This window comes from Mustela nivalis (genome assembly GCF_964662115.1).
Source record: "Mustela nivalis genome assembly, chromosome: 4".
Classification (NCBI taxonomy): Eukaryota; Metazoa; Chordata; class Mammalia; order Carnivora; family Mustelidae; genus Mustela; species Mustela nivalis.
This window is the reverse complement of record NC_139023.1, coordinates 111748126-111892304: the sequence shown is the minus strand read 5'-3', so window position 1 is coordinate 111892304 and position 144179 is coordinate 111748126. Positions and strand designations below refer to the sequence as shown.

The 144179-nt window shown below is 35.8% G+C and overlaps 1 protein-coding gene and 1 long non-coding RNA gene across 9 annotated transcripts; one reads left to right on the top strand and one right to left on the bottom strand.

Annotated features, from left to right (window-relative positions):
* Positions 1–45920: 45920 nt before the first annotated feature.
* On the bottom strand, positions 45921–66694 carry LOC309863345. Its single transcript, XR_014311001.1, has 3 exons — positions 66652–66694; positions 53370–53515; positions 45921–46090 (listed from the first exon to the last, which is right to left on the bottom strand). It is a non-coding gene; the product is annotated as an uncharacterized lncRNA (long non-coding RNA).
* Positions 66695–66726: 32 nt separating this feature from the next.
* On the top strand, positions 66727–143419 carry SMARCAD1 (SNF2 related chromatin remodeling ATPase with DExD box 1). Of its 8 annotated transcripts, none has more exons than XM_082728067.1 (24): positions 66727–66912; positions 67529–67767; positions 81844–82021; positions 89781–89952; positions 93189–93255; positions 98621–98724; positions 105019–105120; positions 106399–106480; positions 107932–108323; positions 116533–116732; positions 123469–123559; positions 126109–126208; positions 126895–126954; positions 127057–127132; positions 128660–128795; positions 129285–129422; positions 131917–132012; positions 132108–132225; positions 132444–132565; positions 134235–134423; positions 135049–135167; positions 136335–136517; positions 137506–137615; positions 141612–143419. In XM_082728067.1, exons 2-24 carry the CDS (start codon positions 67578–67580, stop codon positions 141671–141673), a joined length of 3087 nt encoding a protein of 1028 aa, XP_082584193.1. In that variant the 5' UTR covers positions 66727–66912; positions 67529–67577; the 3' UTR covers positions 141674–143419. The 8 variants fall into 8 exon arrangements, with proteins under 8 accessions (XP_082584193.1, XP_082584197.1, XP_082584195.1 ...); XM_082728071.1 differs by having other exon boundaries at positions 66792–66912; positions 98624–98724; XM_082728069.1 differs by having other exon boundaries at positions 66794–66912; positions 67559–67767.
* The last annotated feature ends 760 nt before the right edge of the window (positions 143420–144179 follow it).

The window sequence follows — 144179 nt, the reverse complement described above, 5'->3', positions numbered from 1 at the left end:
TAAGAGATACCTTACTCTTAAGATTATGCAATGGTTTATAAAGTGAGCAACAGGGGCGCCTGGGTGGCTCAGTGGTTTGGGCTGCTGCCTTTGGCTCGGGTCATGATCTCAGGGTCCTGGGATCGAGCCCCGCATCGGGCTCCCTGCTCCGCGGGAAGCCTGCTTCCCTCTCTCTCTCTCTCTGCCTGCCTCTCTGCCTACTTGTGATCTCCGTCTTTCAAATAAATAAATAAAATCTTTAAAAATAAATAAATAAATAAATAAAGTGAGCAACAGTATTTCTCAAAGAGAAAACTCTTCCTTCCTAATAAAGATGCTCCTTAGCATATAATATTCCCTCCATACCTTTCTAGAATACAAGGATGAATGAGAAGATAAAATGGAAAGAACTAGTGAATTTTTAATGTAATATTTATGTTTAACAAAACTTGCCCTTAATAAAATGTTTAATAACACTGAAAAATGAGACTAGAAGGGAAGAGAGGGGATCAAAGAAAAGGACAGGAAAGAAGTGAATGGAATTGCTCAGCAACATCAGGTAAAGGGAGAGACTCAGGTGTGTGCTTTTCGGCACTGTACCATAAAAAAATAACGCAAAATACAGCAACTCACCATAAATGCATTCCATACGCACTGCTGCAAATGGCTTCAGTATCAATTACAGGAGGGTTTTCCACCAGTATTAAGTAGGAAAGTTTTAAACCGTATCTAAAGCACCACATGAATATAAGGTGCTACTATTAGTATCACTGTTTTTAGCAGAAGTGGTAACAGCCAAAACGCATAGTCTTACAAAGTGCTAGACACAGTCTTAAGTGGTATATATACATTAGCTAATTTGATCCTCACAATAGCCCTACAAATTGGGCTCTATTTTATCCTTATTTTAGATAGGAGAAAAATGAGGCGCAAAGAGGTTAATTACTTGAAGCCACACAATTAGAAAATGGTAGAGAGGAAGGTTTTAGCCAGTAATCTAGATCCCAAATCTATGTGCTTAACTTCTGAATCTCTTGAAAATTACATTCATAATGTTAATAAAGGCAATAAGAATCCGGTAAGCAAGTATATTAAGAGCATATATTAAAACTAAATTATTGTGACCTCTATTTTGGGTGAATCCTACTTTAAAATTACAAGCACCACAATCATACATTATAGATATTGATATTATCCTTTAGATTTATTTTTACATTTGAGAAAACAAGCAGCAAAAATGCCCTCTTACAGAATTGGCTTGTTGCTATAGATTAATATTTAGAATGAAAACAAAAATGACAAGGCTCTGTACCAACTTGTAGCAAGAAAATAATGTATTTAATCCAAGATATTCATTTGTGTTTTTTAAGCATGTGTATGTGTGTGTGTTTTAAGTAATGAAACACTTATAACCTTTCAAAAGCATTGGATTAAAGGGAGATTTACCTTTTTCTTTAAAAACAGCTTGCATGCAAAGGTCTGGAAGTTCCCTGGTTCTGGATGATAAAAGGTGCAGGTTTATACAAATGTAGCATTCTTCAGGGATATTTGGAAGTAGATTAGTTATAGCAAATGTTAAATAATACTAATTTCAAGTTATTTCTTGAAGTTCTTAGAGGTCAAAATATCAAATTCATCATAATAGTTCTCTTGATACACTTTGACACCTCTTTGCAGAATTCACCATTATTTTTCTCACAATGAATATGTCTTCCTATTTTATGATTAATGGATTTAGTTCTATCTTCTGTAAGATTGTTAGTTTTAGTGATGCAATTCGATATGAGGAATTACAGGGCTCGAGTTACATGGATTTTTTATACCAGAAAAGATAAAAATTTATGTTTCATACATTTCCTTTTCTGCAATCAGTATTAATAGACCTCAGAAACATAAATACCAACATGCTGGAGCCAACACCAAATGTATCTTAACATAGTAGGTTATTTAAAGAATGAAGGACTTTGACAGAGGAAGTGAATAGAAGCAACAGTGAGGTGTCCAGAACTGCTTCAAGTGTTTTATTTTTTTAATTTTTTTTTTAAGGTAACCAAATTCTTTTTTTTTTTTTTAAGATTTTATTTATTTGTCAGAGAGAGAGAGGGAGAGCGAGCGAGCACAGGCAGAGACAGAGGGAGAGAAGCAGGCTCCCCGCTGAGCAAGGAGCCCGATGTGGGACTCTGTGGGACTCGATCCCAAGACGCTGGGATCATGACCTGAGCCGAAGGCAGCTGCTTAACCAACTGAGCCACCCAGGCGTCCCTGCTTCAAGTGTTTTAAATTGATTCTCAAATTGTGGCTACTGATCCAGCAGGATCAGCAGGGTACATAAAAATGCAAATTCTCTGGCCCATATCACAACTACTCAATCTGAAACCCTGGGGTTTTAAAAGGCTATCCAACTGTCCAATTTAATTCTTACAACGACCCTATGAAATTAATAATTTCTATATTTTAGAAATGTTAAACAATATCATAGTGGTATTAAGAGTGAGAAAGAGAGGGAAAGAAAGCAACAACTGCACGCTATCTACAAAGGATGCATTTTAGATTCAAAGACACATGTAGGTTTAAAGCAAAACAAGAATTAACTAAAGCCAAAAAATTAATTAAAGCAAAAATTTAATAATCATAAGAAGGCTGTAGTGGGTATACTAATATCAGACAGAACAGACTTTAAGATAAAAAATATCTCTAGAATACTACTCTTAAGATAAAGGGGTCAGGGCACAGTGAGATTAAGCATCAAACTCTTGGTTTCTATGCAAGAGAGAGTGTGAGACAGAGAGAAAGCGCAGAAGGGGTGGGGGAGGAGCAAAGGGAGAGGAAGCTCCACATGATGTTCAAACCCAGGACCCCAAGATCATGACCTGAGCTGAAGGCAGACACTTAACCTACTGAGCCACCCAGGCATCCCAATAAATATAATCTTTAAAACAAAATGAAAACACAACATATCACAATTAATGAGATGCTGCTAAATCCTTGTTCAGAGGGAAATGTATAGTTGCAAATGTGTATATTAGAAAGAAAAGAGAAAAACAAAATAGACCTAATATGTAAAAAAGTTGAATGAGTTATTAAAAATCTTTACACAAAGAAAAGCCTAGACCTTAAATCTAGGGCTTCCCTGTTAAGTTCTTTTATGATTGTTTGTTTGTTTGTTTGTTTGTTTAAGTAGGTTCTAAACCCAATGTGGGGCCTGAACTCACAACTTTGAGATGAAGAGTCATGTACTTTTTGAGCCAGTGAGGTGCCCCATGTTTTACCAAACATTTAAAAAATAATACCATCCCTTCACAAATTCTTTCAGGAAGTAGAAAAAGAAGTTAACACAGCTCATTCTATGAAATGAATATTATCTTCATATTAGACAAGAAGAAAAGCTGACCAAGAAAAAGAAAAAAATACAAATTAACAAAATCAGAAATAAAAGAGAAGATATCACTAATGATTTCTTAGAACTTAAAATTACCATAAAAGAGTACTGTGAACAATTCTATCCCTATAGATTGGACAACTAAAATGAAATGGACAGGGGCGCCTGGGTGGCTCAGTGGGTTAAGCCGCTGCCTTCGGCTCAGGTCATGATCTCAGAGTCCTGGGATCGAGTCCTGCATCGGGCTCTCTGCTAAGCGGGGAGCCTGCTTCCCCCTCTCTCTCTCTGCCTGCCTCTCCGACTACTTGTGATTTCTCTCTGTCAAATAAATAAATAAAATCTTTTTAATAAATAAATAAATAAAATGGACAAATTCCTAAACAAGACAAAAGTACTGTTACTAAAATTGACTCAAGGGATGCCTGGGTGGTTCAACTGGTTAAGCATCTGCTTCAGCTCAGGTCAGGATTCCAGGGTCCTGGGATCAAGTCCTGCATTGGGCTCCTTGCTCAGCAGGAAGCCTGCTTCTCCCTCTGCCTGTTTCTCCTTCTACCTGCCGCTCCCCCTGCTTGTGCCCTGTCTCTCTCTCTCTCTGACAAATAAATAAATAAATAAATAAATAAATAAATAAAATATTTTAAAAATAAAAAAATTAAATTGACTCAAGAAAAATTTTAAATCTGAATATACCTACAACAAATAAATTGAATTAGCTACCTGAAATCTCCACACAAAATTCAAGGAGAAGGAAATACTTTCTATCAGGGTACCTTGATACCAAAGCCAGATAAAGATTAAAAAAATAAAAAAATTACAAACCAATATCCCTCATGAATTTACACATATAAGTCCTCAACAATATATCAACAAACGAAATTCAGGAACATGTGAAAAGGATAATGTACCATGACCAAGCTGGATTTAAACTGGGAATGCAAGGTTGGTTTAACAACCAAATAGCTATTAATATGATATCTTAGTAGAATAAAGAAGAAAACACATATGATCCTCTTAATATATGCAGGAAAGGCACTTAACAAAATATATTCATGATAAAAACAAAATACAAACAAATTTTTTAAATCTCTCAAAAAGCTAGGAAAAAAGGGATCTTTTGGTTTTTTTTTTCCTTCTTAAAGATTTTGTTTATTTATTTATTAGAGAGAGAAAGCGAGAGAGGGCAAGAGAGCACAACAGGGAGAAGGGAGAGGGAGAAGCAGACTCCCTGCTGAGCAGGGAGTCCCACTCAGGGTTTGATCCCAGGATCCCAGGACCCTGGAATCATAACCTGAGCCAAAGACAGACATTTAAATAGACTGATCCACCTATGCACCCCATTAAGGAACTTTCATAACCCTAAATACAATTCAGGAGAACTTACAGTTAATAGCATACTTAATAATAAAAGAGTGAATGCTTTCCTTCTGAAGTGAAAGCAAGGATATCTTCTCCCAAAATTTCTATTCAACATTGTACTCGAGATCCTAACCAGGGTAATCAGGTGCTATCAATTGAATGTTTGTGTCTGAAAAAATTCGTATATTGCAACCTAATCCTCAATGTGCTAATATTTGGAGGCAAAGGTTTTTGAAGGTTGGTTTTTCTGGGATTACTGTTCTTTTAAAAGAGACCTCAAGAAGCTACCCCGCCCTTCCACCACCTGAAGACCCAGAGAGAAGATGACTGTATGTGAGCCAGGAAAGACGTTTCACTAGACACCTAATCTGCTGACACTCTTGATCTTGGACTTCCCAGGCTCCAGAACTATGAGAAATAATTCATTGTTTAAGTGACTCAGTTTATAGTATTTTTGTTATAGCCATCTGAATAGACTAAAACATCATGTAAGAAAAACAAAGAAAGAAACAAATAAACAGTAACTACATGAGAAAGGAAGAAATAAAAACTGTCTATTCACAGGAACTGTGATCTGATATGAAGAAAATTCCAAAGAACCCACAACAGAATGATAAAAACTAATTAATAATTTTAGCAATGTCATTGCAGAGACACAGTTCTCCCCAAATTGAGACATAGATTCAACAAAATCTCGATCAAAATTCCAGCAAGCTTTATTTAAAGTTACTGACAAGCTAATCCTCAAGTTTATATAGAAATGCAAAGGATCCAAGTAGCAAAAGAAGAAGAGCAAAGTTTACTCCATTTCAAAATTTTCTATAAAGCTACAGTAATCAAAGCAGTGTGGTTGGCATAAAGAGAGACACATAGGGCGCCTGGGTGGCTCAGTGGGTTAAGCCTCTGCCTTCGGCTCAGGTCATGATCTCAGGGTCCTGGGATCGAGGCCCGAGTCTGGCTCTCTGCTCGGCGGGGAGCCTGCTTCCTCTCCCTCTCTCTCTCTCTCTGCCTGCCTCTCTGCCTACTTGTGATCTCTCTGTCAAATAAATGAATAATTTAAAAAAAATCTTTAAAAAAAAGAGACACACATATATCAGTTGAATTGAGAATCCAAAAATAAACCATTAAATGTATAAATTTATAATCAATTTTACAAAGACAAGTCAATGGGAAAAGGATAATCTTCTCAAAAATGTAATATCCACCTGCAAGACAGCAAATTTAGACCATTAACTCATACATTTCACAAAAATTAACTCAAAATGGATCTTAGCCCTAAACATAAGACTCACTATATACATAAATAAAAATTCTTACAAGAAAATATTATGAGAAAATTGTAGGCAACGATTTCTTTGGTAAACACCATAAAAGAAAAAATTAATAAATTGAATATCAAATTTTAAAATGTTGCAGTTCAAAAGACGCCATTTAAGAAATTATAAGACGGGGGCCCTGGGTGGTTCAGTCAGTTAAGTATCTGACTCTTGATTTCAGCTCAGGTCATGATCTCAGGGTTATGAGATCAAGCCACATGTCAGGCTCTACCAGACTGGGCTTGGAGCCTGCTTTCTCTCCTTCTCCCTCTGTCCCTCCTTCCCCACTGTCTCAGGAAGGGAGGGAGGGAGGGAGGAAGCAACGAAGGGAGGAAGAAGGAAAGAAGGAGAAAAGAAAGAAAGAGGGATTACCTGGAGGTCAATGTTCAGGGACTGACATAAGCAATAGTCAATGTTTTCTCCTTTAAGATGAACTGGTCCAAGATTGAATTACTCACTCAGGAAGAACACCTTTGTTAAATGCTTCAGACTTTTAAAAAAGGCATATAGCATTAAGCCCCGAAGTTCTAGAATGTAGGAATCTTTTGATTTTCATCTTAGTTGGACATCTCTACGATATATAGAAGCACATTTAGTAAAATGGGTAGGCCAGGGCTTTGATAATCAGGCTACAATTTAGTTCTTTGGGGAATTAAAAACAAATGTCTTTGTCTTGCACATCTCTACCAAACTAGAACTTTGGCTCTAGAAACAATTCAAAACTCAAAATTCAACTATTCTTTTTTAAAGATTGTATTTATTTATTTGAGAGAGAGAGAGAGAGACAGCAAGAGGGGGAACACAATAAGGGGGATGGGAAAGGGAGAAGCAGGCTCCTCAGCAAGGAGATGGATTCGGGACTTCATCCCAGAGTCCTGGGTCCTTTGGCTCATCACCTGAGCCAAATGCAGACCCTTAATGACTGAGCCACCCAGGCACCCCAAAATTCAACTATTCTTTTCCTCAATCCTTCAACCATTTCTATTCATCTCAGAATGTTTGCAGATACTGTAAAAGATCAGAACATTGAAAACAGAATGGTCTTGCACTTAAGAGAAAGAAAAAAAAATTTTAATAGTAATTAGCTAGGCCTTTGATAATAGGCAAATATACCCTAAATCTCCTTGGAGAAAACTTGAGTACTTTCTACGTGCCATTGTGAGGTAAATTTTATACCATATATTGTCAATGACTTAAGAGCCATGCAAAGGAAGTATTTGGAAATTTGGCTAATGAAAAAGCTTAAATACTATTAAATACTATTAAAAAGCCTTAGCGATCTGAGCAGGTGAACTTACCTTATTCCAACTGCCAAAACAAAATTTGGATCCAACTGTCTTTTATAAACTAACAAGGTTTGCATTATTGTACCTGACACATGGCAAAATTTTAGAAGAATAGCAGTAATTTCTGTGTCCATCTGTATGTTAATGTGTTGTAAATATATGATTGTTCAGTAAGTTTAATATATATATTATATATTATATATATTGTTCAGTGTTATATATTAGAAAATATATATAAATAAATATATATAATATTTTCTACTTCCAGATGGTATTGTCAATATTAATTTGCAAAAAAAGCTCTATTGCATTGGCTTAAAGTAAGCTTTTATACGAATTAGGTATTTCTAAACTATCAGAAATATGTAAACTAGCTCAAATGTTTTTCAGGTTCATGTGATCTGAGATCATCTTTGCTAAATAAAAAGTTATTTTAATATTTCCAGTGTAAATGAAATAGTGATGTCTTCAGAGGTGGAGCATTAACTATAATGCAGACATGGAATTTTTATTCCACCTGGGTTTACTGGTCAAATAAATGTATCTTTGTTATACAAAATCTGCCAGCAAAAATAAATAGCTTGTGATGATGGCTGATTTTGTCTAACAGCTCATAAAATTTTTGTGAATATTCTACACATAATTGTTGGGAACAAATGATTTAGACAGATGTAAGATTTAGATAGACGTAAGTGAGATAAGAATTTTTACAGAAACTTTCCAGCAATAACTATGATTTATGGTATATCTACTTAAAAATAGTTTCCCAAATCTTTCTGGTAACTTGGCAACTTTTTGCTAATTAAAATTAAATCATGGAATTTTATCAAATATCTAGATCATTTTCACATAAGATAAAATATTAAACATTAATTACTGAACATGGGTTCTACTTTGACTTCTAATTACGAGGAACTAAAGATAAATTTGGGTCTATAGTAAACACATCCTGTGCCACATTGAAAGACTGTACTATAAAAACGGGTATGCTTCTAGAAAGTACGATATACTCAAAAATTTGCTAATGTAAAGAATACTAGTGTGACGATTCAGAATTGCTAGAAAATTCTTAGTTTTCACGAGAAATTAAAGTTCCTAAAGATTAAGAATTTGAATTAATATGTAATTAAAATACTAGAAGCAAAGGAAACAACTTTGTATGGAAAGAAAGTATGATATGTTTTGGAGAAAGAAAAAGTATGAGGTATTACTAACCTTAAAAATAAAAACTACTGGGGTGCCTGGGTGGCTCAGTGGGTTAAGCCTCTGCCTACAGCTCAGGTCATGATCTTAGGGTCCTGGGATGGAGCCCCGCATGATTGCTGAGGCTCTCTGCTCAGCAGGGTGCCTGCTTCCTGCTCTTTGCCTGCCTCTCTGCCTACTTGTGATTTCTGTCAAATAAACAAATATAATATTTTAAAAAATAAAAAATTTTAAAAATTAAAAAATAAAATATAAAAACTACTGTTAAGTGTGTAAACATGGTAATTCATAGGCCCGTACCCCTGGGGTACATTATACATATAATAATACATTATATGTTTATAAAAAATTAAAAAATAAAATAAAATACTCGTTATTTTACCAGTAGGGGAAAAAAAAATGGGTTTATTCGAGAATAAAAGAGAATTGCAATCTGGGACAAATAAGCTGCCATAAAACCATAGGCAAGTCCGGGGAACAAAGGAAAGGTATACATTTTTAAAGAGAAAGTGGGTAAATTGTAAAGGCTGTCGTAAACTAATAGTTCCTTAGAGTAAACAGAAAATTTGAAGAGTGGTGGCTTCTCATTGGCTGAGCTATTGCCCTAGGGGATAAGGAAAATGTCTCTTTCTCTGGCTGGAATAATAGAGTAATATTCACGTTCAAGGTCAAGTCTGTGTAAAGTCAACTTCATCTCTTCCTATTGAAGCTGCAATTGACTATGATATCATATTTTATGATAGGGCATGCGAGCTCCTCCTACCAAAACCCTAACTCTGTTTTAGTGAGATTTCCATTACTAACTTTTACAGAATGATGATGCATTTTGTTAAGGGTGGGGGGGGAGTAAATTTGTCCCAAAGTAAAACTAGTTATTTCAGAATGGGAAAAAGGAGAAGAAAGGACAAAATGGCATAGAAAATAGGGGAAGAGAACGAGGGGAAAAAAAGGGAATTTTACTTTGGGGTATTCAAGCTGGATAAAATTGAATTGTTATTATAAGGGTTCTAAAAATAAGCTTCACTATCAACAATGTACTTCTGTTAAACAGAAACTTTGTTTTCTTTCACCTGCTCAAAGGACAAAGTCTTAAAAAAAAAAAAAGGACAAAGTCTTCTGGGACTATCCATCTGTTCTTGGTAATAAAAGATTGTGTTTTTCTTTATCTTTTAACTAATTTATCTAGAAAGCAAAGATTCTGTCTTGCCAAAATAATTTTTTGTGTCTTAATCTGGTCTTTGATTATTTTAAAAAGACAGAGTCTCCTCAACGTAAAAAAATAAAATAAAATAAAATAAGCTTTGCTCACCATTATATAACCTTCTGTATTTGCCTTTAAAATTTTTGTCGAAAAAAAATTTTTTGTTAATTTGGTTAAATGGATAACTGAGTATTGTTTCATAATGATCTCTGATCCCTATTTATTCAGATGTCCAAAACTTTTCATATTTTGGACAAACTTCTCAAAGTCAAATTTTAAATGAACTCTTTTAGACCTGAAATAAACTTTGGAAATTTTTAGAGGGTCTTGAAACATCTTCTGCACATTGCTGTCCAGTTTCCCCAACACCATTTGTTGAAGAGTCTGTTGTGTTTTTATCCCCATCAGATATTCTTTCCTGCTTTGTCAAAAGATTAGTTGACTATATAGTTGTGGGTTCATTTTGGTTTTCTATTCTATTCCATTGATCTCTGTGTCTGTTTTTGTGCTAGTCGCATACTGTCCTAATGATTACAGCTTTGTGATAAAGCTTAAAGTCTGGAATCATGATGCCTCCCACTTTGCTTTTCTTTTTCAGGATTTCTTTGGCTATTTGGAATCCTTTGTGATTCCATATAAATTTCAGGATTGTTCGTTCTAGTTTTCTGGAAAATGCTGTTGTTATTTTGATAGGGATTGCATTAAATGCATTGATTGTTTGGGGTATTATAGACACAATTAACAATGTTTATTCCTCAGGTGCCTGGGTGGCTCAGTGGGTTAAGCCGCTGCCTTCGGCTCAGGTCATGATCTCAGGGTCCTGGGATCGAGTTCCGCATTGGGCTCTCTGTTCAGCAGGGAGCCTGCTTCCTCCTCTCTCTCTGCCTGCCTCTCTGCCTACTTGTGTTCTGTCAAATAAATAAAAATTTTAAAAAATCTTTAAAAAAAAAAAAAACAATGTTTATTCTTCCAATTCATGAGCATGGAATATTTTTCCATTTCTTTGTGTGCTCCTCAATTTCCTTCATAACTGTTCTATAATTTTCAGAGTATAGGTCTTTTACCTCTTTAGTTAGGCTTAGTCCTGGGTCTTATAGTCTTTGGTGTAATTGTAAATGGAATCAATTCCTTTATTTCTTTTTCTGCTTGTTCATTATTGGTGTATAGAAATGAAACATTTCTGTACATTGATTTCATATGCTGCAACTTCACTGAATTCATAGATTTCTTAGAGCAATTTTTTGGTGGAGTCTTTCAGCTTTTCTCCATAGAGTATTTTGTCTGCAAATAATGAAAGTTTGACTTCTTCCTTGCTGATCCGGATTTCTTTTATTTCTTTTTGTTGTCTGATTGCTGAGGCTAAGACTTCCAGTACTATGTTAAATAGTAATGGTGAGAATGGACATCCTTGTCTTGTTCCTTACCATAGATGAAAAGCTCTGATTTTCCCAAATGAGGATGGTACCAGAAGAACAAATTTTAAAAAGCCTATATATGGCCAATCAGTATTTTTGCTACACTTTTTGAAATGATTAGGCAGAGTTTAATGAGATTAGATTTACTTTGCAAAAAAATTAGTCTTACCATGGTTATGATGGATAGAAATGGGGGTGAATACAAAGAGAAATTACCTTTGCACCTTTGTAGATATTAGATTCTAGTCATGCTGTGTTTGAGGTTGTGTTATTTACCTGTATACTGGACCAGATCCTCAATTCCATTTTCCTTAAATATCAGGCTACAACTTTCCAAACTAACATCTTCAGTTTTCTCCCATCTTTTTTACCTGGAATCACTAAGAGCTAAAATTGCCCTATTCTCCAAAGCTCTGTAAACTGAGTGTGGACAACTTGATATAAACTTAGGAGAAATTGTCACAATAATTCACGTCTAGACAATCTTCATGCCTGCTGTGGTACAGGTCACTCAGAAAGTTTACCTGAGGGAATGCAAGTTGGTGCAGCCACTTTGGAAAACAGTGTGGAGATTCCTTAAGAAATTAAAAATAAGAGCTTCCCTATGACCCTGCAATTGTACTATTGGGTATTTACCCCAAAAATACAGATGTAGTGAAAACAAGGGACATCTGTACCCCAACGTTTATAGCAGCAATGGCCACAGTCCCAAGACCGTGGAAAGAACCAAGATGCCCTTCAATGGACAAATGGATAAAGAAGATATGGTTCATACATACTATGGAGTATTATGCCTCCATCAGAAAGGATGAATACCTAACTTTTGTATCAACATGGACGGGACTGGAAGAGATGATGCTGAGTGAAATAAGTCAAGCAGAGAGAGTCAATTATCATATGGTTTCACTAATTTGTAAAGCATAAGGAATAACACAGAGGACATGGGGAGATAGAGAGGAGAAGTGAGTTGGGGGAAATCGGAGGATACAAACCATGAGAGACTGCGGACTCAGAAACAAACTGAGGGGTTTGGAGGGAGGGGGGTGGGGGGTTGGGGGAGCCTGGTGGTGGATATTTTGGAGGGCATGTATGGTGTGGTGCATAAACAATGAATTCTGGAACACTGAAAAGAAATAAAAAATAAAATATTTTGAATTTTTTTTTTAAAAAGAAAGTTTACCTGAACACCTGATAATACGGTTAAAGAGCAAGAATTTCTGTCTCCCCAAAGATCCTTCTAGCTGAACTAAGAATCCAATTGTTGAAATAGATTAACAGAAGAAAGTAAAATTTAATAGGCATATGAATGGGAAATCCACATAGACATAGAAATTCCAAAGACAGACCAAACGAGGTATATATGTCATCCTGAACTAAGGAGAAGGGGACAGGATTCAGGGACTTCAGAGGAAAGGAATGCATTTCCTAGGGCGATAAGAGCAGATGTGTAGGGGTGCCTGGGTGGCACAGTCAGTTAAGAATCTGACTCTTGGTTTCAGCTCAGGTCGTGATCTCAGGATTGTGAGATCAAGCCCCACAGTGCTAAGTCTGCTTTAGACTCTCTTCCTCGCCCTCTGCCCCTCCCCCACCTCTCTCTTATTCTCACAAATCAATCAATCTTAGAAAGAAAAGCAAAGCAGATGTTTGGCAGTTAGATGTTTGCCCTACCATACAGATGGGTCACTCTGATAAAATTTATCATTGTTAATAACCCTCTTCCTTGAAAAGACCCCCAATTTCGATTCTTCTGTGTCGTTAAGGTACTGCTGGGTAACTTGGGAGACCCTAGGCCCTGAAGCCTTAACCCAGCCCATACCCAGAGATGCTGCTGAAGCTTCTTGGTCTCATCGTGAGAAAGAATTCCAGAAAAGACACAGTGTAGTGGATAAGCAACACGATTGGGAAAGTAGACTCTGGAGATGTGAGAATGGGTAAGCTAGAGAGAGAGACAGAGAGAGAGAGAATAAGAGCGCAAGCAAGCCACACACCCTGGAGTTTGGGTTTCTATCTTTTATTGACACGTACTAAGCAGGGAGTGTAATATTCATTACTTGGTGGGGCAGGCTGGGACGAGGGGTGGATGTCTCAGAAGCAGGGTTTCATGCCTTTCTTCCTTACTTGGTCAGGGATGTCCTGTCATGGCACTCACCATGCTGAGCCTGCCTGGTTTGATCTGGCTTCTTGTGGAGTACTGCCAGGACAGGGCTCTGATTTTCGTGAATGCAGGCATGACTTCCTCTTTGCTGGCCTCCAGGTTTCCTGTTAGAACCTAACTGCCTACTCTAACAAAGGGAGGAACAAAAGTTTCTCTTTAGCTTGTAGGGTCTCAAGTGCCTTCGGCTCAAAATAATCCACATGTCAAAGTGGCACATTCAGGAGAGCGGAGAGCTATCCTGAACTCCTTCAATATTATCAGAGAATTTCAAGCCTAAAAGAGCCCAATATCTAGAAATACTGGCTGTCTTCAGGATTCAGATTGGGTTTGTAATTTGCTCCAACGACTAATCTTTGTTTTTCTTTCATTTCCATAGAAATTCCTCTTAGTAAATACCCCATTTCTAGCATAGCATAGTCCTAACTTTGGGAGCCTATTCCCATCATCACTGCCTCCTGAAGTGAGACACACCTGTTTAACGGAGCTGACCTATTATCAGGATTGAGACTGGTCAAGTGGGATATAGAGCAATTTATCAATTTCGCTTCTGGATTGTGAAACTATACTTTCAAAGGTGGGACTGAAGGGAAGCAAAATATAGCATCTCAAAACATGCCCCTAAGCCATATTACAGTTTTTTAAAGATTTATTTATTTATTTATTTATTTATTTGATTGAGAGAGAGTGAAAAGGAAGGGACAGAGGGAGACAATATCCAAGTAGACTCCTACTGAGCTCGGAGCCTGAAGCAGGGCTCAATCCCACATACCATGTGATCAGAACAGTAGCCAAAACCAAGAGCTGGATGCTTAACGGACTGAACCACCCAGGAGCACAAGGTATATTATTCTAAGCTGGCTATTTTTAAAAAAACAGCAGACACAGCTAAAGCCCTGCAACCCGCTTATAAGTTACCCCATAAGAAACATTTACATTTATAAGGTGTATCTCCATTTGTAAGGGTTTTTCCCTTTCTGTCCCCGGGAGGAGAAGGATGAATCTAAATCTCCAGAAATTCTTATCAATACAGAAGGCAAAGACTTAAATCTGCATAACAACTTTACCCTTGTTTACTGTGCTTTTCCAGACAACCTCCCATTATTGGCCTTCCCCTCAGGCCTCACATCTTTTTGTTTTTAACTGGAGATGTTAGTGAGGGTGGTGCCTTGGGCCATTGGGGTAGTTTCTCTGTTTTCCTGGGTACCTCCCACATATACAGGAGGTATACATATTAAACTTTCTTTTGTTTTTCTCTTGTTAATTTGTCTCTTATTACAGAGGATGTCTCAGCCAAAAATCTAGAAGGATAAAAAGAAAATTATTTTTTCTCTCCCACAACTTCTAGGAATGCATCATTCCTCCTGGCCTACTCATGATCTCAATACCTCCAAATCACAATTATAGTTAGAGGAGAAAAGCAGAACGGGCAGTGTAATGGAAAGTATCTCTAGGGACTGATATTTTAGATGTGACTCCCAGAGCGTTCAACCTGGAGATCAGAATGTCAAGTCATCATCCTTTTCCAAAGAAAATGAGCTGACTTATAGAAAATTAGACGTAAAGGAAGATCTAGAACTAAAGCTTCTTGTTTTATTCTCCTCACCTTAGATATCCCCCTTCTTAGCCTCTAAACTTAGGGTGCAACTTGCCACAGCATCTGAACACCTTGACACACAGTTCTATCACATCTGGCTCCTTCTCCAAAGAAACAGGGAGGTGGGACTCACTTCCCCCCCCCCAGAGACCTGCTCACAGAGTAGTGACATAGTTCTCCTATTCAAATATCTCCTTTCTGAGGAATTAGGAAAGGAAAAAAGACCTTACAGATTTGGAAGTAGCTACAAAGTGAAATATTTTAGCAAAATATTGCTAAACAATAGAACGATTGGCTTATGAGGCTTTTTTTTTTTCACATTTCCTTGCCAAAATACCTTGAAAATTGTGATTAGTCGATGATTATTTACAGGTTATTATCCTTAATTTGGTAACAACTTTACTAACCAAAAGGCATAGAAAAAAGTTGGGAGTTCAAAATATAATACACTTTTAAAAGTGATTTGTTTTCCTTTAGTCAACAAAGTAACAGATCGTATCAGCAGCAGCCCACTCATCCTGATTTCTACTCTCCACATTCTCACTTCCCAGAGCCAGAACCTCACAGGCTGGGAGTGAGTCACCTTATCCAACACCTGCATACAACAGGAGCACCCCAATACTAATTCCACTAAGATTTTTATCTAGCTCATTTTTCTACACCTCTAATGATCCTGACTTAATAACTAAATATGGCAATATATCAGAAAAACAGTTCCTTTACAAAAAAAAAAAAAAAAGAGGGGAGTTTTCCTGTTTCACAAAGCAAAGCAAATTTCTAATCCAATATTCATGACACTCATTCCAGATGGCCTTTCCCTCCTTGAAAGCCTCCAAAGGCTCCATGCAGAAGACTCATTTCCGTGCCCCCTTCCTATAAGTCCTTTGCCTAGCTAAGTCCTAGTCATCCTTGTCTCCATTCTAAAGTTACTTTAAAGTCATTTAGTCATCTATATACATATATATATGTATACACACACACACACACACACACACACACACACACACACATATATATTTAAAAATGGAACCAAGTGCATGCTAGAGACAAGTTGCTATGCTGAGTTCTGTGGAATAACTGGCTGCAGAGTTGGGGGTACAGATTTTACCATTTAGAACCAATATATAACTATATAATCACTAAAAAAAGGAGTGAAATGTCAGATTACAAAGAATAAAACTAGAGAGATCTAATTTAAAATAGGACGCCTCTGAAGGCCTTTTAGTAAGCAAATTTAAACTGCAGCCTTAAGTATACACAGCAGCCATCATGGTTAAAAGTGGCCCAGGACAGAGAAGCTGCATGAGTGAGAAAAGAGCCTAAAAGCATGGGAGGACCTGAAAAAAGGCCAATGTGTTCCAAGCAGAGTGAGCCAAAGGGAGAAGGGCTTTAAGATGAAAGCAGAAAGACAGACCAGGCCTTGTGGGCCCTTTTGAGGGTATTAGTTTTTATCCTAAGGGCAGCGAGAAGCCACTGATTGGTTTCAAAGCAAGTAAAAAGCTAAATCTAATTTACTTTTCAAAAAGATTTTAGTATTGTGTGGATTTTGGATTGGGTTAATTAAATTAAGAGTGCTTAATCCCCAGATTATTAAAATAGGCATTTTCTTTGGGAGTAAAGCAGATGAAGAAGGAATTAGTTGTTCCAGTTTCTGGTTCCCTCCAATATCTCCCCCTGGGCAGAAAGAAGTAATCTCTAGATCATTTACCTTTGGACGGATAGTACTTGTGATAGCTGAACCTCAGACTTTCTGGTTGGGTTCTTTCCAGCCTGTCTCTGGACTCAAGTGAAAGAAAGACCCTGAGGGCAAAGCATCCCCAGCTGCGAACTGGAATTACTCCCTGAAGCAATAGGGACTGCCCTGGGAGTCGCCGAGCCCCACCCTCCCAAAGCCTCCAGCCCCATGATTGACCCCAAGACGATGACTGATTTCATCCTCACTGTCTACCTCTACTACCCACCCATCTTTTCTCCACTTTTTTCCACTTGGAAGAATTTTTAGCACTTTGGAGATAGTTTTTCAAATGCTAGTTCCCTGTCTTCTTAGTGTTGGCCTCATGGAAATAAATTCCTTTCTTATTTCACCACCACTCCTTTCTCTGCCTTTACATTTTCTTCGTGGGGAGTAGCTGAACCAGGTCTATTTGGAACCCCCCACCCCGGGGCCTGGGTGCTGGCACTCCAGCTAAGTGGCTATGATGCTAACAATGTTCTGTTGTTGTTGTTGTTGTTTTTTAATTTAAATTCAATCAACCAACTTTTAATACATCATTAGTTTCAGATGTAGCGCTCAACAATTTATCAGTCGCATATAACACCCAGTGCTCATCACATCATGTGCCCCCCTTAATGCCCATCACCCACTTACCCCAACCTCTCCACCCATCTCCCCTCCAGCAACCCTCAGTTTGTTTCCCCTAGTTAGGAGTCTCTCATGAGTTTTCTCCCTCTCTGATGACCTCCCATTCTGTTTTCCCTCCCTTCCCCTATGGTCCTCTGTGCTCTTTTTTATGTCCCACATATGATTATTTATTCATTTATTTATTTTTATCACAGATCATGGTTTGGCCGCTAATGGGCCCCACTTTTGACTGTATACTCAAGAGAGCTGAAGAGTGCCAATAAGCTAGCAGAAGCACAACACAACAGCATCACCAGGACAGCATCTTCCATTAGGCGTTTTGATTTCTGTTGTCAAAACCAAGGGTTAGTTCCTCAATGATGATCTCATCGCAGAATGAAAGATGATTTCTCATTCACTAAAGTGTTTCTACATCTCTGGGGGTGCCTGGCTGGCACAGTTGATAGAACATGTGACTCTCAATCTCAGGGTTCTGAGTTCAAGTCCCATATTGGGTGTGCAGCAAGTGACTACTGTTGATTAGTCCTTCAAAACCATACAATTTTTTTGGTAAGTGTTTCTCAGCATGGAGTTCCCTCAGAAGGTTGAAAATAGAGTTACCCTGTGACCCAGCAATTGCATTACTGGGTATTTACACCAAAGATACAAATGTAGTGATGCAAAGGGGCACATGCACCCCAATGTTTATGGAAGCAATGTCCACAACAGCCAAACTATGGAAAGAGCTCAGATGTCCAACAGATGAATGGATAAAGAAAATGTGGTGTATATATACAATGGAATATTATGCAGCCATCAAAAACGAAATCTTGCCATTTGCAACAATGTGGATGGAACCAGAGGGTATTGGGCTAAGCAAAATAAGTCAATCTGAGAAAGGCAATTATCATATGATCTCACTGATATGTGGAATGTAAAAAACAGGGCAGAGGATCATAGGGTAAGAGAGGGAACAAAATAAAACAAGACGAAACCAGAGTTCAAGTCCTGTGTGTGTTTTTTTTTAATTAATGTGGAAGTACTAATTAAAATTTAAAGTCTTCTGTACAACAAAGGAAACCATCAGCAAAGTGGAAAGGCAACCTACCAAATGGGAGAAAATATTTGTAAATCTATTATCTGATAAGAGGTTAATATCGAGGGGCACCTGGGTAGCTCAGTGGGTTAAAGCCTCTGCCTTCAGCTCAGGTCATGATCCCAGGGTCCTGGGATCGAGCCCCACATCGGGCTCTCTGCTCAGCAGGGAGCCTGCTTCCCTCTCTCTCTGCCTATCTGTGTGAAATAAATAAGTTAAATCTTTAAAAAAAATCTAAAAAAAAAAAGGTTAATATCCAAAATCTATAAAGAACTAATACAATATGATAGCAACAAAACAAACAATCCTATTAAAAAATAGGCAGAATATCTGAACAGACATTTTTCCAAGAAAGACATACAGATGGCTAACAGGTATGGGAAAAATTCACTAATATCCTAGAAATTCAAATCCAAATTGCAATGAGATATCACCTCACACTATTAAAATGGCTATTATCAAAAAGATAAGAAATAAATGTTGGCAAGAACGTGAGAAAAGAGAACCCTCATACAAATTGGTACAGCCAATTTACATTCTTCATAAAATAAAAAATAAATCTACCATATAACCCAGTAATTCTCTTATGGGTATTTAACCATAGGAAATGAAAATACTAACTCAAAAAGATATATGTGCCCATGCTCATTGTAGCATTATCCAAAACATTCAAGACATATACGCAATGTCAGTGTTCATATGTGGATGAAAGGATTAAAAAAAGGTGTATATATATGCACAATGGAAAACTATTCAGCCATTAGAAAAGCAAATCTCACATTCTACAGCAACATGAATGGACCCTGAGGGCATTATGATAAGTAAAATAAGTTACACAGAAAAAAGACAAATACCATAAGCTCTAACTTATAGGTGACTCTAAAAAACAAAAACAAAAAACCCAAATTGATAAATGCAGACAACAGATTGGTGGGTACTAGAGGCCTCTAGAGGCTGGGGGATGAGTGAAATGGATGAAAGTGGTCAAAGATACAAACTTCCAGTTATGACATAAGTAAATCCCAGAGATGTAATGTACACTATGGTGACTATAGTTATTAATACTCTATTGTATTTTTAAAGTTGTTAAGAGTGAACCTTAACAGTTCTCATCACAGGAAAAAAATTGTGTAACTATATGTGGTGAATGATAACTAGACTTAACTGTGATCATTTTGTAATATATACAAATACCAAATCATTATGTTGTACAGCTAAAACTAATGTCAATTATATCTCAATAAAAAATTAAATTAAAAATGTACATACCGGGGCATCTGGGTGGCTCAGTGGGTTAAAGCCTCTGCCTTCGGCTCAGGTCAGGATCCCAGGGTTCTGGGATCAAGCCCTGCATCGGGCTCTCTGCTCAGCGGGGAGCCTTCTTCCTCCTCTCTCTCTTCCTGCTTCTCTGCCTACTTGTGATCTCTGTCTGTCAAAAATAAATAAAATCTTAAAAAAAAAAATGTACATACCATGGGGTGCCTGAGTGGCTCAGTAGGTTAAGCTTTTGCCTTCAGCTCAGGTCATGATCTCAGGGTCCTGGGATCGAGCCCCACATCCGGCTCTCTGCTCAGCAGGAAGTCTTCTTACCACCCCCCACCCCGCCCTGCGTGCCTCTCAGCCTACTTGTGATCTCCTCCCTGTCAAATAAATAAATAAATTTTTTTTTAAATATGCATACCGGGGGCGCCTGGGTGGCTCAGTCTGTCAAAGCATTTGCCTTTGGCTCAGGTCATGATCCCCGGGCACTGCGATCAAGCCCCACACCGGCTTCCTGCTCAGTGGAGAGCCAGCTTCTCTCTGTCCCTGTGCTGGTCCCCCTGCTGATGCACTCTCTCTCTCTGTGTCAAATAAATAAATAAAATCTTTAAAAAAAAAATGTGCATACCCTTTATCATGTCAGTTTAAAATCTAAGCTACAGAAATAATAACATTATATTTATATATAATAGCATATATATATATATATATATATATATATATTCACTTTACCACTAAAATAGTAAAATAATGGAAACCTAAATGCTCATTAAATAGATCAATAGCAAGACAAAAGAATATTATAGTCCCTTTTTTCATGAGATTAGCTTATGTATACGAACCTACAAAATGGTCCAAGTTAGATCACTAAATTTTTTTTTAAGTTGCAAAACACTATTATTAGCAATATCCATGTGTCCGTTACACACTGAGGTATCTGACTGAGCGGGAAAAAAGTCAACAAGGCTAAAAATCAAATGTTGAATGGTTAATGGAGTACAGGTTTGCTTTCATCCCTTGCTATAAATACTTTGTATTTTTTTTTAAGATTTTTTATTTTCTTTATTTTTGTGAGAGACAGAGAGCATGTGTAAGATGTGGGGGGTGGCTAAGACAGAAGGAGAAGCAGACTCCCCACTGCACAGGGAGTCAGGAGCCACCAGATCCCAGATACCCAAGGAGAAGGCAGCTGCCTAACCAACTGAGGCACCCAGGCGCCCCTTGGTATTTTCTTAAGTTGTGGAATCATTGGTAATTTTTATTTCTTCTGAAATCACACTCTTAAATGGCAAAGTTGAGCAATAAATCCTAGCAGTCTGTCTCCCCAGAGAAGTCCTGTTTTTAACTACTTACCAAACAGTCATTAGCTAGAGTACTGTATAAAACATGAATTAATAATATTAGGATTTATTTTATTTAGTTCTTACCTATCACACCCAAAGTGTCTATACATTCCTTATTCCAAATATCTCTAATCATCCTCAAGTAGAGGGCCTTTGTTTCACAAAGTCTTTTTTTTTTTTTTTAAGATTTTATTTATTTTGTGACAGAGAGAAATCACAAGTAGATGGAGAGGCAGGCAGAGAGAGAGAGAGAGGGAAGCAGGCTCCCTGCTGAGCAGAGAGCCTGATGCGGGACTCGATCCCAGGACCCTGAGATCACGACCTGAGCTGAAGGCAGTGGCTTAACCCACTGAGCCACCCAGGCGCCCTGTTTCACAAAGTCTTGACCCAAACATTTTAGGTCTGGGTTATTCCATCATAGAGCCATTTACAGGAAATAAAGAACAAAGGCCTATACAGAGTTTTAGAATAAATCCTTGTTATTTGTAGTGCCCTTAAAATGACAATTTCGTTTGGCATGTAATTAAGCCAATTATCTTGAAAATGCTACTGAAATTTTCAGTAAGCAACCACCCTTCTGGCCCCTTTTGCCTGGCTTCCCTGACACTGTTAAAAGCTTCTGTTTTAAAGCACAACAGCTTCTTTGTTTAAGAGCCACAGGTTTTAAAAAAAAAAGAAGAAGAAGAAGAAAATACTCTCACGTTTAAAGGTGACAGGATCCCTTCATCATTAATCCCAGGATGACCCCACCCCACCCTCCAGAAGTTCTCAAACTGTAAAGGTTCTCAAGTATATGCCTGTTAAAACCAAGTCCTTTTAGTCCTGTTCTTGTCTCTCTCTTCTACCTTCTCTGCCATTTTTTTCTTCCTTAAGGCATTTTATTTAAGTGGAAACTAAGTTACATAAAGAAGGCAAGGAACATTTTCTTACCTATCCAACTAATGGAATCCTCTTGAAATGAGTTGAGATAGGATTAGTGAAAAGAAAAAAGCTTTTGCCAAAAAAAATCAAGAAAAAAAAAAGGTTAGTAGTGCCCAGAATTAATTAGATGGGCAGTTAGTTGCATTACTATTTTTTTTCCCTTCTCTCCAGCAGCTTTTAAGGAGACTACTTACCAGGCAGATTTTCTAGCCAAGATTCTTTTGTGGAAAACACTGCTTTACCTAGACAAAGTACATGAAAGCATTTAAAGCACATGTAAGATTAAGGAGGTTCCAATTATTTTTTCAAAGCATATTTTAAAATTACCTGAGTCTTTTTCGTTTCTTTTTACAATATATTAGTCCAGAAGCTTGTGCATCATGCCTGATACTAACCTGAATGTGAAAATATTTTTGTTCTTGGAGGATTACATAGAACTCTGCAATAGAACTGATGAATTATTTAAGATTCATATTGGTCTTACTTGTGATTTTAGGAACTAATTCGGCAGCAATATATAAGTCCCATGCATGTCTGCATGTAAATGAAAATGGTGGCTATTTTACAATTTTTCCCTTTAAAAAAAAAACCTAAGTTAGCACATGCAGTGATACCATGGTGTCCAGTAACACTTATCAGATTCTTTCATCTATTAAAATTTTTAAGAATTTTTCCCCCAGAGTTCAATGAATGAATAAACTTTTTCCAATCTTCATATTGAATAATTGAGAAAATGCAAGCCACGGCAGCCACTCCCTTTAAAGACCAAAATGAGATGACAATTTGAGTGCAAAAAAAGTACCCCTTTAACCCTAACTTGCTTCAGGAAACAACCAGTCACAGAAAACCCTCCAATCTTAACACTGAACAGCCAATCCTTCCTCTTGAAATGACCCCAAACTGCTTGGTTCCTTACAGCCAATGGACAACTGCCAAACGTACCTGATAAGCAATTAGTAAATTTCCCCTGCTTTTAAAACTCCCACCTTGCCAATCAGATTGTCTTTTCTCTTTTCACATGATAAACTCAGGCCTTTCTAACACTGCTGAAATTAAAGTGATAGCAGAGGCTTTCCCTTGCTGCAAGGTTATGAATAAAGAATCTTAGTTAATTTTGTCTCCTGCTCAGTTTTGTCTTCAAAATTATTGTGTATGGGGACGCCTGGGTGGCTCAGTTGGTTGAGCAGCTGCCTTCGGCTCGGGTCATGATCCCAGCGTCCTGGGATCGAGTCCCACATCGGGCTCCTTGCCATTCTGTCTGCCTGTGCTCGCTCTCTCCCCGCCCCTCTCTCTGATAAATAAATAAAATCTTTAAAAAAAAATTATTGTGTATGGATTTATGTTAAACTATCTCCTAAATACCACTGAATCTTTTTCTCCCCTTTCTGGTGTCCTACCTGAGAACATCAGAGGTTTGAGGAAGCTAAGAGTCTTAGTCCATTTGGGCTATTATAACAAAATACCAATACTGGATGGCTCACAAACAGCAGAAATTTATTCCTCACAGTTCTGGAGGATGCAAGTTCAAGAGCGGGGTGCCAACAGCACAAGGTGAGGGCTCTTTTCCAGACTGCATTGTTTTATCCTCACATGGTTGAAGGGCCAGGTTGCTACAAGATTTCTTTAATAAGACCACGAATCTCATTCATAAGCGCTCCCCCTCACGACCTAACCACCCCCACCTCACCTACTGATAACCATCACCTTTGGTGGTTAGGATTTCAACATTCGAATCTGGGGTAATACATTCAGACCACACCACTAAGTAAATGTATCCAATGTCATTTAGGTAGTAAGTAGCAGCGCTAGAATCTGAACCTGTGTTTACTACCAAAGTCTGTGCTTTCCACTAAATGCCCTACCCCACAGCCAAATTAAACTACTGATACTCTTTCAACATGTTGTGCTTGTGCAGATGTCCTTGCCTCTGTGTGTGCTCAGACTGCTCTCCTCTTTCTGTGGAGCTTTCTCTCTCCTTTACTCTCTCCAGATTATTCCCTTTTTCCCCACTTCTGTTTTGTCTGAAACTCACCTCTTTTATAGCCCTTATAATACTTTAATAGAATTATTACCTTACATTGGTATTTCACTAGCCTATAAACTCTTTGAGGACAAGGAATTCCAATCCATTTACTGGTAAAAATTTGTTGTTCTGGGGCACCTGGGTGGCCAGTCTGTTAAGTGGCTGCCTTGGGCTACAGTCATGATCCCAACGCGATCTAGCCCCACACTGGGCTCCCTGCTTAGCAGAGAGCCTGCTTCTCCCTCTCCCTTTGCCTGCTGCTCTGCCTACTTGCGCTCTGCTTAACCCTCTGTCAGATAAATAAATAAAATCTTTAAAAAATTTTTTTGTTATTCTGACATCTCAATGATAGAAATTTTCAGAGAAGGGAAAAAAACTTAATTTTTTTATAGTCCATTAGAATTCCTTGCTAGAGCTCCTTACTAGAAAAATAGTAATTAGTAAGTAGTAAGTAAAAATAGTAAGTTGGGGCACCTGAGTGGTTCAGTGGGTTGAGCCTCTGCCTTCAGCTCAGGTCATGATCTCGGGATCCTGGGATCGAGCCCCACAACGGGCTCTCTGCTCAGCGGGGAGGCTGCTCCCCCCCCCCCCCCCACTGCCTGCCTCTCTGCATGCTTGTGATCCCTCTTTCTGTCAAATAAATAAAATATTTTTTTAAATAGTAAGTAAAAATTATTAAGTAAGTAGTAAGGAATTAGTAATTACCTTACAGAGTCACTCTGTATATTAAATCAGCAGTTCTAAAACCTAATGGTATATTGGAGTCCCCTTAAGAGATTAAGATAATGTAAATATCCCAGATCTGATGCCGTATCTTCTGATTCATAATCTGTAAAAGGAGAGCTCTTGAATCTGCATGTATGTAGATCCTAAGGGGATCTACACTGAACAATTAAATTTGGCAATCATAGAATTTAATGTTAAAACTTCATGAAACTTCAGCACAATGGGTAGCCTATGAGAATGCTCAATGAAGGTTAGGATTTAAAAGATAACACCTTACAAATACCCCTTTAATTTATGAAGTATTCACCCAAGAATTATCCCATCTGCTATTTAGAACAATACAGGATCAACACTTAATCTCTATTGCCCCAAATTATTCAGTACATGGTGATCACTTTAATGCTATGTCCTTCAAATGAAATGAAATAGAGAAACGGAAACCTTTTAAAAATAAGGTCTTCTTTATCCTGAAACATGTTCCTCTGTTCTTTCAATGGCATGTTGTCTATGATGACTCTCAACTTTGGGTAATTGGATCTCTAATTTCTTTAAACAATATTTAGAAACACTGCATTAGGAGGTTTTTTAAAAAAGGGGGAGTGTGCTCGTTTAGCAACCATCATTGCTGTTACAAGAGATATTCTTAGGGAAGATAAAAGTGGACATTCTTCATTAAGAGAGTCTTCACCTATACCTTGGAAAAGGAAGAGTCCCAAACAGTTGAGCAAAGTTGCTGCTGGAAATCTGACACTAAATTGTGCAATCCCTGCTCACTTCCTGGTGCAACTGGAGAATAAATAAATGAAGGAAGGAAGGAAGGAGGGGAAGGTTGAGGAAAAGGAAAAGGAATGGCAAGAAGGGAAGAAAAAGAGAAAAAAATGCAAGATTGCTGTCTTCCAAAGGCTTTCAAAGTGTTACTTTTTTACACTTCCCTGTTTTGGAAATATTCACTCACCCAGTATTTTTCAGGTGCTCAAGTGCCAGGTCCTGTGTTAGATGCTAAAGATACAGCCCAGAGCACTACAAGCACAGTCTATACCCATGATGAATTTAAACAGAACTCCAGTTAGAATAGAATAGACTAACAAAGTACAGAAAACAAGCAGATATTAACTTTTCTAATTAATTTAAAAGATCTCTAAAGTATGTTTTAATTATGCACTTTACCAAACCTAACTATATCTTACTAGATATAGTGAATTTAAAAGATAGATGTGGAAAAAATAATGTTCTATGACAATAAATGCCTTCTAGCTGGATGTTTAAGATAAACATTTCCATATTTCAGTTCTGGAGACTAGTTCAGACTAGTTATTGTTATGGAACACAGGGACAAATATATCAAAACAGACTAATTTTCCTGTTAAAGGAAATGGGTGTTTTTAATGGTCACAATTACTATAGTTTAAGAAATGTTTTATAAGTTTGGACAAATCAAAGGACAAAAACTCTTCTAATCCACAGAAATTAAATCTGAAGTTATTTTTAGCCCATTAAATGCAATTTTGAAAATGCTTTGTACATGGATTATCACATTTCACAGAGGCAGAAATAGCTGAAATTCAGGAGTCATTCCTGACTGATTCCTTTTTTCTGCCTCAACCCCTTAACATCACCGCACCTTTCCCTATTCTTTAAACACTACTTAGCATATTGAAGTTGTACTGATTCATTTTGACATCCTGGTTTGTTTTTTTTCATGTTATCCTATACATTTCCTTTCACTCTGTTGAACCAACAGAAATGATTTTTCCATAAACTCTGCCCTGAGCCTTTGATCAGGAATGGATACATTAACATTTTTTGCTTACCTTCTTGAGGTCTCTCAAATAATCCTGTTTTTTCATTCAAATTCAAAGATCCAGTTTGGTTTCTGTGGAGCTGAAATGTTTACTGGCCACTCCTCGCTGGCTCTACAATCTCCAGGCTGCATCCCACCTTTCAAACCATTCCTTAATCTTGTTTGAGAAGACAATGGCAGTAATGTGACTATCAGCAAACAGTGGGTGGCTTCTAGATTCCAGTATTTCACGTCCCACCTCCGGGACACTTGCAGAGTAACACTAAGCTGTCCGTATTTCTGTGTTTTCTCCTGCTTGATGAGCTATTACCACTCTTCAGTTTCTTGGTTTGTTCTTGGAGGATGTCTAAAAGACCTTGGATAGGGTTTGTTACCTTGCAGAAATCAAGATATTAAGCAGTGCCAGTCCACAGAAATTCAGACTCAGCACCTGCATCTCTCTCTGATTCACATCTGTTGGCTACCAACTAGTTTAAAAACATACAAGGATTTTTTTTTTTCTATTCATGGCCACATGATCAGAAATCCAAATAAAAGCAAGCACCATAAATTATCTTACTGATAACAATGATGAGACAGACAAGAAAGTATGTGTGGTAACTCTCAGGGTGATCAAATACATATGGAGGTTCTAGCCATACTTGTTTTCCATCTATTAGTGGCCTTCACATGCTCCAATTCAAAGTGGAATTTAATTTGAATGTCTCAAAATCTGTTAATCAGCTTTAATTACAATCTCTAGTATAATATCTTGTAGCAGGCAATTACTGAATTGGTTAGAATATACTGTTACCCAGTTAAGACATTGGTTAGGACACACTGACATCCAGTTTATAAATGTTCTTTAGTAAGTTCTGTATTTCATTTCTTTTTTAAAAATCTTAAAGCAGATATGCAGCATTTTGGATGCTTGGTGTCTACTTTATTTTAGGAATTATAATACTATATTTTTACTTCCACCCCTCCTTCTTTGGGAAAAGATCCTATAACCAAGAAGTAAAGGTAAGTTGAATAAAGGTGAATTGCCACTTTTAAGCTAGCAGGATGCCTTTCTGGTTAAGTGGCGCTATAACTGTTTCACTCTTTAAAGTCAATCAGAGAAAGACAATTATTATATGATCTCTTTGATACGAGGAATTTAAGAGGTAGGGCGGGGAGTTGTAGGGGGGAGGGGAAAAAAATGAAACAGGATGGGATGGGGGGAGACAAACCATAAGAGACTCTTAATCTCATGAAACAAACTGAGGGTTGCTGGGGGGTGGGGGAGGTAGGGATAGAGTGGCTGGGTAATGGACATTGGGGAGAGTATGTGCTATGGTGAGTGCTGTGGAATGTGTAAGCCTGATGATTCACAGACCTGTACCCTCTGGAGCAAGTAATACATTATATGTTAATAAAAATAAATAAATAAATATAAAATCACATTTCAGCTCAACCACAGTTTTGATCTCAACCCCATACATGATCTCAACCCTGTGTGAAAGACAAATGTACCTGACAATTAAGGAGATGGTTTTATTCAAGCTACTATAATAGGGAGAGCATTCATTAATAAGGAACATCTCAAGGAAAAGGAAACGGAAATAGAGTTTAATAGAAGCAGATAAATAAGTGAGACAAAGGGGTGCCTGGGTGGCTCAGTTGGTTAAGCACCCAACTCTTTTTTTTTTTTTTTTAAGATTTTATTTATTTATTTGACAGAGAGAGACAGCAAGAGAGGGAACACAGCAGGGAGCCCAATGCGGGGCTTGATCTCCACCGGAGCCAAAGGCAGATGCCCAACGATTGAGCCACCGAGGCGCCCCAACCATCCAACTCTTGATCTCAGCTCTGGCCTTGATCTCAGGGTCATGAGTTCAAGCCCCATACTGGGCTCCGTGCTCTGTGTGGAATCTACTTAACAAAGAAACAAACAAGGAAGTCATTGAGGAGGAATGGAGTTGTGTCTTACCAAGAAGTATGTGACAGGAGGGTAATCTTTTAAGGTTAGCTATTTCTTCAAACACAGAAGAGTATAGAGAAAGAGTCCTGACTGGTGCTGATTTCCAGGAACAAGGGGATCAGATAAAGTTCAACACAAGACAATGATAACTGTTCAAGACAAATAAATATCATTCATCCTGAACAACTCAGAGCAGATCATAAACCTCTAGATAAGACAAGATCTAAGAAATAGTCTCTCAGGGATTCTTGTTGGCACTGTTTCCTGTAAAGTCGGTAAAACCATCTGTTGAGAGGGAATGGCAAATGTCGATCATTCTGGGGTCTTGGAGGCTTTAAGGACTTAGTCATACTAAAAGGGGGAAGCTTAAAAGGAAAAAGAGAAACAGTAGTATAAAAGTCTGTATTAAAATAAAGGAGTTGGAGCCTGAGGGCAATCAGTCCAATGGATTCCAAGAATCTTTTGGTTATGCAGCACTATTCACTGAGTTTCATGCTACCAAACTAGGACCTCAGGGCTCTTGGTGATATTGTTCACAGTCTTGGTTACATCTTACACAAAGGTATTCTTAACTGAAGCATCTCTCTGTACTTCCTTAGTGGTCCAGACAATGCCTTGTGCAGGGAGAAATCTGGACCATGCACGAGCTATTGCAGGAGTGAGTTCTTCAAGATTTATATCAAGCCATTGGGCTTCAGCTTGCAGAGCTTCTTTTTACCCTGTGGAAAGGGTCAGCTTCAAACTTAGAGTCCTGGGGATTGGGCAGTCAAGTTATAGTTCTCCATGACGCTGAGTCTAATCAGGTTAGAATCTGATAATCCAGAAGGATATGACATAAATGATGCAGTTTGCCTTAGAAATACAAAATTTCTCCCTATGGTCACTCACCTTTTAGTCAAAAATAGTCACAAAGAAAGAGGACTCACGACCCTGAGATCAAGAGTCACATGCTCTACCTACTGAGCCAGCCAGGAACCCCAAAAAAAGATTATTCTTGGTCACAAAATAAAACTGATATAGTTAGATTTAGCCTGATTATTTACATAAGTATTGCAATTATGGTAATTTATTATTTAGGCCTTTTAAAATTTGCTTTGCTGGAAATTTTCATTAAAAATCTCAGATTAGACTTTTAAAGGCCTTTTGAAGTTAGGAAGCCAAGCCAAGAAACTGTTTTCACCAGCAGTAGTTAAAATTTTGGGACAATTCTTCTTTTCACAAGATCCCCAAAACAGCTTGAGATTCCTGGGCTTGCTGAAAACAACCTTGCTTACTTACCCATAAGGTAGAGGACACTATACCAAGGGTAGTACCAAGGTAGTTTTCCTAAGTGGCTCTGTAAGCATTGCTCCATAAAGGCAATTTTAGTTCCTTACAAGTGTCTGAGCATATAGACCAAATGAACATCATTCTCAAATATGATATTTCAGGCAAAGTCTCAGCTGTGTAACTGATTCTTCTAGTTATGTCCTGGTAACAAGGAAGAAAGATTCTTTTTGAACCTATACAAATAATTATATTACTATTAAGATAAGAATATTCAATAATAGTTTCCCAATTCTAGAGGAGCTAGACAAGGACAAAAAGATCATTTACAAATATTTTGTTTTAAGAAGCAAAAAATTGTTGAGTTATAAATAGCTTATGAGAAATGAGAAAGCAGTTCTGTAGATATGCAAAAAATAGAACACCAGTATTCCCCCACCCCCAAAAGCCACAATCATCTCACATTAGTTCATTCAGTCCTATGTTATTATTCTTGTACTGCTCCGTCTTGGGTTAGTAGGCTCATGAACCCATCTGCTTTTTGACAGGAATTCTGGAAATCCCAACTCAGTTCACCGATATGCTCTCCAAGTTGTTTAAGTGATGTCCTCAGGAGCCTGTACCCAAAAATACCTGGCATCATCTTTTTTCCCAGAGCACTGAGACAGTCCCCAGTTGAAAACAAAGTATTCAAGGCTATCGTTGATTGTGAGTTCTCAGGGAAGCATTAGAGAAAAATAGAATCTCTGTAGATGACAGATTTAAAATGTCTATGGTAAAATTATTACTGATAATTTTCCAAAGGGAAAGATGTGATGCAAGTTCTCAACAAGAAGAGCACAACTGACAAGGAAACTTAGTTGCTTCCATTTGTTTACAAGATAATCCAGTTAACAATAAAAAATTTTAGACAAAATATCTATAACCACAATAACTAACAATTAACCTATTTTCAAAGAAGAATGGATATTATGTTTAATATATGACAATGACTAGCCATAATATTTACAGAGAAAAAAACTACAGATATAATATATGGTAATCATGAAACATGATATACCATGAATACACTAAGCATATAGTTAGAACAAAATAAGAATATATCAAGAATACCAAATAAAAGGATTCTATAAGTCTATATCATTTGTATGTTCATATAACTCCATAAGTAGGTGATAAGAATCCCCACTTGAAAACCACTTGCCTAGAAGGAGCTAGATTCAAATTAAAGAAGTAAAGTTCTGGCCAATATTTTTAAAAAATTACTGAAGTTATGACTGATAATACAGTGGTGTTATTGTCCATTATCAGGAAAAACAGCAGCCAAACACTGATAAATAGAAATGTCTTGGACGGCAAGGGCATTGACAACTCTCTACACACATCCCATACAGCATAAAGTTTCTAAAATATTTGTATTAATAACATTTTACAATAAAAATTTAATCTAAGGCAGATGAAGCATTTCTTCTGATTTAGCAACTTCTCTTCCCTAGCCTCAAGTTCAATTCAGCAGCTAGGAGCCAGGAATAAATAAAGGCTCTGGGGATTCAAAGACGAACAAGACACAGTTCCTATCTCCAGATATCCTTGTTTTACAGTTAGTTCAGTGGGGAAAATATGCAGGTGAGAGTTACGGAAGCATAGACTAGCTGCTTTGTGTCCAGCCTGGGAGGAGTAAGGAGAGTGACAAAAGGGAGGGAGATGAAGTTGGGTTACCTGTGGCTTTTTGAGAAATGATGCCTAGACTCAGTGGTCTGAAGAGTAAACAGGACAAAAAGAGAATCTGTTTAGACTTCTTTTCAAAGAGCTTAATGGAGTGGATAGAAAAGTGATGACAGGGGTGCCTGGGTGGCTCAGTTGGTTAAAGCCTCTGCCTTCAGCTCAGGTCATGATCCCAGGGTCCAGGGATCGAGCTCCGCATCGGGCTCTCTGCTCAGCAGGGAGCCTGCTTCCTCCTCTGTCTCTCTCTGCCTACTTGTGATCTCTGTCTGTCAAATAAATAAATAAAATCTTAAAAAAAAAAAAAAAAAGAAAAGTGATGACAAGAGAAAGAACAAGATTTTTAAAAAGATGGAAATCAAGAGCAGAGATCGAGAACACCAAAATGTAAGCGTATTCAAATTTAGGTACAATGATAGGAAAATTCTTCCTTAATCAGTAAAATTCTCTCAATAGTGAAGTCCTGTTCTGAGTATGATTCACTGTGATTCATACAGGAAGCAGAGCATTTGGAGATGGTTAAATATGTTTGAAATAGTTGCCAAAGAAAACAGGAGGGAAAAACCGTCCAAAGACTATACGAGGACTTTTCCATTGGCACTGCCTCCCCATACCTAATATTGAAGATAAAATATTTCTGGAGGTACCAAACACCACAGGATGGGACCTTCTTTAAAAGGTCAAACAGTGGGCACTTGGGTGGCTCAGGGGGTTAGAGCCTCTGCCTTCGGCTCAGGTCCTGATCCCAGGGTCCTGGGATTGAGCCCTGCATCAGCAAGAAGCCTGCTTCCTCCTCTCTCTGCCTGCCTCTCTGCCTACTTGTGATCATTGTCTGTCAAATAAATAAATTAAATATTTAATAAATAAATAAATAAAATGTCCAACAGCATTAGGTAAAGAAAGCAGATGGTGGCAGAGTATAGAAAGACATGAAATCTAGAGTGGACTCAAGGAACACGAAACTAGGTAGAAATCAAGGCAGTGAAGAACTCCGTGCGGTTAATAACAGGAGCCATGCGACAGACTGAAATAGCTTAAAGGATAGGACTACTCCAGCCCTTCATCTGAAACTAAACTATTATAAATAGGTTGTTGTATTAAACTACTTAATCTTCACATCAAGCTTGTGAGGTAAAGTGACATATTTTAGAAACCAAAGAATCCCACATCTTGTAGAGAAAATATTCTTCTTAGAAAATTTTATTACCCAAAATCTTTTGAACCAACCAAGGATTCAACCAACCCAGAGGCTATTTTGGTAATCAATTGCTTTTATTTTATTCCCACAGTAAACTCCTTTAACCCTAAGGATTAGGGTACTTTACTCTAACACTTTAACAAGTTTAATCAATCCAGCAACTGATGGCAAAATAAAGTGCAGTCTAAACAAACAATAAGTATTATTTTGATACTAGGGATGAGTGTTGATATACTACCATGTGGATAAATGTTAAAAAAAAAAAAAACACAAAAAACAGTTTGCTAAATGAAAAAAGCCAGACACAAAAAGCAATATATTGTATAGTTCCAGTTACATGAAATATTCAGAATAGGTTATTTACACAAAATAAATTAGTGGTAGCCTTCAGGTGGAGGAAAGAGGAAGGGCAATAAGGGCAATGAGAGGTTACAGGGTGTCTTTTAGGGGAGAAGAAAATATTGTAAAATTAGATTGTGATAATGGTTACACAACCTTGTGAATATACTAAAAAATACTGAATTGCACACTTTAAGTGTATAAATTATATGGCATGTGAATTTATATCAATAAAGCTTTTTTAAAATGTTATTCATTCAATGTTTAAGATCACTAAAATGTACTGACATTTCAAAAACATGATCGTTATTAACGACTTAATATATGCAATGAAATATTTCATAACCTATATCATCTATTAAAAATTATTATGCCATGAGGAAATAGTAAATTGATTATTTACCTTATTGATTTAGGAAGATTATTTATTTAAAAAATAGTATGATATTTTGATATAATACTGGCTGGTTCTTTTTTTCTTGAAAGCATGTTATCGTAGAGACTACCTTATAATTTTCATGGTACTCCTACTGCCATAATTTAAGTGATTTAAAACAAGTTGAACTAAATTTTACTCTATACTAATATTTTAATGCTTTTGCCTCTGCTTGGGCCATAATTATAACATTTTGCAGCTATTGATTATTTTAATTACAAAATACTGCTGAATGATTTCATCAAAGATTAACAAATATCTTCAACAAGGATTGCTACACATTAATTTCAAGATGTCTCCTAGCCATTTAGACAGATTATCTCCTCATCTCCCCAGGACTTTTACCGCCACATCCTGGGGCCAAAAATCAGGTTTCCAAATCAGCCTCACTTAATTCTTCTCAGCAGCCTTTGCTTTTTATGTATTCATTCATTCAATAAATTTTTACTGAGCACCTCTTATGTACCAGGGCAACTCTTATGTACCAGGTATGGGGAATAAGCAACAAATATGCTATCTCTAGAAGGTAAGAGTCTAGGAAAAATATATAATTGAATAAGTAATTGCAATAGTGTAGGCATTGTGGGAGCACAAAGCATTGAAACATCAACAGGTATAGGTGTTAAACCAAGACATTTCAAAGAAGATGATGACAATTTTGAGACTTGAAAAATGAACAGGAATTAGAAAAGCAACAATTAGGGGCACCTGGGTGGCTCAGTGGGTTAAAGCCTCTGCCTTCGGCTCAGGTCATGGTCCCAGAGTCCTGGGATGGAGCCCCACATAGGGCTCTCTGCTCAGCAGGGAGCCTGCTTCCTCCTCTCTCTCTGCCTGCCTCTCTGCCTACTTGTGATCTCTCTCTGTCAAATAAATAAATAAAATCTTAAAAAAAAAAAAAGAAAGAAAGAAAGAAAGAAAAGAAAAGCAACAATCAGAGTAGTTTAAAGGAAAAAATATATTTGAAATAATTGAGAAAAGAGTGACATCATCAAGCTTCCAAGGTAACTTTTCCACAGTTCGACTGGCTTAAGAATTGAGTGCAAGGAGGAAATGTGGTTGGAGAGAACTGAACAGGTTTTGAAATGCTTAATGATCACTAATGAGAATTTGGATCTTCTAAGGGCAGTGGAAGTCTTTGAAGAGTTTTAAGCTTTAAAACAACAAGATAAGACCTGTGTTTTTAGAAAGATTTGGTAGGTATTTTTTCCCCTTTAAGGTACTTCTCAAAATGAGGCAACCTCCAAAATCCTTATAATCATGATTCCTATAAATTTCAGCAATTAATTTTAAATATTTGACCTTTTCTTACACTTGAAAAAGAGCTATCCCAATGCAATAATCAGTCTCATCTGCTATTAAGCAATCAATATGCATGGGGACCTCTCTTGGCCAGGAGTTTCTAGAAGCACTGGGACAAGGACCATGAGTAACAACAACTGATTCTAGAACTCTCCACTTTGTGGAATGTTCCCCTTTAAAGAAATAATGGTGGGGCGCCTGGGTGGTTCAGTGGGTTAAAGCCTCTGCCTTTGGTTCAGGTCATGATCCCAGGGTCCTGGATAGAGCCCTGCATCCGGCTTTCTGCTCAGCAGGGAGCCTGCTTCCCTTTCTCAATCTCTGCCTGCCTCTCTGCCTACTTGTGATCTCTGTCTGTCAAATATATAAATGAAATCTTAAAAAACAAACAAAAAAATGGGGATTTTATTTTAAAATAAAGCCTTAAAGAAATAATGGTGCATTTGCACCATGGAATATTATGCAATCATTAAAAATAATGAATGAGAAGTATTGACATGGGAAGGATTCCAGAAATAATTCTGGTAAGAAATGCAAAATGCAAAATCCATTTTTGTAAAACTATGACATCCCATCATATATGTATGTGTATATTAAGATATGTATGTATATGTTTATATATGTTTGAATATGATGACATGAGTCTTCATCACAGTATCTGAACTGAGTAAGTTCACTTCCACAAACAAATGAGTTGCCATTTCCTTTTGTTATATTTTTATGTAAGTATACATTTGAATACACAAAACAAACAAAAAGAATCAAGTAAAAAGAACCTCACCAAGCAATTCCCACCAGGAATCTCAGATTAGTCCTGATTTTTTTTTTAAAGATTTTATTTATTTTACTTGACAGACAGAGATTACAAGTAGGCAGAGAGGCAGGCAGAGAGAGAGAGGAGGAAGCAGGCTCCCCGCTGAGCAGAGAGCCCGATGTGGGACTCGATCCCAGGACGCTGAGATCATGACCCTAGCCAAAGGCAGCAGCTTAACCCACTGAGCCACCCAGGCGCCCCATAGTCCTGATTTTTTTTTAAAGATTTATTTATTTATTTTACAGAGGGAGTGAGCACATAGGAGCTGGTGGAGGGGCAGAGGGAGAGAGAGAGAGAGAGAGAGCGAGCACACTCCCCACTGAGCACAGAGCCCCATGCTGGGCTTGATCTTAAGACCCTGAGATCAGACCTGAGTCAAAAATCAAGAGTCCAACACTCAACTAACTGAGCCACCCAGGCGCCACAGGTTAGTCCCAATTTTTTAACAAATATGTATATGTGTATTTATATATACGTGTATATCTCCCTTAAATTATCAAATGACTCTAGTGCCTTATTTATTGCATTCTTTACAATTCTGGTCACCTAATTACTAAAAGTAAGGTTCTAAGGTATTTCAGTTTGCCCATACAGTCCAGAATTTTGACTTTTGTCAAAATCAAATGAATGTTTGTGACACATTTCTCTCCTTCTACATTTGCTATATATTTTAATATATTTTAATTATTTATAAGAATTATTTTTTGTTATACTTATAAATCCTGTTTATTAGCGAAAATGCCAATCATTTTTAAGTATATATCCATATATATGTATATAGTGTTTTAGAAATGCCTTAATTGAATCACAAACTCACTTTTCCCCTTAATGTTTACTGCTTTATTTTTGTTTTTGTTGTCCTCACTACATCCCTCCTCCATTTTACAGCAGCAATCAAGGTTATAGAATAATAACTGCAAATAATAACTTACCATTACCAGAACTGTTTAGAGTGCTTTATGCATATTACCTTATTTGACCTTTACAACAATCCCAGTTGGTAGATCCTATTGTCTACAAGTAATAAATGAGGAAACTCGGGCACTGAAAGATAAAGTAATTTGGCCTAGGTCACATAGGTGGTAGTTGACAGGGACACTTTCAAACTCATAGTTCATGCTCCAGAGACCAAGCTCTAACCACTATTCTAACCGCCCCACCCTCAAATTAACATAGCCCAGTTTTGTCTCCATGCTCCTGTCATCACATGGAAACATATTTAAACATGTACATACATATACTTACATACATACACATATATGAACAAGAATGTATGGTTTTGCAAAAACAGGAGTATGGAGACAGTTTCCTATATTTTGTATTTCTTGCATACAGTCATGTTACTTTTATTACTGCAACATTCTTTTACAATGAGACCTTCATCCTGGCACTCTTTGTCCCCCTTAACTACTCTACTCTATTTTTTCCCATGAACATATCACCTTCTAAGACATAATTCATTGCATTTATTATTATTGACCTTGCCCACTATAATGTAAGCTCCATGAGGACAGAGAACATTGCTTTATTTATTGAAGTATCCCAACTGCCTACAATGGTGTCTGCCACATGAAAGGCACTAAATAAATATGGATTGAATAAACATACAAAAGTGAGAATCAATTATCTATCTAACTACTTACATATATCTAGTTTAAAAATAATTAAAAAGCAAGCAAATTCTTCTGGTCAAGAAATAAGGCATTACCAGCACTCTTAAAAATTCTTTATATGGCCACCCCAGTCACATTCTTCTCTGTCATCATTCTTCACCTTATTTCCTTCTTACCTTTTTTCCTTCCATGCACTCCTTTTTTTAGGTAAAAGTAATTTAATAATGTTTTCATCTTTTAGGTTAACTTTTGTTGATAGACAACACTACATTAGTTTCAGGTATACAAGATACAAGTTTATATGTTATGCGATCCCCATCACAAGTATAGCTACCATCTGTCACCATAGAACAAACACTATTATAATATCATTGACTAGGTTCCTTATGCTGAACCTTTTGTTCCCATGACTTATTTATTTCATAACTGGAAAACTTCATCTCCTACTCCCCTTCACCCATTTTGCCCATCCCTTCACCCACCTGTCCTCTGGTAGCCATCAGTTTGTTCTGTATTTATAAGTCTGTTCCTGCTTTTTGAGTTTGTTTATTGTGTTTTTTTAGATTCTACATGCAAGTGAAATCATATGGTATTTGTCTTTCTCTATTTTATTTTGCTTAGCATAAATTCCTCTACATCCACCCCTTGTTACAAATGGCAAGATCTCATTCCATTTAATAGCTGAGTAATATTCCATTGTATATATATGCCATGTCTTTATCCATTCACCAGTCAATGGACACTCGAATTGCTTCCATGTTTCGACCATTGTAAATAATGTTGCAGTAAACCTCAGGGTGCCCGTATCTTTCAAATTAGTGTTTTCTTTTTCTTGGGTAAATACTGAGTAGTGGAATTTATAGATCATATGGTATTTCTATTTTTAATTTTTGGAGGGACATTCATACTGTTTTCCATGGTGACTGCACCAATTTACATTCCCACCAACAGTGTGGTGGAAATCCTTTCCAACACTTATTTTTAATCTTTTTGATTTTAGCCATTCTGACTAATGTGAGGTGATAGATATCTCGTTATGGTTTTCGCTTACATTTCCCTGGTGATTAGTGATGTTGAGTATATTTTCATGTGTCTGTTGGCCAACTGTATGCCTTCTTTGGAAAAAATGTTTATTCAAATTCTCTGCTCATTTTTGATCAGATTATTGTTTCTTTGGTGTTTAGTTGCATAATTTCTTTATATATTTTGGATTCTAGTCCTTTATCAGATATGTCATTTGCAAGCATCTTCTCCCATTCAGTAGGTCGTCCTTTAGTTTTATTGATTGTTTCTTTTGCTGTACAGAAGCTTTTTATTTTGATGTAGTTCCAATAGTTTATTTTTGCTTCTGTTTGCCTTGCTTTATGAGACATACCCAGAAATACGTTGCTAAAACCAATACCAAAGCTAGGAGCTTTCTTCCAGGAGTTTTATGGTTTCAGTTCTCACATTTCGGTCTTTAATCCATTCTGAGTTTATTTTTGTCTGTGGCGTAACAAAGTGGTTCAGTTTTATTCTTTTGTATGTAGCTGTCCAGTTTTGCTAGCATCATTTATTGAAGAGACTGTCTTTTCCCCCATTGTATACCCTTGCCTCCAATATATTCTAATGCCTAAAAATTTTTAAATTAAAAAAAAAAACTGGTGTATCCTATAAAGGTTAGATATAACACAGCTGTGAACTCACTTGACCTAGGTGACTTTTTTAATGCTGGAGTTTAAAATCACCTTTCTAATCATCTTTATGATAATTGTACTATTTCCATGGTTCTCATACCTTAGCATGCTTGTATGTATTAATAAGCTCCATTCACAGAGTTTCTGATTTAGTGGGTCTGAGAATTTTACTTCCAACATGTTCCTGACAATGCTAATACTGCTACTTGAGGGACCACACCCTAAGAAATATTTGTCTCCATAAATAAACTTTATTTTCCCTAGGTTTTCAAATTTGTAGCCAAGAAGTTTCACATAATAGTCTCATAATTCCTTTTCTACCTCTTAATCAGTGGTAGTATCTCCTTGATCATGTCAAACCTTGTGTACCTTTGCTCTCTTTCATTTTCTCCTAGTCAGATTCTAGTTGAATGCTTTATGAAAGAAAAAATGTTGGATTTTTTTCCCTCCTACCAAATATGTTTTGTTACTATTTCTTTAATTTCAGCCTTTTGTTTGTTTAATTTTTTTGTTTATTTCTTCAGAAGATTATAAAATTCCTTTATTTCTAATCCTTAGGATTATTTTTAAAAGTTTTTTCAGGAGTCACCTAGGTGGCTCAGTTGGTTAAGGATCTGCCTTTGGCTTAGGTCATGATCCCCGAGTCCTGGGATCAAGTACCACATTGGGCTCCTTTCTCAGGTCTGCTTCTCCCTCTGTCTGCTGTTCCCCTGCTTGTGCTTTCTCACTCTCGCAAATTTTTAAAAATCCAAAAAAAAATTTTTTTTTTCAGAAAATGTAATGCTGAGCATGTCGGAGCTGTATTACAATCTTTCTATAAGGGAAAGCCAATTCAAAGATAGTCCCTGGGTAAAAACAGAAGTATTTGCCTAAAAACACAAAAAATCATTTGGTATAAGGTCACTAGAGTCAAATCTGATGTAGTCAAATTTGAGTCTATATCAGTATGTAGCTTTACTAGTAGTTAAATATATTGTGGTTGCCAATGATCCAGGATGGTCCCCAATGATCCCTGCCTCTTGGTTTGCATATTCATGTATAGTTCTCTCCCACATTGAACTAGGATTAGTTTGTGTGACCACTGGAATACAGCAGAATTGATGGTATGTCAGCAATAAGATAAGGTTATAAAAGGTACTTCCATCACTCTCTTTTTAAGTCACTTAATCTGGGAGATGCTAGCTGCCATGGCCAGGCCCACCTGTGAGGAACCAAAGCCTGCATATAACTACATGCGTGAATTTGGAAGTGGATTCTTCAGCCCTACTTGAGTATTGAGATCATTGTAGCCTCAGCTAAAAACTTGATTGCTATCTTGAGAGACCCTGAGCCAGAGTCACTGACCTAAGTCATTCCCAGATTCCTAATCCTCATAAATGGTGTGAAATAATAAATGTTTGTTGTTTTAACCTACTATGTTTTGGAGGATTATTTGTTATGTAGCAACAGATAACTAATACACATATTTTTAAAATTATTATAGTTTTTCTACCAAAGTTTCTGGGACTTAAGAAAGTATAATTTATACCAATCTACTTAGAAGAGAATGAAGAGTGGAAGATTATTAGAATATTAAAACATTTAGGAATATTGTATGTTTTACTATGTTGGAATCTAGATACTTATACAAGCAAAAGAATAATATGATTGCTATAGAAACAATATTCATTATATATATTCTTTTTTTGTGTCCTCAACAAATATGGTTATGCTGGTTTAAACATTTCAGAACTTCTTTTCTTTCTTATTTTTTCCAAATTAATATTCATGTAGAAACTCATCTGGGGCTGACAGTCTGGATTCTAGTTTACAATTTATAGCAATGCAGAACACTTACTTTTAATGATGCTGAACAATCTTTGGGGACAGGTCCTAACACATGTGCTGCAAATGTTTGTTTCCAAGACAATGATAACCATGTCAATTTCAAATAGGAATGTGTTAGAATGGGGCTGTGTGCCAGTATTTGTTGAAAACCTTAAAACAATCATGAATCAATGACCAAAAAAATAAGACTTAAAGAAAACTGGTCTGACAGAAAACTATTATCTTATATTATTACACATTTTTTCTTATACATGCTAGGATTTTGAGATTATGTTGTTTTATACAAATCAATATATTTTGAAAATTAATTTGGTAATCCCCACATTATTAAAGTTAGACAACATTGTAGATACCACAGGGAACACAAAAACAAAAAGTTCTTCAGCTACAAATAGAACTACAATAACTTTATGAAACCTAAAGAACAAGGAGTTTACAAGAGAGCTCATTAGCCTCAAAATCCTAAAAGGGAACACAAAATCCTTTCAAGCAGTAGGAGTCATTCAACCTAATATTTTTATTTACAGATGTGAGCCCAAGTAATAATAATGGTAGATAGTATTTTACTGAAGGCTCATATATGTCAAACATATGCACCCACCAAATCACCCATTCCTACTTCTGATTTTCTCAACCTTATTATACCCTTTTCTTCCCAAAAGCAATTATCACTTTCTAATATACCACATAATTTACATATATATTAGACTAGTGTTAGGTTAAGTGATTTACCTACTTTCATACATCTTGAGTTGGGATTAGAATTTGGATTTTCTCATCTTCACTTGAGTCAATCCAGTAAACAAATATTTGAGAGCCTATCATGCATAATAGAAGCCATCCAACAGGTCAAATTGCTCCTTACTTTTTAGGGAATATATATTTTTTTATACTTTAGGGAATATACTTTTTTTAGAAAATAAAAATGTTTTCAAAATGATTCGGAAAGTTTTTATTGCCTGAGAGCTTATTTAGAATATGAATGCATATTGTGAACTATTTTGTAACTTGAATACATCTTTTATTCTGACTCTCTTTCCTAAGTATAATGTAATGAAATGTCCTTACAGTATCAGTTCTTTTATCTTAAAATGTTGTCACGTTTATAGTTTACTTTGTGATTAGGAACTGGAATTCAGGCACAGTGAAGACCTGTTTGGTTTGTGACTCATGGTATATAGATTTTGGGTGGCTTGATGCCTCTGGCAGTTCAGACCTGTAATGACAAATCATTGCTAGAATAATGATTTTTTTCTCTTCATTTTGAAATCCTTCATCAAATGAATAAGTATACTTAAATAGTTTAACTTAGGTAGGCTAAAAAAGCAAAAACAGATTTGGGATTATGTCGTTAACACACCTTTCCCATAGTTTTCACTAAGAGCTCACATTTAACCAACTACATTTGATACTTATTTTTCCCCATAATTTAATCTTAAAATTCAACCCTAAATATCAAAGGTGTTTCTATACCAAAGTGTTAAAGTACATTTATATATTTCTTAATCACGTCTTATTTAATCCAGTTAAACTTGATGAGTCTTAGTCTGAGCTCAAGTCATCGATTCCTTCATTCCCAAAATATTTATAGAGCACCTATTTTAAAAAGCACTTCAATAGGGGCACCTGGGTGGCTCAGTCATTAAGTGCTTGCCTTTGGCTCAGGTCATGATCCCAGAGTCCTGGTATGGAACCCAGTGGGAAGCCGCCTTCTCCCTTTCTTGCTCTCCCAGCTTATGTTTCCTCTCTCACTGTCTCTCTCTCTGTCAAATAAATAAATAAATCTAAAAAAAAAAAAAGGCACTTCAGTAGGCTCTGTCATGCAGCTTAGATTCCATGAGGGGTGACAGAGAATTATAAAAGCAATTATAATAAAATATGATAATGACATCAGGAAGGGAAGACCTGTTGATCTAAGAACACTGACACACTGACAATAACTGAGGGAGAACATAGAAGATAGTCAACTAAATGAAGTGGGTTAAGACATCACCAGAATGCAAGGAACAGTTTTTCAGGGCAAGAGAACAGTTTGTGTAAAGGCTAGGAAGGGAGAGCGAAAACCGTGCACTGGAGGAACTGAAAGTTCAGTGTGACTGAAGTAGCGTTACAAAGGTCATGCTTCAAGATGAGACTGGAGAGGAACCCAGAGATCAAGGACCAGAACACCTAGAATCCTATGAACCAGGCTAAAGATTTTGTACCGAATCCTAGAGCTATAGAGAGTCACATAAGGGAGTAAAGTTGATGTGGTATCTTTACAGAGCAGATTACAGATTTGCAGACCAGGTTGTGGAGGTTAAACCCAAGGAAAGAGTTGAAGATATAAAGGCTATTATCCAATTGAGAAGAATAAGTGTGGCATTTGGAGTGGTGTTGAAGACTCTAATGGTTTTGCTAGGAAGAGGTGGAAGTAGAAGAGATATTGCAGACAGAGAGAACATTTGGAATGTTTTAATTTAAGGCTAGTGGCCTTTACTTCCTTTACTAAATAGGAATCAAAAGACTGTTGGGATAAATGGCAAACACTATTGATTGGCAACATAAAAGCATTTTTAATCCCTCTTTCTCTTTAGCACTTTCTACAATAAATCCAGGAAAACCAGGTTCTCATTTTCCTGGCCTCCCTTTGATCTTGGGGGTAGACACATGACCCGGTTCTGATGAACTGATAGCAGGAATCTTCTGCGTGGCTTTCTCATAACGCATAAGGGGGATGGAAAAAGACAGATCACTGCACTGCTCCTTCTCTCTCTTTGCCTTGATGTGAATGTGATGTTTACAATTGTGCATCCCTCTGTCAAACAACGTAAGACAAAAAATATGTGGATGAAAGGCCGAGGATACTGGAAAAGAAGCTAAAAAATTCTGGATCCTGGATGAAAGTCTGACTAATTCTGAGACCAACAACTGGTAGCCTTGTAAAGAAAACAAGATATGGCCTTATGGTTTAAACCACTGTTAGTTTTTCTGTTTCTTTCAGGAAAAGCATTTCTGAATAGGAAACCGAAACAGGAAATTAGTTGAGGGAAGAAAGACAGGAAGGAATAAACTGATACCAAATTAAGACTTCTGTGTCACACAGAAGTGGCCATAGGTGTGATTCTGTAGAATGAAGAAATGTTCTCTAATTCCAGAACTATTTTCTCATCTATTTTTGATGCTTCAAATTCAATTAGTCTCCTTTTATTATGTAATTAAAGATCAAATTTAAACTGCAAAGATATGTGGCAGAAATAGCCACTGAGAGACAGTGTTGCTATATTATTTCATTAGTTGAGACACCCAGAAAATGATTTTTACAAGCCTGAGGTTGGGGAGCAAATGCATGAGGACTGGAATGTTGACCCTTTATTACATATACCTAGAACAGATAGATTTTATCCACACTTATCTTTACCCCCTCTTTGCAGAAGACACAGAAACATTCATAACTCAGTGTCTATGTACAGACATAGCTTTCAACCAGAAAGATTTATCTCATCTCTTTGTCTTTTTTCAACTTTTCCTTTCAGGACCCAACTCAATAACCATAATCTTAACGTGGGGTATCTCCCAATATCCACAAAGCTAGTTGTTTGTTTTCTGTGCCACCAAAGTATGTCACTTTTATCTTTGTAATAGCACTTACCCTGTGGTAATATTCTATTGACAACTTGTCTCTACCATTTGATGATAAGATTTTTCCTTTCAGGGACTAGATTTTATTATCTTTGTGTCCCTAGCATCAAGCATTGCAACTAGCATATAAAACATAAAATGATTGGGACAAAAATCAAATCACTAGATGGCAGGAACTGGGGAAGTGGGGAGAAAACTGGTACTAAAGAGAGAAGACGGAACTTCCTGGGGAGATAAAAATGTTCTATATCTTAGTTGTGGTGTGTAAATAACCACATATATTTGTCAAAAATCATCGAACTGTATATTATATTGTGTATAAACTATATGTCAATATAAACATGTATTGTAAAAGAGTATGTAAGAATAAGGAAATAAACATGAATGAATGCAAAAACACTGATATATTTACCTGAGATTTTTCTATGCTTAGTTTTTTTAAGCATCATCTAAAGCCAAGGCAATGCTTAGCACAAATAAAACTTGAATGGTGGGCATTTTAGATAAGCCAGTAAGATTTCTGAACAGAAGTACTTCTAAGAAGTCTTAAATTATTCTATATAATTTGTCTAAGGAGAAAAGTGACTGGTCAATAGGTACAGTTTAGAGAAAACTTTAGTATTGATTCTAACATAGTACAAAGTAATCCTTTCTAGTATACTAACTCAAATGTAACTTTGCAGTCAGTCTTGGAAGTAGCTTATGTTGATATTAAGAGGAGAGAGCAAGTATACTATAGAAATTTCAAATGAAGTCAATATCTGGACATGTAAAACTTACAAAATATTTTGTCTACACTGTATTTTATCACATTAGATTTCCTCTTCTCACGTATGTTTTAAGATTATCCATGGTCTAGAGAGTTACCCTTACACACTTTTAACATGAAGGTAATCTGACAGCAAATTAAACTGCTGTTGAATTAGAGTTATAATAGATTACTAACCTACTGGGGCACCTGGGCGGCTCAGTTGGTTAAGTGTCTGCTTGGGCTCAGGTCATGGTCTAGCTGTCCTAGGATGGAGCCATGCATAGGGCTCCCTGCTCAGTGGGAAGTCTGTTTCTCCCTTTCCCTCTATCCTCTTCCCCCAGCTTGTGCTTGTTCTCTCTCTCAAATAAATAAAATCTTTAAAAAAATTTTTTTAAAAATTACTGACCTACCTTTTCTTTATAAAGACTTAAGCCTAGTTTCTCTTAGGACATAAATTTAAATGTTTACTACTTCTAATCACCAGAGAAAGGTGGTGTATGTCTATACAGGTATGTATACACGGCACCCATCCCACCCCTCACGAATTTCAGTCTCTCCTCAGAAAAGGCATAATCCTAAAATTAAAAGTGAAACTTTAGACCTGTGTAGAATGTTGTTGTACATGACCTGGAGCAATGTCTGAGATCACATAAAGTTCAGTTGTTTCATTACTTCTTGCTCAATTTTTTAAACTCAGCATTTTCTACAGCACCTGTGGGGGTAGGTTTGGCCTATGTCTGTTTTCCAGTTCTGCTTCTTACCTTCTAAAACATGGGCTGAGTTATGACCATTTAATCTTTCCAAGAGTCCATCTCTTCATTTATAATATGTAAACATAACATCTTCATGATTATAATCATGAAGATTGAATGAAATGATATATGCCTTTTATAAACATAATATCTTCTACTATTTTTATTTTGGATTCCTATCTTAGGACATGGACAAATCAATAACTTTGTTTTTTTGTAACTAGTCATAATACAAGCTTGTTTATTGGTAGAATGAAAAGTGAACATGGGGGCTGGAGTGGGGTGATTCAGTTGGTTAAAAGTCTGCCTTCTGCTTAGGTCATGATCCCAGGGTCCTGGGATTGAGTACTGCATTGGGCTCCTTCCTCAATGGGGAGTCTGCTTCTTTCTCTGTGTCTGCCTGCTGCTCCTCCTGCGCTGCAATCTGACAAATTTTAAAAACCTTAAAAAAATAAGTAAACATGGGAAAATTTCAGAGATGTTGCATTTAATTCAACATGTATTTATTAAGCACTCATTATACACATAGGTATTATAGTAGACACCTGGGACACAATACTTTCCTGAAGTTCATTATAATATGACTAAGTCTCTCTTTTTTTTTTGGCATAAGTGAAGATTTGTGTATAGAAATGCACCAGATTTCTTTACATTGATTTTGTATCCTGCAGCCTTACTGAATTCATTTATGAGTTCTAGTAGTATCTTGGTGAAGTCTTTAGGGTTTTCTATATATAGCATGTCACCTGAAATAGTATAAGTTTTACTTCTTTCTTACCAATTTGGATGTCTTTTATTCTGTTTACTTATCTGATTGCTGTTGCAAGGACTATGAGTACTATTTTGAATAAAAGTAGTGAGACTGGAAATCTTTGTCTTGTTCCTGACCTTAGAGGGGAAAAATAAGCTCACTTTTTCACCACTGAGTATGAAGTTAGCTGTGGGCTTTTCCCATATGGCTTTTATTATGTTGAGGTAGTTCCCTCTAAACCAACTTTGTTGAGGGTTTTTTTTTTTTTTAATTTATTTTTTATTTTCAGCATAACAGTATTCATTATTTTTCACCACACCCAGTGCTCCATGCAATTCGTGCCCTTTATAATACCCACCACCTAGTACCCCAAACTCCCACCCCCCACCCCTTCAAAATCCTCAGATTGTTTTTCAGAGTCCATAGTCTCTCATGGTTCACCTCCCCTTCCAATTTCCCCCAACTCCCTTCTCCTCTCTAACTCCCCATGTCCTCCATGCTATTTGTTATGCTCCACAAATAAGTGAAACCATATGATAATTGACTCTCTCTGCTTGACTTATTTCACTCAGCATAATATTTTTATTATGAATGGATGTTGTACTCTACCAAATGTTTTTTCTGCATCTATTAAAATGATTATATGGTTTTTATCCTTTCTCTTATTGATGTAATATATTCCATAGATTGATTTGTGAATATTGAACCACCCTCGCATTCCAAGAATATATCCCACTTGATAGTAGTGAATGATTTTTTTAATGTATTGTTATGTTTGGTCCGCTAATAGTTTTTTGAGGATTTGTATCTATTTTCATCAAAGAATCGGCCTGTAGTTCTCTTTTTCGTAGTGTCTTCATCTGGTTCTAGTATCAGGGTAATGCTGGCCTCAGAGAATGAATTTAGAGGTTTTCCTTCTTCTTCCACTTTTTGGGAATAGTTTGAGAAGAATAGGTATTATGTCTCCTTTAAATGTCCAGTGGATGGTATGCTTGGGTGGGTCAGTTGGTTAAGTGTCTGCCTTCTGCTCAGATCATGATCCCAGGGTCTTGGGATCAAGTCCCACATCTGCACCCTGCTCAGTGGGGAGCCTGCTTCTCCCTCTGCCTGCCACTCCCCCCCTCTCTGGCAAATAAATAAAATCTTTAAAATAAATAAGTAAACAAATAAGTAAGTATCTGGTAGAATTCCCCTGTGAGGTCATCTGGTCTTGAACTTTTGTTTGTTGGCAGTCTTTTGACTACTAATTCAATTTCACTGATTCAATGACACTTAACCAACTGAGCCCCCCAGGCACCTGATGGTTATGTAAGTTCTTTACTCCTCTCCCCGTGCTGGTAGCTGGTCTGCTCAAATTTTTGTATCTCTTCCTGATTCAGTTTTGGTAAGTTAAAGAGGTCTAGGAATTTATCTCTTTTTTCTATGTTGTTAAATTCTCTGGCATAAAATTTTTCATAATATTCTCTGACAATCTTTTGTATTTCTGTGCTATTGGTTGTTATGTCTCTTCTTTCATTTCTGATTTTGTTTATGTGAGTCCTCCAGCTTCTGGTTTCATTGCTCTATTCTACTGTTTTTTAAATTTCTAAATCATTTATTTCTGCTATACTCTTTATTATTTCCTTCCCTCTACTGGTTTAGGGTTTTGTTTGCTCTTTTTCTAGCTCTTTAGCTGTAAGGTTAGGTTGTTTGCGATTTTTTCTTGCTTCTTGAAGTAGGCCTGTATAAACTTCTCTCTTAGATCCACTTTTGCTGCATCCAGAAGCTTTTGGACTGCTGTATTTTCATTTGTCTCCACGTATTTTCTTACTTATTTTTTGATTTCTTAGTTGCTTAGTAGCATTCATTGCTTAGTAGCATATTGTTTAACCTCCGTGTATTTGTGCTTTTTTCCAGATTTTTGCTTGTGGTTGATTTCTAGTTTCATAGCATTGCAGTCAGAAAAGATGCACGGTAGGACTTAGATCTTTTTGAATTTGTTGAGACTTGTTTTGTGGCATAATATGTGATCTATTCTGGAGAACATTCCATGTGTGCTTGAAAAGAATGTGTATTCTGCTGCTTTAGGATAGAATGTTCTGAATATATCTGTTAAATCCTTCTGGTCCACTCAGAGCAACTATTTCTTATTAATTTTCTGTTTGGATGATCTCTCCATTGATGTGAGTGGGGTGTTAAAGTCCTCTACTATTATATTACTATTCATTAGTTCCCTTATGTTTGTTATTAACTGCTTTATATTATTTGGCTACTCCCATGCTGGGTGCATAAATATTTATAATTATTTTATCTTTTTGTTAGATTATCCCCTTTATTATTATGTAGTCTTTGTCTCTCTTGGAAGTCTTTATTTTAAAATCTTTTTTGCTTGGAATCCTGGGTGGCTCAGTCAGTTAAGTGGCTGACTCAGTTTCAGCTCAGGTCATGATCTTAGGGTTGTGAGAGTCCTGCAGAGCCTACTTAAGATTCGCTCTCTTCCTCTCTCTTTCCACACCCCCTCCAAAAAAAAATTTTTTTAATTAAAAATTATAAAGTCTATTTTGTCCAATACTGCTGACTTGGCTTTCTTTTTCATATCCATTTGCATGATAAATGCTTATCTACACCTTTACTTTCAAGGTGCATGAGTTTTAGGTCTGAAATGAGTCTCTTGTAGGTAGCATATAGAGAGCTCTTGCTTTTTAAAAAAACCATTCTGTCCCCCTACGTTTTTTGATTGGAGTGTTTAGTCCATTTAGTCCATTTACATTCAAAGTATAGGTAGATATATACTCATTGCCAGGGGCACCTGGGTGGCTCAGTGGGTTAAAGTCTCTGTCTTCGGCTCAGGTCATGATCCCAGGGTCCTGGGATTGAGCCCCACATCAGGCTCTCTGCTCGGCAGGGAGCCTGCTTCTCCATCTCTCTCTGCCTGCCTCTCTGCCTACTTGTGATCTCTGTCAAATAAATAAAATCTTAAAAAAAAATCATTGCCAGTTACTTGTTTTATGGCTGTTGTCATTATAGTTCTTCTCTTTCTTTAGTGGTATACTTGGATTCCTTTCTCTGTATTTTTTGCATAGGTGTTATTGTTTTTTGATTTATGTTATTGTTTGGTTTGTATATAACATCTTCTGCATACAGCAGTATATATTAAGTTGAAGGTCATGTAAGTTTCTTTTTTATTTAAGATTTTATTTATTTATTTGACAGAGAGAGAGTGAGCAAGCAGGAGGAACAGCAGAGGGAGAGGGAGAAGCAGGGTCCCTGCTGAGCAAGGAGCCCCATATGGGACTTAATCCCAGGACCCTGGGGCCATGACCTGACTGAAGGCAGACACTTAACCAACTGAGCCACCCAGGTGCCCAATGGTCATGTAAGCTTCAACGAATTCTTTACTCCTCTCCCCCTGACATTTTAAGTATAAGATGCCATACTTAATGTCTTTTTATAACTCCCTTGACTGATTTTTATAGATCTACTTATTTTTACAGCTCTTGAGCTTCCTACTTTTCTCAAGTAGGAAGAGTCCCCTTTAAATATATCTTGCAGGGCTGGCTTAGTGGTCATGAACTCCTTTAACTTCTGTTTGTCTAGGAAACTCTTTATTTCTCCCTCTATTTTGTTTTGTTTTGTTTTTTAAGATTTTATTTATTTGACAGAGAGAGATCACAAGTAGGTAGAGAGGCAAGCAGAGAGAGAGAGAGGAGGAAGCAGGCTCCCTGCTGAGCAGAGAGCCCGATGTGGGACTTCATCCCAGAACCCTGATATCATGACCTGAGCTGAAGGCAGAGGCTTAACCCACTGCGCCACCCAGGCGCCCCTTCTCCCTCTATTTTGAATGATAATCTTGCTGGATAAAGTATTCTTGCAAATTTTTTTTCTTTTCATCTCCCCCCCCTTTTTTATTAAGATTTTATTTATTTATTTGACAGAGAGATCATAAGTAGGCAGAGAGGCAGGCAGAGGGGGAGAGAGAGAGAGAGAGAGAGAGAGAGAGGAGGAGAAAGCAGCCCCTCCACCAAGCAGAGAGCCCGATGTGAAGCTTGATCCCAGGACCCTGAGATCATGACCTGGGACAAAGGCAGAGGCTTTAACCCACTGAGCCACCCAGGTGCCCCTCTTTTCAAGCACTTTTAATATATTGTGCCACTCTCTTCTGGCTTGCAAAGTTTCTGTTGAAAAATCAGCTGACAGCCTAATGAGGAAGTGGCAGGAGTTGGGGGGAGTGTGCCTTTGTATGTAACAGTGTTCTTTTCTCAGGCTTCTTTTAACATTCTCTTTTTAACACTACTTTTGCCATTTTAATCACTGTCTTAGTGTAGACTTCCTTGTGTTGATTTTGTTGAGGGAATCTTCTGTCTCCTGGATTTGGATTTCTGTTTCCATCTCCAGGTTCAGGAAGTTTCAGCTATTATTTCTTCAAATAAATATTCTGTCTCCTTTTTTCACTCTTCTACTTCTAAGATCACTATAATGAGAATGTTATAATGCTCTGGTGTCGCTGAGTTCCTTTAGGCTATTCTCAATTTTTATTATTTTTTCTCTCACCTGTTCAGATTGATTGTTGTCCATTGCTCTGTCCTCCAGGTCACTGATCCATTCTTCTGTTTCCTCTAGTCTTCTATCTATTCCATCTACTGTATATTTATTTTCATTTATTGAGTTCTTTATCTCTGGCTGGTTCTTTTTTATGTTTTTTTATCTCTTTGTTAGAGATCTCACTGATGTCTTCTACTCTTTTCTCAAGTCCAGTGAGTATCTTTATGATCATTACTTCAAACTCTCTATCTGGCACATCACTTATCTCTGTTCCACTTAGGTCTCTTGCTGTGATTTTGTCCTGTTCTTTCATTTGGGACATATTCCTCTCTCTCTGCATTTAGTCTACCTCTCTGTTTTGGTTTCTGTGTGTTAGAAAAGTCAGCTATGTATCCTACTCTATAAAGTAGTGGTCTTATGAAAAAGAGGTCCTCTGGTGTCCTGCAGTGCAGGACTAAAGACTGTCACTAGAACCTGGTGCTTCAGGGGTGTTTCCTATGTGTGTTGCTGCACACAGTTATTGTATTTACCAATTTTTTCATCAGTCTAGTCATCTGTGGTGGTTTTCTTTAACTGTTGTGGGCAGTATTTGGTCCGTGCAGTGTTAATGGTCCAGTCTGGGACTTGAGTTAGTGAGACCAGACATTTTTCAGAGTTGCAGTAGCACCAAAATGCAGGGCACTTTACCTGTGTTTTCTCTGGAGAAGCTTTCATTGGTGGGTGGGGCCTGCAGTCAGATCAGCTGTCTGCCCCAGACCACTGCTGGGGGCACAGTCAAACTAGCGTGGTTGTCATTTCTTCTGCCTTAGATAGGAGTCACTCTGGAGTAGTACAGCTTCTGTCAGGGCTGCTTGTACACTGCTAGACTTGTAGTCACTGCTTTGGATGGGCTCTGGCCAAGAGTTTATTGGGCGTGACAGATCTGCAAAGTGCACAGGGGCAGGACATGCAGTGTGAGCGAGGTTTGCATGCCCATCCTCTCCAAGAGGGGACCTATAGCCATGTGGACTGAGGCTATCCTGGTTGGAAAGGGTAGATCCACAGAAGTGCAGAGGGTGGTGAGTAAGTTAGGTAATGAGTGTCAACACCTTTTTGTTCCCTCAGGTGGCTATGTATTTATGCTTGGGGAATGGGGAAGGAAAACGGCACCTGCCCTCTCCTTTGTTCCTGGACAAATACTCCATTAATCTCTGCCCCGCCAGCGTATCTTCTGAGATTAGTAAAGAAATCTTCTGGTATTCTCCAAGTATTTCTCAGACTGCCATTTCTATGTTATATCTCTGCTTGCTTTTAGTTGTGCTGTCCCTTAAGGGTGAGGACTCAGTTTTCTCTTGCCCTCCCAGTTCACGCCCTCTGATTTTATTTAATTTTTGCTCTTTTCAGTTTGATTGTTTGTTTGTTTTTATCTTTCAGAGCCTGCTGATTTTTAAAGTATTGAGTTGTAAGTCCTACTCGTTGTGTGAACTCATAAAATTTTGCCCTTTTGGTCTTCAAAGCCAAATATTATGTAGATTCATCTTCCCCATGTCAGTTCCCTGGTGTGAGGGTCTGTTTTTCTCTCCTCACTACACCCCTGGTGTCGTGTCCCTCCCTCCAGCATACAGTCCCATTGTCTGTTTAGTTCCCAACCATGTCTCTGCTCTTCCTATCCTCTTCAGTGTGACCTCTTCTCCACATTTAGTTCTAAAGTTTGTTCTGCCAGTCTTTGGATCATTTTCGGGGTTATTTACACTGATGTGAGTATTATTTAGTTGTATCCATAGGACAAGTTGCGACTTGGGTTTTCCTACCCTGTCAAGGTTGGTTTCTTCTGCAGGCATCTTTCCTGGACTTGTATATGTCCATCTTTTTCCTGTCTTTTCATGATCTTTCCTCTGAGTGAATCTGTGTCCTCATCTCTACTTCTTATAAGAACAAGAGTTGTATTAGATTAAGTCCACCCATGACTTCATTTTTTCTTTTTTTCCCATGTGACCTCATTTTATCTTGATTACTTCTTTAAAAATACTATCTCCAAAACAGTCACATTCTGAGATACTGGGGGTTAGGATGTCAACATATGAATTTTGGAGAGATACAATCAAGCCCATAACAACTTCTTATTGTATTACATCAAGAGGCACATAAGATCAAGTTCACAAGATCTCTCTATTCTAAGGATGCATATTTTGATTCATAATTAGTAAATCATCTGTGGGATGAAAACTTGAATATCCTATGATTATCCTGTTCCTTGCCATCTTTTCATCCATTTGTTTTACCATCAGCCATTAATGATTCTTTCCTAAATTATTATTTGAAGAATGCATAATAGTGATTTTTCTAATTTCATTCCTCTGAATTTATTAGCTTGAAAGAAGCATTACTGAACCAAAGACATAGGCTTCAATAAAGAGTCATGGATGACATATTTATAGTTATCTATAAGGAGTACAACGAATTGGGATACCTGAGTGGCTCAGTCGTTAAGCATCTATCTTTATCTCAGGTGGCTCAGTCCTTAAGCATCTGTCTTCGGCACAGGTCATGATCCCAGTGTCCTGAGATCAAGTCCCACATTGGACTCCCTGCTCCGCGGGAAGCCTGCTTCTCCCTCTGTTGAAGAATTAATAAATTCATCCTAATGAATTTGTGCAATAAATTCTTTTGTAAAGATAGATCTTTAGTCTTACTGTATGCCAATTCAGTGTTTATATAACAACAAAATCTATAACTGCTTAAGAACCTTTAATCCTATCCTCTGCCATGAGGGTTAAGAACAAACTCCCTTACATGGCCTCCATAGGACTTCAGCCATTTCTATCCTTGTCATAAATTTACCTCTCTGTTGGTTAACTTCTATTCCTTCCTTCAGAACTCAGCTTCCACATTCTCCCTGGCTTCTTCCACCAAAATCACAAGAGCCCCTCTAGCACCCTATACTTTCACTATTAAAGCATAATTTGTACTATTTGGTAATTTATGATTAATTGTCTTCCTAACAGAAATTAAGTCCTCTGAAGAAAGGAATCACATCAGCCTTGTTCATTTTTCTATCTCTCATCCCTTCTCATAGTCCTTGGCACAGCACAGGTACAGAATTTGCCTGGGTGGCTCAGTGGATTAAGCCTCTGTCTTCCACTCAGGTCATGGTCTCAGGGTCCTGGGATCGAGCCCCGCATCAGGCTCTCTGCTCTGCAGGGAGCCTGCTTCCTCCTCTCTCTGCCTGCCTCTCTGCCTACTTGTGATCTCTGACTGTCAAATAAATAAATAAAATCTTTAAAAAAAAAAAGAATTCATTGTACTCTTTCTTGAAAAAAATATTTTATTTATTTATTTGACAGAGAGAGAGAGAGAAACAGTGAGAGAGGAATACAAGCAGGGGGAAGCAGCAGAGGGAGAAGCAGGCTTCCTGCAGAGCAGGGAGCCCAATGCAGGACTTGATCCCAGGATGCTGGGATCATAACCTGAGCCAAAGATAGATGCTTAACGACTGAGCCACTAAGGTACCCCAATTCGTTGTACTCCTTATAGATAACTAGAAGTATGTCATCCATGACTCTTTATTGAAGCCTATGTCTTTGGTTCAGTAATGCTTCTACTTTCAAGAATACAGACATGAGGGAGCCTGCTTCCCTCTCTCTCTGCCTGCCTCTCTGTCTACTTGTGATCTCTCTCTGTCAAATAAATAAATAAATAAATCTAAAAAAAAGAATACAGACATGAATAATGTAAAGCATTTATAATATTATCAAATAACTAAGTAGGAACAATCCACAAACAACATATATTGCACAAAAATGTAAAATGTGAAAATTGAATTTATCCCCAGAATTGTGTTTTGACTAAGTCTAAATAGATATGGCAGTAAGAATGGCTGAAGGAAAAGAACAACTTATTTTATTTTGGAAAGTCTTGGTAAAGACCAATTCAAGAAGAAAAAATTTATATAAAGAACTGATTAGAATGATACAGTTTGAGTTAAATATATGGTGAAAAATGATATTTGCACAATGGCAGATGTAAAAGGATAATTTCAAAGCAAGCATTACTACAAGAAAATGAGATGCCACAAGTACAGATGTGGAAAGTTTTGACTGGATGTGTGAATTGAATGTTTCAAAGTATCAAGCACCATCCTGACATTGTGGGTGTAGAAAATGACAAAATGATGACCACACAGTATCATGAGGAAACTGTGTGAAGTCTTGTGCATTTGTGTGTGTGAACTCAAGTTTCTGGTTGAAAGTATTCTGACAATTTTAAGACATAATTAACTAGAAAAAGAAAAAGAGAAAAAAATTAGGATAAAAAAATCAAATAAGGAAAAGATACAACATAGGATTTTTTTCTTTAATGGGAAGTTATTGAATATCAAGCATTATATATTTTTAATGAAATTAATTTTAAGATTTAATAAAATAAAATTCCATTCTAGATTTGAGAATAAAAATTTTCTAACTAAACTACTTTGCTGCATGTTTGACTTTTATAGCAGGATCACAGAGTCTTTCTTTTAATTCCAAAAATTAATATTTGAAAGTTTAACCAGTTTTCCACAGGCCTTTCTTTTTTTTCTTCCAAATTTTTATTTAAATTCTAGTTAGTTAACATGTAGTGTAATATTGGTTTCAGGAGTAGAATTTAGTGATTTGTCACTTATATATAACACTCAGTGCTCATCATAACAAGTGACCTCTTTAATAACTATCGCCCATTTAGCCCATCCCCTACCCTCTCCTTCCATCAAACTTGAGTTTATTTTCTATTATTGATTTCAATTTCAGTTCTCAAAAACTGAGAGCTTTTCCTCTACAGTCAGTAACAAGACAGGAATGTCCACTGTCATCATTGTTATTTAATATAGTACTGAAACTCCTAGGCACAGCAGATAACAACAACAAAAGGAATCCAAACAGGCAAGAAAGAAATAAAACTTTTATTATTTGCAGATGACATGATACTTCATGCAGAAAACCTGAATGACTCCACCAAACAAACAAACAAACAAACAAAACTGTTAGAACTGATAAAACATATTCAGTAAAGTCGCAGGATACAAAATCAATATACAGAAGTCTGTTGCATTTCTATATACCAGTAATGAAGCAGCAGAGAATTAAGGAATCAATCCCATTTACAATTGCCCCCAAAACAATAAGATATCCAGGAATAAACTAAACCAAAGAGATAAAAGACCAAAAAGATAAAAGATAAAAACCAAAAAGATAAAAGAGATAAAAGACTGCTCTGAAAACTGCAAAACACTGATTAAAGAAATTGAAGATGTCACAAAGAAACAGGAAAACATTCCATGCTCATGGATTGCAAGAACAAATATTGTTAAAATGTCTAAACCCAAAACAATCCACACATTTAATGTAATCCCTACAGCATTTTTTACAGAGCTAAAACAAACAGTCTTAAAATTTGTACAGAACCACAAAAGACCTGAATAGTCAAAGGAGACTTGGGGGGTGGGGGAGCAAAACTGGAAGCATCACAATTTCAAGCCTTCAAGTTACATTACCAAAGCTGTAGTGATCAAGACAGTATGGTACTGGCACAAAAAAAACCCACGAAGATCAGTAGAACAGAACAGAAAACCCAGAAATGGATCCACAACTATACGGCCAATTAATCTTTAACAAAGATTAATTTCCAAAGCAGGAAAGAACACACAATAGGAAAAAGATAGTATCTTTAACTTGTGAAAATTGGACAGCAAAATGCAAAAGAATGAAACTGGGCTACTTTCTTACACCATACACAAAAATAAATTCAAAATCAATTGAAGACCAAATTGGAGACATGAAACCATTCAAATCCTAGAGGAGAACACACATAGGCAGTAACCCCTTTGACATCGGCCACAGCAAATTCTTTCCAGATATGTCTCCCGAGGCAAGGGAAACAAAAGCAAAAATGAACTTACTGGAACCTCATCAAAATAAAAAACTTCCACACAGGAAGGAAACAATCAACAAAATGAAAAGGTGACTTTTGGAATGGGAGAAGATATTTGCAAATGATATATGTGATAAACGGTTAGTATCCAAAGTAAATAAAGAACTTATAAAACTCAACACCTAAAAGATGTATAATCCAATTAAGAAATGGACAAAAGATATGAATAGACATGTTCCCAAAGGAGACATACAAATGGCACAGATATGTGAAAAGATGCTCAATGTCATTGATCATTAGGGAAATACAAATCAAAACTATAATGAGATATCACCTCACATCTGTCAGAATGGCTGAAATAAAAAAACTCAAACAACAATTGTTGGTAAGGATGTGGAGAAAAAGGAACCCTCTCGCACTGCTGGTAGAATTGCAAATGGGTACAGTCACTGTGGAAACAGTATGAAGGTTCCTTAAAAGTTAAAAATAGAACCACCTTATGATCCAGCAATTGCACTACTAAGTATTTACTCAAATAATACAAAAGTACTAATTCAAACATACTATTTACAGCAGAATTATTTACAATAGCCAAATTATGGAAAGACTCCAAATGTCCATCAACTGATAAATGAATAAAGAAGAGGCACACGCACACATACACACACACATACACACACACAAACACACACACCACACACAAATATTACTCAGCCATAAACAAGAATAAAATCTTGCCATTTGCAAAAATATGGATAGAGCTATAGAATATTATGCTAAATAAAATAAGTCAGAGAAAGACAAATACCATACGATTTCACTCATATGTGGAATTTATGGAACAAAACAAATGAACAAAGGGAAAAGAGAGAGAGAGAGAGGCAAACCAAGAAATAGACTTGAGAACTATTGAGAACCAGCTGATGGTTAACAGAGGGGAAGTGGGTGGGTGGGTGGATGGGTTAAATAGGTGATGGGGATTAAGGAGGGCATTTGTCAGGATGAGCATCAGATATTGTATGGCAGTGTTGAATCACTACATCGTTATACCTGAAATTAATATTACACTCTGTTAACTAACTGGAATTTAAATAAAAACTTAAAAAATAAAAGGCCCATACAAGCATGGAATAATCATGAATTCCACCAGTTTTAAGGATTGAGGACCTCTTTGTCATAATTTCTAAATGTAAAAAAAAAAAAAAATCCTCAATGTGAATTTCACAGAGCACTAGGAACTCCATGAAAGTCCTGAAATTATGTATAGTCAATCACATGCATATGGAGGTTTTGGAAGGCATTCCATGGCTATTTATTTATTTGTTTGAGAGAGAGAGAGAGAGAGAGAGAAAGCATGTGTGTGCAAGCATGGAGGGGACAGAAGAAGGAGAGAGACAATCTTAAGCAGGCTCTCTGCCTAGCACAGAGCCCCACGCAGGGCTTGCTCTCAAGACTTTGAGATCACGACCTGAACCGAAATCAAGAGTCAGATGCTTAACCAACTAAGCCACCCAGGTGCCCCTCCATGACTTTTTAAAGATCAGATTCTCAAAAGAGTTTCATGGCCATCCCCTCTACCTCAAGAAATCAGGAATCACTACTCTGGGAAAGAAGTATTTGCTTATAAACTGGTAATATTTGTCTCAGTCATGTTACTAAGGAAGGAAGATCTACTTAGTTTTATGACTTGGTATCTTGTCTTTTCCATTTCATATTTGTGTGTGGGAGGTAAGATTAGTTTACACAAGTTTCCATTACCAACTAGGTGTGGTTCACATTTTTAAGGTATCAAGTTAAGAAGGGATCCAGGTCTGCAAATCCCATTTTTAATCTCTGTTGCTGTTTATTATTTTGTTTGGCTTTTTATTTAATTCAAATTTGGAAGGAATTTCCTTGAATTGGCTCATGATTTTATTTTGGTAAAGATAAAGCAAAAAGAAATAAAAATAAAATTTCCACAAAGTCTTTCCTCCTGTTTAATGAGGAAATTTGAGGCTTCTATAAAACATTTTCACTGGGCCTATTTCAAAGCTAACAAGTAATTAACAAGATTCTGGCAGCTGTCTTAGTCAGGAGTTTATGGAGAAACAGAACTGGTAGGATATATGTAAGTATACAGAAAGCGATTTATTATGAGGAATTTACTTACTCAACTTAGAGGCTAAGAATTCCCTCTACAAGCTGGAGATCCAGGGAAGCCAGTGGTGTACCTCCCGTCCAAGACCCAAATCTGAAGGCCTGAGAACAAGCTCAAAGGCAAGAGAAGACGGATGTCCCGGGTCAAGCAGAGAAAGCGAATTTGCCCTTCTTCTACCTTTTTCTTCTATTCACGCCTTAAAGAATGAGGTGTCGTCCACCTCATTGGGAGGGCAATCTTCTTTAGTCATTCTACCAATTCAAAGGCTCAACTCTTCCAAAAACACTCTCAGTGGACCCATTTAGAAATGTGTTTTACCAGAAATCAATACCTAAAACTAACATCACAGCAGCTGTACATAAATATTTATTTTAACTTAAAAAGTAAATTCTATCCCCATAGGGACTCTTGAAGCAACCATTTGTTTCTGAAATCTTAGTCACCACATCTGAGTAGTCCTGCTGACAAAATTCTACTTTAAAATCTGTTATTCTAGAAACTTTATCTTAATTACCAATTGAATCACCTTCTACAAATTAGAAATATGCTTTTTTGTGACCAAGTATATATTTCTAAAAAGAGGTGACTTTAATTTTTACTACTGAGAAAGAGAAATTAGGTACTATTTTGGGAAATAATTCTTTTGGAAAGGAAGATAGAAAGAAAGTATGAAGACACACTAAGTATTGAATGTTGATTTCTGGACTCAGCTACTTCAAAATTGAGGGGAACAGGAAATGAGCCCAAGATTTCCAGACAGTCTCTGAGTCTAGGTATTTAGAGACAAAAAAATAAGTAACATTTTACTTCTAACTGGAAGAATCAGTATACTTGAAACAAAATGTAGGAAAATATTTGTATATGTTCTAATTATTATCTATTACTGCACAACAAAATAACCCCCGAATTTCCTGGTTTAAAATAATAGACATTTTATTATATCTTAAGATTCTGTGGGTCAGAAATTTGGGCCACGCTTGCTGAGTGATTCCAATTTTATCATTTCTTTCTACTTACTAGTTGGAGTACTTTTACAAAATATTTTTTGAGAAAATTTTATATATGTGATACAGAGAGAGAGATCATAAGTAGGCAGAGAGGCAGGAAGAGGGGTAGGGGAAAGCAGGCTTCCTGCTAAGCAGAGAGTCCCGTGTGGGGCTGGATCCCAGGACCTGAGACCACAACCAGAGCCAAGGCAGAGGCTCAACCCACTGAGCCACCCAGGTGCCCCTAGTTGGAATACTTTTATAAAGAAACATTTCCTTCATCTATTCTTTGATTACCTAGTAGAAAAGTAAAGGCAATATAAAAGCTTGATTCTTTTCCCACACTTACCAGTTTTCATAATAATGAATTATCTTCTCCTTTCACTCTCCAAAAACAATGAGGCTTTAAAAAATACCATAAAGAACTCATAAATTTAAACACATTTGATCGCTTTCAAATAACTAAAATTTTTAACCTTATTCAATTTCAAACTTCTCCATCAATGGCCAGTAGTAGGAGGCTCTCTGAGTTGGCTCCTGAATCTTTTTGACATGATGTTAGTGGTCTTTGATAACTTTTTTGCTTTTGGTATGGGAAGATATTCCAGGCTCATCCTGTACATTTCCTATCCTAGAATGGTGTCTGTTCTTTTTCCAGGAAGGATGGGTGTGTGTGTGTGTGTATCAAACTTCCTAGGTTCCTGCAGATATTTCCAATTCAAATAAAAGACCACTCTGCATTCTAGGATTTGCACTCTAACCTCTTTGTTTCTTTCTTTTCTTTTTTTTTATTTTATTTACATATTTGAGAGAGAGATTGAGTGAGAGAGAGCTCACGAGCAGGGGGAGAAGGTAGAGAGAGAAGCAGATTCCCCACTGAGCAGGGAGCCCAATGTGGGACACATGACCTGAGCTGAGGGTAGATGCTTAACTGATTGAGCCACCCAGATGCCCCACACTCTAACATCTTTCTATCACATCTGTACCTCCTTTCTTCTACTTGAAAATCCTGGCTTCCAAAGAAATAGGATATAATGGAGTTATTTATTTGCTTTATTCAAAAATGTACACAGAAAAGTCTCAGAATAACAATACTAATATACTTATTCCAATACAATCACTGAAAATTAAAAAAAAATTCATATGTTCCTACCATTCACTTCCAATTTTAAAAGGGGTGCACCGACAGGTCATATAACCATTATATGCTATTCTTTTCCTTTTAAACCTCTTACTGTCTTTGTTCTACAAATAACCATATATCTAATGTTCAATATCTGTCCTTTTGTGTTGTTAGTACAGATATTTTGGTTTTATGAAGTTCATTCTCTAATAAATTCTGTAGAAGTGCTCATGAGAATAATATCCACAGAGATCTTGCATGATGCTAAGAGTCCGTTTGTGTCTTTATATTTGAAAAGCGCTTTTGCTCAATATAAAATCTTTGGATCACATTTTATTTCTTTGAGCCTCCTATATACAATATTCCATTTTCTTTCAGCATAAAAGCTTGCCATTAAAACTATAATAATAATATAATTTTTTTCTCTTATTTTTGTCTAAATGTTGAGGGAATTTAAAAAATTTAAGTCTAAATTTTACTAGAACAGGGCTCGGTACTCACCATCTTGGTTGATATTTGGGGGTAAATGATGTGCTCTTCCAATATATGGTTTCAAATCTTTGATATTTTCAGGGAATGATTTTTGAATTATAGTTTTTAGTTACTTCTCCACAGTTTTGCTTCTGTAATGATTCCTATTATAATTATGTTGGATCTTCTTTGCTTATCTTCAATATTTATTATTTTCTCTTGAAATCTATTTACCTTCCCATTTTTATGTTTTTTTTTTTCTTCCCTTTTCACCCTTTCTCTTTAGGCATTATCTGTTATGTTTATTTAACTAGATGTTACATCTAGTTTAATTTTCATCTCTGAAATATTTTTTTCTTTTACTTTTCTTCCCTTCTTGAGTGGTATCATCTCTTTCCCGAGTTGTTTTTGTGGTTGTTGTTGTTAATTCTAATTCAAGGGGTGCCTGGATGACTCAGTTGGTGGAACCTGCAACTCTTGATCTTGTGATTTCAAGCCCAAGATTGGGTGTAGAGCTTACATTAAAAAAAAAAAAAAAAAACCAGGGGTGCCTGGGTGGCTCAGTGGGTTAAAGCCTCTGCCTTTGGCTTGGGTGATGATCCCAGGGTCCTGGGATCGAGCTCCGCATCAGGCTCTCTGCTCAGCAGGGAGCCTGCTTCCCCCTTTCTCTCTGCCTGCCTCTCTGCCTACTTGTGATCTCTGTCTGTCAATTAAATAAATAAAATCTTAAAAAAAAATAAAATAAAACAAACAAAACATATTTTAAAAATATTTTGGTTCATGTTGTTCTTCCATGATGTAATATTTTGAAGATAATCAGCTTATTTTAAAATTTATTTGTGGTTATCTGTATGCTTAGGCATCTTATGTAGTTATTAATATCATCCATTCCATCAACACATATTTATTGAGCATGTACTATGTGCAGACAGGCATTGTAGCCCAAAGTTGAATCATCCCAGCTGATCAACATTATTGTTTTATACAACTAAAATTTTGTGGTTGTTATGCAATGAAATGTTGATGAATATACCATATTTATAATTATTAAGTCCTAACTTTATTTAGTTTCAACAGACTACTTCTATACCATGAATTCTGCATTCTTGACTCTGTCACCCAAATTTATGTTTTCAGGAACAGTTTAACAAAGATGTATTTCAAGGAATTAAAAGTTTGCATTTTTTTAAATCCATAATGAATAATGTATACATGATCTAAAAAATGACTGAGTTACAATCTTTTCCCTCTAGATCTTTGTAGTTGTTTCATCATTACCTTCCAGTATTTAACTAATTGAACAAGTTTTTTGGTTTTTTTTTTTTAAGATTTTATTTATTTGACAGAAAGAGAATAAGCACAAGCACGTTGAGCAGAAGAGGAAGAGGGAGAAGCAGGTGCCCTACCAAGTAGGGAGCCGAACATGGGGCTTGATCCTATGACCCTGGAATCACAACCTGAGCTGAAGACAGATGCTTAACCAACTGAGCCGCCCAGGCATCCCTCTTAAGCAACTATTTTGACTGATTTTTATTTTTTTTTTGTCTTTTTGTAGGCTGTTTTCTCTGAAAAAAAAAATTGCTATACATTTTTTTAAATTCTTGAAATTAAAAAACATTCTTTAGGACATTTTTAGTGTCTACTTTTCCTTAATTGTTTTTGTCTTTAATACCATGAGCATTTTCAATTGCAGAATAATGAGAGCTCAAGAAATTTTATACCTTATATTTTAATTATTTATTCTGCTCATTTTGTGTGTATTTTGTTCTTTGATATTAATTCATCAGTTTGCTTCTCAGTCCTCTGAATCCTATATTTATCATCTCTTAAAATCTCATTGGTTCACCTCTCCATTCTAGGGGGAGAGGTGGTTTTGAAACTTTCTTCCTTTTATCAACAATTAAGTGTTTTTAGTCACTTTTTAAAAAATGTTAGGTTTATTGAGTTATAACTTACAAGCAGTAAGATTAAGCTTTTTAAGTCTATAGTTGAGAATAAGATTTCACAAATATATTTAGTCACTACTATAATCAGTGCACTCTGGGCAAGAGGAGAATGAGATAAGCAGGACACCAAGGACTGAATTTTGGAAAATGATCATATTTATGGTCAGAGGGAAGAAAAATCAGAGGACTAATTTTTAACCCCAATTCCTGCTATCATCCCAGAAGATTTTACATTCATATCAAGAATCCTTCCACCCAGGGTGCCTGGGTGGCTCAGTAGGCTAAAGCCTCTGCCTTCAGCTCAGGTCATGATCCCAGGGTTCTGGGATTGAGCCACGCATCAGGCTCTCTGCTCAGCGGGGAACCTGCTTCCTCCTCTCTCTCCTTGCTTCTCTGCCTACTTGTGATTTCTGTCAAATAAACAAATAAAATATTTTAAAAAAAAAGAATCCTTCCACCCTTTTGCCCCCTGTTATGTGCTGAATAGTGTTCCCCCAAATTCATATGCTGAAGTCCTATCGCCCAGTATCTCAGAATGTGACTACACTTAGAAACAGGACCTTCAGAAATGTAGTTAAATTAAAATGTGATTTTTTAAATTGTGAAATTTATTCACAAGTATAGAGGGAAGATTTCGTAAAGACACAGGGAGAAGATGGCCAGTGTGAGAGGCTTGAAGCAGATTCTTCCCTCATGGTCCTCAGAAACCAACCCTACCGAGACCTCAATATCAGACTTCCAGCCTTCAAAGCCATGAGAAAATTAAATTTCTGTTTTGTAAGCTATCCAATCTGCAGTACTTTGTAATGGCAGTCTGTGTACTTTGCTATACCTTCTCTTAACCTTTTGATCCACAATCAAGCAAAATCCCACTCATGGGAAATTCTAATTCTCCCAGGTCAGTGAATGCTACAGACATCCCACCCTTGGAACTGGGCAAGAGCGTTGCTTGTACTGCATGTATTGCTTTACAGAACACAAGTTGGCCCTTTTCCTGCTATACCGAACCCTAAAGAGCAAGGAATCTGTGGGGCCAAAAAGACAGGTTCACTCAGAACCTATATGTTCAATTTTAGACAATGCTTTTGAGTAGCAGCTGGTCTTTAAAATCTTTGCTCACACAGCTCCAAAAAAGCAAGGAGTGACCTTTCCCCAGGTCCTCCGTGCTAAGGGCCAACAGTGCTTCTAGTATCTGAATCCTTAGACCAAACATGTAGTAAAAAAGCTCCCAGCCCTAAGAGGTGCCTTAGCAGTGGTGTGGGAGTAGGCTTGCCAAGTAAAATACAGTATACCTTATTAAATCTGTATTTCAAATGGACAAGTAAGTTCTTAGTACAAGCAAGTTCCAAATATCACATGGTACATACTCACTCTAAAAGGTATTGTTTATATAAAATCCAAATTTAACAAAATAGCCTCTTTTTTTTTTTTAATTTTTAGCAATATAGGAACCCTAGGTGGAGTCATAGTTGGGCATTTGAGCTGGGTGTCCGTATGCATGAGCACAACACTCCTAATGGTATCAAACTGAGTGAGAGGACATGATACAGGGAAGGCAGGATACATGTGCCAACCAGTTCTCCTTCAATTATCCATTCTGTCCAACACAAGAATTCTAAATTGAACCTGGCTTTCCAGGTCATTTTCAAAATAGGACAATAAAACAAAATTTATTTTTACATTTTGTTAACTGTATTTATGTTTAAATATGCAGGCATATGATGTTTGGGTCTCGATTTTCACTCTTTCTCCAACTGTACAAATGTCAAGGGGTTAATACTGTGTTGCAGAAAATTGTCTTAAGAGGTCAATGGTATCATCAACCACATTTAAAAGATGAGGAAACTAAGGCTTAAAGATGTTAAATATAATTTGTCCACAGTCATTGAGCTAGTGGAATCCATTTTCAATGTTAGATCTGTCTGGATATAAAGCAAATATTCTTTTTTAAAATTACATGTAGTGAGGGACGCCTGGGTGGCTCAGTTGGTTGAGCCGCTGTCGTCGGCTCAGGTCATGATCCCAGGTTCCTGGGATGGAGTCCTGCATAGGGCTCCTTGCTCGGCAGGAAGCCTGCTTCTCTCGCTGCCTCTGCCTGCCTCTCTGCCTGCTTGTGTGTACTCTCTCTCTCTATCTCTGGCAAATAAGTAAAATCTTTAAAAAAAAAATTACATGTAGTGAATGGTGACTACATTTAATACAGTATTGTATATTTGAAAGCTGCAACAAGTAGATCTGAGAGGAAATATTCTTTATCACCAACAATAATTTACTATGTATAAATTGACATACCCTTTGATACCATCAGTATACCTGGAGGCATAAAGCTGGTGAATTTTATGGGCTATCAAAAATAGGTATAACAAGGGGCACCTGGGTAGCTCAGTGGGTTATAAGCCTCTGCCTTCGGCTCAGGTCATGATCCCAGGGTCCTGGGATGGAGCCCCCCATCTGGCTCTCTGCTCAGCAGGGAGCCTTCCCCCCCCACCCCCCGCCTGCTTGTGATCTCTCTCTGCCAAATAAATAAATAATTTTTTTTTAAAAAGTAGATATAATGAAATCACACTTGTTCAGGCTTTGATCCTGAATTTATGGGTCTTACACTTACACTCAATTGTGTAAGTGTACCTGCATTTGATAAAACTGTGGGTTCATGTTATAATTATACAGTTCAAAACACTGATTTATAAAATAGAATGCCAATTTAAGTTACAATGACCAGTGTTTTTGGTAGAATAATGATTTGTAGTAATTTCTCTTTAAGGGAAATGCCAACCAGAGGATCAAATTAAAACAGAAAACTACCTGTACAGCCTAATGTTAGAACAAAAAGGGTAAATATCCTTAAGGTAGTATTTTCGTCAAGATAGGTGAATTGTCATATTCCACTCGGAGAATAATCCAGTCCACAGTGGGGAGGCAGTTCATATGCTCTGAAGCACAACACACCGGGTTTTTACTTCTTACTGTTGAACATTTGCAGGCCTCAGTTTTCTTGTTACTAAAAAAGGCTTCTTGTAAGGGTTGAGATTATTCATGTAAAACGTCTAGCACATTATTGCCATCATACTATGTATACATTATACAAAATATTATACATTATATCAAATGTCGTATTATCTATTATTATGTTATTGCTATTGTGCAATTTATCATTGTTCTGTTTAACAACTCTTGCTAACCTGGAGAAACAGGCCATAAGCGCGCTTCCCAGGCGTAGAGGCGGGTACGAGTTACCATGGCAACAGCGCGCGCCTAGACATCTTCCGCTCGCGCGTCGCTGGAAAAGAAAAAAAGCCCGAGCTGCGTGTTGCGTCATCACCACGCGCTCGTTCGGGCTCTCCGTTTTGGAAGGTCCCGGCCCGGCTACCGTCGCCCCCCCCCCCTGCCAGGAATTATTTTTTCTTTCAACCTTTGTTACATCGCATCGAGCCTGCAAGACTGTAAGTACTAAAGAAAGAAAGAGGGCGAGCGAGGGAGCATTAAAAAAGTGATGCCGCAGCACACTCCCCACCTCTGAACCCTCCCTATGTTTTCTTGATCCTATCAGCTTCCTCTCAGCTGGGATCGCGCCGCGTCAACTTCCGGGCGGGTGCCCGCCAGCACGGCCTCCGCCGCTCCCCTTCTTTGGCCCCTTTGTGTCCCCGCAGTATCGAGGCGCGGGCCCTGGCACGTCCTTTCTCGAGGCAGGGAGCACCGTAGTGCAGGGAGCCTCTCACTGTGGGCGGGCGCGCGGCCCGCAGGGGGGTTGGAGTGGGGAACGTGCCTGCGCGTGCTGGGGTAAGAGGAGGTTGCACGAGGGTCAGCGTGTGGTTCGAGGAAGGAGGGGCGGGGCGGGGAGGGGGGGAGACGAAGGGGAGTAGAAAGAGCAATGGAAATTTTTAAAAAGATACTCCTGTCCACCTTCTGATTATTGTGGCCTAACAATGAGGCGCAGCCATAATAGTCATCCTGTGCCATGTTTTCGTGCTCTTAATTGCCTTGGGAATGAACTGCTAAGGCTTTGTATTTTATATTGTTTTCATGGCCTCTTTTTCTCTTTTTATTTTCTTCCTGCAGATAGTTCATTTAAAGCTCTTAATTCCACAGGGTGGTGGTTTCTGCCAATATGAATCTTTTCAACTTGGACCGTTTTCGCTTTGAGAAAAGGAGTAAGATTGAGGAAGTGCCTGAAGCAACCCCTCAACCCACCCAGCCTGGCCCTTCTTCACCAATTTCTCTTAGTGCTGAAGAGGAGAATGCTGAAGGGGAAGTTAGCAGGGCAGGCACACCTGATTCAGATATAACTGAAAAAACAGGTGAGTTACAATGTTGCAAAATGATGTAGCATCAAGAGGTATTTTTTGAGAGAAAGAAATTCTAATATTCTTGATGTAATACATAATAATACATTGTCCTCTGCCTTGCCCTTTAAAATACCGCTTTGCTGCTAGAGGCACCATATACCTCCCATGAACTGAACATCTGTGGGCTTCTTCAGTTTTATATGAAGTTCTTTGGAATATGACCCAGTGATGGAAGTTGGTATCTGAATTTAGGTCATCCTTAGGTCAGAGTAGTTGCTTCTGGAAGAGAAACTAGGTGATTCAGACTCATGATGTAGACTTTGAGTCTGTTATTTGGCCAGGTATTTACATCTCAGTATTTTTCCAAGAAACACTGCTCACTTACTATGAACCAGACTTAGACTCAAGGTGCTTGAAGACAACCTCTGGACGAATGAAGAGCAGATCCCATTCAGATTTTTGCCACTATTTGACATTCTGGAGATCCCCAGGGTGCGAATGAGTAATTGGTATTCTTCAAGGTGAAAGAACCATTTCTAACCTCTTCAGCAGGTTGTCCCAGACAATGGGATTTGAGAGGAAGCCAAAAATAAGCATTTCCATTTTAGTCTGTGTTCTTTGAACAGTGAACAGGACATATTTGAACTGTTATGTTTTAGGCACTGTGCTGTGTTTCACATTCTCTTATCTGATTTGTATGGCAGGCCTACAAGATGATACCCACATTTTGCAGAAATGAAACCCAGAGAGGTTAAGTTGTTAGGAATTTGATAAACCTGGAACTCAAATCCAGTCAGTCTAGTTTCTGAGCATAAACTTTTAATTGTTTACACTGTGCAGTTTCTTATGAAGGGTGGAAGAAATATTAGAAGTTTTCTTTTAATGTTTATTTTAGTGATACCTTTTTTAATGCAAAACTCAATATTTCCCAAGTAGCTTTTATGCTGATGTGGCCCTGACAAGATTAGTAATAAGTATGCTGTTATTGTTGGTGTCTTATTTTATTTGCTAGTCTTCTGTTTAATTGTACCAGTGATGGCAGACTCCCTACACATTATCATTTGAATGACATTTAAAAATCTTTGGGTGTAACTAAAACATGCTGGAATGATTTGGTAGGTTGAATTGTGTGGTAATGGGGAGTCATAATTTTGAAAGGCTTTGTTGTATGAAAGGTTCTAAATTCATCCAAATTCTGTGGGGAACCACTGAACCTTAGGAGTGCTGTCTCTTTGTTCATTCTTTCAATAGGTGTTTACTTTTATAACATGCTGTAGTTAATGTGTAGATATCCAGGTACTTTAGTATTCTAATAATAAATATATGAATCTGTGTCTTATGTAGTTAGAGAGGGCTGGGAAGGCCAGCATGTAGGCATGGGATTTTGAATCCTTAGGAATCTCTACTGCTTCATTTCAGTTAAATGGGATATTGGACAAATTACTTAAAATCTAAGATTAACATTTTTTTCCTCTTTAGGATAAAAAGCACTTTGTAAACTGGAACACAGTGGAATATTTTATTTATCATTATAAATGTGAAATTCTTAATTGTCTCTTCTAATCAGAAGATGCTGCTGTACTTTTTTTCCCTGTTTAAGGAGATTTCACTCATCTTTATTGTGATTTTTTTTTTTCCGCATGTGTAAATTTCTCTTATAAACTGAGGTTACCTTTGGGACTCACATGATTAGTCTTAATAGCATTGGGAAATACGAAAATTAAATTTGTTCTGGAAATGGTTAGAATTCATCCTACTAGGGATAGAGAGCTCTAAGAAAAGATGATTGTAGTTGGTATTGTAAAATTGAGAGAATCTTGAAAACGAAGGCTAGGTTTTGGTTTTACATTGTGATTACAAGAGATCCATTAAAGCCTTCACAGATAGAAGGGTAAAATGATGAGAAGTTGTTTTGTTAAAAAAAATCAGTTTAGCAGTCCTGAGTACCGTACTTTGTTAGAAGGTAAGTTTTGAAGGGAGATAATTCATTTTGGAAGTAGAAATAACAGTAGGAGTAGAGAAGAAAGAGAGATGAGAGATTTCAAAGAAAGAAAGGGCAAAGTTTTAGAACCAAATCTGTGGGAAGAATGAGATAAATAAGAAATTAAGTTCAGGGTCACCTGGGTGGCTCAGTCGGTTAAAGATCAGCCTTCTGCTCAGGTCATGATCCCAGGGTCTTGAGATCTATTCCCACGTTGGGTTCCCTGCTCAGCAAGAAGCCTGCTTCTCCCTCTCCCACTGCCCCTGCTTGTGTGTGTGTATGTGCACTCTCGCGCTTTCTCTCTGTCAAATAAATAAAATCTTTAAAAAATGTAATTAAGAAAATGGTAGATTTGTACATCAGGATAGGTGTAAAGTACCCGTTCTAACCCATTGGGCATGCCTTTAAAAATTCAAATAAAAAATGTCCTGTCCCCGGTTTAGCATGTTGGACGAGACCTAAAGCAACTTAACATAGAGGTGGGGAATTCTCAATTGAGTGTTGGAGCTTGAGCCTGTATACAGGATGAAATACTGAAGCTGGTTTAGGTGGGATATGGTTTTTGACCTTATTTCCTTTATCATCATATGCTAACTTCTTATTTTGCTGTTGTGTGTAATGCTTTATTTGCTTATTTACAATAGAGTGTTAGGTCTAAATCAGGTCTAAATCACCTATTTCTTAAATAGAGTGGAAATTCATGACATTTTTAGCTAACTCTTTTAATTTTAGCAATATGAATTAGATTTTATTTCCTATCACTCTCTCTCAGTTACTATGCCACAGCCATACTTTTTCTTAAATATGCAAAGGATAGTGTAGTCTTTCCTTCTTCCTCTTTGCTCTTCTTCGTCCAAGACCATGCCTGCTGATAAGTGCATATGACTCTGGGCTTAGTGATGTATTCACTGTCTTTAGAAGCCCTTCCCCTAATCAGACTCTCTGAAATAGCAACACCCCTCCCTCTGCCCTCAGCTTTACTCTTCTGTGTTTTTCTGTGTAGTATTTATTTCTACCTAACATAATTCTATATATTTGTGTCTCCTTTATTAAAATATAAGATGCATGTGAGCAGAGACTTTTTCCTCTTCATCGTTGCTTAGAGCAATGACTGGTGCATAGTAAGCTCTTAGTAAATATGGTGATAAGTGGGCAATACTAGTACTTTGTACAAATTTTTAGAAGTATCCTTCCTCTTTATGATCTTGAAACAGCCCCATAGCCATCAGGCTTCTTCACCCTTGCTAACTTGAAACTGCTTTTGATGCAGGATAGTCTTCCTTCACCCAGCCTTTGGATATGAGGGCATACACTTAACTTGTGGGCACCTCTCCCTCCTGTGTTTATTTTGCCCTCATGGTGTCACGTTATTAATGGTTATTGCTTGCTTACACATTTTTTTCTTTTGGCCTTTTTGAGAGCACTGTGGATTTCAAGGGAATAAAATAAAGGTACATGGGTGAGAGAGGAGAGAACTTCCTGTGTTTTATGCATAAAGAGTAAAAATAAGACCAAAGCTTGATCCTCAAGGAACACCAGGAGGAAGGGACATATAAGTATATATAGTAAAGTAGTACAGTGTAATAACTCGGGAAAATATTAAGAAGTGTAGAATCACAATCTAACTCAGAAATGATTATCTTTTCCTGGAGAGGATCAGGAAAAGTCACAGAGAGGTAACTTTGAGTGAACCCTCAGCAATGAATCAGTGCTTTTTTTGTGCACAGGTGAAGAAAATATACATTGTTTAGGAGAGTGATACGTCTCTAAAAAGGGAGGTTATCTGTGGAAGAGGCGGTTTAGGGAGGTATAGATGAAACTGAGAAGATAGACTGTAAACTGCTGGGTTGTAAGGGGCCTTTATATGCTATGCCAAGAAGGACAGACTTTTTTGGATATACACCAGAGAGCATTTCAGCATGGGAAGACCGTTGATGAAGCTGATGAATTAATTGAAGCCTAAATGTAGGAAAATGATAGTAGGATACAAGAGGCATTTTAGAGAAGTTTTATAATTCAGTATTTGATGGTATTTGGTGATCAGTTAAATGTAGAGGGTTTAAAGTAAATCATATTTCTTGCTTAGACAGCTGGGTGATGGGCACTATTAACTGAATTAGGCAGTGCATTTTGGAGAAAGATACTTAAACGTGTTGAGTTCAGGTCACCTGTTTCAGAAATGAGGTCTAGTGGAGGAAACATTAGGTTTGTAGCTTAAAGATGGTTGGAGCCTTCCAAATCGACTTTGGAAGAGTCGTCATTGTGGCAGTTAACAAAAAATATCCCCAATCAAGGCATACAGAGAAAAATTTCAACATTTAGTGGTGAACAAATGAAGACAGACCAATGAAGATAATAAAGGATAACTTGAATAGTCATAGAAAATGATAGTACTCTGAAAGCTAAAGAAAGACAAGTTTCTAATTTTGTGTATAGTGAACACTATCAGATACTGTAGACAAGTCAACTTGGATGTGGACTGAGAGACCACTTTCCTTAGAAATTAAATGTTATTGTTGACCTTTAACAGATAGTTTCAATAGAAAGGTGGTGAAGTGAAGGCTAGTCTTTAAAGAAGGAAAAGAGAAAAACAGCTTGACAGTACAGTAGTGTCAAAAGATGTTTCAGGAGTATTGAAAACTCAGCATATTTTTGGCCCAGTGGAAAGGGAAAGGATGAAGGGAGGGGGGGGGTATCTGAAGACAGGCTATCTAGGGCATGGGAACAGATGCACAGCTAGACTATTTAATGTTGCAAAGAAATAGAGACATTTTATCTGGGGAGAAAAACTGATAAAAGTTAATGGGTTAATCAGTTATTTTGTGGTTGGAATGGAGGAAAGTTTTAGTAAATTCATGATTAATTTCTTTCCCTAGTGAAATACATTCAGTATTCTAAAATGATCACCATTTCAGTGTGGTGGTCATGTGGAAAGTAACAGTTGTTAGTAGAAAATTTTAAAATTATTCCCGTTAATCAAAAAGATTATTCCAGTTAATTAAAAAAAAAAAAATGCTTTCCAGAGAGCACTGCTCTGTCATACAGGTTATGAGATCTCAGGTAAGACATTAACATTTTCGGACTTCATTTCCTTTGCCTAGATGTTCTCTGAAGTCCCTGAAAGCAGTAAAATGGGTATGATCCTTTGAATAATGGAGCCAGATGTATCATTTTAGCATCATGATTCTGTAACCATTGGGTGATACTCAGGTTTTTTTTTTTTAAGTGTGTGTGGCCAAAATGCAAATCATCCCTGTATCTTTGGATAGATACTGTGGTTTCTTAATGTCTGCGAGTGTTAGTTGACAAGCAGTACTTGGTAGAAGGCTAAGTGCTAAATAATTCTAATAGAAGAAAGTAAAATGAGTACTTACACTTTAGTAAAAATCTTCAGTACATTTGAAGTGTATACTTTTTTTTTTAAAGCTTTTACTATTTTACAAACAGAAATCACAAGTAGGCAGAGAGGCAGGTAGAGAGAGAGGGAGAAGCAGGCTCCTTGCTGAGCAGAGAGCCCAAGATGGGGTCTATCCCAGGACCCTGAGCTGATGACCTGAGCCAAAGATGGAGGTTTAACCCACTGAGCCAACCAGGCACCCCTGAAGTGCATACTTTTATCTGTGTTTTCCCTTCTCTACCTTTTTACTCTCCATGTTTAGCTATTTTTTTCAAAATAAAATGTTACATGTAAAATATGCAGTATTGTATAATAAGAATATTCTATAGGCTTTATTTTCGGTGTTTATATTCGTATTTTTTTCTGCCTGAATCTATTCCAGGTTTTTGTTTTTATTTATATTATATGTATAATATTTACTTATGCTTACCTCTTTTTTTTTTTTAATGACTACAGTGTCTTATATAGATATAATTCGTGTAGTTTCTTTAATGTACATCTGTTGGTTGGGTTTTTTCTTCATTTTTTTTTTTCTTTTTGCTGTCAAAAGAAGGCTATAGTGACCATCCTATAGATGGTCCACAGATTTTTTTTTTAGCTTGTGTACAATCTGAAGAAAAATTCTTGGAAATGGAATTGTCAGATTAGATTGAATATTAGTACTATTTTAGTAATTGCCAAGTTACCATACATAGTTTTACCACTTTGCGCCAGACTACAGCTTGGTTTTTAGATGTCTACTTTTTCATACTAGGCTAAAATATTACAAACCTTTTTTATCTTTACCAGGGAATTTAAATACTTTACTTTTATTCTTTAAGGTTAATTGTGTTTTCAGAAAGGTATTCGTCTTCTGGACTTTTTCTGTGTTCCATTTTCTTTTTTTGTGATAAATGATTTGTAAGTTTTTTATTCTTTTTATTGCTTGTTTTTCACTGAGAAATTTCACATTTTCATGTGGTCAGTTTGTTCCATTCATTTCTTTGATGGCTTCTAGGGTTTAGGTCTTGATCAGACAGGCATTCCTTATAAATTCCTTAGAAATTCATTATAAATACTTTCATGTGTATTTCATTCTAGCACATCTATGTTAATTTTATTTTTAATTGTAAAATACACATAACATAAAATTTACCATCCTATTAAGTAAACAAATCATGACAGTGTTAGGTACATTCACATTATTGTTCAGTTGATCTTCAGAACTCCTTTTATCTTGCAGAAATGAAACTACCCATTAAACACTTCGCTCCTGTCCCTAGCCTGTAGTAACTGTAACCACCCTTGTACTTTCTGTCTCTGAATTTGATGACTCTAGGTACATCATAAAAGTGGAGTCATACAGGATTTGTCTCTGTAACGGATTTCCCATTGCATAAGGTCTTTAAGATTCATTCATGTTGTAGCATGTATCAGAATTTCCTTTTTAAGGCTAAAAGTATTCTGTTGTATGTATATACTGCATTTTGTTTATCCATTCATCTGTGGATGGATACTTGGGTTGCTTCTACCTTTTGGTTATTATGGCTGTTACTCTCATGAAATGTGTGTACAAATACCTCTTTGGGACCTTGTCGCTTTCTTAGGGTATATACCTGAAAATGGAATTGATAGATCATATAAGAAGTCATCACATGTTTTCCATTAATACCTGAACCATTTTACTTTTCTGCAAGCAGTGCATGAGGGTTCCAGTTTCTCCACATCCTTGCTAACACTTGTTACCTTCTTTTTTGTTTTTTTGTTTGTTTGTTTTGATAGCCAAACTAATGGATTTGAGTCAGGTTTTGTGTTAATAGCCAAACTAATGGATATGAGTTAGGATATGATTTTTATTTTACTCTTAAATCTTATCTAGAATTCATATTATAAAAACTAAAGAAAGGATGGTACAGACATCAATGTAGTCTAAATTCTCATGTATATTTGCATCTTACAGGCCATTAATCTACTTTTTTAGTTTTGTATTTGTTTACCCATCACTTTAACTCTTGTAGTTTTAAGGTGTTTTTTTTTTTTTCTTCTTTGACTGGAAAGTTCAAAGAAGTGGTTTCTATGGCTTTTTTTTTCTTGAATTTCCAAGTGGCTGAAATTTTGCTTCAGTGTTTTTATTAACATTTGCTCCTAATTATACTCTTTTACAACTGGAGAATGTGGTCTACAGTATTTTTGTTTTGGTTGATCTACTTAAATTTTCTTTGTGGCCTAATTTGCCATTAATTTTGCAAAAGTACTAAGAGTACTTGAAAAGGTGACCTAATCTAAGTATAGATTAATTATATACCAAATAACATGAATTTTATTTATATAATTTTATCCAAACTGTAGATGACAAATATTGAGTCAAAGTTAATTTCTTGGATCTTGACTAATTACATGCAACTGTTTTTTAGTGGAGTAGAATAAATAGAAAATTATCAAATATCACCAATAGCCTCTGAAACTTTTATTTCAGTTATATATGTTTAATAATCATGTTTTGGGTCACAATCTAAAATGAGTCTCTTACAGTGGATCCTAATCAAAAATGTTTGGAAAGCATTATTGTAAGATTTATTTTTGTGCAGTCTATTAAGAGCTTGGAGAAGAGAGTTAAAGCCTTATATTTGTCTCTTGACTTTTTGTCTTATGTATCCTGCAGCATTTACGTCTTTCATCATAGTATGCAGTTAAGATATATGTTAGTTATGGTTTTTGTTGTAGATCTAAATTCTCTTATTAAAAAAAAGTGTTTCTAAAGTTAGATGCTTTTGTTTGTCCAGTAACAATAGCATGGCTTTGTTTTTCTTTACATTTTCCCCATTTATCTTTTCTTTTGGCTTATGCCTGAGATGTTTCTTTTCTTATTTCATCTTAGAATGATGTCAGAAACTACTCTTCAGTCTTGTATTTATTAATGTATTTTGTCTTTATTTTAGAGCTTGCATCAGAGAAATAGTTTGATCTATCTTTTAGGAGATGTTTATGGTATTTATCTTTCATTATGACACTTATATTAAGGCTGCTCAGATTTTACCATCTATTATTTTGGTTACATTATAAAATGGTAAATCAGGAGCTTTTGGGGGGCGCCTGGGTGGCTCAGTGGGTTAAAGCCTCTGCCTTCGGCTCAGGTCATGATCCCAGGGTCCTGGGATCGAGCCCCGCATTGGGCTCTCTGCTCAGCAGGGAGCCTGCTTTCTCCTCTCTCTCTGCCTGCTTCTCTGCCTACTTGTACTCTCTGTCTGTCAAATAAATAAATAAAATCTTTAAAAAAAAAGATTAAAAAAAATAAAATGGTAAATCAGTTATGTGTTTTACTTGGTATTCAAAGGAATTGCCTTGAAAGTTAGTTGCCATGTTGAAGAATTGAACCATGTAGAGCAACACAACTAAACGATCAGAAGTGGCACAGTTTTCTAAATCTTCAGGACAGATATAAAGGTTTATGTATTTTTCATTCTACTTTGGAAGACAACTTCTATTTATGGGTTATCAAATTAATTTGGACTACTTTAGTGTGAATTCAATCTCCTAGTAGTGATTTTTTGTTTGTTTTTGAGTGGCCCTTGATCTCAGACCTTTTGGAAAGGTGAAATCAGTGTCAGACTTAAATGCTTCTTTTGTTTTATGGTAGACTTAGATATGAGAATGGGTACAAGCACACTGGAAAAATTTGGGGTATAAGATTGCCTTCTCTTGAGTATACCGTTGGTGTGGAATTTAGTTTGGAAAAACTCCTTGGAACCTTGGAGTGTTCTTGCATATGGTAATGATGTAGGTTCCCATTACCTTTTGGTAATGAGAAAATATTCATCTTCTGTCTTTAAAATACAATAGATTTCTTTATGATCTGTGTATGAAAAGATAGGCTGTTTTCACTCCTGTTCCTGTAGCATTTCTTTTATTCCTTTCTCATGGCACAAATTATATTTCATAACAGTTACTTGAGTGCATGGCTACTTAGCTCTTACTTGTTTCGTTAGGGCAAGTTGAACTTAATATTCCCTACCTCCTGGTACAGTGCCTTATGCGCAGAAGGCAGTCAGCAAATGTCAGAGTTTAATGGTAGCTGATGCCTTCATGATTGTTTCAGGGTTTCACCATTCTTTCATTTGTATTTTTCTGTTTCCTGTCTTTTTTGTGCTGCTGCTTCAAAGTGCTTATTTGGCTTGGGTCAGAAACCATCTCTGCATCGTTACGGCCATTGCCTCTTAGCTATTTTTGCTTTTGCTTACTTTCAGAAGTAGTCCATATAAGCAAATCTAAGCATTAAGCAGTATTCTAATTCTAAATTATTGACTATATTGGAAAGTTGCTATTTTTATATAAATAAACTCTTACTGTATCCCATCAGTTTCCAAAGTGTGGTATGTGAACATTTAGGATCCCTAAAGATAAACTACTTTCATAATAATGCTAAGGTAGTACTTGCCTTTTTACTATGTTGATGGTACAAAGGCAGTGGTAGGTAAAACTGCTGGTACCAGGCACCTGGGTGGCTCAGTCAGATAAGCGGCTGCCTTGGGGTCAGGTCACTATTGATTCCACTGTCTTGGGATCAAGCCCCACATCAGGCTCCTTGCTTAGCAGGCAGCCTGCTTCTCTGCCTGACATACCCCATGCTTGTGCTTGCTCTCTGTCTCTCTCTTTCACTAACTCACTCTGTCAAATAAATAAATAAATAAAATCTTAAAAAAACAAAACCAAAAAAACTGCTAGTGTCTTAGCACAAATCATGGCCAAGACTCCAGACTGTTCTAGTAGTCATTGTCAGTTTCACTTAAGAATTTTTTTTTTTTTAAGATTTTATTTATTTACTTGACAGAGATCACAAGTGGGCAGAGAGGCAGGCAGAGAGAGAGGCGGGGAAGCAGGCTCCCAGCTGAGCAGAGAGCCCAATATGGGGCTCGATCCCAGGATGCTGGGATCACGACCTGAGCCGAAGGCAGAAGCTTTAACCCACTGAGCCAGCCAGGCACCCCAAGAATGTTTTTGATAAGGCAGTGAAAATTATTAATTTGGGTAAATCTCAACTAAGCAGTAGGTGTCTTTTTAATATTCTTGTGAAACAAAATGTGAACCAGCCTTTCTTGTATACTGAAGTGTGTACAGTGGTTATTTCAAGGGAAAGCATTTGAACAGTTGGGTTTCCTTTCTAATTTGAACTTGGCATTTTTTCACCAAACACCATTTTTACTTAAAAGAATGACTGACAAACTGTAGTTAAGCAGACTTAGGTGTGGACATTTTCTTAAAAATGGACAGTGATACCAAGGAAATAATTGGCAGCATTTATCCTGTTTTCAAAGGAAAGTTCAGATTTTGGACTGTGAGTTTGACAGTCTCGGATATTTCAAGATCAGTGGTGATATTACTAAGTCTGATTTTTTAAATAAAATACCATGAAATATGTCAGCATTTGGAAGATCTACATTAATCAGCAAGTGAACCAGTATTTTTCAAATGACCAGTGCACACCGTGTTACAAAATAATGCATGGTTTAAAGGTCCATTAAAGTGCAAGTTAGACCAGTGGGTTTAAATGTAATAGAATGCAGAAGTTTATTCATATGGTTCCAGATTCCACATTGCAACTGACCTTTAAAACTACCACCTGTCAAATTTGGGTTTAGTATCAAAGAAGAATATCCATAGTATTGTAAAAAAAATTAGGAAAATACTCTTCCTAACTGTATAACTGTGTGAGGCATGATTTTCTTCATAAACCTAAACAAAAACAGTATATTACAATAGATGAATTGCAGAAGCAGGAGAATTTAGCTGTCTTATATTAAACCAAAGATTTTTACAAATATAAAACAGTGCTACTCTTCTCATTAGATTCAGAGGAGAGGAATGGAATGAGAGGATGTAGTTTTCATAAAAATATTTGTTACTATGTAAACAGTTTTATAAAGTTTCTCAGTTTCTGCTTTATAATACGATGATATCATAGATATAGCCAACATAAGCAACATAAGCAAAAGCTTTTTAGGGTGTTCATTTTTTAAGAATGCAGAGGGTTCTGAGTTTGAGAAATGCTGTTGTATTGTAACCTTCCTTTATCCTACATACTGTCAAACTACTTCCTCTGTTAGTCACTTACCAGTTGGGCTATGGGGATGTCACTTGGTTTATAGTTGTGTACATGTTAAGGTATATTTTAGGTAGAGATATATAGACATAATGTATATTATATAAAATATATGTATAATATATAATACAAAACACAATATATAATATACAAAATAATACATTAAGTGCATACAGTATATGTATATGTAATGTATATATTTTGATGGTGTATATTACCAGTAAAAGCTCTGAGTAATTGAGTACATGATGGAGAGTATGCCAAACTTCTTTTTTTCCTGTCTCATTACCTAAGCATATTAAGTATGCGTTTTAAGAATTGGTATGTCTTCATTGTGTATTTTGTATGACCTGTGTAAAGTAAAAGGAAAAAAATGAGAGAAAATCAAAGATGAATATGTAATCAAGTTCAAGAAATTCTAGTTCTCCTAATGTTCATTAACGCATCTTTTAGGACTCCAGGCATTTAGGCGTTTAAAAGTAGCTAACTTTAAAAAGATTATTGTTCAAAAATAAATAAATAAATAAGAATAAAAGTTTATTGTTCATTTTGAATAAGGAGACTTTGAAGAAAAGCAGACAGTCCAAATCATTTTGCCTTAGCCCTTTGAAAATATAAGAAAATAGGACATTAGTTAACATGTTTAACTGATACACAGTAGCTTTAGGTGAGATTTTTGCTACAGTGAACATCTAGTTTTGAATTTTATGTATGCTTTGTGATGTATCAGGAACACTTTGTAAAAGCAAAAACCATATTACCTTCATACTTACTTTATAGGAGTTGGACTGTAGTCTTGTTGTTCACATAACTATCCAGAATTTGTAAGTATCGTCATGTTTATGGCAGTTAATAGAGCTGTGATTTGTTCCAGTGCAGAGTTCTTCATCCAGGTTCTTCACTAAACATTATAAAATTTTCTTTTGAAAAAAACGTGAATTTTTTTTTTTTTTTTTTTTTGGTAGTGTTTAGGTAGTACTGATAGGACTTGTTTGTAGGAAGAAATACAGTTTTAGTGCCCTCCAGGTGAATAGTAGTTGTGTAGGCCATGGTTAATCTTAATTACAAATATGGCTCAAGAGCTTCATTATAGTGATTGCTATCATTTTGTGACAGGTATTGGGGATGATCTAAGAGTTTTAGAGTATGAGGATTTAGACCTTTACACATGGATTTCAAATTCGTTACCCCCTGTCCCACATAACTTTGGACAAGTTGCTTTCTCTAAACCTAGTTTATCTATAAACTGGCCATATAATGTGTACCCTCAGGATTACTGTGAGGATTAAAACTGTGCATCACGTGAGGACTTGATTCTGACTTTGAAAGTAGTTAATGGAAGTGATAATTTTTTCACTGACACCTTTGAACTAAAGATTCATTTGGTCATTGCTTTTTATTTATTTATTGTTAAAGATTTTATTTATTTATTTGGCAGATAGAGATCACAAGTAGGCAGAGAGGCAAGCAGAGAGAGAGGGCAGAAGGAGGCTCCCTGCTGAGCAGAGAGCCCGATGTGGGGCTTCATCCCAGGACTCTGGGATCATGACCCCAGCGGAAGGCAGAGGTCTTCCCTGAGCCACCCAGATGCCTCTGGTCATTGCTCTTTAAAATATATTCATTAGACCAAGGCATTGAATACTTTAATATGAATTTCTTAAATGTGATCTTTTCGTTCTCACGTATGTAAGGGAGAATAGTGGTTTTGCTGGGATAATAATTTTGGAACTCCACTACTGAAGAGAAGAGACCTTGGTAAGATTATCTTATTCACCTGTTTTGAATGAGCCCAAATTTTTAGCTTGTGAGGACTGCCATAAGCCACAGTAGTGGGTGGCTTAAACACACCTTTATTTTGTTAACTTCTGGAGGCTGGAAACCGAGGATCTATTGTTTCTGAGGACTTCCTCCATAGCTTGCAGATGGCCACTTTCTCACTGTGTCTTCACATGGCCTTCCCTTTATGCGCACATCTTTTGTCTCTGGTCTTATGACATCACTCATACTGGATTAGGACCTCCACCAAAGCAGTCTCCTCTTTGAAGACCTTATCTCTAAATATGTTAAATTCTAAGGTCCTGGAGGTTGAAACTCAAGAAGTTTGGAGGGGTATAATTCAGCCCACAACACTCACATTTGTGTAAGAGGTAATGTGTATTGAATATGGGCTATGTTCCAGTGTCTGAACTAAATGCTTAATATATGTCTTCTGATTTTATGTTCACATGAGCTCTGTGATTAACATCTCTATTTTACGCGTGAGGACATTGAGGTTTAGAGTGATTAGCTTGGCTAAGAGACAGGATTGGAATACAAGTCTTTTTTTGGGCTGTAGTGTCCATGTTCTTTTAGGCCAGAATTGAGTACTAGGAAATAATAGCACAGAGAGAAAAAAATGACCACAACTTCTCTTTTACATTTTCTACTAGGGTCTTGAAAGTAAATTAAAGTGGAAGATATTTAACATCAGCCCTGGTTTGACTATTAATTTTTTCTTTAAAAACTGGTGAGAATTTTTGGTTTTAGAATGGAAACTGAGCAAATTAGAGATTTTTAGCACATGATTGTAATTATCGAAAACAGATTTATTTCCAAGTTGCTGAAAATGCCTTTCTCCTTCTTTTTCTTTTGCAGAAGATTCTAGTGTTCCAGAAACTACAGAAAATGAAAGAAAAGCTAGTATATCATATTTCAAGAATCAAAGAGGAATACAGTATATTGATTTGTCTTCTGATAGTGAAGATATCGTTTCCCCAAATTGCTCCAGTACAGTTCAAGAGAAAAAATTCAACAAAGACACGGTGATTATAGTGTAAGCAGCTTAATAGATTTATTCATTATATTTGCCTATATAAGAGGTTTTTCAAGAAAGTTACTTAATTGGAAAAATAGTTTGATGACTTCTCCCTTTTTTTCTTTCATTTCTGACTTTTTCCTATTGCATCTTGGTTATTTTTTTCCCTGACTTAACAACTGTAGAGAGGTATTGTGTGTGTGCATGTGCGCATTTCTGGATAACACTGATTTTCAATAAAAAGTTAATGAGAACAGATAATTTAATTTTTTAACCGTCCATCAACAGGAAAGTTATTTTAACGTGTACTTTTCTTTGATCACCTGGAATTGCTTTACAATCTATTCTTGAGTCCCAGAGTCAAATCATTTTTTGGACACATTCTGTGAAGTAGCACGGAGTTTGTATTATAGGTAGAAAGGCAGTAAACAATCTAGTATGCCAAATAATAAATATTATGACCAAAAGGGAAGGAAAATAATGGAGTTCAGGGCCAGGGGTAGGGGGTGTGCTTTCTAAAGAGCACAGTTGGAAAAAAGCTTTATTGAGAAGATGATGCTTGAATACAGATCTGAAGGGGTAAGAAAGTGTGAACCATATGGATATGAGGGTGTGGGGCAGGAGTGGAGTATTCTGGTCATTGCAAATAACTTGTTCAGTGACCAGAAATGGTTATTATACCTGATGTTTCTAAGGAAAGTAGGGCACAGATGAAATCAGAGAGAAACACCTAAGGTCACAAGGTAACCAGTGGGGTAGAAGAGGGATTTAATTATAAGCCCATAGGCTATTTGGCTTTTACTGTGAATGAGATAGAAAGCTAATGAAGGGAGTGTATTGAGCAGAGGAATAAATTATTTCACTCATATGTTTTAAAGGTCTTTGAGACTATAGGGGAGCAGTACTAGAAGCACGGATACTGTTGTAATAACCCAGGCAAGAAATGATGGACCCTTAGACAAGGCTACTACTTGTGGAGATGGTTGGAAGGAGTTAGATTCTATATATACTTTGAAGGTAGAGCGGAGAAGTTTTATTGTTGGATTTTGGGTGGGAGAGAAAGGAGTCAAGGATAATCTTAAGATTGGCCTGAGTCACTGGAGGATGGAGTTAACATTAACTGAGATAAGGAAGACTGTTTGGGGTGTGGTAGGGGACCTCCTTTTGAAGGAAAGATAGGCAGTTTAGTCTTGAACATGCTATGCAAGACATCTAGGCAGGAGATGTCAAGTAGGCAATTGGATTTGTGACATTTGAGTTGGGGAGGTCTGGGTAACGTCTAAATTTAGGAATTGTCACAATATAGATTTGATATTTAAAGTCCTAGGATAAAGTGAAATCACTAAGAGATACTGGTATAGCTTGACAAGAGACGATCTCCTGGTTGAAGGACACAGTCCAGGGGAACTTGGGATTTTAGAACAGGGAGAAGAGGAGAAATCTGTGGAAGTTCTAAGAAGGAATAGTTGTTGAGGTAAGAGAAAAGTCAGAAGGTTGTGTGCTCAGAAGCTAAGCGAAGAAAATGCTGCAAGAAGGAGCCAAGAGATTGAGAATGTCCGATGATGATGAGAATTCCTCTTAAAGTGAACTTCATGTAAGTAAGCCATAGTGAACATGACTTTCTCCTGAAATTCACTCTGAAATAAAAAATAGTGAAGATCCTGCAAGGTTAAATACATTGGATTCACATTTACCTGCTAAGAATAAGGTCATTCTCTTAAATTACAAAAGAAGCATTTCAAATTCAGAAATACCAGTAATTGTTGACACAGTACAGGTATCAAATGTATAGTACATATTTAAATATTTCCAGTTAATCCTGTTAATGCACTTTATGGTAGTGCCGTTCAGAAATACTGGTTTGTAAATAAGGGATATACTCTAGAATACAAATCAGTGTACCAGTTTCTTCGCTAGTGAAGTACTATAAGGAAAAATCAGCTCAACTAAGTGATTTGCTTAGTAATGTAATTGTTTTACCTTCTGGTGTATGTATATTCCTTATCTTGTCATTGATGGACAGCAGTGTGAGTTTAATAACTAGGAGTCAGTCCTTAGACCATATTTTAAGTAATTACTTTATGATAATTTTTCCTCAGTATCATGTTGGATTTTTTTTTTTTTTGAATAGTGTCATGTGTCTTTAGTTTCATTTAATCTGTGAATGAGATAGAAAGCTAATGAATGGAGTGTATTGAACAGAGGAATAAATGAGGGATAAATTATTTCACTCACATGTTTAAAAGTTTCTCAGCCTCTTTTGTTTTTTTTTTTGTTTTTTTTTAAGATTTTATTTATTTATTTGACAGACAGAAATCACAAGTAGGCAGAGAGGCAGGCAGAGAGAGAGAGGAAGGGAAGCAGGCTCCCTGCTGAGCAGAGAGCCCCATGCGGAGCTCGATCCCAGGACCCTGAGATCACCACCGGGAGTCTCAGCCTCTTTTTGTTTCTCATATCATTGGCCGTTGAAGATTAAGAGGCCATTTTTTAAAATTTTAACAACATATAATGAATTATTAGCTCCAGTGGTACAGGTCTGTGAATCATCGGGCTTACACACTTCATAGCACATACCCTCCCCAGTGTCCATAACCCAACCACCCTTTCTCTACCTCCCTCCTCCCCCAACCTTCAGTTTGTTCTGTGAGATTAAGAGTCTTATGGTTTGTCTCCGTCCAGATCCCATCTCATTTCATTTCTTCTTTCCCTACCTCCCAAACCCCCCACTGTGCCTCTCAAATTCTTAGAGGCCATTTTTTTAAGGAGGTTTCTCAATTGTACTTAATTGATTTTCTTCATGATTAAATTTCGGTTAAGTGGTAGGAATGGTATATAAATGATTTTGTGTCCTCGGTGTGTCATGTTATAAGGCACACTGATAGCAATTTGTCTCTATTGGTGAAATGAACTTGGATCACTCAGAAACTTGCCTGCTTTCTCCTATAGAGTTACTATTTTATACCCCTTTGTAGTGATTAATCTATTGGCAGATACTTTGAGACCAAGTAATGATCTTATTCCTTAGCAGACTTTCACTCTAGTAGTTTTAGTATCTATTGATGATTCATACCTGAATCAGTTACCTAAATGAGGGTTGTGAATTGCTCGTATTTTAACTAGCATTTCAGATCTTATACTTTAATTATTTGGTATTCTAATGTAAAGAAGTGTTTTCTGTTTTTCCCCATTTATTTATATAGTATTTATATCGTATAAGAAAATATCAAAGTGGAATCTTTTTTTCTTTTATTTATACTTTCAGTGGGTTTTAATTCATTTACTGTCATTATTCATTTTAGTGCTAAAATTGCTAAATTTTAACAGTTTAGGGTCCTTTTAGGCAGACTCTGACTTTGAGAGGTTCCTATCATTTTTTGAGCTTTTCCCTTCTAGCAAAAGATGGTCCAGACTTACTTAACACTATTCCTATTATAGGCCTGAATTTAGAATTAGCCATTTCTTCAAGAAACACTGGTTCCTTTTATATTTTTTTATTTTTTATTTTTTGCACTGGTTCCTTTTAATAGAGAATGGTATTTGGAAATCTTGGAACTAGGAGTGTTCTTTCTTTGATGTTGGGTGAGGTAGGGGTTATGTCATTGCCCTTTTCAGCTGTACAGACTAGGAAATATGAGGGGAATGTGTGTGTGTTGTTTTTTGTGTGTTTTTAAATCACGAGTTTTTAATGATAACCTTTAATTCTAATCTACCCCTACAGGGCTTTTCCTTGACTCTTCTTCTATATCTCCTTTTCTGGCATTGAGAACTCTGGCTTCTTGCAACATTAGTTTCTTAACTTGTTCAGTTATCCAGTATTGATAAAATAGTTTCAGAATTGCTGTGATCATACCATTTGACCACTAAGCGTACTAAATAGAGTTGAGAATTCGTTTATAGTTTTTTTTTTGTCTTTATACTGAAGGTATTTGGTCAAAGTATTTGGATTATTTAATGTCTTCTCTGTTGTTTGAAATACAGTTCAGTTCATTAATTTCTGTTTGTATTCCTTTTAAGGTTTTTCCTTATCCCTCTTTTAAATTTTACTTTGGAATATTTAAAATATTAAGAAGGTTTCAGAAATCAAAACTCTAAATAGAATGTGCTTAGAAAATTATTGTGTCTCTCCCTTTTCTTATAATACCTACTGTCTTTCTACCTCAGAATTAACCAGTTTACTTCTTCATCATACTTTTTCTTTCATGTATATTTTTTCTTCTTTCTTTCTTACTTTCCTTCCCCTCCTCTCCCCTTCTTTTTCCCTTCCTTTTTTTTTTTTTTTTTTTTTTTTAAGAAAGAGTGCACATCCACGTGGGGCAGAGGAGGGACAGAGGTAGAGAAAAAGAATCTTAAGCAGGCTCCATGCTCAGTGCAGAGCCTGACTCGGGACTCAATATCATGACCCTGAGATCATGACCTGAGCTGAAATCAGTAGTCAGAGTGTTGCACACTTAACTGATTGAGCCCCCAGGTACCCCTCTTTTTCTTGTTTCTTACACAAAAGATAGCACACTACATAAATGCATATATATGTATATATACATATATGTATATATACACACACTCTCATTTGATCTTTGTTTTATTCACTTAGGTATATATTTTAGAAATAGTATCAGTTTATATTCTTTTTCATACTCTGTAGTAATGCACTATGTGAATGTTCCATGGTTATAATCAGTACTCATGAATGGGGCCATTTTGGTTATCATCATTTCTTAATCTTGAGGTTGACAACGGCAGATAATTCTTTGATGCGCTTCTTTCCTGTGCATTGCAGGATGTTTTGCAGAATCTCAGATCCCTACTCAATAGATGCTAGTAGTACCTCCTTAGTCAGAACACGCAAAAATGTCCCCAGGCGTTGCCAGGTGTTCTCTTGGGGCAAAATCACCCCCCTTTTGTCAATAATAGAAACTGGCAGTTGATGAAATCTCTTAAGAATTACTAATAGACAAGAAGGAGCTGAAGGTAGAATCCTAGGAAGCACCAGCAATTCACAAATGTGAACAAGGAAGAAAAGCCTTCTTTAGACATTAAGGACAGGCAGGTGGAGAGGTAAAGGAAAATCTGAGGTACTAATGTTGCAAAACTCATGGGGTGAGGATAGGTGTGGGGCCAGATTTTCAGAGATTTGTAGCAGTGTATGGCACTATGGAAGAGTAGATAACCAATGAAAGGTTTTTATTTTATTTGACATTTTAGAAGAGATTATTGCCTGGGTAAGAACAATTTCACTGAAATGGGTGGGGCAAAAGGTAATAAAATGTTGAGAGGAGAACTGTACAGGAAATGAGCAAGTAGATAACTGGTTTAATAAAATTTGTGAAGGAGAGGAGGATTTGCTTATTTCAGTGCTTGTTTCCACAGTTCCTAGAGTTCCTGGCACATTGAACTTGTTAATGCAGTCTTGAGCCCATTGTAGGCTTAGAAAGAAGAGCTCAGGGAGAGAGAGGAGACTGGGGAGAGAACGTAGTAGATAGTTGAAACAGGGTCCTGTAAGAACCAGAAAGGGCTGGAATCCCTTAGCAGTAAAAGGGGACTTTATCTTCAACAAAAGGGAAGAACTTTATCTGAGACCAGATAAAAGAACACAAAGTAGTCAACTTTTGTTTTTGTAGATTTTTTCTTTTATTTTTAAATCTACAGGCATACAAGAAAATAAGATAATAGGCAATGAACATCCATTTACGTACCACCTAGACTTAACATGTTAATATTTTTCCTTGTTTGTTTCATTGTTTCATCTATTATTATTATTATTGGCCTGGAGTACTTTAAATTATGGACATTCCAACATTTCTGCCCGTAATACTTGGTGATATGTCTTTCTCTTCCCCAGAACCCAGTACCACTCAATGAACAGCTCTCTAATGTCATCTAATTACCCTTTTATATTCATTTTTTTTAAATAGATTTTATTTATTAGAAAGAGAATGAGCACAATTAGGGGAAGGAACAGAGGGAAAGAGACAGGCAGTCTTGGCCCTGTGGAGCCTGACTTGGGGCTTGATCCTATGACCCTGAGATCATGACCTGAGCCGAAACCAAGAGTTGGATGTTTAATTGACTAAGCCACCCACGTGCTACTGCATTCATGTGTTTTATAGCTGCTTTTTCAAACCAAGATCCAAACAAGAAGCGTCCTCTGCATTCACATGTCAAAGCTTCTAACTTCTTTTGATCTTTTTATAGAGTCCTTTCCTCTCCTTTTTTTTTTTTTTAAAGGATTTTAACTTACTGAAGAAGTAGAATCTTTTCTTCATGAAAATAGTTTTTTCTTATTGTTTCCTCATGATGGTATTGAATTTATTCCTCTCTCACTTGTATTTCCTGCAGACTGGACAGTTAATCCAAGCCATGGTAAGACTGGTAGTCAGTATAAGTACTACAGCATGAGGCCTAGGAGTTTGTCCCGCCAGATGGTCATGAATCTGATGGTTAGGTTAAGGTGATGGCTAGCAGAGTAAAGAACCTTTGGAAGTGGTTTTCTAGGGCAGAGATTGTGAGAAGATTCCAACCTGAATGCTTTCATTTTCTCAGTGAACTTGGTGCAAAATCGGAAATGTAACCGGAGTGAAATGGAGTGAGAATTCAGAGTTAAGGACATGAAGTATGAGAGGCCTAGGTGTAATGGAAAGGAAGATGCATGTAATCACCTTCATATATTGAAGTACATTCCTTTTACAAAGGAAGCGATTTACCTCGTTATTTTAGAACATTTTCTCAAAGCAGGGTTCAAGAATTCAATCTAGAAGTCTGTTAAAACATATATTCCTGGTCCTTGGGATCTGTCTGCTTTTAAGTATTTTGGGAGATTCTCAGGTAAAACTAATGCCCTGACCAGTACAACTGAACTAACATGAATAGCTAGAATGAATTTACTAAAATACAGATTCTGGGTATGTTTCCCAAAATAGAATTAGCTGTGTAGCAAAGTTTGCATGGAACATACTTAATTAAATTCCCACCTTTCTTTCTCTAATCTTTGTAACGTCTATCCATTTTGTTATACTTCTGTTTTCTTTTCTTTTCTTTTTTTTTAATTTTTTAATTTTTATAAACATATATTTTTATCCCCAGGTGTACAGGTCTGTGAATCTACTTCTGTTTTCTGATCTCTAGAATGGCTACCATGGTTGAAAACCAAAATTTCAAAATGAGATTTTTGTTTGTTTGGGAGATGATTAAAATTTGGCCCCAATGTCTTTTATAGGATTAACATATAAATTGAGATGGACTGAGATTAAAGTTAGTTATAGGATAAAAGCTCATATGGAATCAGTACTCTTTGCTGAAGAGTGTTTGTTTCTTGGCAGAGATTCTGGTACTCACTGGAAGCATTCTGATTTTAACATTTAGATTCTGATCATCTAGGTAGGCCATGAAAATTCTTTTATATTTGTATTAGTGTAGGCTTTATAATTTCTCAAGAGCAAACTGGCAATGCTCTTCTGATATATAGAGTATAGGTGAAAAAGGAAAAGGAGAGAGAAAGTGGGCATGCAGTATATGTGTGTATCTTAAAATAAATGCCAGGTATTTTATTGTTCTTCTCCATCCCAGCCCAGATAATATGAGTCATTTTCAAAGTGTGCTGCCTCTGGGAATGTAGATTTATATATATAACCATACTGAAGTGAAAAAATTTGTCTTAATCTTTGACAAAGATAGGTCATGTTTTTATTGAAAAGAACTGCTATATTACGTATGTATATTATTCTAATAAAATAACAGTAATACATAAAATACTGTTTTTTTCCTCCAAAAATATTTTTAGTTCTGAGCCATCTGAAGATGAAGAGTCCCAGGGCCTTCCTACAATGGCAGTTAGAAATACTGATGATATTTCGGAATTGGAGGACCTTTCGGAATTGGAAGACCTTAAAGATGCTAAACTTCAAACCTTGAAGGAACTTTTCCCACAGAGAAGTGACAGTGATTTACTTAAGGTTATACTCTTTTAGTAATTGGTTATTGTAGCTGTAATGATGTCTAAAATTTCCCTTGTATCTAGTACTATATTTAGGGATAGTCATTTTTCTAAAGATACCTTATGCTTTGAGGTGACTGACTGACTTTACATAATAATACAAGTAAATGCCAGAGATTTACTGTTGGGAGTCTTAACTTTTTAAATAGGTATGGTTATTTGCCTATAAATAATATAATAATACATAATATTACCCTTAACAGCTCACATAGGTTGTGAAAAATTTTTTGTGCTCAAATAGTTTGAAAATAGAGACTTTCTGGTTTCTCACTAGAAACTCAGAAATGTCACAAGGCTTTTCTTTTTTCCCCTTTGGTTTTCATAATGATAAAGCATTGCTATTGATATTTAATACCAAGGGGCCAGGGACTCTAAAAGCCCTGCAGGACTGGGGGTGGTCTTGCATAACAAAGAATTATCCTGTCAATAGCACTCTTGCTGAGAACCATTGATTGAACTATGTAGAAACAAAGTAAGTGACTGTATTTGGACTGTAATAGTTATCTCTATAGGAGCACATAAAAATGACCATTCAGTTAAATTTCAGGTAGAGAATAAATCTCTGAAGATTACTAATAAATAGGTTATTTCTAGCTCTGTCATTTATTAGTTGAATGACTCTAGGAGGATCATTTAATTGCGGGTTTGTTTTTTACCTTTATATCTGTCATGACTACCACTATCTCCAATTTGAACCTTAGGAGGTACCATATCTATATAGGGTAGGCAGGTAACTTTGGAGTGATGGACACTGGCATATTGTGGAGTGTATGTTCTTTCTGAAATGGGTAGCTGCTCCCTAGTGCCAGTAGGATATGGCCATGTCCTATCAATGGTAACCTGTTTTTGTTAGGTTTGAATTTCCAAATAAAGTGAAAAGATGGCTATTTACTGTTGATCGTTTAAGCTTCCTTACCTACTTGAAGTATGTAATTTAGTGGTTTTTAATATATTTACAGAGTTGTGCAGTTATTCCCATAATCTAATTTTAGAACATTTTAATCTTTCCAAAAAGAAACTTTTTTTTTTTTAAAAAGATGTATTAATTTTGTTTGTCAGAGAGTGAGACTGCATGCACAAGCAGAGGGAGGGGCAGGCTCCCTGCTGAGCAAGGAGCCCTATGTGGGAGGGATCCCAGGATCCTAGGATCAATCATGACCTGAACCAAAGGCAGAGGCTTAACTGACTGAGCTACCCAGGCATCCCTAGAAAGAAACTTTGTATTCATTAACAGTCATTCTGCATTTCCCTCCCCTTGCTCTAGGCAGCCACCAATCTCTGTCTTTATAGATTTGTCTGTTCACATTTTATATAAATGGTAGGATATAATATGTGGTCTTTTATGATCTGGCTTGTGAATTGGCATCATTTAGCAAAAGGGTGTCAGGTTCATCCATGTTACATCAGTACTTCATTAACTTTTATGGTTAGCTAATTTTTTAAAGATTTTATTTATTTGTTTGAGAGAGAACATGATAAGGGGAGAGGGAGGCTGAGGGAAAAGCAGGCACCCTGCTGAGGAGAAGGGCTCAGTCCCAGGACTCTAGGATCATGATCTGAGCCCAAGGCAGATACTTAAACTTAACCAGCTGAGCCACCCAGGTGCCCCTGTGGTAACTAAAGAAAGAAGTACTATTCAACCCCAACAGCGTTTCCGAACTGAAGGCTGTCCTGGGCCTGCTCGTTTGAACTCAGTAGAATAAATTATTATTATTCTCCATTACTTACAACATGAATCTTTTTTCTCCCAAATCATTTTGATACCTTCTTGCTGTTAGCTGACTGAAGCTTCAGTGGATCTTGAGTCTGCACCCTACTAGCAGTGTTATTTTCCTCTGGATGTAATTCTTTCTAGAATAAGAAGACAATAAATGTAGCAACTAATAGCTACAGGGGCTGCTTACAGTGTTGGAAATAGTTTCCAACAGAATAAACATGATGGAGTATTAAATATTCAGAGGAACAATTCTCAGTTTAAAAATACTTTAGTCTGATTGCTAATTGTTCACATTATTTTTCTTCTGTAAGAATATTTATCTCTAATTTTGTAATTACAATGGGAAAATAGGATCGATACGCAGAATTTTTTTTTTAAAGATTTTTTTATTTATTTGTCAGAGAGAGAGAGCGCATGAACACAGGCAGACAGAATGGCAGGCAGAGGGAGAAGCAGACTCCCTGCCAAGCAAGGAGCCCGATGTGGGACTCGATCCCAGGACGCTGGGATCATGACCTGAGCCGAAGGCAGCTGCTTAACCAACTGAGCCACCCAGGCGTCCCGATACGCAGAATTTGTAGGCATATTTCATTAGTCAGTATTTGAAATTTAGGGAATTTAGTGTTTCAGTCCAAAGCAGAGCATTTCAGCTGATCCCTATCATTTCAAGAGATTTGAAGGTGACATTTATAATATACTCTGCAAAGGCTCTTACACCCATACAACACCCATATAGAAGAATTCAAGAAGTTGTAAAATGCAAATTTAGTCCTGGACTTGATAAGAATATGCTTTGACTATTTTGAAAATGAAGAGGGGCTTACAAGATATTAAAGGATCCAAGATTAGGAAGACTAGTAGAAGAGACCATTCTTACTATAGCAAGGGAAAATTATGGGATGTTTAGCTTCTTTTGAAATGCAGAATGTTATAAATCAGTATAAAAATTTTCTATTGAAGTTATTAATTATATAAATAGTATCTGAATATGTTCTTGAATAAATTCAGGCAACTCAGAGATAGAAGAAAAATCAAAAAGAACTTTTTGTCCCACTCATCTTAAGAAGTATTAGATTTAAGAAAATGATTGCAGAATTGTGGTTTATTTTTTCATATTCTAAGAAGAATAGTACAAATGTCTACCAGTGTCCCTTCTCCTTCCTTCTCTGTTTGTCTCTCTCTCTCTCTCTCTCAACACACACTGCCTGGACACATAAGCACATAAGTAGGGAGTTTTTTAAGGCTTTAATGCAGAACTTTGTAATTAAAATATTAAAATAACAAAACCTTGAATATACTATATATATTTCAGTACATAGGGATGATGAGTAAGTCCAATTTTAGTATATGTGCTGCCAAAGCGAGCACAAGTAAGTCCAGTAACGTTTTAAGATGTGCTTACTTTTTAAGATGTGCAGACTTTTGTTAAATATTTCTTAAAGTGTTATTTTTAAAACAATCTCTTCTCATTCTGTTAGTTGATTGAATCAACAAGCACTATGGATGGAGCAATTGCTGCTGCCTTGCTGATGTTTGGTGATGCAGGTAGGCCTGACTTTGTTTCTAGCCATTTGATTATTAGTTTTATAATAATAAATATCTTCACAGTTTTAGTAGTTGCTCTACAGTTTACTAAGCACCTTCATGAATTCTTGCAGGAACCTTATGAGTTTTTAATGGCTTCAGTTTTTTTAAATGAAGAAACTGAAGCTTAAGTTTAAGTGACGTACCCGAGGTCATGCAGCTGTTTGGGAACCAAATTTTCTAGACTGATTTTCTTTTTCTCCCCCTAGGGAGGGAGCAGGTTTTCATTGGTAATTTTGCTTGTTTTCTACAGATCAGGTCTCGTAACAGTGAAGTTTTGGAAGGTATATTTTCTTTCTTAAGTGTCCTTTCTAATTGCATTGTGGTTTTATTTACAGGTCTACAAATCTGAGTCAGTAGGAACATAATGTCTTGTGGAAAGTCCTAGCTGGTAATCAGGATTCCTTCATTTAGTAAATATTTATGCTATGTTTCAGGCTTGGGATACAAAAATAAATGCATTTGAAGGACCTTGCAATATAAAAGCTAAAAGCACCTCCATTTTTTTTTTTTTCCTTAGCAGATACTGTCTTGGTCTCCCCCCCCCCCCCCCCCGCCCCAACTTGTATATACCAAACAAGTAAAAATAACCTATAATCAAAAAAGCATTTAAGGAATGAAAACAAACTCACACTCCATTAACCACTCTTAAATTTGTTTTGTATCATTTTCAACTTTTCCTGTGCTCAAACCTACCATTACACAGCACATACACACACATTTAATTAGGATATGCAATAGTCATATTGGTTTGCATTTAAAAAAAAAATCATGTGATGATTTATGATAGATAACTCATCAGAACAATCAGATTTATCCAATTTTGAAATATTGCCCATAACATTCCTCTGTAACTATCTGTATGGTTCATTTATTAACTATTTCTTTGTTAATTAGCCTTTTTATTTCCATTATTTTGTTACTGTAATACAAAAGTAAATAACCTTATAAGGAAAGCTTTATATTATTATCCCTGCAGGCTAAATTTCAAACTAGGATGCTGAATCAAAGGATATACATATTTAAAAGTTTAATATGTACTTCCATGTTACCTTTTTAAAGGTCGTACTGATTTATTTTTTCATCAACATTGTGTGAATAAATGCCTATTTCCCTAAGTGGATCTTTTTAGCTTTTAAAAATTTTTTGAAACGTTAAAATACGTAGGGAAAAATATAAGATAGTGTAGTATGTTCCCACGGGCCTATCATTTCTCTTCAACAATTACCTATCTCACTTGTACCTCTAACCAAGTAGATTCTAATGGAGTGCATTCCAAAGATGAAATTGTTTCATCCCTATGAAATATTTTAAATCTTTCATTTCTTCAGTTTGAGTTAGGGAATAGTATTGTGTTGTGTGGGTGCTACCTATACAGAATGTTAAGCTTCTTCCTCTTCGACTTACTGGCTGTGTGACCTTGGGCAGTGTTGCCTAACTCTCCATGTGTCTGTTTCCTTAGCAGTAAAATAGTATAATAATAGTATTGAACTCATAGGTTGTTGTGAAGAAGTGATTAAAGTTAATATAAATTTCTTACTGTAGTGTGTGGTACATATTAAGTATGCTAACATAGTAAATGTTAGCAGTCATTTGTTCTTACAGGCTCTCTGATGATAGAAAATGCTATAGGAGAAGGTTGACTATATTTCCCTCATTACCATAGCCCTAGCACTTACTGTAAAAGTTCCTGAAAAATGGTAGACTCATTGAACATTTGTTGAGTTGCAGAATGGTTTGGGAAGTTTTACATATATTTTCTTGTTCTTACAATACCGCAATATTCCATAATCTTTCCAGATTTGTAGAAAAAGCTTTATAATAGTGTGTAATTTTTTTTTTCTCTTGAGCAACTTACATCATTCAGCTTTATATATTAATTTAACAAATCTTTATTGTGCATCTACTGCTAGGTGCCGGATACTATTTTAGGCATTGAGGATACATAACAAACAAAATGGACAAAACCTTTGCCTTCATGGAGTTCACAATCCTCAAAAAAATTTGTACTTCATCTGAGTTTTTTTCTTCTTTTCATTCTTGCACTGTACACTGATACTGTTTCTTATTAAAAAAAGTGTTTTGGGGGCACCTGGGTAGCTCAGTTGGTTAATTGTTGACTCTTGATTTCAGCTCAGTCTTGATCTCAGGGTTGTGAGTTCAAGCCCTCTATTAGGCTCCATGGCAGTATTAATAATAATAATAAATATTTTCTTGTGGAAAGTTATAAGGAAACAAGAAATCAGGGTTTTCTTGTTTTTAAAGTAGACTTCCATGCTTCATTCTAGAATAAACTAGACCGTCGTATTAGTCATCTTCATCTTTAGTACATTACACTTCTGAGGTGATATATAGATTAGAAGAATGACAGCTTTGCCTCACCAACATAAGATAGCTTTCAATATGTAGTATCATTAGGATAAGAAACTATTTTGGATATATTAGGATAGTTTTCCCCAAAAAGGTCTTTCTAAGTATCTATAAGTTATTTTGGACAATTCTACACATCATGATGTTGGATTGGTTTTAGCACAAATTGTAATTTCTTATAGATAATATTTCACATGTTAAACAATAGGGGTACCTTTTATGCATTGCTTTCTGAAAGTTTTCTTTTAAGAATACTAAGTTACAAGAAAAAAAAATACTAGGTTACAAAAACAAAGATAATGTGTATGTGTCCGAAGTTTTTACCCTGTTTTAAAAAGTAATAATACAAGTTTACTGATGTTGTCAGGAGTCTCTAGCTATTTCTTCCACTTCTCTGTGTTTATATAAAAATAAGCAAAGCGTGCTCGCTTCGGCAGCACATATACTAAAATTGGAACGATACAGAGAAGATTAGCATGGCCCCTGCGCAAGGATGACACGCAAAAATAAGCAAAGCATTTTTAGGTGATTGTGTCCCTTTTATGTTTCTGCTTTTATTATTTATAATAAAATTTATTTATTATAGAGACATCTTTCCATGTATATCTTTGAAAGTCTACCTGATTTACAACAGTAGGATTTATGTGTATATTCTAATTTGTTTAATATCTTGGGCATTTAGACAGAATTCTTGTATGTATACTTAAGCACACATTTCCATCGGTTCTGTTGAATAAATTCTTAGAAAAGGAATTGTTGGACTAAAAGATGTCTGAAATTCTAAGATGTATAATTTACATTGCCTTCCAAAAAAGGTATAACAGTGCATAATGTTTAAAAGTGCCTTTTCCTGTGGTCTGCTAGGACTGTCTACTATTTTTTAATGGATGAAAAATTGTTTTATTTTATTTTTTTATTTTACCTGTTTTTAATTACTAAGGAAGGTAAGCATCTTTTCATTTTTTTTCCTGTTGAACTGCCTCTATGTGTTTTTTGTCTGTTTCTTTTTACAGTTTCATGTTTTATTTATTTATTTTTTTGGTTTAATACTGAACTTAGATGAAATTTATTTTTATCTGGGGTATGAGGTAAAATTTTAACTTCTTTTTTTTCCCCTGAAATTGATGGATGCTTCCAATTAAAGATGGAAATTTATGAAACACAATTTGGAAGTTCTTTTTAGTATAAAATACTAATTTGTTTTCTTTTGGATACATAAAAATATTCTTTTATTGAAGTATAGCTAACACAGTGTTTCATGAGTTTCTGGTATACAACAGTGATTCAATAATTATACCTTATGCTGTACTCATCACACATGAGCACATCTCACAGCACAGGGAATATAGTCAGTGATATTGTAATAGCATTGTATGGTGACAAACGGTAGATACACTTGAGGTGAGTACAACATAACAGATACATACAGAATTTTTAATTTATTGTAAATAGAGTAGATTTAGATGTAGGCAGCATTCTGTGCTGTTATGTAACCTCATACTAAAATTTTAGATTTGCATTTTCTCTCCCATATTTTGCAAATTTTTTGCCTGTAGCCACTTTAAATACATGTAAATATTTGATGTCATAATATTAACAAAAAGGGAAGATGTTTAAACAGATAATTAAGGTTGAAGAATCCTTTATTGACAAAACAAAGTTCTTGTTCTTTTAGGAAAGAAACATGTCTAGGTCACATGGCATAAATCATCAGATTTGAAGTTTTTTTCAGACTTAGACTATTGACTAACCATGCTCACCCTACCCCAGTAAATAATATGGGTAATAATTCTTTTTAAAGTAAATAATGGGAATTCGTTGCTATCTGCAGAATGCACATTTACTTTGTGAAATAAATTAGAAGATACTAACCATACTTACATGAAATTATACTTTAAAACGTTAATAACACTTTGTTACAACTATATTATAAAATTTGTAGGCTTTCAGCTTAAAAGCTGTCATGTTAATGTTTAGTTTGAATATTGTACTTCTACAGGTTTTAATTTCTAACAGCATAGTCGGTACTGATTTAATTACTACTGCACTTTTGTGAGCTTTAGCAGATGTTTTCATATTAGCACAGCAGTATGTCTGAGGAATTTTCTCTCTGATATATAAGAAATAGATAAATGTATTCGAAGTACAAATATGTAATATAGCTTCCCTTTTTTGTTTTTTAAGATCTTATTTTTAAGTAATCTCTACACCCAATGTGGGGTTGAATTAACAACCCTGAGATTGAGTCATGTGGTCTATCTACTGAGCCAGCTATGTACCCCTGTAATACAGCTTCTTAAGATCATGTAGATTGAGTTTTTCTTTCAGTTATGACAGAATATGTAAATTTTCTATCACCGTTAGAGCCTGTATGTTATACTCTCTTGGTTTTAGGTTTAGAGCATTAATTGCTTGAGCTGTCTGTATTTCACATGCTCCTTATTTGTTTAATGAGAGAGACTGTTAACTACTATGTAAGGTTATTGTGAAAAGTAAATGAAACAAGAGTTAGTAAAAGCCCTTTGCATAGCCTGGTACATAATAAACAATTACTGTTATCAGTGATGGTATTCAAATAAGCTACACTGGTAGGGCTCAACTTTTCTTCAGTGCTGAGTAGTCAGTCACTAGGGAGAACCCTTTCCTTTCAATATTGCTCTGTGGAATTACCTGTCAGTTTAGTGATATATGTTATAATTAAATAACATGATGGTTTACAAATAACACGATTATAGTGATTTCTAAAACTTTTGAAAGACTGGTAAGTGTTTCTGTTTTTCCTTTAATTCAGTTGACATTTACTGAGTATAAGTGATATGTAGAAAAAATAACATTGGGCCTGATGTCAAGAGAACTGTCTGTATAAGTATTCATTATAATAACATTTCTGCCTTCATTTTGCATTAATGTTGCTTATAATGACTGTGCAGACTTTGATTGTTCTTCTCTGTTTTAGAAGGTGGTGGACCCAGGAAAAGAAAATTATCTTCTTCTTCAGAGCCATATGAGGAAGATGAATTTAATGATGATCAGTCTATAAAAAAGAAAAGATTGGATCATGTAAGTTACATTTGAATTGCAATATCAAAATCAGCTGTTAGGCATAGAATATCTTGAATCTGTGGATATTAGACCTAAATGAATCACTCCTTTTTTCACAGCCAAATCAGAATGTGTTTGCATTTCATTTATGACGTTTTGCTTTCTTTTTAATTTATCTGGTATTAATTGCTTATCTCTGAGTTATAAAATGAATTATTAAAAATATTCTAGTGGCATGATAAAGTAACTTTGGGAAAATACACTTTTAATATATAGTTGAACACTTAGGAAAAACAGCTGTTATCACCACAAGCACCATTTCCTCCTCAGTGCAGCTATTTATAATCCTTCTAGATGACATATTTGATATTTAACTGCTTATCTAAAAATAATTACAGTTATGCTTTTATTGGATTACTCTGTAGTTTTCCATTAGAAAACTATATGTTTTCTAAAGTTTCTAAAGTTCCACTTTATGTCTCGAACTACTGAGAGGCCTCCCAGTGAAACCAGACATAGTCCTCCCTGCCTGCATTCAAGACAACATATTTTCTTCTTGGTAATCAAAACCAAAATCAGATATCCCAACTAGTGTAGTAACCTTTTTTTTTTTTTTTTTTAAATCTGTGGTTTGATGGTATAAGAAGCTCAGAGTAGCCAGGTGGCAATCTCTACCCTAACTTAATGAGATATTTGTTATGTCCCTATGTGGAAGCATTTTTTCCTTAAGAACTAATACTGAAGGGAAGTAAAAATTTTGTGACTGGGTTTTTTAGGCATAAGGAACAGTTGTAGTATAAGAGACTAGGCCCACATTTTAGTTCACAGATCTCTGTGTAATGGCTGTGGGAAAAATAGCATCATATTGATTGCTGATGTAAAGCATTTACTTTCTTTGTACATTCTGTTGAGTAACACATCAGACTTGGGTGTTTCATTTGCTGAATTTTCACTAAGTGGTACCACTGTTCTATAAGCCTTCTGCTTCTAAGTGTTGAGGAATATGGTTTCACTAGTGGTTCTTTAGTGGTTTCAAACAGTGCTGCAAATTCCTGTGCCCATCAACTGTCACACAAAGCGATGAGTGCAGATGGGAAAGCTGCAAAAGAATTTTCCAGGTAGTTACAGAAGTAAACTAAAGGAAGCAACTGTACATTAAATTAAAGTCTCAGTTTTGGTGAAACAGGTATCTGTTCCAGCACCTGCCTTACAGGTCCCAAATCTGAAAGACAAAAAACAGGAATTAGGGCTTTGAAAGATAGCATTACTGTGATGTTCAGTCCTAGTGCCAGGTGGAAACTTAGAGCTAAAACCATTAGTAGTTTATTACTAACCAAACTGAGCTGAGCCTTTTAAAAGAAAGTCAGACTTATGGTTCACTACAGGTATAGGAAAAATGGATGGATTGCTCAAATCTGCATTGATACTTTTACTTAATTCTTGTCTGTTATAAGAGAATTATTGTAAAAATAAAAACAAATGAAAAAATTTAATTAAAAACTCTTAAAATGCATCAGCTTGCCTATTTACAAAAACTTAACTTAATCACATTTTTTTCCCTTCTTTTTGCTTCAGAAAATCACCTTTCTGAGATAGCCCGGTGTTAAAAAGCATTTATGGCTTACTATTTAAAGTGAGCATTTAAGATGCTAATTGTTATTACGGAAAAAATGCAGATGTGATTATAGAATTTGGGAACAGATTTAACATCAGAATGTTCATTGCTACCAATGTAAAAGCCTAGAGTCATAAAAGAGTGTTTGCATTATATGTGGTGGGAAACTCTCCTTGACTTAATTGTGATTATGGAAGATTTTGATTCTCTAAAGAAGTTTCTAAAATTTAGAACAAGCTGTGTTGATTTAAGAAAGCAGGTTAGATTTGAAGAAATAGAAATTGGAGATGTTGAAGAGCTAGGGTTCCACTCTGATGATCTAATCACAGAACTCTTGCAGTAATTTGCTGCTGCTGGCCATGTGTATGCAGAAGGTGATGATAACAATGATGGTGAAGACTAGAAGGCTACACCATGACAGCTTAACATCAAGTTAGCAGGTGCTCTAAGTGTTACTGAAACAGTTGTACTGGTTGGAAAATAGTGGCTTTAATCCTGAATGTAGTAGGAGTCACTCATAGATTCAGTTGAATTTAGAACCATACAGACAGGGGCTCTTGGGTGGCTCAGTTAGATAAGCATCCAACTCTTAATTTCAGTTCAGGTCATGATCTCAGGGTTGTGAGTTCAAGGCCCACATTGGGCTCCACACTTAGTGCAGAGTTAGCTTAAGATTCTCTGCCTCTCCCTCTCCCTCTGCTCCTTTCTGGCTCGCAACCGTGCTCTCTATATCTCGCTCAAATAAATAAGTTAAAAATATATAGACAGTATTAGTATGAAAGGAGGGGCTAGCAAAGGAGCAGAAATATATATTTGCTTATTTTATAATTTCTTATTTATATTTTCAGCCAGTACAGCAGTGATAACACAAGGACAGTGAGCCATGCCATTCCATAGCTGAAGTTAACAAATCTGTTCATTTAGATAAACGCTTCTACTACTTTGCAGTAACTCATAAGCTGCCATCCTTCTAGTGCTAACACTCCCCAAGCAGCCTTCAGTTCATATTTTTTATAGTATTTGTGTATTTCTTAACCATTTAATTTACGTGAAATTGTGCTACCCTATTTCGAGAATCCTTTCTCTTTTTTTTAATGTGTCACTGATGGAGTTATTGAAAGTTGTGCCTCTAATATAGTTTTTCTTAAATACTGTTATAGATTATTATTTTCATGATTTTGCACAGTGCGGTAATTTTGGAAGTGCATATATCGTGTTGTAGCAGAACAGACTGTAGTTTTCAGCAGGACACCAGACCTTGCTTCAAAAGCTTATGGGTCTCTGCAGTTATTTCCTATTAGGGCTTCCTAGAGACACCATATACAGCATCCTTGTTAGCAACAGATTCTTTGAGAACATTGCTTCTGCTTTTTGGTTGTGAAGCCCAAGTGGCAGAGTACTGTATTCTGAACCTGCTACAGAGCCTTCTCTTAATGTGGACACATTTATAACTGTGAGAGTGTAAAGAGTTAGTTTGTAAACTAATTAAGTAGCACCCACCACTTTGCATCTAGTGTCGAAGGAGGCAACCAGATGTTGTGCTTCTTTTGTAGAATTAAACTATATGCACCCTTTTCTTTCCTTTTTTTTTTTTTTTTTGGAATGGCATTTGCAACATGCCCAAATTGGATTCCCCATAAAATTTATGAAAGTGGTGGTCCCCAGAAGTTGGTGGGGTGGTTATTTCCCACTCTTTGGCATGCATGTATCTTACTGACATAAGGTACTACTTCTGCCTACCAAGTTCAGTCAGTGTGATGTCTTCAGAGTAGGTGATTAAAGTGAATTCTGTGGATTGTGCGAAACTATCAGTCCTAGACTACTACATGAGGAAAGAGTGGGAGAATTACCATAGCCTTAAAGACAGCAAAGGTGTGTCCATCACTGACCCTGCCCAGATGAAAACAAATTGCTTTGACTTGTCCTTTCTAATTGGGATGGAGGCAGTGGGGGAAGAAGCATCCGGCAGACTGATAACTGCATAGTTTTATTGATTTGCTCCAGTAAAAATAACCACATCTGATATAGTAGTTAAAATTGGGGTCATCACCTATTTGTTGATGAAACCTGAAATAATCCCCCAAAACCCATCATCCAGCTTTTGGATAGGCCAAGGAGTTCCCATTACATTGGGATGGGATGGTGATCTCCATCTCTCCATTCCTTCAAGGATATGGTATTGCTACTGCTGCTACTACTTGTACTTCTCTTCCCCTTCCTCCTCCCTCTGTCCCCTCCTCAGTTTTAGGAACTTGGATTTTTTTTTTTTCTCCAATAATGGTTCTTACTTCATGGGCCAAGGAGCTAATATGGGATTGCTGCCAGTCCTAAATATGTCTGGTCCAGCTCTGCATTCTGGAATGGGAAAAATAACCACAAGATTAATTCATAACCTTACAGCCCACTGAAGACAGATCTAGGCCTGAACTCTGTGTATCTCCTGTCTTCTGTAAAGCTCTAGTGTAATCACTGGATTGCATAGGTATTTTAAGTCACCAGGGATTAGCAGAGCTGACAGAACTATTAAATCTGAGAGCAGACAGCAAATGAGAGGTATACTATCTACTGAATGTTTAATTAGTGCTATCATATATTTGATTCCCAAAAGATATTTTATTGCTTTCCAAATGTCAAACTTTTTTTATTAAGGTAAAATTCACATAGCATAAAATTAACCATTTTAGGGCGCCTGGGTGGCTCAGTGGGTTAAGCCGCTGCCTTCGGCTCGGGTCATGATCTCAGGGTCCTGGGATCGAGTCCCGCATCGGGCTCTCTGCTCGGCAGGGAGCCTGCTTCCCTTCCTCTCTCTCTACCTGCCTCTCCGTCTACTTGTGATTTCTCTCTGTCAAATAAATAAATAAAATCTTAAAAAAAAAATTAACCATTTTAGAATGAACAGTTCATTGCCAATCTACCACCCCTGTCTAGTTTCAAAATCTTTTTATCATCCCATAATAGCATGCCATCCCGTTTAAATCATTTCTCCCCATTCTCTACTTCTCCCAGCCCTGGGGCAGCCACCAGTCTGCTTTCTGTCTGTGGATGTACCTATTCTGGCTATTTCATGTAAATAGAAGTAATACAGTATGTTACCTTTTGTGTCTAGCTTTCACTTAGCATAATGTTTTAGGAGGTTCTTCCACATTGTAGCCAGTATCAGCACTTCTTTTTTTAAAGCTGAATAATACATCATTTTATGTATATGCTACAGTTTGTTTACCCATTCATTCTTTGATGGACATTTAATATATTTAAAACCAGGAATGTGCTACCTGAATGACTAGGGTTTAGCAAACATTTACATAGTAGAAAAATACCAATGTATAGTTAGACACCCAAGTTTCTCTTCTTGCCTCAGATAGTTATTATTTATGACCTCTAAAAGGTTTGTTCTTGGAGTTTCAGTGTCTTCAGCTTTTAAGGAGGGGTGGCAGTATGAATTTCTGAGGGCTTTGAAATGCTTTCTTCACATATTAGTGTTTTATTCCCCAGCTCAAAATCCTTTGCTTTCTTAAAAAAGGCTGACCTCAATTTAACACTCCAGGCCAAATGCAGTATTAGCTCTGATACAACTTTTCAGCCTTGCAGTCTACCCATGGTCTCTGTGCTTCAACCCAGATGGGCCATTCACTGTTATAAAAACACATGCAGCTTTCTTCTTCAATTCCAAACTTCCATAGTATTTTATTTACCTTTGTTTTGTGGAACACCATTTTATACCTTTGTGCAGCAGAGGTTTCACTCAATTTAATATTGCTACTTTGGTAGGGAAAGAAAAATAACATGTAGTTGTTGGATAAGAAAGGAGGTAGAAAAGAAAACACAAGGCTGTATTTTTCTATATCTTAATTGTATGGTATGTGGTATAGTTCTAAGCAGAGTTAAATAAATGTTTTTTGATCTAAATGCAAAAAATTTTCTTATGCATGAACCCAAGAATTTTTTTTAAGATATATTCATTTATTTTGAGAGGGAGAAAGAGAATCTCAAGCAGATTCCCCTCTGAGCCTATTGCAAAGCATGATCCTGTGACCCTGGCATCGTAACCTGAGCAGTAACCAAAGTTGGGCACTTAACTGACTGAGCCACCCAGACACCCCTTAAATATGGAATTCTAATCAGTTTTTTTAAATCAAGTGACAAAGAAGAAAGAGATTGTCTAAGTAGCTATAATTATTTGCAGATTAATGTTTTGGTTTCACATAAATTCTTTATTATTGTGTTACTTTTATGGTGTGGCTGAACAATTAATACTTAAGCCATTCTGTAAATCAGCACCAAACAAAAAGTAAACTTTTTTCTCTCAGTATTTGAAATTTGTAGGGAGATATAAAATTGTGAGCATAGATGAGATATTTGAATCTTTTTTTTTTATTTGCCATTAGTAAATATACTTAAGTATACCTGATTTATTTAGAGTAATTCGAGGAACATGCTAGTCTTTTAGTAGATTTATTTTATGTTGAGTGCTTTATGAATGAAGTGTGAGTTACTGGATAGGCAGTCAGGGTCTTTTTGTGATCATAAAGCAGCAATATTTTTTATCCTTAAAGATAAAATTTGTCAGTTTTCACAAGAAACATTTTTGGATTCTTAATGTGCTAACTTCCAAATCGAGTCAAATATAAATGTAATTGTCTTAAGACTGTTAGCATTATAGATGATCTCCTTAATTGGTTCTTTTTTCTTTCCTTTAGGGAGAAGAATCCAATGAGTCTGCAGAATCTAGTAATAATTGGGAAAAGCAAGAAAGTATTGTATTGAAATTGCAAAAGGAATTTCCCAATTTTGATAAGCAGGTAGGTGATCATGGACAGAAATTTAATCAGTGTGTGATAAATATTTGGAACAAAATAGTGTTTGAGATAAACTGGAAAAGCTTAGGGTGTGTTTTGCATTTTTCTAATTAAATATACTCTTATTAATATTATAAAATACCTTTATACTGCTTGTTAATTCTTTACATTGTTTACTTACTTTAATTGCTAACTATATCAACATAATGACCATAATCATAACAAACATAACAATTGGAACTCATTTATGAAATGTGAGTATGTAGAAAGCCAAATCAGCTGTTTTAGCTTTTTTTATATTCTTGCCCTTTAAATTTTTCATTAAGAATTTTAAAGTGTTAGGGGTACCTGGTTGACTCAGTCAGAAAAGCATGACTCTTGATGTCAGGATCATGGGTTCAGGCCTCACATTGGGTGTCAAGATTACTAAAAAATAAATAATAAACTTTAAAGAAAAAAAGAATCTTGAAGTATAATACTGCATTTCAGTATTTTAGTATTCCATAAGGTTTGTTCTACTTGGTAAGTAGTAAGAATACTCAGTCTGTATATTCATGCCAAGCTTGCTTCTCTTCTATCACCTGATTATATGTAGAAGCACATTATTTAACATTTAGAATACATTGTCACGTGCATTGATTTATTCAGGTATATGCACAGGTAGTACATCTGCTGAATTCTTACAAGGTAAATGCAAAATCTTGTTGTTATGTTGGTTCTTTTTTTTTTTTAAGATTTTATTTATTTATTTGTAAGACAGAGAGAGAGTGAGAGTGAGCACAGGCAGACAGAGTGGAAGGCAGAGTCAGAGGGAGAAGCAGGCTCCCCGCAGAGCAAGGAGCCCGATGTGGGACTCGATCCCAGGACGCTGGGATCATGACCTGAGCCGAAGGCAGCTGCTTAACCAACTGAGCCACCCAGGCGTCCCTGTTATGTTGGTTCTTTATATGTGTTGAAACTCTTTGTTTTGAAGTTGGCAGTTTGTAAAAGCCTAGCTACCTGATGAAGTTTAATTGAACAAACATTTTTTATTCTATTTATTCAGAGCACTTTATAGGGAGAGTAGAAATGGAGAGAAAATCTAGCTTCCTTTCCTTTTGAGACTTAAAATTCATGGAGGTGAAATTTCGTGTACACAGAAACCACTTGTAAAGCAGCATATAAACAAATGTGAAATAATCAGATATGAATTTTCAGATGATTTACTTTTAAAAGAGCATAAAAGTTTATTGCAAGTTGCTTATTTTAGATTTTTAACAAAGATCAATGACTTATTTCTAGGAACTAAGGGAAGTACTGAAGGAACATGAATGGATGTACACAGAAGCATTAGAATCTTTAAAAGTGTTTGCAGAAGACCAAGGTAATTAGCTCTTCTGTCCTAGAAAACACATACTTCCCATTATGTTCTTATTTTGGTATATAAGAAAATCTAAACCTATTAGAGAATGGGATTGCAAAAGATCTTGTAAATAATGATGTAAAAAAAATTAAAATGAGCAGTTTCAAATGTTTTGGCCTGTTCTTTAATGGCAGTGTAATATGAAATAGTAAATACATTTTTCCAATTGGCTAGCCTTTTTTTTTTTTTTAAGTTAAGGCTGCTTTTAAATTATCATTGTTTTATTGAATATAAAAGCAACATTTTTTATATTTTAACAGCTCACAGGATGGATCTTAGGATGGCTGGTGGTTTATAATCACTGCAGTGTAGGTGTCCTGGCCTGCTCTTACATGAATATCAGAAGTACCAGTATCAGAATCCTTTAAGATGAATATCACTGGCATGAAAGAAGTTCCCTAAACTTGTATTGGAGTTCTTTTAACTTTCAGAACCAAATGTTAGAGAAGTAGTGGAGAAGAGTTGAATCATACATGTTTAGTGACATCCTTATGAAGAGCTGATCTAACTGATGCCTGCTTGATTGCAAAACCAGCTTAAAAAGCCCAGTACAGTGGTTTTAGTTTTTTTGTTTTGTTTTTTAATAAATTCTTTTAAGAAATACCTTCATACTAGTGCTCTTGATGGCACAGAGAATGATACTGTGTGGAAAAAAGACAGCCACCAATATCATCAGTTCTGCGTCTGAAAAAATGATTCAAAAGAGATAGATTATAAATGTGAAGAATTTGAGGACTACTTTATCCAATTTGTTTTTCTCTTCCATATATGCACAAGAATAAATGTATGGTAATCAGTGTGTAAGTCTAAAAGCTCTTTGAATAAGCGAAACAAACATACTAAATAGTAAAGTATGGTGTTATAGATTAACTGGTAAGAAATAACAGAATTATCTTCAATCATAGGCATCTTAGAAATCTGTGGAGTCTGATAGGCTAACCAGTGATAAAGTAGCAATGTTTTTTTAGTAATAGTATATTTCAACAGATGTACATGGTGATGGAAAATTAATATAATAGGAATGGTTTTAATTTAGGGTGAACATGTTTTTGCTGTACCTGTCAGTGTTGGCATGGAGGTGGGGCTGCTCAGTAGCATCTCGGGTATCTTACAGAAATGCAGCTGCCATTTAGAATCTCAGGACCTTTGTTAGAAAATGGGGGTTTTTATTCATTTTTTTAAAGTTATCACCTGTTTTTGAAACTTTCTCAACTCCTATACAACTTCAAATTCTATTTTAGTATTTCTCTTTAAAGCATATCAAGATTTAACAAATTATAGTTGAATTCTGTATTCAGTAGGAAAATAACACATTTAGGTAATTTTTTTTTTATCTTATTTGAGGACCTATATCTTTATATTTAATTTATATTTTTCTAACTTAGTTATTTTTGTCTTTTTTTTTTACACAGATATGCAATATGCTTCACAAAGTGAATTTCCAAATGGAAAAGAAGCTTCTTCAAGAAGTCAGAATTACCCTAAAAATGCAGCTAAAACAAAACTAAAACAGAAATGTTCCATGAAACCACAAAATGGTTTTAACAAGAAACGTAAAAAAAATGTATTTAATCCTAAGAGAGTTATTGAAGACTCTGAATATGATTCAGGCTCTGATGTGGGTAGTTCACTAGATGAGGACTATAGTAGTGGTGAAGAAGTGATGGAGGATGGCTATAAGGGTAAAATTCTTCACTTTCTTCAAGATGCTTCAATTGGTGAACTTACTTTGATTCCTCAGTGTTCTCAGAAGAAGGCTCAGAAGATTACAGAACTCCGGCCCTTTAATAGTTGGGAAGCTCTGGTAAGGCTACATTATTTTTTTTTCCCCTGTGTGTGTGTGTTTATGTGTGTGTGTGTGTTTAACTCACAGTACCGTTTATAGTCAAGGTGTCTTCAGCCCAGGGAAGCATAGATGGGTGGCCTTATCCTGTGTAGAGGCAAACATTACTTTCATTGTAAGCCAATAGTATTTCAAATAGTGTCATATGACCTAATTTTGAATGAATTAAGGGGTGATTTTCCTGAAAAAACCCAAGCTGATTGGCTGGGTATACTGTCACTCATTCTTTTGCATAGAAACTTGGTTCATTTCACTGCAGAAGAAGAAATTAGAGCTTACATTTAGGAAGGAGTTGTTTGCTAGCCTGTTCTGATCTGTTACTGCTGAGACACCATGCAAAAAGCAAGAATGTGGCAGAAATTTTACTACAACTTACTTGAAGAGCAATAGCAACGTCCAGGGGAGCTCCATGATTCAAAATGCCAGCCTAAGTGTTTTATGCTTCACCACAAAAGAAGCAAGTGTTTATTTTCTTTTTCTTTTAAAAATGACAGCTCAATCTCTAACATGTTTTTCTTGGTTAAACAACACGGCCATTTTATGGAGTGTAGCAGGCTGCAGCGTTTTTAATTGGAAAGGATAGAAAAATGTTTGAAGCCTAGAATTCAAGCGTTAGGTGAAGGGAATGCATAAGTAACTGGTAAGTACACTTTGCATGATCATTTTATGGAATTGGATTTCCTACAAACAAGTGTTATCCAAAATACTTGTATTTTGAATTTTATAAATGTCAGCAGTGAGCAAATTGTATTCATACAGAAAAATATAAGAACTCTGTCTTCTAAATTTTGCCTTGACTTTTGTGAGAATGTGGGCTTTTATAGCATGAATTATATACAGGCCCCGCTGTGAAAGCAATGTGGATTTTTTTTTTTTTACAGCTTTAGAAGATGAAGTGCCTCTTGAAGCTTTAGAAATTATAAGGAAGTTTTATTCCCTATCTTAGGGAGTAAAGTTGTTTTGTGGTTAATTTTATACTTGTGACAAATCTGTAAGAGCATAAGTTCCCTTAATAAGTGTCTTTAAAGTGGCAGGATCGTAGGGTTCCTGAACAGTGTTTTAAAAAGCATTTTTTAAAAACTTAAGATATTTGAAAAATAAAGAAACAACATTACTAGTATTTTGTAGCTTAAAAAAATAAAATAAATAAAGCCATTCGTTTTGCCTAAAGCCTTTGCTTTTCTAGAGAACATCTGTCACAGCAGGTCCTTTCAAAACTTGTTCGGCTTTGCCTGAGTGATTTATTTGTTAAAGTATTTGCTGAAGGGCTTTCTTGTTCTTCTTTTCTTCCTTTTCTTCTTTCTTTTAATCTTTAATGGTCTCCTGTATTATTGCAGAGTCGGTTGCTCAGGCTTGTTGGGATTCTAATTTATTTAATAAGGAATGCAATTATCTACACCACTGTATTTAGTAACTGTAACTACTTGCCCAAATATCGTATAGTAAAAGTAAATTATACCAGACTTATATGTGCCAGATGTTTTTAAAAATATTCAACTTAACATGTAGAAATCATATTTTCCCTACTAATTAATTGGCATAGTGTAGTCTCGACATGAAATTTTTGTAGATTATGCATTACCTGCGTAAATCCCCTATTGTTTCTTGCCCCCCTCTCTAAAAATTGAACACAAAGGTGGTATTTTTTGTTTGCTATTTATTTAAATGTTGGTTATTTTATGTAAAAGTTAAAAAGTAAACTTGCTACTTAAGCAAAAACAGGGTTTTTAGTAAAATGGAGGTAAATGAACAGTTTTTGAAAATGAAGTTAACATTGGCACGTCTGTGTATATAAGCTTTGAATTTTAATTTGTGTAGAACTTTAAGCTTCTACTTTCAATCACTTTAGAATTTTCAGTGTGGCTGATTTAGAGAGCAATTTCATCTTCAAATCATCAAAGGTAAAGTTAATATTATGTACATTCTAGTAAATGGCTGTATATGACATACTCTTTTCCTGTTATTCAGAAGGTTTAATAATGTACCTATAAACAACTTCAGAATGAAACAAAAGAAAAAAACATTTAGTTTTGTTTTCATAGCTGCTGTTTTTAGAAATTCCTTTGAAAATTAGTTGAAATTTTAATTATAATATTCAGTGATCCTTTAATGAAAATTACATGGCATTATACATTAAGAACAGCATGTAACAGTCTAGTAAAGTGTTAAATTGTTGAAGCATATTTGTCTTAAGGATTGGGGAATTTAAAAAAAAAAGGATTGGGGAATTTGTCAGAAGTTTAAAAGTCATTTATAATTCATTTAAAAATGTATACTGAGCCAACAAATCAAGTCCACACACATTTTAGTTATAATTTTTGTTAAAACTGGTCTGTAAAATTGGTAGGTTAAATGTAGTCATTATTTCATTGTCTTATAAAAACAGCTTGTGAAAATTATGTTTGCAGTACCTTTTAAAACAACTTGAAAAGTACCTCAATTATGCCTTTCATTGTCAGAGAATTACACTTTTTAAACATTAAATGCTGTAAGATACTGATATTCTAGTCACCTTTATTTTACATGAGTAAAATTTGTTTATTTAACATAAGTGCATTGTGTATGAGAGTGTTTATGTTTGCAGCTTTACACCTATTGTTTTCTTTGAATCAGAACTTAAATACTGTTCGTGAAATTTTTTTCATAATTTTTACATCTTATTTTTCTGCTTAATAGTAGTGACGTCTGTATCTTCTGTAAGAAACCACAACTTCAAATCCCGTAGACTTTGGAAATACAGCAAGCCAATAATGTCAGTTTAACATGTATTATTAATGTGGTAAAATTAAGATTTTAATTGCCAAATTTCACGCATTTGATGGCATCAGTTCACCAACCACTTACTATTTGTCTAGCCTTGTGCAAATTAGGGTGGGGATGCTGTTACATCTGTGATAATCTTATGATGTTGCATCTTTATACTTTAATCAGGATGTAATGTCTGCTGACCAAAGCAAGAGTTACTTGTTCATGGATATAACTCAACTTAAAAACTTGTCATATATGCATCTACTTTTTTAACATTCAGGTCAGTGTAGGTGTAGTTTTCCTTGATTGTTAACCATGCAGTCCAGGTTTTTGTTTATGCCAAAGCACTCTCTGCCCCTCATTGTGCTGTTCCCCTGTACTAGTAACTCTGACCACAGGGTCGTTTTTTGTTTTTTTTTTTTGTTTTTTTTTTTTTGCTTGGTTTTCCCAATTGTTATTGTAAAATGTCTGCTTAATTTAAGCTTGTCACTTAAAGCATTGTGATGCCTGTTAACTTCCTTCCTGATAGGATGATTTTCAGTAAATTCAACATTTTATTTTAATTTGTATAAATTTGATAAACATATATAAGAAAGTTATAAATGTATTCTGAGCACTTCGTCAGCTGCTGCCAGGTATTTATGTCTTCTTAGGACTAGGTCCTCAAAAATGTTACTTTGTTAGGTGGGGTTAAATCTGGTTTTAAACAATCCCCCCCACTTCTGTCAAAATAAAAAATACTTGTAAGAGTGACACACTGTGGTGGGAGAGAGGTACTTCAATTTGTGACTCTTTAAAACAGTGATACTTCAGTTTTTAATCAGAGTGATCATAATCAGGGCCATACTTAGTCTTTTTTTTCCCCCATGCAGTTATCCAACAAGTAAAAATTGCTTTTTTTCCTTCCACCCGAAAAAAAATAGCTTTATCACTTTTTTGAGGAATGAATTTTCTTTGTCTAAAATAAAACAGTACCTGCAATAACAAGAAAGCGAAAATTCTTCCAGATACCCACCACCTAAGGCTGTATCGAGCATCCATTTGTACATTTCTTATTATATAAGTAGGACCATATTTTCTAGCTCATCAGTAACTTTAGATTTATTAGCATATCCTGCATTTCTTAAATCCTTTTTTGGTGAGGCTAAGTAATTTATAGGATTCCTCCATCCGTTTTGTCTTCAGTAAACAGTAACAACAATAGAGTGTTCTTACATATTTCTTTAAGTGCTGGCCTGTCTCTCTCTCTTTTACATACACAGAAGCACACACACCACTAATGAAGATACTGTAGAATTACATATTGAGATTTATCTGAGTTTTTATTTTTATTCATATATTTAGATTAACAAGTTAAAAATTCTACATGCTTGTTCTCTCCAAAAATCCATATTCAACCCCTTCTCCAGCCTGTTTCCCACACTGCCAATAACTGCTCTCATTTTTTTGGTCTGATTCTTACTACTTGCTTATCTCTAAGTAATATAAACATAAAGCTATTCTTTATTTTTGCTTTAGGTCTTACTTGTTGACATGACATTATAACACTATGGTGAGATTAACTCCCATTGTCAGTCTTATATCCCATATCCATATCCTATTCCTCAGTCTTACTGATTGAAGTTAATAGGATAATTTTGAAGATCATTTTTTAGTTATCTGCATTATTGTCACTATATAAATGCCTTTGCTAGCTTAGCCATATAGATAGTGTAATATTGCTTAGCATTTTGTTTCCTCTAGGTATTAGTTGCCTTGGTTTTTCTGTTTGCTTAGTTTTCTATATATTTATTAGTTCAACTCTAAAATTTTCCTTAGTTGTCTAGATTTCCTCTCAGTTTTAAAAACTCAGGTATTCCATCCTAAGAAAGTCTCTTTGAGTAAATCTTAATGACCTGCTCTGGTTTATACTGGTTGGATTATGGCCTGCTATTCATCTGTGACCTTGGGCTCTCACTTCCCTGACATTCTCAGGAATCCTTGTTGTCTCTCTTGTGTAGGATCTCTTCTTTCTGAACTTCATGCATGCCTATTTATTCCCTTGGTCATATGAGTACATACTAAGAGGCGGAGGTGGGTGAATTATACAGTGGAACCAGATGATCTGGCTTTGAATCCCAGTTCTGACATTTCCAGCAGTTTATCTGACTTTCAGCAAGTTCTTATTCTCAATTTCTTCATCTATAAGTAGGGCGTAGTTACAATACTGACTGTTGGGACTTCTAACTGTTAAATAAAGTAAACGTCTATTTAGTTGCCCAGTTCTTGGCTATAGATGTCCACAATATTTTGTATTGGAAGTGCTGTATATGTTACTGGTGAAATGCTAAGAAACTGTTGTTTTCTGCTTATCCCCCTTTCAGTTATAGCCATATTGAGTGGAACTTCTTTGGATAAGTTTTTCCTCTATCTTAAAACGCCTTCTGGACTTTTAAATAGATTTATGGCTTGTTACATTACCCACAGTACATTAAGACAACATTTTTCAACCTTCCTTGTTAGGTAATTTGGCACAGTTCTGTCCAGTGGAATGTAAGCAGAAGTATATTAGGACTTTCAGAAACTGTCCTTAATAGGCTCACTTTTTCCTGTTGATTGAGAGGTCATTATGGTAGCAGGAGGATATATGGAGGATACGAAGCAACAAGGTAGAAAACTCCTTGACTAGGGAACCATCACATCACATCTTAGGTGCTTCTGCAACTCTTCGCTTACATGGGAGAGAAAAAATCTTACGTTTTATTTAAACCCCTTATTTGTGTTTACTGTTAACTCTTAACTGAACCTAATCCTAACAATTTTGTCTTGCAGTGAAGCTTTATCCTTGAAAATCTGTGTTGTACATTCATGGACACTGTATTACTACTAGACAAATACAAATTCTAAACTGGCAACAATAAATTGGATCATCTCTAATGTCATTTGGCTTTTATGGGAGGAAGGATAGGGACAATAGGAAGCCGCAGGGAGATAAATTCTGTCTTAGGAAATAACCAAAATGTCAGGTTTGTTTAAAAATCTTAGCTAAGGGGTGCCTGGGTGGCTCAGTGGGTTAAAGCTTCTGCCTTCAGCTCAGGTCATGATCTCAGGGTCCTGGGATGGAGCCCCACGGCTTTCTGCTCAGCAGGGAGCCTGCTTCCTCTCCTCCCTCTCTCTCTCTCTCTGCCTGCCTCTCTGCCTACTTGTGATCTCTGTCTGTCAAATAAATAAATAAAAATCTTAAAAAAAAAAATCTTAGCTAAAACTAATGCAGTATCCTGAAATAAGAGTTACCTTTTGTATTCTCCTTTATTTCCCCTACAAGAATTTCAAACATAAAATTAGAATAGTATAGTGAAACCCCATGTCTTCAGCAGCTTCAGTTCCTGGCTGATGTCTGATCTTGTTTTATCTTTATCCTCATCTACTTTCTTCCTTCTCATATTATTTTGAAGCAAATCTCAGAGTTCATCTTATCCATGAAAATTTAAATACATATATCTGCCTTAGGCTCGGGTTATGATCCCAGGTTCCTGGGATCAAGTCCCAGCATCAGCCCGGCATTGGACTCCCTATTCAGTGGGGAGTCTACTTCTCCCTATCCCTCTGCTCATCCTCCTTTCTCATATTCTGTCTCTCAAAATAAAAGTCTTTTTTTAAAAGTTCTAACATAACCTGAAAATCTTCAAGGCACTGATTCTTACATATCCTGGTGTATATATCTTTCCCCTAGAAAGCACAAAGTGGGAGGTCACACTGTGACCGTTAATGTTGCCCTTGTGAAGATGTAACGTCATGTGCAAATAACTCAATATTTCACAGTGTCATTTTATAAAGTGCTAATTCATTTTTTAATCCTGCAATTTAATAATAACATGGCTTTGTAATAGATTGGAAATTTTATTGTTTTCTAACTTTTTCTAGATCAAGTATGAAAAAAGTATATTATTATAAATGCATTTTTGATGAAATTATATATCCCGTAAGTGTTGAATTTGTATTGTTTGAACTCTGTGAATTTAGATAGACTGTAATCACAAAGATTATTTAGAGTTTTTAATATGATTCCTTTTGTAACTTGAAAGAATATGCTAAATAAGATAATGAATTGGAATCGTGTAGTTTTATCTTAACAGGTGATTTTACTCTAGTTTCTTTTGTTCATTTTTGGATTATGGGATCTCGCTTTCTGCCCAGCAAGGTTTAAAGTTTTCACACAGTTAATGGGCTTTCAGACAGATAACGGCCTCTTCATGAAAAGTATTTTTTAATAAGGTTCTTCAGGATTTTTTTTTCCAGCTATCTGTATGTAAAAATTCTAATTTTTTATAGCTTTTATATGAGTAAGTATTCATGTCTTTTTTTTTTTTAATTTTATTTATTTTTTTGACAGAGAGATACAGTGAGAGAGGGAACACAAGCAGTGGGAGAGGGAGAGAAGCAGGCTCCCTGCCGAGCAGGAAGCCCGATGTGGGGCTCAATCCCAGGACCCCTGGGATAATGACCCGAGCCAAAGGCAGATGCTTAATGACTGAGTCACCCAGGCGCCCCTTCAGCATCTTTTTTTTAAAGGTTATTTATTTTAAAGAGTGCACAAGAGTGGGGGGAAGGAACAGAGGTAGAAGGAGAGAGAGAATCTCAAGCAGCTTCTATGCTGAGCATGGAACTGACTGGGGCTCGATCCCACGACCCCAAGATCATGACCCAAGCCGAAACCAAGAGTCGGACACTCAACCAACTGAGCCATCCATTTGCTTCTCAGTGTCTTAAATACAGATATGTTTTTGAAAAATATTCTCTGAGCTTTCACAAAAAAACCATTTATACAAGTGTATTGAAATTGACTTTTTATAAAACTTTTATCAAGTTATTTAATTGGTCGTAGTTAACTTTTGATTCATGCAGTATCTTTCCAAATAATAGTCTTAGTTTAAGAGCAAAATTTAAGTGGCAAATAATAATTGAGGGTTTGAAAACTCAAGGGGTGGTCCTTTATGTTTCAAAAAGTAATCATATAGTAATATGTCATAGTCATGGGAAGTAATGAAAATGAAGCAAGATTTCAGGTATACAATTAGTATATTTGGTACCATTCCTTTGGTGATAAAGGTGAATCAGATTTTGGAAAATAAAACTTCATAGAAGACATGAATGATCATTTGAGAGTATCTCCGATAAGAGAACAGCTACTAGGGGCAAAGTAACTAGCTTGAGATTGAGATTGTACGTTTTGGTGAGAAAGATATGTTTTATTTCAATATGGGGAATTGGATTTATCAAGAGAAACATGGAAATTCAGGTATAGACATGAAGAAACAGGTGTTCTTAGCACTTGATTTAAGGTCATTAGTAAAAGTATAATTAAATATTTTCCCCTCAAAAAAATTGATACTACATTTTTATTTACTAGATCTGACCTATTATTTTTCTTCTTATGTCATAGTTCACAAAGATGTCCAAAACTAATGGCTTATCAGAAGATTTGATATGGCATTGTAAAACACTGATCCAAGAAAGGGATGTAGTTATAAGACTTATGAACAAATGTGAAGACATTTCAAATAAATTGACAAAACAAGTTACCATGCTTACTGGAAATGGAGGTGGATGGAACATAGAGCAACCCTCCATTCTGAACCAGAGGTAATATTTATTGTACTTATCTATTTCTTACTTTATCTTAGCCATATAAAAATTGTGAACTTATTTCTGTACTATGCCTAGGGAACTTAAATGTGGAAGTCTTAATGAGAGCTTACGTTAGAAGGGAACCCCAGGGTTTCCTGTAATGACCCAGAAGTGATACAGGATTTTTTTTTTTTTTTTTTTTTTTAAACCAATACCCCCTACCCTGCTAAGGGTATTTTACTCCCCTTTTATCATTATAAATTAGAGGGAGCAAATGTTGTGATCTTATATAACTGTGTTTTCCTTGTCCGATGACAGATAATCTCATATATAATCACAAAAATGGAAAAGCTGGTTTTAGCTACCCCTTTACACTGTACAGTGCTTCAGAAAATCAGCAGCTTAAATTGCATCAATGAAAAAAATTTGTCTTAAGCTCGATTTCTTTTTAGTCATAAGTAAGATGAAATGAATGAAATATCCTGTATCTGTAATTTAATGTTTTAAATGCTTTAAAGAGCCCATATTCTTAAATCTATTTTTGGAGTAGAAACAGATCAAAAATGAAAAGGACACTTATTAAATAGTTCACATAAGGAAAAATTTTTAAAAGTGTATTTCCCAAAACTGCTACTGTCAGTAAAATGCCTTGTCGGAATCCTTACAAAAAATAGACACTAAATTATTTTTAATAATAAACTCATACAACAGCCAGTACATATGAAAATGGCATTTTATAATTGTGAACACCCCCATTTTGCATGGTGTTGGGATATTGGGATGGGGAGATTTTGAACTTCCTTTAAGCTTATTTTTAAGTGGTTTGGGGACTCAGAACTATTTAGAATACCTTTTCTTAAGAAATGTATAAAATTGTTTATTGTGGTGATATTTAAAGTTACAAAAACTTGGAAACAATCCAATTTCTTAAAATCAGAATAGTTAGAATGAGTTATGGTATATCCATGCTGTATAGTGTTATGCAACGTTAAAAATGAGCTACATCTGTTCAGAATATTTCTAATAGGTATTTAATAAGATGAGCACTAGGGCCTCATTAAAATTAATTATCTTAGCTGGTGACTTTATTTACTTCTTTTAGCATTTTTCTAGTTAATGATCAAAGCATATTTGCTGATCATTGGTTAATTAAAAGTCAAGGTATGGTTACTGGCCTTTAATAGTAAGCTACAATCTTTTCTGTGCCCTTCTAGGGTGCTATGGGATGGTGTAGGGAAACGTCATGCAGTTCCCACAAAGAAGCTCTTTTCTCTGTTGCATAGAAAGAACTATGGCCATGTCAGCAAATTCATCTCCTAAAAGTGTAGTTGGAGCTGCTCCTTCTTGTTCTACAGCATTGGATATGGGGAGTTCTTCACTCTACAAGACTTACCCAGTTGAGTCTACTTTATAATAATTTGGATTTTAAAAAATCAAGTGCTTTATTGCATCACTTAAAAAATTTCTCTCTTAAACCCACATCCACAAAGGCCTGTTACTTGTAAATAGTATGATCAGGTAATAAATTATCCTTTCCATTAGGCTGAGGAATTTTTTGATGAAATATATAATGAGAAAAATAGCTCTTTTTTTCAAAGTGCTCTAGCCCAAAATATAACTTCTAATTACCTTTGTAATTTACTTAGAGTAAATTTAACTTACTTAGAGTTTATTTAAATGCACTTTTAGGGGGTGAAATTTGTTGTCTTGGTTTTTATTTTTAGCCAAGGTAAGAGTTACAAGCTGTTATACTTGGTATACTGACCAAGCATCGTTGCTGCTTAACTTAAGAGATATGCAAAGTAGTTGCCTTGCCTTGGGAAAGCATTTATTAGCACAGAGGAAAATTTTGAACTATCCTGATGACTAAGCTATCCTGCTTTTCTTAACAGAATCAGTTCTTTCTAGCAAAACTATGTTAACTGTTCATTTTCTTATTACAAATTTATATGAATTATAACAGAAAAAAAATGCCTATTAGTGGTTAAGGACATACAGACATACCAACATCCTTAATAAAGTTTTTGCAGAGGAAAATAAAATGTCTCTTAATCTCAAAACCATTACATTCATCATTTTTATTTTAAAATGTCAAAACTAAAGTTGCCTAAAGTTAAAATATAGTATAGCGAGGGAAAAGGGAAAAGAAAAAAAATCAGTATTTCTCGCTTTTCCTACCATTAATGTAGCCATCTCTCTCAAACTTTAGCTTTTTATCTAAAATTTATTGGGTTTAAATTGTCTTAACTGAAAAGATTTCTCAGATGTTCATTATAAAGTATATTTAATTATATGTGTCCTGTCTTTTCTGGGCTAAATCTACTTGAGGTTTTTCTGATTTTGTCTGTCCTCAACTTGACGGGATGGTTTTCTGTCCTGTTGTAAACAGTTGCTATGAAGCTGTTTGACAGTGATGTGATTGCACATCAATACTGCAAGTGCGATTTGACTAACTCAAAGTACTATGATGAAAATACTTCAGTAGTTTGGATATTACTGTTAGTATAAACTAATGTTGTTATAGTATTGTTAGTACAAACTAATATTGTGATAGTATTTTCAGCAACTATGTTAGACTTATGGGATGTACAACTTTTGGTCAGCTGGTATCCCTAAACTTGTTTCATATAACTACTTGAAACAAGTCTCCCTAGACTATTTCTGCATTTTAAACTCAAAGTTAACATATTGTATGGACTCGTGTTGTTTCTATTTCAGGCTTTCTCACCTTTCAAAATAATTTTGATGCTAGTTTCTATGGCAGGAGATTTAAACCCACTTTAGCTAGTTTCTATGGCAGGAGATTTAAACCCACTTTAATTTTCACTCTGAAAAGAAATTATAACTGTCTGAAAGGATTTTTTTTTCTCTTAACAAAACAAGTATCTTCAAAATAACGTGCTGCCTCATTTTCTTTCATGATCTCAGAAAACTTAAAATTAAAAAAATCATTTTTTCCTTAGTAAGTGGTAAGAAAACCTTCAGTTTAAAGGTATTTATAGTCTGTTAATGAGAATAGAGCACTTAACTAATTCAGAAGGCCTGGGCCTTCTTGCCATTTGGGTAACCCTGAACATTCTTACCTGTAAACTGGTGGTTGGGGTTCATATGTAGTCATGAAAAAAATTAGAGAACTATAGAATGTCAAAAGAAATTGAATAAATGGTAGATACGTCTGTACAACATCTAAATATTAGACCCTGCTAGAGAAAGAATACAACTGCCCTGTTTTACAAATTTGTTACAACAAGTGAATCGGATTTCAAACATCTTTGTCAAAATTGCGTTTTCATTGATCTTTTGCATTCTGAAGAAAAGATCTGTTGATGGACAGCACCATGTTGGGATACTAAGCTACAAAAAGTTACTTGTAGCTTAGATAAATCCAGTAGAGAGGACATACACACACAAATATATATACGTATATAGATGTAAACAAGCATATACACACATAAATACTTGTGTTTTTTTAAAAAAAATTACAATATAGCAAAGCTATTTAATGTCCGGATCAAGAACAGCCACCAGAGCTGTTTTGTGATTATGAATGAAACGGTTTTATTTAATCGAAAAATTCTGTATAGTACATGCTTCTCAAAATTCCTTCATCAGTTTTTAAAGTTGTGTGCATACTGAAGAATATATTAACAGTTATACTAGCTTTTCAATATTACTTGGCTGCTTGTGAAAGATTGATGTCGGGATAGCATACTGGCCCTCGATGCATTAGTAAATGGTGTGCTATGCCTACCTTACGAGTTTTTATCCTTGTCATGAAATGGGAATTTAGGTGTGTGGGATGAATAAGGCCTTGAGAAGGACTCAAAAATAACAACTCAGTTTTGACCATAGAGTGTGGGTGGTTCAGAGAGAGAGAGAACTTTTCATGTTTTGCTGTTTAAGGGATGAACTCTGGATCAGAGTTGGATTGGATACTGTCTCTGCCACTGCAGACATGGATTTGGATACTTATGTGACATTGGACAAATTACTTACCTTCTCTAAGTTCCACAGTCTCATCTGTAAAATGGGGATAATAGTCCTACTTGCTTGATAATGTAGACTAAATGAAGAAATAATGCATGTCAAGCCCATAGCATTGTGTCTGGTCTGTAATAGTATTCCAGTATTAGCATTTTCTTTCACCATTATTGTAGGAGATTTACTTGCATCTGGAAATTAAAATATCTAGGAGAATATATTTTATTTACTATTACTTTCATAGTGGTAGTAGAAATTATATTGGCCAAGAAGGCAAAGACATTTTTAAAAATGAACTACAAAGACTTCAATACTGCTGATTTATTTATTTATTTTTATTTTTTTTTAAGATTTTATTTATTTATTGGACATAGATCACAAGTAGGCAGAGAGGCAGGCAGAGAGAGAGAGAGAGGAGGAAGTAGGCTCCCTGCCGAGCAGAGAGCCCGATGCAGGACTCGATCCCAGGACCCTGAGACCATGACCCGAGCTGAAGGCAGCGGCTTAACTGAGCCACCCAGGCGCCCACTGCTGATTTTTTTGTTTTAAAAGATTTTATTTATTTATTTATTTGACAGAGATTATAAGTAGGCAGAGAGGCAGGCAGAGAGGGAGAAGCGGGCTCCCTGCTGAGCAGAGAGCCCAATCCAGGGCTCTATCCCAGGACTCTGAGATCATGACCTAACCTGAGCTGAAGGCAGAGGCTTTAACCCACTGAGCCACCCAGGCGCCTCTAATTTTTTTTTTTTTTTTTTTCATGAGAAATGTGTAGATTGCTTACCTCATCAGTTGAAGCATAGATTCTGATTTAAGATGGAAATCTTTATACCCCAGCTGTTTCACCTCTGTTCTAATTAAGGTATATTGATTTTAAAATTTGGCCCATTAACTGTTTTCTTATACCATAGTTATGTCCAGATAGGATGTGCAGATAGGATGTGTGTAATAGGAAATTAAGGGGGCAAGATCAAAGCTGAAGAATGAGGACACATGGCCTATCCTAGCTTTCCATCTTTTTTTTTTCTCCTTTCATGTTGTTTTTTTTTTCCCCCCTCACTTCTTTTTTTTTTTTTTTAATTAGCATATAATGTATCATTAGCCCCAGGGGTACAGGTCTGTGAATCACGGGGTTTACACACTTCACAGCACTCACCATAGCACATACCCTCCCCAATATCCATAACCCAACCACTGTCTCCCTACTACCCCCCCCCCCAGCAACTCTTAGTTTGTTTTGTGAGATTAATAAGAGTCTCTTATGGTTTGTCTCCCTCCCAATCCCATCTTGTTTCATTTATTCCTTTCCCATCCCCCAAGCCCCCCATGTTACTTCTCAACTTCCTCATATCAGGGAGATCATATGATAGTTGTCTTTCTCCGATTGACTTATTTCCCTAAGCATAGTACCCTCTGGTTCCATTCATGTCGTCCCAAATGGCAAGATTTCATTTTTTGGATGGCTGCATAGTATTCCACTGTATATATATATATACCACATCTTCTTTATCCATTCATCTGTTGATGGATATCTAGGTTCTTTCCATAGTTTGGCTATTGTGGACATTGCTGCTATAAACATTCAGGTGCATGTGCCCCTTTAGATCACTATGTTTGTATCTTCAGGGTAAATACCCAGTAGTGCAATTGCTGGGTCATAGGGTAGCTCTATTTTCAAATTTTTGAGGAACCTCATGCTGTTTTCCAGAATGGGTGCACCAGCTTGCATTCCCACCAACAGTGTAGGAGGGTTCCCCTTTCTCTGTATCCTCGCCACTAGCTTTCCATCTTAATATGGGCTATATGTTTATGTAGGGCGCATGAGACTAAATTTCCAAATGAAATAGACTTCCTTATTTAAATCTTAGCCTTCCAGAAAACACTTTGTAGCTATTCAACCTCAGGCAAATAGGCTCAGGCAAAATTTTCATCTGTTTAAAATAATGGTAATAGGCAATCTTTACAGGGTATTAAAAGATTAAATGAGGCTGTGCTTGAAAATGATGTTTGTGTCTGTCTCTATATATATGTTTGGTAATAACTGTTACTACTTTTTAACCACTTGAACTTTTAGGGGAAAAAATACTGTTTTCATCTATTAACCTTCCATGTTACCTTCTAGACAAGTTATTTCCAAATTATGTGTTTACAGATTAAATGAGATTTTGACACTGGCTTGTTACTTTCTACTCACTGATGTTCATTGATGTCTAGCAAGTTTTCATTTGTACATAGTTCAAACACAAATATACACATATGTACGCCTTCTAGAAGTACACATTCCACTGATACTAGAGGTGATTGACATTCATTTAGTCATCCCGGCAAAGGCAAATTAAGCTTGTGTTTGTTGTCCTAATATTTGAAGTTCCTTAATGTGCTAAAATTCAAATCCATACAATATCATTTTCTAGTATAAATATTAGGTTAGTAATATGTCATATTAATATAATAATTTGATCATTTATGGCATTAATTTGGTGGCATTACATTTTGACTGAGTATAGAAATGTTTTTTTATAATTCTTATAGCCAGAAAAAATAAATCAATACAAAATAAAATTTGAGAAAATTGAAAAAAAAATGTATTGTGTTTTGGGCTGATTTTCTTAACTAAGTATAAATAGCTTATATAACATAAGGTAAAAGGTAAGACTAGACATAGGTATTTCAGGTTTTGTGTGCACTGTAAACTTAACCTTCATGTCGGAAAATTAGTAAAGAAAACTAATAGAAGTGCAAATCCATAATATTTGATAACTCTCTTTACCAGTTTATCACTCAAGCCCTATCAGAAGGTTGGTTTGAATTGGCTGGCATTGGTACATAAACATGGACTTAATGGCATTTTGGCAGATGAAATGGTAAGTAGTACTCTGTTTCTAGGATTTGTCATTAAAAGGTGTTCTTGCTCTCATTTAAAAAATAGAGCAGTTTACAGCTCTTACTTTAGTATTTTAATACCCCAATCACCCCTTTTAATTTTTATTGCTTCTCTTAGCTCTAGCCTCCTCATTGCACCCCAAAATGAAAATGGACTTGTTTTCTTTCTGATTATCAAATTCATAAATACATGTGTTTAAAAAATTAGATTATATAAAAGTACAAAAAAATTCAAGATCACTCATATTCCTACTGCTTTGAAAGTATTATTTGATGTGTATCTTTTCAGATTGTTTTCTTCTGCAGGTGTTTGTGTATGTACATATACATATATACATATGTATATATGAGATTTTGTTCTATGTTTTCTGTACTTACAGCTTTTAAATTTTATAGAGAACATAAATCTACACATTGATCAGCAAATTTTATAGATATATATAAATAAATCTACACATTTATTAGCAGCATCAGTTCAGCCATTTTGCTTTTGTTAGATGTCTCTGAATTTGTGTTTCTTCCCAAATCACATTTGCTTGACACTAAGCTTAGGAAATTCATTACAACCTAGTTCAGGTATTGTCACATAGACACTGACCTTTCATCTAACCTAATAATCCTTCCTCTTTTAAAAGTTTATTAAAAATAAGTTCTGTTTAGTGGAGAAAATGTTTATTAAATACACATACATTACATTGTATATTACATTATTAAAAATAAAAATTACATAGTGATCTTTATTCTGTAGTTACCTTCCAGTAGTGTTTTGTATTTAAGACTACTCCCGCACATACATCATACTATCATCATAACAGAGATGCTGTTTATCTAATACAAAGCTAAATAATATGTGCAGGATTTCAAAATAGTTATAGAATTAGATACAGAATATTACAGTTGTAGAAAACTGGACTTGAGATTCATATCTGGGTGTGGGGCCCCAACTTTGTCTTTCGTGGGCTAATCCTTACCAAGTGAGGTATGATATATAAAACTCTTTGTGACCTGTAAAGCACTATAAGTTAGTGTCTTGCTTGGTCTACTTGCTTGGTAGGACTTGCATAATGAAAGACTAAAGACTGGGTGACTTAAACAACAGAAATTTATTTCTCATAGCTTTGGAGCCTGGAAGTCTAAGACAAGGGGTTGGCCAGTTTGGTGTCTCCCAAGGAAGACACCAAATGTCTTGTCATTTGCAGATGGCCACCTCCTCCCCATGTATCACATGTCTTTCTCTTTGTGCACACACATCCCTGATGTCTTTTTCTCTTAAGATGGGGATTGGATCCCCATTCTTGTGATCTCATTTAACCTTAATTACCTTCTTAAAGGTCCTGTCTCCAAATACAGTCACATTGTGGGATAGAGCTTCAACACATGCATTGGGTAGTGAGGGCAGTTCAGTTCTTAACAGTTGGTAATGTTTGGTTCCTCCCCAATACCCTTTAAAAACAAAAGAACAAGACAGAAAAAAAGTCCTTCATTGATGTATAATTTACTTGTAGTAAATGCACAAATGTTAGCTTGGTGATTTTTTTACATATATGTGCACCTGTGTGACCACCCTCTCCAGATCAACATTTCTGTCATCCCAGAACATTCCCTCATGCTCCTTTTCAGTCATTGCCACTACCACTCTTTGGACACCTATAACTATAGATTTTTTTTTTCAAATTTTGAACTTTATATTAATAGTGCCATATAGTATATACTGTTTGTTTCTGGTTCATTTGATACATGATAAAGTTACTGAGTTTCATCTGTGTTCTTAAATGTATCAGTAGTTTGGTGTTTTATTGACATGCAGTAGTCCGTAGTATAAATACGCTACAACTTAATTTATCCATTCTCCTGTTGAAGATTTAAGTCATTTGCAGTGTTTGGCTAGCTACTGACAGTAGATAAAACTACTGTCAACATTCTTACTCAGGTCTCTTCATGGACATAATGTTCTTATATCTCTTGAAAATATACTCTGAGAAGTGAAATTTGGTGGAGGATAGGATAGATATATGTTCAAATCCAATTAGTCATTGGAACATGGTTCTTAATCTATCCAGTATGTATAAAATATCTGTTATATAAAACAGTGACCAAGATTATGTCCTTTGTATACATTGCAAAGCTCTTTCATATTATGTGTCCCATTTTAACTAGAAGTTAGGATACATCCTGCTCATTAAACTAAGTTATATATAACTAGTATATAACTAGTTAATATATGTAACTATATATAACTATATATAAGTTAATGTATATAACTATACAGTATATAACTAGTATGTATAACTAGTATAGTATAGTACATAGGATGTATAGTTTAACTCATTAAACCAAGTTATAGTATCATTTGGAGATTATGATCTGTTTTATCTGTCACTGAGAACTAAGAACATGATAGAATTCTCATAGTGTTGCATTTTAGGGAATCAAAAATAAAACCAGAAATATTATTTTTCCTTTTTTGTTTTCTAGTATTTTTTGTTTATTTTAAAATTTCATATATTGTCTTTTAAACATTCAATTTTAGGGCCTAGGAAAAACTATTCAAGCCATTGCATTCCTGGCATACCTCTATCAGGAGGGTAATAAAGGTCCTCATTTGATCGTTGTTCCAGCGTCAACTATAGGTTTGTAATACTGTGAACAACCATACTTGACTGTTTAGTGTTTTATACAGGGAGAAGAAAAACTGTTTATGTGTGATTTCTTAGTTTGTGGAGGTGAATATTGATTCTGTGGTTCCCTTATACTTTTCCCCCCTTTGTGTATGTATTTGTATTTGATTGTACTGGACATCTTTTAAAAGAAAATATCTCAAATACAAGTCAGTTATTCAGCTTTCAAATTATTATGCCTCAAGGACCATCGATCAGATCATTTGTTTTGGTGATACTTTTAAAAAATTGTTGTAATGAAAAAAATTGCTTTAATGAGTACCTAATTTAAGAGAAACAAGTGCTTTTAAATTTATAATTAAGTATTTATTGAATCAGAAAGTATACAGTTAATCCCCACTGAAAGTACTTAATTGATTGGATGTAGACTAGAACAAGTGAATGTACGTATGAACCTAATCCAAAAACAACCTCTTTAAATTGGAATTTAATCATCCTATAAATATAATGATTGGTCCTCTGCCTTTTGTTTTATATTTCAAAATTATTTTAAACATCAGGAGTAAAATTGTTAAGGGTCTTTGTTTTTTAAAGATCTTGTATTATTTTGCAAAAGAAAACTTTCTGGATAGAACTCATTTCACTGTATACACCTAACCTATTTAGCAGATGCAAGTAATACCTCTCTTGTTACCTAGATAACTGGTTAAGAGAAGTTAATTTATGGTGCCCCACATTAAAGGTGCTCTGTTACTATGGTAAGAATGTCATTTTACTTTAATTGGAAATTTTATTTAAAATCCTAACATATCGCAAAGTACATTAAATAAATCAACGTGTGTGTTGTTTTTAAATTACAGGCTCTCAAGAAGAACGTAAGCAGATTAGATATAACATCCATAGTAAATATGAAGAATATAATGTAATTGTGACCACGTAAGTATTGAGAAGAAAATATTGTGGGGGAGATATTGTGTAACCCTATATTTAAAAAAAATATATTTAAGGGGCGCCTGAGTGGCTCAGTGGGTTAAGCCGCTGCCTTCGGCTCAGGTCGTGATCTCAGGGTCCTGGGATCCAGTCCCGCATTGGGCTCTCTGCTCAGCGGGGAGCCTGCTTCCCTCTCTCTCTCTCTGGCTGCCTCTCTGTCTACTTGTGATTTCTCTCTGTCAAATTAATAAATAAAATCTTTAATATATATATATATATATATTTTTAAAATATGTTAATAGTAACAGGAAAGAAAGTACAGGCTAAGGACCATGCAACAAAAGTATGGAATGACTTATGTTGAATATTCAGGCATGTTTCAATTTTTTACTAGTACAACAGATGACTGGTACTGGTTATAGAAAGGTTTTGTCCACGTGATTGAAAGCATAGTTTTATAGAATTGTTTCAGTTAAACTTCAAGTGAAACTGAAGAAATGCCACCAAAATGATTTATAATATTTGTAACTTAAAAATGTTAATTATTAGTAATTAAGTATTAAATACATTGGAATCTCACTCTAAATGAAAAAATTGAATTAAAATAGAAGGATGAAAAATAGAACTTTGAATAAGTTAGTCATTACTTGGTATAACCATTAAGCATAAATATCCAACAGAGAACTTAATGCTGTCATGTTGCACTTTTAAAGTTTTTTTTTATTATGTTATTTAAAGATTTTATTTATTTATTTGGCAGACAGAGATCACAAGTAGGCAGAGAGGTAGACAGAAAGGGGAAGCAGGCTCCCTGCTGAGCAGAGAGGCCAGTGTGGGGCTCGATCCCAGGACCCTGGGATCATGACCTGAGCCAAAGGCAGAGGCTTTAACCCACTCAGCCACCCAGGCACCCCGTGTCATGTTGCACTTTTAAATATAGGTTATGTCAAGTTCATATTAACTGTCAGTATTTAGTTACTATTTCCATCAACTACTGACTTCTGTAGGAGGCCATAATTAAAAGGTGAATCCAAAATTCATCTTTCCTACATAAAATGGACTCCATTTTTATATATAGTCCAGTACTGCTAGCTACTATTAACCGTTTTTTCTTGGATGTACTCTACTAGTTTAATACAGTATTATTATGTTCTTAACAAATGTCTTCATTTTATGTTCTTTTTTTCCTCCTGCTTTTGTTCTGAAAATGTAACAGTTCCCGAAGTGTTGCAGATAACATACAAATTTTACCCAAATTGGTTTCTTCTTAGTTCTGTAGAAGTTGTCTAATTATAACATTAAAATTTTCCTTTACCTACATATTGCAGCTTTTATAACTTGGTTACATGTACATAAATAGTTATTGTATACAAGTGGGTCAGTATTTATTTGAACACCAACTATGTCCAAAGGTATCTTTCAGATACTGGCTACTAGAAATGTATAAATAAAAGTAATTTTAGAAAGCATAAAGTCTCACTATGGTCCAGGCTTTTAAAGGTATAACCTTAGAGATTTTTTTTTTCGTGACAGGTATAATTGTGCAATCAGCAGTTCTGATGATCGTAGTCTTTTTCGACGGCTGAAACTTAATTATGCGATTTTTGATGAGGGCCATATGCTAAAGAATATGGGCTCCATCCGCTACCAGCACCTTATGACAATTAATGTAAGAGTATTTTGTGAATGTTTCCAATGATAATGAAGTTATGTATTGTTTTAATGTATTTAGTATTTTATATCAGGGGTCAGCGAACTTTCTCTGTAAAGATCCAGGTAATAAGTATTTCATGCCTTGTGGGCCATCCTCTGTGACTTGTTCTTTACTTCTGTTTTGTTTTTCATAATCCTTTAAAAATATAAAACCCATTTTTATTAGCTCATGAGCCTCAATTTACCAACCCCTATTCTATGTGATAAACTTTATGAATATCAAATACAATCAAGTTACCTACTTATAAAATGAAACCATTAGTTTTATACTTCCTACCTTAAAATATAATAGATGATAATTTTTCTAAATTACTAGTCTTCATCTCAGAATGTTACATTATTATTAATAAAGATTTTAATTTTTTTTTTCCCCTACTGAAGGGTATAGAGAGGAAGGATTTGGCTCTTTAAAAAAGAAAAGCTAATCTAAATTTTACTTTCACAGGCAAATAACCGTTTGCTGCTCACAGGCACACCTGTACAGAATAATCTGTTAGAACTCATGTCACTGTTGAATTTTGTTATGCCACACATGTTTAGTAGTAGCACCAGTGAAATACGAAGAATGTTTTCTTCTAAAACAGTAAGCATAAATTTATATTTTCTCCCAAATATATTACTTTGTGTTTTGGGCTTTTTTTTTTTTTTTTTTTTTTTTTTAAAGATTTGTATTTATTCATTTATTTGACAGAGAGAACACAAGCAGGCAGAGAGGCAGGCGGGGTTGGGGGGGTGGCAGGCTCCCTGCGGAGCAGAGAGCCTGATATGGGGCTATCCCAGGACCCTGAGATCATGACCTGAGCCGAAGGCAGAGGCTTAACTCACTGAGCCACCCAGGTGCCCCACTTTGTGTTTTATATAGGTAACTCTTCTGTCTTTTTTTCTTGTTCTCATAGTGTATACATGATACTAAGTTTAAGAAGTGCTATCCCTATATGACTTGGAAAGTCTGCCAAAATGCTATAGGAAATAAATTGGTGACATATGTAATTGATACCCAAAAGTTGTAGTTTTAATATCCTAATATTCTGAAATGACAATTCTAAATTAGTGGAGTGTTCAGATATAGAATATGTGGGGAAGGTTTTGTCATTGCATTTACCTTACTAAAATTTGGTAAATTAGTACCATTTCTTTATAGGTAAACTGTAGGACTGGACAAAAGTAGATTATCCAGAACACTCCTATACTGGGAAAAAATGTTTTGAAATAAAAGTCCATAAATTCAGAAGTAACAATTTTTTAAAAATTTTCATTTATTTTGGAGAGAGAGAGAGGTGGGGGTGGAATGGTGGAGGGTGGAAAGGTGAGGCATGGAGAGGGAGAGGTAGGATCTCAGGCAGACTCCTAGCTGAGCCCATGACCCAGAAGGCCAGAACCTGAGTCAAAACCTAGAGACAGGTGCTCAATCTACTGTGCCATCCAGGTACCCCAAAGTAGTAATTTCTTACATTACACAAAGAAATTCTATATACAAGAAAATCTGGTTAATTTTCTCCAGGTTACTTAGAAAAAGTACAGTATAGGGATGCCTGGATGGCTCAGCTGTTAAGTGTCTAACTTTTGATTTCAGCTTAGGTCATGATCTCGGAGTCGTGAGATCAAGCCCCACATCAGGCTCCACACTCAGTTTGGAATCTGAATCTGCTTGAGATTGTTTCTCTCCCTCTCCTTCTGCCCCTCCCTCTGCTCACATACCTGCACATGCTCTCGCTCAAAGAAAGAAAGGAAGGCAGGAAAAAGAAAGGAAAAAATACCTTTTTTTTTTTTAAAGATTTTATTTATTTGATAGACGGAGATCACAAGTAGGCAGAGAGTCCGGCAGAGAGAGGGGGAAGCAGGCTCCCTGCCGAGCAGAGAGCCCGATGCGGAACTCCATCCCAGGACCCTGGGATCACGACCTGAGCCGAAGGCAGAAGCTTAACCCACTGAGCCACCCAAAAAAACATCTTTTAATAAAGAAAAGTACAGTATGGTTTTCAGGAACTCTTACTAAGCTCTCCAGTACAGCAGAGTTTATATAGCTTCTTAATTCTTTCCCATTACATATATTTTGCAAAATTTTTTTTTTTAAAGATTTTATTTATTTATTTGACAGAGAGAAATCATAAGTAGATGGAGAGGCAGGCAGAGAGAGAGAGAGGGAAGCAGGCTCTCCGCTGAGCAGAGAGCCCGATGCGGGACTCGATCCCAGGACTCTGAGATCATGACCCGAGCTGAAGGCAGCGGCTTAACCCACTGAGCCACCCAGGCGCCCTTTGCAAAAATTTTCTATGATATTCTTCCACTGCAAATTAACTGCCTTCTAAACTTTCAGTAATATATTCACTCCCACTTGAGGGTCTAATAGACTATAGAATATGGAGGACTTCCTCACATCTTAGAATTCCACTTCTTTAATTCTTCAAAATTAACAGGGCTTAACTAGGAACCATCCATGTCTTTTAGAACACATGGTGCACATCACCTGTACTAGCTTTCTTTTGGGGTCATTTTTCTAGATATAAGTACAAATTTTTTACTTATCTCTCTTTCTCTTTCCCTTCTCTTCTCCCCACCCCTTAAACACACACAGACACTTTTATGAGAGCTATCTGGTAATTTAGTTATGGCTCATTAGTTATGACTTAAACTTCTGAACACCATCGTAGTTCAATTTTATTAGCTCAGCAGAGTACAGGAAACCTCAAAGTACGTATGGAGCTTGATGACGTAGGTTAATAGCCCAGAGTTAAAATGTGGAATTCCATCAAGAATGAAGTGAGTTTCTTTTGGAAAATAACTCAGATTGTGGTGAGGCTGATTTTCACATTTTGTAATCTTGCTAACTGTGGTCATTTAAATGAGTAATTTCTAGGGATGCCTGTGCGGCTCACTTAGTTAAGCAACTGCCTTCAGCTCAGGTCATGATCCTGGAGTCCCAGGATCGAGTCCCACATTGGGCTCTCTGCTCAGTGGGAAGTCTGCTTCTCCCTCTCATGTTCTCTCTCCCTCTCTCTGAAATAAATAAGTAAAACAAAGTAAATAAGTAAATAAATCATTTCTAAATGGATGTGTTCTTTTGTTTTTTTATTTAGAAATCAGCAGATGAGCAAAGTATATATGAAAAGGAGAGAATAGCACATGCGAAACAAATTATAAAACCATTTATTCTCAGAAGGGTAAAAGAAGAGGTAACTTACCTGCATATTTATTGTGATGATTGTTTTTTAGAAATCTGTTTTCTTCTTTATTTGAAAGATCTGCTTAAACTGTTTTCCTTTCTCAGGTTCTCAAGCAGCTACCCCCCAAGAAAGATCGAATTGAATTGTGTGCAATGTCAGAGAAACAGGAGCAGCTCTATTTGGGTCTTTTCAACAGATTGAAAAAATCTATCAATAACATGGGTATAATCTGATTTTCACAATTGCATGTAAAAAGTAATCCTGTATTGGTCCTACATTTTGTTTAGTCCTGTTACAGTGGGATTTGCTTATTTTTAAAAACTACCTAGAATTTGAAGAAATAATTTTAAACTTTTTGTTTGCACTGAGATGTATTTCAGCAGACAGCTGTAAACTTGGTTTTGTTTTTTTGTTTTTAATGTGTGCTCTTTGGATCACAGAAAAAAGCACAGAAATGTGCAATGTCATGATGCAATTAAGAAAAATGGCCAATCATCCTTTATTACATCGCCAATATTACACAGCTGAAAAGCTCAAGGAAATGTCTCAGCTTATGCTAAAGGTAAGGATTTCATATTATGTTAACATTGACCTTTATTAACACTGTTAAACATAAGGTTAAATTGTCAGGCTACCTAAAGATGAGTCAAGCCTCATAAGCGTAATGATCCATTACCCTCGTATTTAAGAAAAGCATTTTTTGTTAAAGATTTTACATATTTATTGACAGAGACACAGAGAGAGAGGGAATACAAGCAGGGGAAGTGGGAGAGGAAGAAGCAGACTTCCCACTGAACAGGGAGCCAGATGTGGGGCTTGATCCCAGGATCCTGGGATCATGACCTGAGCCAAAGGCAGATGCTTAATGACTAAGCCACCAGGCTCCCCCTAAAAACATTTTTAAGACAAAGTTCTAGATAATTTAGGGGAACATAAAGAGCTGAGAAGGCTAACAGTCTGTATTAGGAGTCAGCAAACTATGGCCTTAGGGCCAACTATGACAGTGGCTGTTTTTATAAAGTTTTATTTTAACACAGCCACATCTTTCTGTTTTCTGTTTTTTGTGACTTCTTTCTCATTACAGACATACCTGGGAGATATTGCAGGTTTGGCTCCAGACCACTGCAGGAGAGTCAAATGAATTTTTTGTTTCCCTGTGCATATATAAAAGTTACGTTTACACTGTACTGTAATCAATTAAGTGTGCAGTAGGATTATGTCTAAAAAAGTGTACATACTTATATTTAAAAATGCTAAAAAAAAATGCTGCTGTTATCTGAGTTTTCAGCAAGTTGTAATTACCGATCACCATAACAAATACAGTAGTAATGATAAAGCTTGAAATATTTTAAGATTTACCAGACACAAAATGAGCAATATTGTTGGCAAAATGACACCAGTTGACTTGGTCAACACAGGGTTGCCACAGACCTTCAATTTGCAAAAAGCACATTATCTGTGAAACCCATACACAAAAAAGGTGAAGCAAGGTATGCTTCTATAAGGGTAGAGTTGAGGAGTTGCAAAATAGATCATTGTGCCTACAGAACCTACCCAAGATATTTACTGTGTGGCTCTTTACAGAAAGTTTGCCAATTCCTGATTAAGATTGCCATAATGCACTTCTTTATTTTACCAAAAAGATCACTTAGATTTTATGTCCAGGGCAGTGAGTTGTTTCCTCCATTTGTTTTCTTCATGTTTTTATTATATTTTGTCTATAGTTTTATTAATCTTTATTTTTGTCTCGTTCTCTGTAACACCCACCCTTAGTTCTCCCTTACAGATCTTCATGTTAAAAGCAACTATTTGCTTTTAAAATGTTTTTGTATTATTTTAAATTTATTATGGAAAATTTCAAACGTGTAAGTAGAGAGAGAATTGTATAATGAAATCCTCTGCCCATGTAAGCTTTACCCATTTTTTTTTACAGTTATTATCTAGAATGACACTACTTTTGTTTCATCTAGACCCTTCCCCAGGATTATTGTGAGCCAAATTCTAGATATTACTTCATCTATGAATATTTCAGGATGTTGTCTAAAACAATAAGGACTTTTCCCCCTTTATTGTACCTAAAATAATGAATATTACTTTCCTTTGTTAAGTTGTACCATGTAAAATGTGCTGTTTAGCTACTTAATATTTTATCAGATGTGAACAGTTTTGTTCAATCATTCTGGTCATATTACAAATTATCTTCATTTTGATGTGTATTGTTCTGTTTTAAGGAACCTACACATTGTGAGGCTAATCCTGACTTGATCTTTGAAGATATGGAAGTTATGACAGACTTTGAATTACATGTACTTTGTAAACAATATCGACATATTAATAACTTCCAGTTAGACATGGACTTGATTTTAGATTCTGGAAAATTCCGAGTTTTAGGATGCATCTTGTCTGAATTGAAACAGAAGGTAATAAAGAAGAATGCTACTCTTGTATTTTTCCAGTTAGTTAAACTTCTTTAAAATAATGGTGGCATGATTTGACTTTCTTGAAGCTTTAGCCTATATCTGTTATACGTATTTCTAGAAATTAATGCTTTGAGCATTTAGGGGATATATTTGGGGATATGTTTTCCTGATTATTTTTCCTCTTTTGAGTCTGAAAAAGAAAATAGAAGTTAGTAGAATACACTTATATTGATGTTTTTTTAAAAATAATCTTAAATGTCCTTACTTCATGAGTGACAATCTATGTCACTCATAGATTGCCTCAAAATTAGTATTTTGAGGATACCATGTTATTTAAATACTACTACTATTTATATGTGAAACAGCTTAAATTTGTAAGATCATAATCCAAATAGTACTTTTGTAGCTATTGTCATTAACTGTCCTTGAAAATCAAAACAGAATTAAATTTTAGGTCTGAAGTTTAGAAATTAAGGTAGTTTTATTTATATACAACTATGTTACATCTATGACAAGAAATTTACCTTTGCTGTGGTCACTTGATTTTTATTAAAGAAGCAGTTGATCATTAGATACTTATGATTTTATTTTTCCGTGTATCTAATCCATATATGTATTTTCACAGGGTGATAGAGTTGTATTATTTAGCCAATTTACCATGATGCTGGATATTTTAGAGGTTCTCTTAAAACATCATCAGCATAGGTACCTCAGATTAGATGGGAAGACTCAGATTTCTGAAAGGTTAGTATACTTCACTTCAATTTCAGAAAATCTCTACCTCACCTCCAAATAAGAGTAAATGTTGGAATTTTAAATATGTACCAGGCATTTGATTGAATTTTATTACTTTTGAGTCTTCTATGTGGTTATTTCAAATCATTGATTGTCGTAAGATACGGAAAATTTTCTAAGTTTTAGATCTGAATTGCATAGAAATCTGTTCCTATATTTAATTAGAATGTTTTCTCCTTTAAGACTCATTCAGACCCTTGAAGCACCTTACCTTTAAACCAAGATTGTTTAAAAAGCAAAAACCAAGATTGTTTTAAAATCTTGGGCTTTTTATATTTTAAGAGTGATTGAATAAGTTTGGTTTGCTTATTTTTTTAATTCCCAAATATTAAAAGATTGTCTTAAAAAAAAAAAGGAATACTTTCTCTAGTGTGTTTAAACTGCATTATCTCTTTTGGTTTATTTTTTATCAGCCAAAATGCATTTTTTTTTCCTGCATTAAAGATAGAAGATATGCTAAAAGAGAACACACTGCTCTAGTTTGATCTTAAGATCTTTAGTTCATCTGGTATCAAGAGCAGCTGCTATTAGGCTTCTGAGAATGCTAAAGATTGAAAAGTGATATCCAAAATTTAGATAAGCCAGAAGTCATTAAACAAAGGAGAAAGTAACTCTTTGGCATTACTCAAACCTGAATAGTTGAATTAAAGTGAGAACTAGTAGAAAGAGAAATGGTATAAAAGAGAAATGTTATAGAAAAGAAGTTGGTAGGGTGCCTGGATGGCTCAGTGGGTTAAGCCGCTGCCTTCAGCTCAGGTCATGATCTCAGGGTCCTGGGATCAAGCCCTGCATCGGGCTCCCTGCTCAGCAGGGAGCCTTCTCCCCGCCCCACCCCGCCCCGCCTGACTCTCTGCCTACTTGTGATCTCTGTCTGTCAAATAAATAAATAAAATCTTTAAAAAAAAAAAAAAAAAGGAAAGAAGTTGGTGAATTGGGAAGGTCTTCCAGTAAAGTAACTGTAGGAAAGGTAAGTATATTACCAAGAGCATGTGTTTACATCTTTGGGGGTTTTTTTGTTTTGTTTTGTTTTGTTTTGTTTTTCAATGTAGTTTGATTGTTTTCAGTTTTAGCTATATACATTCTAGTGAAATTTAGCCTGATATATTTATCTTATAGGATTCACCTAATTGACGAGTTTAATACGGATATGGATATCTTTGTGTTTCTGCTGTCAACAAAAGCTGGTGGCTTAGGAATAAACCTCACTTCAGCGAATGTTGTTATACTTCATGATATTGACTGTAACCCCTATAATGACAAACAAGCAGAAGACAGATGCCACAGAGTAGGCCAGACTAAGTAAGTGTTTTGAGTTGAAATTTATTTTTAACCAAATGCCAATTTAATTTGTATAGAATAGTAGAATATGGTCTGTCAGTGTCTTGCTTCATTTTTGTATTTTCAGCAGAGCTTGGCTGCTGATAGATTTCATACCATCAGTGTTCCTATGTAACATATTCATTTTCTAGTAGTTAAAGGAAAACAACCTCCAACATCACCCCAATTAGTTCTGCAGCTGATGAAAACAAAATACACCAATGGTTCAGCTCTTTTGAAAAATATTAGTAGTTAAAAAGGCTTGTTAAACCACTGAAAAGCCAGATAGAGAGTAATATATATACTATTGTTACCCTGTAATCCTTTAGGAAATACATTATTTGAGTTGTAGATATTTTAGGTGAAGGGTCATTTTGACATTGGATCTTAAAGAGGTGCCAGTACCTATAATTCAACTCTACTTTCACATATAAGTAGTGAATAATCAATGTTTTCTATTTGGAGTGTGTTACTATATTTCCAAAAGGTCTTGATAAGTTCATTTATGAATCACATATTTATCTCTACGTATTATGGGACTAAAACTGCCTGTGTAATCTTTGTACTTCACTATACTTTCTTACTTTTTATACTGAACTATTTAGTGGAACCTGACAAGTAAAGCATGTTCTTTTTATTTTTATTTATTTATCTTTGTTTTTGTTTTTGTTTAACATGTTCCATTTTAAGATGAATACCTAACTGAACCCAGACTGTTTGTTGTAGTAAATTTTACCAGTAATTTTTGGATTACAGATATCTTGGATTAATAAGAAAGGTCATGTAAAAGTTACATGCGCAGAAAACATCAATCCCAAGTTTGAATAAAAGGGAATTTAAAGTTAAGGATACATTTGTTATACAGTTTTCAAATTATTTTTATTGAACTCTGAGATGTTTTGTATAGCTTATATGTATCCAAATAATTTTATATTAAGTAACCAATGGACATATCGTCTATTTACTTTAGGGAAGTACTAGTTATAAAATTAATAAGCCAAGGGACAATTGAAGAATCCATGCTAAAAATTAACCAACAGAAATTGAAACTTGAACAAGATATGACTACAGTCGATGAAGGTAAGTTGTTTGTAAACAGAAACATCAATATTTATTTATCTGAAAAGACATCAAAGTAGCACTAGCAAGGGATTAACAAAAATTGCCCAAATCCTTCACTGGCATCCAGTATAGGAAAAGCATGTTCATTTCAAAAGTACTACAGTAACTAAGATTTATTTAGCCAGAATTGATACAAACACTTGATTTTGGTTAATTCTGTCTCTCCTATCCCTTATCTCATGACACCAAAACCTGTTCTTTAGCACTGCTGCCACCCACCCAGGTATATAGATTTTATTCTAACAGTAAGTCTTTACATAGAACCATCATAGTTACTAGTTAATTGGGGTTTTAGCAGTTTGATTTTTGGACTCCCCACCATGTTTATATAGGCTGCTTCTTATGGACTGGTTCATTTCCCTGAGAACATATTCACCCAATCTTTTGTGAAATGAGGGTGGTGGGAGATAGAGTATAAACCTATTGACTGCATTACTCGAGCTAAAGAAAAGCAGGGGAGGAGAGAGGGCTGTTGTCATATATATATAGTTAATTTTCCTGTTCTAATAGAGCTTCACTATCTTCTACTATGCCCATATTCAGTGTCCTCTGATTAAAGCTTTTCAAAGAATAAATCTTTTTTTTTTTTTTTTAAAGATTTAATTATGTATTTGACAGAAATAGACAGTGAGAGAGGGGACATAAGCTAGGGGAGTGAGAGGGAGAAGCAGGTTTCCTGCTGAGTGGGATCTGATGTGGGCTCGAACCCAGGACCCCAGCATCATGCCCTGAGCTGAAGGCAGATGGTTAACCGACTAAGCCACCCAGGCGCCCCAGTAAACTTTCATTTGTTTATCCGGGGTAAATGGCTGGCTCTGTTGGGCAGGCTTTAGATGTTCTACTCTTCTGTTTTAACTCTGTATATTCCTCATCCTTTGGGAGCCGTGTATTACCTCTGTGCCTTGAGTTTGTGCTGGGGGGGCAGGAGGGTTGGTTTAGATTCATAGTATGAAGTAACCTCCTTCCATTTTCTACCTTTGTTAACTTAAGTTTTTGCTTTGTCCATTCTGCATAAGTCAGCTTCCATTCTTCTATTTGCTTTTCATCTCCCCAAATTTGTTGACAGCTCTCTCTTCACTATTGTCTTTTTCTTCTTTCTCTTTTGTATAGTGCTCCTAATTTCTTTTTTCCATGGCATTTTAATGTATTTCAGATAAGCCCAGTGCATGTCCATATCTAGTCATAATTCACGTAAATTATTTGTATTTATGCAAAGTTGTTTGGTCTAAAATTTTAACCTGTTATGTTCATATCAAGTATCCTTTAAAATAGCAGTTTATTTCAGCTATGCCTTTAGACTCTTACCTCTAAAGTGTTTAGTTATAAAGAATCATTCTCCCATTTAGTACGCTTCTTTTTCTGTAGGAAATTTTCCTCTGTCTTGTTAAAGCTATTTTTATCAGTTTTTTCTGGTGTTTTTTTTTTTTGGTAGGCTAAGAGTACAATAATGTCCTTATTTTTTAATTATAATGATTTTGTCATCTTTGCTTTTGGTTTCATTTAAATGATTAGGCACTGACCTAATGAGCATGTACCCTTTTCATCTCTCACAGCGAAGATCTTTTCCACTGTAAACGAAAAGTATATTTGTAATTGAGTATATCTGTGCTTTATGTTAACAATCTTGCCCCCCCGCTCCATGAAACTATGAAAGAAAAGTGCCATGATTTCTCTCAGAAACGCTTGTCAGATTTTTGTGTTTCTAGAGCTTGCCTTAGTGGTTCTCAAAGTGCAGTCCCTGGACCAACAACAACAACATCACCTGGGAAATTGCCTTGAGATGCAAATTCCCAAGCCCAACTCCATCCCTTTTGAGTCAGAAATTGGGAATGGAACTTGGTAATCTTACTGTGGTTCTGATACATGCTAAAGTCAGAGAACCACTGCTTTAGAATAAGGACTGGGGCACCTGGGTGGCACAGTGGATTAAAGCCTCTGTCTTTAGCTCAGGTCATGATCCCTGGGTCCTGGGATCGAGCCCCACATCCGGCTCTCGCTCAAGAGGGGGCCTACTCTCTCTGCCTGCCTCTCTGCCTACTTGATCTCTCCCTCTGTCAAATAAAGAAATAAAATCTTTAAAAAAAAAAAAAAAGAATAAGGATTGTGGTTTGGGCATGTGTTATTTTTCTTTAATCTCTTAATGTGATTATATTAATAGATTTTCTACCTTTTAAAACTTTTAATAATGGAAATTTTCTAGCAGAGATGTTGAAAGTATAAGTGAATTTAGCAGTTCTAAACATTTTGCTTATCTACCTTTTTTTCTCAGCCATTTCAATCAGTTATTGACATGACATGTCATCCTAAATATTTATCATTGCCTTTAATTTGCTACAATACCATCATTACATCCAAGAAAATTAACAATAATTTCCAAATATTACGTTTTCCCAATTATCCCCAATGTCTTTTATAGCTTCAAAAAAAAAAAAATCCAGATTTCACACACTGCATTTTATTGCATTGTATCTTTAGTATCTTCAGACTTAGAATCTGAGTCTCCTTACCCCTTTTTCCTTCTTTCCACCTCTCCCTCCCTTCCCAGAATACTGAATCTTGTACAGTCTTGTCTTACATTTCTGCTTTCTTGTCTTACTGTCTTCTGGAGGACAAGTTTCAAGTTAAATTTCATGGGCTATTAAGTCTGTGGATGAACCTCAAGACAAGGGTGTCTGTGAACTTGAGGGTTTATGGAATAGTCTGTGTTTCTCTGCACATGTTTTTAAATGAAAGAAGAGTAGATAAAGTACTCATAATTTTAGATTATAATTGGGGTGTGTATGTATGGCAGGGAAAAGTTGTTAGTTTGGTTGTATTTAGCCACATCTAATTATGAAATTACTCATTGCTATGAATGTACAAATATTTATGAATTGTCAACTATACCATTGTCACTATAAACTAATATATCAGCTCATCTCTAAATAGTCTTGAGTGATTAACTGACGCAAGATTTCAGTTTTCTCACTTTAGAAAAAGCCTGGGGGCACCTGGGCGGCTCAGTCGGTTGAACATCTGGCTCTTGGTTTCAGCTCAGGTCATGATCTCATGGGTCATGGGACTGAGCCCCATGTTGGGCTGCATGCTCAGTGGGGAGTCTGCTTGAGAGTCTCTCTCCCTTCACTTGGGAGTGCATGCTCTCTGTCTCAGATAAACAAATCTTAAAAAATAAAAAGAAATCCGGAATGCTTCTTTCATAAGTGTCTAGATACTGGAATCTGATTTAATTGAAATACGGGGCAAACCTTGGGAGAAGGTTATTTACAGTGGGCACTTTAATCTTCAGCTGGTATGCCTTACTCATAATCTTGTTTAGATGTGCCAGTTTAGTCTAAGTGATCGTATCTTTGGATTGAAAGTAAGGGTGTAGATGAATGATTTCTGTTTGGTTGTCTTTGTCTTCACTATTCAGTTTGTTGCATAAATGTTTTTATCGAGTAAACCTGAGTAGTAAATACTGTGTGCTATATGAATAGAATATGATCCAAACTAATATGTGCCTGTCTTTATATATTTCTGTCAGCTCAGAAACCTAGCCTCTAGAGTACTGTGCTGGCAATATGAACATAAGCACAGAGGAAATAGCCCTAAACATCTGTAGGGAATTGCAAAGGTTGTTATGTTTTGTTTTGTTTTAGATTTATTTAGAGAGAGAGAGAGCTTGCACAGTGGGGAGGGGCAGAGAGAGGGAATCTTAAGCAGATTCCGATCTGAGTTCAGAGCGCCTCAAAGAGCTCAGTGTCAAGACCCTGAGATTTGGACCTAAGGCAGAACCCAGAGTCAGGGGCTTAACGAACTACACCACCCAGGCACCCCTCATGAAGGTTTTTAACAAGGAGTGATGTTGAAGCAAACTGGGCTTTGAAAGATGATTTAGGAATTCACCGAAGTTAGAGAAAATATATTTCATAAAATATTTTTATTAAACTTTTAATGCCCCTTTCTGACCTGCAGGTGACGAAGGGAGTATGCCAGCAGATATAGCCACATTACTAAAAACGTCAATGGGCCTGTGAAATTAAGAATTGTGAATTCCTAATTGATGAGGAAATATCAACTTGGTGCACTCAAGGACATTTACATTATGATGACCATGGGGTTTATGAACATTTATAACTTTTTATAATTTCCATATTACATTTCTCATAGTATGGACAACTTTTTTGCCACTAACTGAATTCTCCAGATGCTCACATGTGAAATTTCAAAAAAAAACAAAACAGAAAAAAAAAGAAAAAAAAAAACCCACACAAATATGTAGTCCTGAAGATGTTGAATAATCATTTTACAAAACAGTTTTCTGAATGGGGATTAGTTGGTGATTGTTTGTAACAAATATGCTAATGCTTTAGAAATGTCAGTATTTTTGTAATTATTTCTACCTCCAAATATATATATATTGTCTTTCACTGGATAATGTGTGTAGATTTTTACATGTGCCTTATTTGACAATGCTTATGTCTTGTTTTTCCTTGTCTCATTTGAAATTCTTGTTTTGTTAGTTTAAAGGATGCAGCTGTATAGATTATATAGCTTTCATTTTATTGCTATTTGAAGCAGATGTTCACCACTGTCAACAAGAACTCAACCTGAATTTAAAGGTGGCATTCCATTTACTAACACCCCCAGGTCCTTCCAAGTACTTCTGTTAAAACAAATTTGTTTGGCTAGGCACTAAGTTGTTTTCCAGTGATAGTAACGAAGAAGCCCTTATCTTGCTCCATGGATTAATTCCTTCTGTTCATTTCCCCACTGCACTAATTGTGCTTATTACTCTGCCTATTCTTGTGCATGTTTTCATTACTTTCCCTCTCCTGGCTTTTGCTTCTCTTGAAACTGTTGCCCAGTCACTTCTGCTCCAGTTCTCTTTACTCTCTAAATAGTAGTTTATTCTTGCCACGTATCAGCACAATGTGGGTAACATTTGTCTAGCCTGGCAGAACAGGTTAACAGGCAATTTCACGTCAAAGCAGACTGAATGTGACTTCGTATTAAGGCAGCGTTAGGTACTGCATGGAAATAGGTCATTAACTTTAAACACTTCTCAAAATATAATTTAACAGTTTCCAGAATTTCCAGTACAGGACCTCCTGAAGAGAGAGCCATTGTTCAATTCAATTCAGTGTGGGTGACAAAGTGAAATTTAGAAGAAGTAAAGTGTCTATTTGATATTTAACTCTTTATTAAATCTTTCTTTAAATTTTTGCCTGTCAGTCTATCTTGCTGTTTTTATTATACATCAGTTTCTTTGTATAACTTGTGAGTTTCATGTGTTTTGTTTTTATTATGTAAATATCATTATAAATAAACTTATTTATAAATCATAGACTTGTTAATTTTGGAGATTGTATTTTCAAGGCATCCTGACTTGCTCAGATGCTAAGGTCATATAATCCTCTGGAATTAGAAGAGTAATGAAGCTCTCACAGCAATCTTCAGATACTATAAACTCTGAACATGATTCAGTAGATTTACCCAATCTTGAAGGTATATTGGATATAATGGATATATTTTAGTATAATGGGGCTAGAAGGAATCTACAAATATTACTACCTCCTCCTACATCGCAGGACCCAAATCTCTTGGATTCTTGGATATACTACCTTTCAAAATCTCGTAACTTTTCTGTAATAATGTGTCTTTAGGGATAGGCTGTTCTTTTGATGTTATTAAGTCCATATTATCTTTACTGAGATGTGGTTGTGTTCTCCCTGTAATGTTCTATTATGTCTTGGGCTTAATAAAAATATTTGTGATCATAAGTTGTATTTTCACACCCTTTTTAATAGTTTCTAACTCTCCTAAACACAATATTGAGTTCAAATGAGATTGTTTGTGCTTAATATTGTCTGTTTCTCAATAAACTGGAATTTATTACTTAGGATATATTCCCATTAGTCTTTTCACTGGACTCCTGTTCGTTGAACATCATAATTCATTACCAGTGGTAAAGAGCATGTGAAGCCATAGTTGGAATTTCATCTTGACCAACTGAAGCAACTTCTATTTTTTAATATAACTTACAAAGAGGTAGAAGACATTTGCCTTATGTGTTTCATAACTATATTTCTGACCTCATAGACTTGTAGCTTTATACCAGTAGATACTTATATTGCAACTTTAACTACTCTTGTTTCTGACTCTTGGTGTTCCTGTATAGGGGTTAGATAGGAGTATTGGATTTGGTTTGCATTTGTGTGGCCCTAAGCAAGACACTTAAATGTCCATAAAATTAAGCAATTCTTTTAACTCTTTCTTCCCAGATTGTGTGTTTTCTGATTACAGTCTGCAACTCTGATTCATGCATGTTCTCTCTCAGCAAGGAGCCGTTTATTTGGGGTACAGGATGGGATAATGGAATGTGTTGTCCCTTCAGTAAAAAAAGATGACCTAAAGGTTGATGATGATGCTATGATTGAAATGAAATACTTCCTTAGGAAACATGCTGTGTGATTGCATTTTATATTTGAATTACAATTTGTGTAAACAACCAGGACTGATGTTGTGAATTTTCATGTTAGA

Bases quoted from the DNA above. Each gene is read 5' to 3' on its own strand.
- SMARCAD1 (XM_082728067.1), top strand. From the start codon at position 67,578: ATGAATCTTTTCAACTTGGACCGTTTTCGCTTTGAGAAAAGGAGTAAG. The intron at 82,022-89,780 runs GTAAGCAGCTTA...AAATATTTTTAG, and splicing joins AAAGACACGGTGATTATAGT to TTCTGAGCCATCTGAAGATG. The intron at 126,955-127,056 runs GTAAGAATGTCA...TTTAAATTACAG, and splicing joins AAAGGTGCTCTGTTACTATG to GCTCTCAAGAAGAACGTAAG.